Source organism: Hyla sarda, chromosome 12 (genome assembly GCF_029499605.1).
Source record: "Hyla sarda isolate aHylSar1 chromosome 12, aHylSar1.hap1, whole genome shotgun sequence".
NCBI lineage: Eukaryota > Metazoa > Chordata > Amphibia > Anura > Hylidae > Hyla > Hyla sarda.
In genome coordinates, this window is record NC_079200.1 from 12,750,923 (window position 1) to 12,894,589 (window position 143,667).

At 44.7% G+C, this 143,667-nt stretch overlaps 1 protein-coding gene across 1 annotated transcript; it reads right to left on the minus strand.

Annotated features, from left to right (window-relative positions):
- Positions 1-9,282: 9,282 nt before the first annotated feature.
- Positions 9,283-103,434, minus strand: PHF20 (PHD finger protein 20). The gene is given in 21 exon segments (XM_056547998.1): positions 9,283-10,496; positions 11,041-11,221; positions 24,423-24,816; positions 26,641-26,836; positions 27,121-27,220; positions 28,651-28,841; positions 28,988-29,137; positions 30,748-30,822; positions 34,297-34,482; positions 41,264-41,425; positions 41,428-41,541; positions 42,754-42,810; positions 50,786-50,980; positions 51,113-51,325; positions 52,901-53,002; positions 55,535-55,910; positions 59,746-59,825; positions 61,615-61,699; positions 67,563-67,734; positions 67,831-67,947; positions 103,109-103,434. Coding segments are annotated over 20 exon segments (3,252 nt in total). The 5' UTR covers positions 67,914-67,947; positions 103,109-103,434; the 3' UTR covers positions 9,283-10,356.
- Positions 103,435-143,667: the final 40,233 nt, after the last annotated feature.

Genomic DNA, 143,667 nt, shown 5'->3' on the forward strand with positions numbered 1-143,667 from the left:
AGGGGACTGTGCTGTACGTGTTCCCATTTACGTTCCCTTTTAGTAACCCGGCACGTATTGTACTTCACTATTACAAATGGGACTTCTAGAATATGTCGGTCTAAGCAACTAAAAGGCCATAAGGCAAGTTAATGGACATCTGCAGCAAAATATGGGATACGCCACACGCCGCAGCGTGTCGTGGCAGACACACCTCCTTCATGTATGTCTATGGAGAGGCAGCGTTTGTACCGTCCCACCTCACCCATAGAACTGTATGGGGAGGGGGCGTATAGTGTACCTCAGAGAGGTCGACACTACTAGCATTAGCCACTCACACAGTTTGGGAAATTGCAGGGGGTCCCAGCATTCTGACTCCTCGCGATCAGACACTTATCCCCTATCCTGTGGATAGGTGATAAGTTGTACTTTGCTGCAGATGTCCTTTAAGCCCTTCACGCAGAACACCATATTATATTTTTTATATATATATATATATATATATATATATATATATATATATAATATATATATATATATTACACACAGCGTTCATTAAATGTGCACTCCTGTGGCGCTTATCGGGTTAATTAGCTGAACTTCAGGGGTGTCTGGCAGGAGACCACTCTTGCCCGACCCCCCCACTTGATTAATCCGATCTGCGAACGGGTGTGCAGGGGCGGCGGGTGTATGGCAGAATCAACAGGAGCGGCTGGTATCCGGAGGCAGCGTCCACGATGCTGGGAGTAAGTGCCCTCCCCTCTTACAAGTTGCAAAACTACAACTCCCAGCATGTACTGACAGCCGCTTGTTACCGGGGCATGCTGGTAGTTTTGCAAGATCTAGAGGGCCACAGTTTTAAAATCACTGTGTAGTGGTCTCTAAACTGTGGTCCTCCAGCTATTGCAAAACTACAAATCCCAGCATGCCCAGACAGCAAATGCCTATCTGGGCATGCTGGGAGTTGTAATTTTGCAACATCTGGAGGACAACAGTTTAGAGACCACTACACAGTGATTTCCAAACTGTGGACCTTCAGATGCTGCAAAACTATGACTCCCAGACAGGAATTTGCTTTCTGGACATGCTGGGAGTTGTAGTCCCCCCCCCCCCCCCCCACAATGTGAATGTACAGGGTACATTCACATGGGCAGGGGTTTACAGCTAGTTTCCCAATGCAAGTTTGAGCTGCAGCAAATTTTCCACGGGAAAAATTGGGGTTTACACCAGCATGTTAGTGTAAAAAAAATTTAATTTGCCCCATACTTTTTATTTTCACAAGAGGAAAAAAAGACCCTCAAAATTTGTAACACAACTTCTCCTGAGTATGGAAATACCCCATATGTAAAATGCTCTGAGGGCGCACAACAAGGCTCAGGAGTGAGAGCGCACTATGTACATTTGAGGCCTAAATTGGTGATTTGCACAGGGGTGGCTGATTTTACAGCGGTTCTGACATAAAAATAAAAAAATAAATACCCACATGTGACCCCATTTTAGAAATGAAACCCCTTACGGAACATAACAAGGGGTACATTGAGCCTTAATACTCCACAGGTGTTTAAAGAATTTTCGTTAAAGTTGGTCATGAAAATATAAAATTCGATTTTTTTCAGTAAAATGCTGGTGTTACCCCAAAGTTTTCATTTTCACAAGGGGTAATAGTAAAAATAAAAAAGCCCCCCAACATTTGTAACCCCATTTCTTCTAAGGAAATAACCCAAATGTGGATGTAAAGTGCTCTGCGGGTGCATTACAATGCTCAGAAGAGAAGGAGCGCAATTGGAGAGAGAATCGCCCAGATTTATCAAACTGTGTGAGAGAAAAACTGGAGTGATTTTCCCACAACAACCAATCACAGCTCAGCTAACGAGCTCTGGGAAAGTGAAAGCTGAGCTGTGATTGGTTGTTGTGGGAAAAAAATCTCCACTTTTTCTCACAGTTTGATAAATCTGGGACAATGTGTCTGGAATTGAAGGCCATGTGTGTTTACATAAGGACCCCCCCCCCCCCCCCCCCACGTGTGACCCCATTTTGGAAACCACACCCCTCATGGAATTTAATAAGGGGTGCAGTGAGTATTTACACCCCACTGGCGTTTGACAGATCTTTGGAACAGAGGTCCGTGAAAATGAAAAATTTTCTGGTCCAATGTTCTGGCACCACAGGGGCTTTGTAAACGCTCATGGTCCCTGACTTCTATTTCAACCAAATTCTTTCCCTAAAAAACCCAATGTCGCTTCTCTTCTGAGTATTGTAGTTCACCCGCAGAGCAATTTACATCCATATATAAGGTATTTCTATACTCAAAAGAAATAGTGTTACAAATTTTCACGTCCAACTTTAGTGAAAAATCGTGAAACACCTGTGGGTTGTTAAAGGGGTACTCTGGTGAAAACTTTTTTTCTTTTAAATAAACTGGTGGCAGAAAGTTAAACATATTTGTAAATTACTTCTATTAAAAAATCTTAATCCTTCCTGTACTTATTAGCTACTGAATACTACAGAGGAAATTATTTTCTTTCTGGAATGCTCTCGGATGACATCACGAGCACAGTTCTCTCTGCTGACGTTATTATAATAATAATAATAACACTTTATTTATTGTTGTCCTTAGTGGGATTTGAACCCAAGTCCCCAGTACTGCAAGGCAGCAGTGCTAACCACCAAAAAGAAAGGAATTTCCTCTGTAGCATTCAGCAGCTAATAAGTACTGGAAGGATTAAGATTTTTTTAATAGAAGTAATTTACATATATGTTTAACTTTCTGCCACCAGTTGATTTAAAAGAAAAAAGGTTTTCACCGGAGTACCCCTTTAAGGCTCACTGTACCTCTTGTTATTTGCCTTGAGGGGTGTAGTTTCCAAAATAGTATGCCATGTGTTTTTTTTTTTTGCTGTTCTGGCACCATAGGGGCTTCCTAAATAGGACATGCCCCCCAAAAACCATTTCCGCAAAGTTTGCTCTCCACAATCCCATTGTTGCCCCTTGTAAAAATTCAAAAAATGGGTCTACAAGAACATGTTAGTGTAAAATTTGAAGACTTTGAATTGAATTTTCTCCTTCACTTTGCTGCTATTCCTGTGATACACCTAAAGGGTAGAGATGAGCGAACTTACATTAAATTCGATTCGTCACGAACTTCTCGGCTCGGCAGTTGATGTCTTTTCCTGCGTAAAATTAGTTCAGCCTTGGGGTGCTCCGGTGGGCTGGAAAAGGTGGATACATTCCTAGGAAAGAGTCTCCTAGGACTGTATCGACCTTTTCCAGCCCACCGGAAAGCTGAAATAATTTATGCAGGAAGAGTCATCAACTGCCGAGCCGAGAAGTTCGTGACGAATCGAATTTAATGCAAGTTTGCTCATCTCTACTAAAAAGGTTAAACTTTCTGAATGTCATTTTGAGTACTTTGAGTGGTGCAGTTTATATAATGGGGTCATTTATGGGGTATTTCTCACAGAAAAGTCTCAAATCCACTTCAAACTGAACTGGTGGCTGAAAAACTGATTTTGAAATTTTCGTGAAAAATTGGAAAATTGCTGCTTAACTTTGAAGCCCCTTAATGTCTTCCAAAAGTAAAAAAAAATGTCAACTTTATGATGTCAACATAAAGTAGACATATTGTATAAGTGAATCTATATATAATTTATTTGGTATGTCCATTTTCCTTACAAGCAGACCGTTTCAAAGTTAAAACAAAAATGCTAAATTTTCACATTTTTCATGAAATTTTGGAATTTTTTCACAAGTATCGCCGAAAATTTACCACTAACAAAGTAGAATATGTAACAAAAAAAAAAAAAAAAAAAAAAAAAATCTTGGAATCAAATTCATAAGTTAAAGCGTCCCAGAGTTATTAATGTTTTAAGTTACATAGGTCAGATTTGCAAGAAAAAAACGGCTGCGTCCTTAAGGTCAAAATGGGCCGTGTCCTTAAAGGGGTATTCCAGGAAAAAACATTTTTTTTATATATCAACTGGCTCCAGAAAGTTAAACAGATTTGTAAATTACTTCTATTAAAAAAATCTTAATCCTTTCAGTACTTATGAGCTGCTGAAGTTGAGTTGTTCTTTTCTGTCTAAGTGCTCTCTGATGACACGTGTCTCGGGAACCGCCCTGTTTAGAAGAGGTTTGCTATGGGGATTTGCTTCTAAACTGGGCGGTTCCCGAGACACGTGTCATCAGAGAGCACTTAGACAGAAAAGAACAACCTTAACTTCAGAAGCTCATAAGTACTGAAAGGATTAAGATTTTTTAGTAGAAGTAATTTACAAATCTGGAGCCAGTTGATACATACATTTTTTTTTCCTGGAATACCCCTTTAAATGGTTTGAATAAATGTCACAAACATTGTAACAATTTTTATAGGACTAGTAAAGCTAATAAAAAGTGGAAATTCATTTTGTATTACTTTTTGTGAGCTTTATGGACGAGTAGGCATTACCAAAAATCTATTCTCCAGACTGGCGAACCTCCAGCTGTTGCAAAACTACAACTCCCAGCATGCCCGGACAGCCGTTGGCTGTCCGGGCATGCTGGGAGTTGTAGTTTTGCAACAGCTGGAGGCACCGCGATTGAGGAAACCTTGCTCCAAACTTATTGGGCCTTCTCAAAAAGGCTTCTACAAGATACAAAAAGTTAACAATCTTTCCTCTTAACTTTTTCACTGCCAGGCAGCCTCAAATTTAAAGTTTTACAATAAAAAAAAAAAAGAAGAAAAAAAAAGGAAAACAGGAGGACAAGATCAACTTCAGACTCGTCTTCCATCAAGCCGCCACAGGGTAAATAAATATACATACATATTTACAGAAACCAAGCGGGGGAAGGGAGGAGGGAGAAATAACAGGGAAGGAAGCTGTAATAGTCAGAAAATGGAAACTTGTATGCAAATGTTTATGGAATTTTATAATAGTTTACGGGTGGGCGGGGTCTCATATGGCGGCATTGTCAGTCCGATTTACCTGCATATATTTATAAATATATAGATCTATAAGTGCATGTTTATAAATGTATACATGTATTTTCAAAATATATGAACACACACACACACACACACACACACGTGTGTATATATATATATATATATATATATATATATATATATATATATATATATATGTGTATATTATATATATATATATATATATATATATATATATATATATATATATATATACACACACACACACACACGCAAGTGTGTGTATTTATATGTATATATTTATAAATATATAGATTTATGTATATATTCATAAAATACACACACACACACACGTATTTTATGTATACATAGATCTATATATTCACACACACACACACATATATATACACACGTATTTTATGAATATATACGTAGATCTATTTATAAATATATACATAGATATACATATAAATATACACACTTACGTGTATATATGGAGATGTGTATTAATATATGTATATATTCATAATACATATATAGATCTATATATATATAGATCTATATATATATATATATATATATATATATATATACACACACACACGTATTTTATGTATACATAGATTATATATTTATAAATATACATATACACACAATTATGTGTATATATGGAGATGTGTATGTATATATTCATATATATCTCCACGTAAGTGTGTATATATATATATATATTCATAAAATACGTGTATTATATATATATATATATATATATATATATATATATATATACACACACACACACACACACACACACACACACACCGTATATACACGTATTTTATATATACATAGATATACATACAAATATACACACTTACGTGTATATATGGAGATGTGTATTTATATGTATGTATATATTCATAATACATATATATATTATATATAGATCTATATATACACACACATATATACACACACACACACGTATTTTATGAATATATACAGATCTATATATTTATAAATATATACATACACATCTCCATATATAAACGTAAGTGTGTATTTATATGTATATATTTATAAATATATAGATCTTTGTATATTTATAAAATAAATATATATATATATATATATATATATATATACACACACACACATTTTATAAATATATACATAGATCTATATATTTATAAAGATATTCATATACACACACACTTGCATGTATATATGGAGATATATATCCATATATATATTATACATACAACATTTTATGAATACATAGATCTATATATTTATAACATATGTATAAATACACACGCGTATATATATATCACACACACACACACGTGTATCTCAAAATTATAGAGATCTCTCTCTATACACATAGATACATACACACGTGTATGTATAGAGATATATATATATCTATGTATATATTTATAAATATGCACACACACATATATCTATAGTTATACATGTATATATTTTATAATAAATTCATGAATGCAACACAAAGCAAAAAAATACAGCCATAAGAATGCTCTAGAAAAAATTAAATAAAAAAAGGGAGAACTGAATTAGGGAGTGCGTTTATATGCATCAATGATGGGAAGGGCAAGGAGCCTCACCCACCACTACAGTCAAAACTGTAGCTGAAACAGGTGAGACTTCCTGTTAGCAGGAAGTCTTCCTAGATCACATCACACAATTTGAACATTCCCCAAGTCTCCATTTCAAGTGCTATCCAATAGAGCAGAGCGCACGTCCCAACATTTACTATAAATCCTATCATTCATTCGTTGCAATTCATAAACCTATTGGCGGCCGCCTTCCATACCGTACGGCCAATAGGGGAACATCATGTTATATACAAACATTCATGAATTCGTTCCATATAGATAGATTCCCTCAGTGTGTAGCTTTACCATAACTTATGTGGTAGAGGGTGGACCCCATTGACTTAGTTCGTAGTAAAGTCATGCCCTACAAAGAATACCCGCGCTCCTGTACCACTACCGCAAGTACAACAAGCGAAGAAAAAAAGAATACAGGATTTAAATAAGAACATTTCTCCACTGCGAAAAGAAGCCGGGACAACGTTCTTAGTGACTAAATTCTGCTCTAGGAGTCGGCCAGAATAAGGGATAAAGCTGAGGAACAGACAATTAGGGTTTTGTCCCCCACACTTATTTTTATTTAGTGCTTTCCAGTAATAACTTATCACCTATCCACGGGATACGTGAGAATTGCTAGGTCGATGGAGGTCCGACTGCTAGGACCCCTGCTGATCTTTGGAATGGGGGTCCCAGGCCTGACCATCTGAATGGAACATTTGTTGAGCATGCCCTCGCTCGCATTTAAAAGGGGTACTCCGATGGAATAATTTTTTTTAATCAACTGGTGCCAAAAAGTTAAACAGATTTGTAAATGACTTCTATTAAAAAAAAAAAAATCTTTATCCTTCCAGTACCTTTTAGCAGCTGTTTGCTACAGAGGAAATTCTTTTCTTTTTGAATTTCTTTTTTTGTCGTGTCTTTTTTTTGTCTTCCGTGTCAGGAACTGTGCAGAGCAGAATAGGTTTGCTATGAGGATTTTCTCCTGCTCTGGACAGTTCCTGATACGGGCATCAGGTGTCAGCAGAGAGCACTGTGGACAAGATAAAGAAGAAATTCAAAAAGAAAAGAATTTCCTCTGTAGCATACAGCTGCTAAAAAGTACTGGAAGGGTAAAGATTTTTTCATAGAAGTTTACAAATCTGTTTAACTTTTTGGCACCAGTTCATTTAAAAATAAAATAAAATGTTTTCCAGTGGAGTACCCCTTTAATTCAGTGCGGGAATTCTATAGTGGGAACATATTCTTAACCAGCAGGTCAAAATGGAAATTTTTGCTTCTGCGTATTTTCCTATCCAGTGAAGCTGATTTTGTTACCCATTGACTTCAATGGGTAGGAAACTACCCAGCAGCAAAATACAGCTCGTGTGACCCTACCCCAGTGTTATCCAACCAACAGCTGTCTGGGCATGCTGGGAGGCTGGGAGGTAGTTTTGCAACAGCTGGAGGAGCCCTGGTCGAGAAACACTGCCCTACCCTATGGGCCTGTCCACACTGCTGAATCTCCACCCAGATATATTCTTGAGTGGGTGCTGCCCAAATCATTGCGGTAGACCCGCTGTCTCCATAGACTGGGTGGAATTCCGCCAACATATCTCTTAGTCACATACACCTTAAAGGACAACTGCAGCGTTACAAACACTTATCCCCTATCCTCAAGATAGGGGATAAGTGATCGCGGGGGGTCCAAACGCTGGGGCCCCCGGCGAACTCCTGCACGCCTCCTCCATACATCTCTATGGGAGAGGCGGGGAGGCAGCATTTGTGCCTCCCCGCATCCCCCATAGAACTGTATGGGGGCGGGAAGGAGATGGGGCGTCACAGTCGACCTCTAGGTCGACGCTACGCGCCTTAGCGCTTACCATGAGCGCATATGGCGGCACCCCGTTAGGGAGATCGGGGGGGCGGGCGGCGGGTCCCAGCGATCGGACCCCCCGCGATCAAACACTTATCCCCCATCCTGTGGATAGGGGATTAATGTAATGCCGCTGCAGTTCTCCTTTAAAGGGATACTCCGGTGGAAAAAATTTTCCGGTGGTAAATTTTACTTCGGTGGTAAAGGTTTTCTACCGGAGTACCCCTTTAAGGTGTATGTGACTAAGAGATATGTTGGCGGAATTCCACCCAGTCTATGGAGACAGCGGGTCTACCGCAATGATTAGGGCAGCACCCACTGAAGAATATATCTGGGTGGAGATTCAGCAGTGTGGACAGGCCCTTAGGGTAGGGCAGTGTTTCCCAACCAGGGCTCCTCCAGCTGTTGTAAAACTACAACTCCCAGCATGCCCGGACAGCCATGCTGGGAGGTGTAGTTTTGCAACAGCTGGAGGCGCCCTGGTTGGATAACACTGGGGTAGGGTCACACGTGCTGTATTTTGCTGCTGGGTAGTTTCCTAACCATTGAAGTCAATGGGTAACAAAATCGGCTTCACTGGATAGGAAAATACGCAGAAGCAAAAATACAGCCCGTGTGACCCTACCCTTATCCTAAATTCAAACATAAGACCCAAAATCCATCAAACCCATCCATTTTGACCTGCTGGTTAAGAATATGTTCCCACTACAGAATTTCTGCACAGAATTAAAGGGGTACTCCACTGGAAAACATTTTATTTTTTAAATGAACTGGTGCCAAAAAGTTTAACAGATTTGTTAGTTACAATCCTTCCAGTACTTATCAGCTGCTCTTATGATCCACAGGAAGCTCTTTTCATTTAGAATTTCCTTTCTGCCTGATCACAGTGCTCTCTGCTGACGCCCCTGTCCATTTTAGGAACTGTCCGGAACAGGAGAGGTTTTCTATGGGGATTTGCTCCTACTCTGGACAGTTCCTAAAATGGACAGAGGTGTCAGCAGAGAGCACTGTGGTCAGGGAGAAAGGAAATTAAAAAAGAAAAGAACTTCCTGAGGATCATAACAGCAGCTAATAAGTACTGTAAGGATTACAATTTTTTAATAGAAGTAATTTACAAATCTGTTTAACTTTCTGGCACCAGTTGATTAAAAAATAAAAAAATAAATGTTTTTTTTCCAGTGGAGTACCCCTTTAAATGAGAAAATTCAGTACAGATTTCACGTGCAGCAGTCACCTCCAGAATCGGCGCCAAAACTCTACGCGGACATCCATACCATAGTGCCGTTCTGGCAGATTCCGGCTAATAAATATATTCATTGTTTCGGCGGAGTCCAGAATTAGGATTTCTGTGACCGTGTGCACAGTGCCAAGGGGAAGCTGCTGCACTGGAATTTCCCGGCTAAAATGTTATAGTGTGCACGGGCCCAAAGGAGAGTACAGTGTCGTACAGTGCTTTGTTATCAATGCGGAATCGGTCTCTTTAGGGATCAGCGAGTCCCAGCAGTCGGACCACCAATTGGATTGGAACGTAATTGTACATACGGATAAGGAGAAGAAAAAATAAGGGGGAAAAAATAAAAAAAAAGTTCTAATTAATGTGTTAAATCCCTGTTATTCCTGCGCATGAAGAGGATTCTGCTGTAATTTAGTTAATAGCAAAATACAGGAGAGAAATTAATACACAAAATACATCGGGGCGAGAAGCGTCAGGTGAAAGCAAAGGATCCAGCGACTAACAATTCCAGACAACCGAGAGAAATAGGAACAAAAAGAAAAAAAAGAATACAAAGCCTCATAACTACATTCAGATAATATTCTATCCGGTTATCAGTATGAGCAGCCTGTAAGAACAAGCAGCGTCCTCCATCATCCCAGCAGTCCGTCCACGTTACATGCAGCCTGCATGCTACTTCTCAAGGCTCCGCAGCGCCGGAGGGGCCTCACTTCTCTGTTTCATAGAGCCGATCCCGTCAGCAGCTCGAGTCTCTTCATGTTGAGCAAAGGGCTATCTGCTCTACTTTGCCAAGGTCCATTAGAAGTTGTTTGATCCGATGTTTCAATTGTGGAAGCCTCGCGAGTGGTTCTGGCGGCTCGAGTTCACCGGTGTAGTCCAAAAAACTTTCTAGAACTGAAAAACAAAAAAAGTTAAAATAGTCTTTAGAATTATTGCATAAAATCTTAAAGAAAAAAAAGTAAAAAAAATTAAAAAGTACATTAAAAAATAAAGATCAATTGTATTTTTCCTGGAAAAATGTAACCCATTATGGTGGAATGCTTTCTGGGCCTTAAAGGGGTACTACTCCGCTGCTCAACATTTGGAACAAACTGCTCCAAACGCTGCAGCCGGGAGCTTGTGACATCATAGCCCCACCCCCTCATGCCGTCACACCCCACCCCCTCAATGCAAGTCTATGGGAGGGGGCGTGACAAAATTTCAAACTAGGGATCTTAGAGACTGTAGGCACTTTTTGCACCATTTATTTTAAAAATATAAAATTTGTAGGGTAAAACTGAAAAATAAATAAGGCCGAGATCACATCACGTTTTAGGCCATACAGGACCGCATACGGCTGGAGGGGTGGTGAGGATTTTACCAGATATAATGCTTGGTTCCCTTTAAGGAGCATTCAGTATAGAACCAGTTTGCACCCCACTACTGATCAGACGCTCACCATCAAGCTCCTTCTCTATAAAATCCATTCTGTGAGTAACTTCATCCTGCAGGGACTCCAGATGGGTTAGAAGGTTGAGTTGCCACTGTAGCTGTGAACTGACCGTAGCGTCCCCATTGTCTGCGGGCTGAGTGTGCTGCGATTCCTGAGGAGGGTTCCTCTTTGATAAACACTCTCTGACCTAAAAACAAAAAGTGAATAAGAACATAAAAAAATACATACACCACCTGTGGGGGGATAATCTATGACAGCAAAATAAGCCATTAAAGGGGTTATCCAGGATATATATATATATATATATATATATATATATATATATATATATATATATATATATATACTGGCTTCAGAAAGTTAGGCCCCGTTCACACTACGGAATTCCCGCAGAATTTCAGGGCGGAATTCCGCGGTGTGAACTTTAACATTAGTGTGAACGGGTTTCCGTGAGACCGCGAAATTTCAGCGGCGGACATTTCCGCCGCTGAAAGTGTTTTTCCGTGCAAAGAAAGAACATGTTCATTCTTTGCGCGGATTCCGCGAGCACTGCATAGCAGTCAATAGTGACGGCTCAGTGCCCCGCAGCCCTAGCGCCAAAGTACTTCTGGCGGTGGCCGCCAGGCAGAAGCTCCGCTCGCGGAATTCATCCGCGAGAATTCCGACGTGTGAACGCACCCTTAAACAGATTTGTAAATTACTTCTATTAAAAAATCTTAATCCTTTCAGTACTTTCAGCTGCTGAAGTTGAGTTGTTTTTTTTCTGTCTAAGTGCTCTCTGATGACACCTGTCTCGGGAACTGTCCAGAGTAGAAGCAAATCCCCATAGCAAACCTCTTCTACTCTGTGCAGTTCCCGAGACAAGCAGAGATGTCAGCAGAGAGTTCTGTTACCAGACAGAAAAACAACAACTCAACTTCAGAAGCTCATAATTATCTGAAGGATTAAGATTTTTTTAAATAGAAGTCATTTACAAATCTGTTTAACTTTCTGGAGCCAGAAATAAAAGTTTTTCCCTGGAATACCCCTTTAAGGGTCTATTCACACGGCAGAATTTCCGCTTGCGGAATTCCACCTCAAATTAAAGCCCATAGACTTCTGAAAGTGTGAATGGGAGTGCGGAATCCCATAGGAGTCTATGGGCTTTAATTTGAGGACGAAATCTGCAAGCGGAAATTCTGCCGTGTGAAAAGACCCTAAGAGCGCTCTCACTTTACAACATATCAAAAGTTTATTAGAGAGATGACTTAAGTTATGGTCAGAGGGGGTCTGAGTGTTGAGACTGTGACCAATTACTAGAGAAAGTCGGAGAAGAGTTCACTAAGGGTAAGCGACACTATGGAATCTCAGTTAGTGGAATTCCACTCAGATTCTGTTTGGTGTAGGCCGGCACAGACCTGTTCCATCACCATTGACGGCAATGCAGTCCGCAAATAATTCCACTTAAAGTATGCACATGTAAATTTTTTTCGGCAGGTCAGTTTCAACAGCGGAGTTCTCTCTGCTGAAATTCCATAGTGTGAATGGGTCCGCAAGTGTGTTTTCTCCCATCTCCATGCCCTGTGACCTACCATGTAAGTCTATGGGACTGCCTTTATCAGCCACACACCTCTCAGGCTGCATTCACACCATGTTTTTGCAATACAGTTCCTGTATCAGGTTTTTGATGAAAAATGTATTCCTTAAAACCGGACTAAACTGTATCAAAACGTGTACAAATTGTATCCCGTATAAGGTTTGAAAAATGATGTCAGGTTGCATCGGTTTTTTTAAGAAAAAAAAACAAAAAAATAAACGTATGTTTAACTTTTCACTCCATTATGAATAAAGTTTCACTTGTTTGATTGAAATTCCAAGGAAAAAACTGTATGGTGCAAACCAGATAGAACCGTACGCACATACAGTTCTCATTGACTCCCATGTTAGAAAAACGTTTATGATTTCAATACAGTTTTTCATCCGGACCAAAAACAGTGGTAGGCTACAGGAAAAAAAAACCTGACAAAACTGTACAAGACAAAACGGATGCCACCGGATGCATTGTTTGGCTTACTGTTTTCAATGGAGAATCAATGCATACGGTTTTCAATATGATTCCGTACGGTTTTCAAATTGAAAACGTATATGGGAACTGTACTGCAAAAATGTGATGTGACTGCAGCCTCATTCGTCCTAGGGATCGGTCGGATGTGAACACAGACAGATTAGGGCTGGGCGGTAAGACCAAATGTGTGTATCACAGTATTTTTTTAAAACTTTTGGCGGTTCCACGGTATATAACGGTATTTCCTAGAACGCGCCCCCCCCATTGGGGTAAATACTCACATATCACCCGCATGCACTGCCCACCTCGTCCTGTTTGTTGCGGCCGCCGGCGCTGGCCTCTATACTGTGCAGTAGCCCTATGCCCGGGCTGCGAAAGGTAAACAAAATAAACTTTAACGCACCTACGTCGGCCTTACGCTGGGGACGAGAACGTCGGAGAGCAGTCAGCCTATCACCGGCCGCAGCGATGTTCCGCCTCGGCCGGTGATAGGCTGAGCCCACTGTCATGTAAGAAGCCGGCTTCTTACATCACAATACGATCAGCCTATCAGCGGCCGAGGCGGAACATCACTGCGTCCGGTGATAGGCTGGCGGTTGTCCGACGTTCTCGTCCTCAGGAAACAAGTGAGGCCGGTACCGGACCAACGGGAGGAGAGTTAAAGTTTATTTTTTGCAGCCCGGGCATAGGGATACAGTGTACAGTATAGAGCAATGGTCGCCAACCTGCGGACCTCCAGACGTTGCAAAACTACAACTCCCAGCATGCCCAGACAGCCAACGGCAGTTTTGCAACATCTGGAGGTCCGCAGGTTGGAGACCACTGGTAGAGTGTCAGCACCGGCGGCCGCAATAAACAGGCCGAGGAGTGCAGCACATGCAGTTGATATGCGAGTAGTACCTAGATGAGCGAAACCGATATTGCGGAATGGGTTAAAATTCATATCGTGCAGCACAAAAATTTCGGTATTCGGTATGAACCGGTATACCGCCCAGCCCTAAGACAGATCAAAACTTTATTGATCATGTGATTGCTCTGGAGCAAACCAGTCCCAAGTGAAGAAGTGTGAAGCCTCCATAGTGCGGCACCAGCTTTATTCAATATATTAGAGCAGACCAAAACACATGGACACCCCCCCCCCCACCTCAGATTGATGGCGACAAGAACGGGCATTGACAATGCTGTTATCATACCTAAAAGGGGTACTCCAGATACTTAGCCCCTAACCTGTACATAGGGATAAGTTTTATAAAACAGGTCTCCTCAGCTGGGCCCCCGTCTCTCCCCAATCAACCTATCGGTCAAGTCTTCTTCCCTGGGCGCATTCACACCACGCTTTATGTATATGGCGAGCGCACAGTGACCCCCCCCCCCCCCCGACCTACGATGGCCCCAACATACGATCATTTCAACATACGATCACTCTCAGAGGCAGCATCAATATAAACGGCTATCCGGCAGTGCAGACTGCTTCAGCTGCCACCGGATAGCCGTTTATGGTGCCCCGTGTGGTCCGGTGACGATCACTTACCTGTCCTCGGGGCTCCGGCGCGTCCTCTTCAGGATCCCCTGCATCATCGGCGCTCTCCATCGTCGTCATCACGTCGCTGCGCACGCCATCCCGTCATCCAATAGGAGCGGAATGCGTACCGACGTGATGGCGGCGACTGAGAGCGAGGATGCCGGGGGAGCAGAGGCCTTGCCGGAGGGTCGGGGACAACTCGGGGACAGCGATGGAAGGCGACATCGAGGGCACCGGTGACGGACCGGAGCGGCAGGGACACGCGAGTATAACCTCCAATACCAGTGGTCTTCAACCTGCGGACCTCCAGATGTTGCAGAACTACAACTCCCAGCATGCCCGGACAGCCAACGGCTGTCCGGGCATGCTGGGTGTTGTAGTTTTGCAACATCTGGAGGTCCGCAGGTTGAAGACCACTGTCCTATACTTTACATTGCACGGATCCCTCATGTTGAGAGACCACTGTTATCGCCCGTATTTATAGATGAAAACTAAAAATAAAAAAAATAAAAGTGAATCCAGTTTTGTAAGGTTTAACCCTAGAGATGAGCGAACTTACAGTAAATTTGATTCGTCACGAACTTCTCGGCTCGGCAGTTGATGCCTTATCCTGCGTAAATTAGTTCAGCCTTCAGGTGCTCCGGTGGGCTGGAAAAGGTTGATACATTCTTGGAAAGAGTCTCCTAGGACTGTATCCACCTTTTCCAGCCCACCGGAGCACCGGAAAGCTGAACTAATTTATGCAGGATAAGTCCTCAACTGCCGAGCCGAGAAGTTCGTGACGAATCGAATTTACTGTAAGTTCGCTCATCTCTATTTAACACACTGAGGCTGTGTTCACATGGGACATTGCGCACATTTGAATGATCTGGAGGGGTCTAGGACCGATCAGAAATACGACATCTTATAGACGGCATTGCATCAGAGTGCAGAATCTGCAGAAAATAGACATGTCTATATTTTCTGCGTATGCTCGAATCAGAATTCCGCCATGTGCACAGTGCAGCAGAATGTCCCCGCGCAATTGTTTTATGGACATTCCGCCGTGTGAACATGGCCTTATGGTTCCGTGCGGTTTCAAGCCAAACAATATAACTGTGTCCTACTGAGGCTCTCTCTCTACTATTCCAAAACTGTATACGGTTTCTTATAGTACTGTAGACCATGAGAACCAATGAAAACCTTGTTTACACAGATTCATTTAGATTTAACCTCTAAGGGTACGGTCCCATGTAGAGCTAATGCAGCATTACGCTGCACAAAATGTGTAGTGCAGCAAGAAATATGCTGCATATTCTGCGATGAGCATACGCACAGGGTCCCCGCCCCCAAACCTTACTGAGCACACAGGGCTGCTGCCAGGAAGCTCTGTGCGTATGCTCATCGCAGAATATGCAGTGTAAGCGCAACGTGGAACTTCTGCCTTTATCGCCTTCTAATAGCCATAACTTTCAATTTTCCACCTACAGACCCATATGTTGGACTTTGTTTTTATTTTTGTACGTTTTTATGGCATCACTCATTTTACCACAATCTACAGTAAAAAATATAAAATAAATGAATGTTGGGGGGGAAAAAAAATCCACACCATTTTGCAAATTTTGGGGGCTTCCGTTTCTACGCACTGCACTTTTCATTAATAGAAAAATTTTTTTTTTTTATAGTCCCCATTGGAGACTATTACATGTAATCTTGATTGAATACACTGAAGAGTGCTGCTCAATAGAACAGCATTGATCAGTGTTCCATTCCATCAGCGCTCCATTACTACAGGCTGGCTACAGTATTGGAGCACCGATTGGACGGAGGCAAGGCCTCCCGAGAGGGAGTGGTGTGACGTCACGTCTCCAGTGCCGGAAACTGCACAGAGATCGCAGGGGGTCCCAGTGGCGAGCCCCCCGCAATCAGACATCTTCTCCCCTATCCTTTGGATAGAGGATAAGATGTCTATGGCCAGAGTACCCCTTTAATGCTGGACAACACCCTAGCCAGTGATGTCCAGTATTAGCCATGGCTCCTGATAGCAGTCGAAACCAACTGGCTATGAAGCGTGTGCCGCAGGGTGTACATTTATGCCCTGTGTCATTTTAGGGGTTAAAAAGTGTAAATAAAAATGAAAGAAAATTTTAAAATATGAATAAGCCACTACCCCAGTATAAATTAAAGAGTAGCTCCCACCATTTTTTTTTCCTGTCCCTACCTATTGGTTCTCTCTCCCTAACACCCTCCCTGCCTTTACATTTTTTTCCCTACTTTCTAAATTGATTTTTTCATAGCCGTAACGCTGCTCACTCTGCCTGAACAGGAAGCAGACTTCCCCAGCAGGCGTGACATCACCGAAGACTGCTGGGTGCCGACTTTCACCCTTACCTACCCAGTTTCCCCAAAACACACCCTACCCCGAAAATAAGCCCTAGCTGGATAATCGGGGTGGGCTGCAATATAAGCCCTACACTGAAAATAAGCCCTAGTGTGTTTTTTGTGACTAAAATTAATATAAGACCCGGTCTTATTTTCGGAGAAACACGGCAGTCTATGCAGCGATCTGATCGGGAGATGAGTGGCCAATCACATGGCAGGCTGCTCAGGGGTCTCTTCCTCTCCGTTTCTCACTGCATGTGTTGCATGTTATGGGAGGGGGGGGGGGGGCGGGGAGTATAGGAGCTTCGCCGGACCTGCCATGCAAAATTCTCTGCCGAGACCCTGGACCTCAGATCAGACTTACCCCAAAAGGACATGTACAGTCCTGGAGCATCAGCGCGGCACTGATATTCTGTGCGCGTGAGGCAGGGAGCGAGCGCAGGCTGACTGAATTCGGACCAATTAACCAATCTGATAGGTCCGAATTCAGCAGCGACGTCACAGCAAGCTGCAGACGGCCACTAGGAGGGAGACCCCTAGTGGTGGAATTTCAAATGGAAAATACAATATTTTAAGCACAAAAAATATAATGGATGTATATTAGAGATATAGTGACGACACTTCCACCCTGCACTTACAACCAGCGCAACCTAGCGATATCCATTGCTACCAACGATCCCCAATATCGCTGATTCTCACCAACGATCCCCGCTGACCTTCTGGAACCACAGGTATTATGTTCCCAAGGCCGGGAGCTTCCTGTGCCAACCTGTGGGAACCCACAGCACGGACACCAGATTTATATCTCAGCAGTATTTCTGTTACTAAGAGATACATATATCTATATCTAGCTTTTTTTAATCTGTAGTAAGGGCCCAGCTCAGACTCCAGCTTTTGATATCTGCTTTTTTCATATGATTTTTTTATCATTAGCAAAAAGACGTGATTATAGAGAAGTCAGCTACATCCTATGTTATATTTGTAATGTATTAATTCTGTCTGCACCTTGAGATCTGAATTGCAGTTATTTTTTGATTGTAGGTCAATACTGTTACAAAGTTTGCCAATTTGTGCATTCATCTTTAGTTTTTATTTGTACCATTTTGATACTGATCAGACTTTTTGATCCTTTTTACAAATTATTTTTCTTACGTTAACACCATTCACCGTACGGGGTTAATAATGTTATATCCTAAAAGTTTCAACAATTCCACACGCAGTATATGTTTTTTTTTTAAATTATGTAAAACTTTTAATATAGAAGGGATTAGTCTGTGAATTCTTCTTCATTTTGTTACTTTATTGGTCCCCTTAGAGGACTTTAGAGGAATTGTAGATTCTGTATACAGATTACTGTACCTAAACAGTGGATCATGAGTGTCACTAAACCCCATAGATACTTTAGAAGCTGTGATGATGGCATCTAAAGTGTTAATGGTTGGCACCAGCGCGGTCGCTGGGGTCTGGCGGTTGCTGACAGCTCCTGCGGAATGCTGCTCAGGGCAAAAAAGTCCTGGTGCATTAAAGGGGCACTCCGGCCCTAAGACATCTTATCCTCTATCCAAAGGATAGGGGATAAGATGTCTGACCTCAGAGGTACCGCCGCTGGGGACACCCCGCAATCTTGCATTCGGTACCCACCTCTTTGAGCTGAACGCCATGCTGCCAGCTTACAAACTGCCGGCTATGAACCGAGGGGCCGGAGTATCGTGACGTCCCCCCCCGCTATGCAAGTCTATGGGAGGCAGTGACGCCCCCTCCCATAGACTTGCATAGCGGGGGCGGAGCGTGACATCACATGGGGGCGGAGTCATGACATCACGACACTCCGGCCCCGCAGTCGGTACCCGGCAGTTTGTGAGCTGGAAGCGCGGCGTGCAGCTCAGAGAGGTGGGTGCCGAACGCAAGATTGCGGGGGTTCCCAGTGGTCAGACATCTTATCCTTTGGATAGGGGATAAGATGTCTTAGGGCCAGAGAACCCCTTTAAGTACAAGTGTGGACATTTACATACAATGTAAAGGGTGGAGTCTGCTTAACATTATTATAACCATTACTGTGCTGATCTTCTACACTGCTTAACTGGCTCGTCCCGAAATGGCAACCATTGTATGGCCGGGCTCCCGATTCGAGCCCATGCCATACTGATTCCTGTAGCTGGGGGCCGGTGTTAATATCAGACAAGCGGCGATTGCCGCGGGCAGCTATTAACCCTTTAGATTGCCGCTGTCAACTTTGAGGGACATTTAAGCCATTCCTGGTGATCCTGTGGCAATCCACTTCTGAGGTTGCCGGAGGGCTTAAAGGGGTATTCCAGGGGAAAACTTTTTTTTTTTTTATATCAACTGGCTGCAGAAAGTTAAACATATTTGTAAATTACTTCTATTAAAAAATCTTAATCCCTTCAATAATTATCAGCTGCTGAAGTTGAGTTATTGTTTTCTCTGTCTGGCAACAGTGCTCTCTGCTGACATCTCTGCTTGTCTCGGGAACTGCACAGAGTAGAAGAGGTTTGCTATGGGGATTTGCTTCTAAACTGGGCGGTTCCCGAGACACGTGTCAGAGAGAACTTAGATAGAAAAGAACAACTCAAATTCAGCAGCTCATAAGTACTGAAAGGATTACGATTTTTTAATAGAAGTAATTTACAAATCTGTAACTTTCTGGAGCCAGTAGAGATATAGAATATAGGATATAGATATAGAATATAAAATATAGATCTAGAATATAGATCTAGATATATTATATATAAAAAAAAGTTTATAACCCCTTTAACTCAGGCCCTGTGCTGGCTGCTGCGCTGTGAATGATGAAACCTGGCAGGACCAGGCTTTATCAATGGAGCGCAGAGCACACAGATCAATTGGGTTCTATGAAACCACATTGATCTGTATGAGGAATCAAATGATTCCTCCCAAAAGTCTAAAAGTGTTAAAAAATAAAAAATAAATTGAAGTTTAAAAAACACCCATTAACCCCTTCCTTATTAAAAGTTTAAATCACCCCTCTTTTCCCAAATTCCATATAAAAAATATATAACCATAATAAAAAATAAATATGTGGTATCGACCCGTGCGGAAATGTCCGACCTATAAAAATATATCGTTAATTAAACCGCACGGTCAATGGGGTAGGCGCCAAAAAATTCCAAAATCCAAAAATTGCATATTTTTGGTCTATTTTTATATCATGAAAAATGAATAAAAGCAATCAAAGTCCGATCAATACAAAAATGGTACCGCTAAAAACTTCAGATCACAGTGCAAAAAATGAGTCCTCATACCGGCCAGTACACGGTAAAATAAAGTTATAGGGGTCAGAAGATGACAATTTTAAACGTATTAATGTAGTTATGATTTTTTTTCCAGAAGTGCGACAAAAATCAAACCTATAAAAGTAGGCGATCATTTTAATCGTATGGACCTACAGAATAAAGAGAAGGGGTCATATTTACCGAAAAATGTACTGCGTAGAAACGGAAGCCCCAAAAAGACTAGGAGCGAAGTACTCGTTTACGTAAATTGAGCCAAGTTGTAATGCCGCACACAACCTAAGAACCGGAGTAGTGCTGTTTTTGGAACAAATTAGCCGTTTTTCTATTTCTGGATAATTCTTTTAAAGAGGTTTTGCCACATGAGATTAAGTATTTGATCAGTGAGGGCATGATCACAGGGATCCCCATTGATCTAGTGTTTAACCCCTTAAGGTCAAGCCCATTTTGGCCTTAAGGACACAGCTAATTTAACCCCTTAAGGACTCAGGGTTTTTCAGTTTTTGCACTTTCGTTTTTTCCTCCTTACCTTTTAAAAATCATAACCCTTTCAATTTTCCACCTAAAAATCCATATTATGGCTTATTTTTTGTGTCACCAATCCTACTTTGCAGTGACATTAGTCATTTTACCCAAATATGCACGGCGAAACGGAAAAAAAATCATTGTGCGACAAAATCGAAGAAAAAACGCCATTTTGTAACTTTTGGGGGCGTCCGTTTCTACGCAGTACATATTTCGGTAAACATGACACATTATTCTGTAGGTCCATACGGTTAAAATGATCCCCTACTTATATAGGTTTGATTTTGTCAGACTTCTGGAAAAAATCATAATTACATGCAGGAAAATTTATATGTTTAAAAATGTCATCTTCTGACCCCTATAACTTTTTTATTTTTCCACATACAGGGCGGTATGAGGACTCATTTTTTGCGCCGTGATCTGAAGTTTTTATCGGTATGATTTTTGTTTTGATCAGACTTTTTGATCATTTTTTATTAATTTTTTAATGGTATAAAAAGTGACCAAAAATGCGCTTTTTTTGACTTTGGAATTTTTTTGCGCGTACGCCATTGACAGTGCGGTTTAATTAACGATATATTTTTATAGTTCGGACATTCACGCACGCGGCGATACCACATGTTTATTTTTTTATTTTTTTACACGGTTTTATTTTTTTTATGGGAATAGGGGGGTGATTCAAACTTATTAGGGAAGGGGTTAAATGACCTGTATTAACACTTTTATTTTTTACTTTTTTTTTGCAGTGTTCTAGGTCCCATAGGGACCTATAACACTGCACACACTGATCTCTTACACTGATCATTGTTATCTCATAGGGACCTATAACACTGCACACACTGATCTCTTACACTGATCATTGTTATCCCATAGGGACCTATAACACTGCACACACTGATCTCTCATCCTGATCACAGGCGTGTATTAACACGCCTGTGATCAGCATTATCGGCGCTTGACTGCTCCTGCCTGGATCTCAGGCACGGAGCAGTCATTCGCCGATCGGACACCGAGGAGGCAGGTAAGGGCCCTCCCGGTGTCCTGCAAGCTGTTCGGGACGCCGCGGTGAAATTTCACCGCGGCGGTCCCGAACAGCCCGACTGAGCAGCCGGGTCACTTTCACTTTAGAAGCGGCGGTCAGCTTTGATCGCCGCTTCTTAAGGGTTGATACCGCACATCGCGGCGATCGGCGATGTGTGGTATTAGCCGCGGGTCCCGGCAGTTGATGAGCGCCGGGACCGACGCGATATGATGCGGGATCGCGGCGCTATCCCGCTTCATATCGCGGGAGCCGGCGCAGGACGTAAATATACGTCCTGCGTCGTTAAGGGGTTAATTATTGCTTTTTTTCCCCATTTTTTTTTGTGCAATTTTTTTTAGTGCGGAAATTTAAATGAAAACAACAATCTAGCAAATTTTGGAGGGTTTAGTTTTCACACTGTACACTTTATGGTAAAAATGACCGGTTTTCTTTATTCTGTGGGTCAATACGATTAAAATGATCCCCATGTTTACATAGTTTTCTATTATTGTACAGCTTTAAAAAAAAAAAAATTCACTTTTTTTAAACCAAATTAGTACGTTTAAATTCCATCTATTTTGACCACCTATAACTTTTTCACTTTTCTGTATAAGCAGCAGTATGGGTGGGGGGGCTCTTTTTTGCACCGTGATCTGTACTTTTTAATGATACCACATAAAACTTACATTTAATATACAGTGGTCCCTCAACATATGATGGTAATTTGTTCCGAGAGGACCATCATATGTTGAGTACATATGTCTATGGAAAACTGGTAATTGGTTCCCGAGTGCATGAAATTTCAACCCAAAGTAAAAATAACCAAAGTACAGATTTGAGGCCCGGCCCGGGGGTCCTTGTGCCCAGGCCCGGGGGTCTCTGCTGTTATGTCCTGGGGAGAGGGGGTTATAGCTGCCACTGCCATTGGGTGAGGGGTTAAGTTAACCCCTCACCCCGCGGCAGCATTAACTACTAAGTCATACTCATCAGCTCCTCATGTCTTCTCACGGGCAGCGCTTCTCAAACGGCGGCGTAGGCGCAGGCTGGCGACGTCACTGTCATGATTGTGGATTCGCCAATCAGCATCAAGAGGACGACTCCGGCGCAACGGCAACCCGCACAACGGCACCCCACACCATGGCAACCCGCACCACGGCGCCCCGCAGCCCGCACCGGTAAGTAAAATCAGTGATGGCCCCACAAAAAGTATCGTATGTCGATACTTACTTCAACATACGATGGCGTTTGAGAGGCCATCGTTTGTGGAAAAAAAACGTATGTCGGGGCCATTGTAACTCGAGGGACCACTGTAATATATAATATAATACCACATACATTTTTTTTTTTACATTTTTTATTGGAATATGATGTGACAAAAAAGCAGCAATTTTGGACCTTTTATTTACGTTTACGCCGTTCACCGTATGGGATCATTAACATTATATTTTGATAGTTCGGACATTTACGCATTGCGGCAATACCAAATATGTTAATCAATTAATTTTTACGCTTTTTGGGTGTAAAATGGGGAAAAGGGACAATTTAAATTTTTATTGGGGGAAAGGATTTTACATTTTCTGTCCATTTTAGGAACTGTCCAGAGTAGCCGCAAATCCCCATAGCAAACCTATCCTGTTCAGGACAGTTCCTAAAATGGTCAGAGGTGTCAGCAGAGAGCACTGTGGTCAGACAAAGGAAATTCAAGAAAGAAAAGAACTTTCTCTGTAGCATACAGCAGCTAATAAGTACTGGAAGGATTCAGATTTTTAAATACAGTGCGCCCTCAAGTTACAATATTAATTGGTTCCAGGACGACCATAGTATGTTGAAACCATTGTATGTTGAGACCAGAACTCTATGGAAACCTGGTAATTGGTTCTGAAGCCCCAAAATGTCATCCAAAAATAGGAAAAAGTGAGAATTAAACAAAAATAAGTAGAGAACTAATATAGATAAAGCAAATCCTTACATATAAAAGTAATAAAGATCTGCTGGGAGCTGTAAATCACTGTCTATATCAGTGATTCCCAAGCAGGGAGCCTCTAGCTGTTGCAAAACTACAACTCCCAGCATGCCCGGACTGCCAAAGGCTGTCCGGGCATGCTGGGAGTTGTAGTTTTGCAACAGCTGGGGGCACGCTGCTTGGGAAACACTGGTCTATGTAGAGGACAGGAGCTTCTTCAGGGTCCTGTACAGTACACAGTGTCCTAAAAAAGTAACATGGAGTCGCCCCAACCTGGTGTTCAAAGGAGCAGGTAACCATGGTACAGGTAAAGAGTACAGAACATGTAATACCTCCCAGTACTGTAGGGGGCGCTATCAGACACCAGTCAGTGCATGCACTTCAGTAATACAGGGGTTTTACCAGTGAATGTTCTTCCAGACATTGACACATTTCACAGATCTGGACTGTCTGTACATTGTATGTTGAGTCTGGTTTCAACTTACAATGGTCCAGAAAAGACCATTGTATGTTGAAACTATTGTATGTTGAGGCCATTGTAAGTTGAGGGATCACTGTAGAAGTAATTTACAAATTTGTTTAACTTTCTAGCACCAGTTAAAAAAAAAAAAAAATTTTAAAAAAAAGTTTTCCAGGTGGAGTACCCCTTTAAGCAAGAGTAAGTTGATCCCACGTCTACTCACCTTACAATAGTTATGCTTTGATTCGCTTTCTACCTTTAGCAACTCTCTGTCCAATTCCCAGCCCAGTCTTTCAGCAATGGAGTCCTCCCTGTTTTGCCGTATCCTGTCTACTCCACCATCTAATGATGAACTGCGAGTCTCTACCACCAGTCTCTGCTCCACCGCAGGGTAATAGGTCCGAGGTTTTTGGTAACAGTGTTCACTGGTGATATAAGATTCCTCCACAGAAGGAATTGAGGAAGGTTTATCGGCCGCTCCATTGTAAGTCCTGTAGTTTGTGGAATCCTCTTTACAGGAATTCTCCTCCACAGTCCGTCGGATGTAACATCTGTCATTTATCGTATGTTGTTTCCATGGCTGGCCCCAAAACCGTAGATCTGGATGCTCTTTGCTTCTGTTAAAAAAAAAAAAAATCAAAAGATGGACGTTACTGGTCTGTGTCTCAGCACAATGTTAAAAAGTACATGTAAAATCTTACAGAATTACCCACAAAACTAAAAGGGATACCGATCAAAATGATATTTACAGCGTCCTGATCGGTCGCTGCGTTCCGGTGAAATTCATGTTTTTTTTTGTTTATGCTAATTACTTGCTTGGGCGGAGCTACGAACCATACTCTGGGCCAGTGTTTCCCAACCAGGGTGCCTCCAGCTGTTCCCAAACTACAACTCTCAGCATGCCCGGACAGCCAAAGGCTGTCCGGGCATGCTGGGAGTTGTAGTTTTGCAACAGCTGGAGGCACCCTGGTTAGGAAACACTGCTCTGGGCACTGTGACGTAATTTCCACCCGGCTCATCCATATTCATAATCCCCCTCCCTTCTCGCTCGGCCCCAGTAAGGGTACGTTGACATTGCGGAATTTCAGCAGCGGACAATTCCGCCGCTGAAATTGTTCCGCGCAAAGAAAGAACCATGTTCATTCTTTGCAAGGATCCCGCGAGCACTGCATAGCCGTCAATGGAGATTCCGCAGTGTGAACGCACCCTTACTGTACAGCGCATGCGCCGCTTCCTGCGTACATCCAAAAGCGGCGTTCGGCTCAGCTTCACTAAGGAGCCTCCATGCGTCGTTAGTGAGCAGGGAGGGGAATTATAAATATGGATGAGCCGGGTAGAGCGCCCGCCCGGCGAAGAGGACAGCACAGTGCCCAGAGCATGGTTCATAGCTCCGCCCATGCCCAAAGCAAGTAATTTGAATAAACTGATGTGATTATGTGCTTACAGCCCAACACCGTGCAGGATGTTTGGCATTTGCCAGAGAACACCAAGATTGGTAAATTCACCACTGGCGCCCTGTGCTCTTCACAGATGAAAGCAGGTTCACACTGAGCACGTGACCGATGTGACAGTCTGAAGACACTGTGGAGAATGTTCTGCTGCCTGCAACATTCTCCAGCATGACCGGTTTGGTGTGGGTCAGTAATGGTGCGGGATGGCATTTCTTTGGGGGGGGGGGGGGGGGGGGGCGGCACACAGCCCTCCATGTGCTTCCCAGAGGTAGCCTGACTGCCATTAGGTACCGAGATGAGATCCTCAGACCCCTTATGAGACCATATGCTGGTGCAGTTGGCCCTGGGTTCTTCCTAATACAAGACAATGCTAGACCTCATGTGGCTGAAGAGTGTCAGCAGTTCCTACAAGAGGAAGGTATTGATGCTATGGACTGGCCGCCCGTTCCCCTGAATCCGATTGAGCACATCTGGGACGTCTCGCTCCATCCACCACAGACTGTCCAGGAGTTGGTGGATGCTTTAGTCCAGGTCTGGGAGGACATCCCTCAGGAGACCATCCCCCACCTCATCAGGAGCATGCCCAGGCGGGGAGGTCATACGGGCACGTGGAGGCCACACACACTACTGAGCCTCATTGGGACTTGTATTAAGGACATTACATAAAGTTGGATCAGCCTGTAGTGGGGTTTTCCACTGTGATTTTGAGTGTGACTCCATATCCAGACCTCCAGGGGTTCATACATTTGATTTCCATTGATAATTTTTGTGTGATTTTGTTGTCAGCGCATTCAACTATGTAAAGACGAAAGTATTTCATACGATTAGTTCATTCATTCAGATCTAGGATGTGTTATCTTAGTGCTCACTTTATTTTTTTGAGCAGTGTATTTCCTCTGGGTCTCTACGATAAATAGGAAGTGTATGTACTATAAATATTCCCCCCACTGATTGCAATAATACAATGTAGTGGTTGGTATATGTACTTACTGCAATATACTCATCTTCAGCTGCAAGCCATGCAGAACCTCGATCACACGCTGCACATCTCCTAGGAGCTGGTGTGTTGCAATAATCTTCTTTGCATTTTGATGAGAGTAGTTTTCCTCTAGAAACGACAGGCCGTGCATGTGCCCTTCATTTAGCCACTGTTTGTCGTACCAGTACTTCAGGCTCACACGTTGCCCTGGAAGAAAGCGGAAGGAAGACATTTTACGGAGACAAAAAGCGAAAATCTGGTTTTCTAGAAAGGAATAAATAAATAAATACATGCAGTCCGTAGCACAAAACATTCCTGAAAAATGCCAGGGTGCCTCTAACTGTTGCAAAACTACAACCCCCAGCATGCCCAGTTAGCCAAAGGCCAGAGGCATCCTGGTTGTTGAAAAACTGGTCTAAGGGAAAGACAGCAAAGTACAAAAAAGGGGGAAAACACATAAACACACATTATATAATAAACCAAAAACATACCTGGTGGATCCTGACAGACATAACACATGTATTTTTCAGGTACAGTGTCTTCTAATAGCCCCATGCAGACTCCATGCTGCCAGCACAAACATTCTTCACACTGCCAAAAACATAGTTATAAAAGTGAGGGTGCACTTTGTAGAAATTACACTTCTAGATGGGGGCTAAAGGTATTTATTTATTTATTTTTTTTTTTTAAGTGTACTGTCACAAAAACATCTCACATGTCAAAAGTTATTGGTCAGGGCAAAGTTTGCCATCCAGGGTGCCTCCAGCTGTTCCAAAACTACAACTCCCAGCATGCCCGGACAGCCTTTGGCTGTCCGGGCATGCTGGGAGTTGTAATTTTGGAACAGGTGGGGATAGTCTGGTTGGAAAATAGTGGGTCAGGGACCCAGTATTCACACTCAGGCAGATTAGTAGAATGAGCGAGGAGAGAACTCCACCAGCTCTGTGTCTGTGTGAGCAGGATGGCCCCATAGACTTAATTTATGAGCCATTCCTGATCATGTGACCACACGAACACCTCCAAGGAAATCTCAGGCATCACGCCTGATGAAGCGGTCTTCTGCGAAACGCGTTGCATTGTGGGTAATAAACCATCTTATTCCTGAACGAGATCCACGCGCCTTGCTTGATCCTGAGATTTCCTTGGAGGTGTTTGTGGAGAGCGCGAGAGAGAGCGACTCCTTTTCTCTCTCTCTCTCTCTCTCTCCCCTATCCATCTCTCTCTCTCTCTCTCTCTCTCTCCTATCCATCTCTCTCTCTCTCTCCTATCCATCTCTCTCTCTCTCTCTCTCTCTCTCTCCTATCCATCTCTCTCTCTCTCTCTCTCCTATCCATCTCTCTCTCTCTCTCTCTCCTATCCATCTCTCTCTCTCCTATCCATCTCTCTCTCTCTCTCCTATCCATCTCTCTCTCTCCTATCCATCTCTCTCCATCTCTCTCTCTCCTATCCATCTCTCTCTCTCTCTCTCTCCTATCCATCTCTCTCTCTCTCTCCTATCCATCTCTCTCTCTCTCTCCTATCCATCTCTCTCTCTCTCTCCTATCCATCTCTCTCTCTCTCTCTCTCCTATCCATCTCTCTCTCTCTCTCTCTCCTATCCATCTCTCTCTCTCTCTCTCTCCTATCCATCTCTCTCTCTCTCTCTCTCCTATCCATCTCTCTCTCTCTCTCTCCTATCCATCTCTCTCTCTCTCTCTCCTATCCATCTCTCTCTCTCTCTCCTATCCATCTCTCTCTCTCTCTCCTATCCATCTCTCTCTCTCTCTCCTATCCATCTCTCTCTCTCTCTCCTATCCATCTCTCTCTCTCCTATCCATCTCTCTCTCTCTCCTATCCATCTCTCTCTCCTATCCATCTCTCTCTCCTATCCATCTCTCTCTCTCTCTACCTTATAATAAAAGTTACTTATAATAAAAGTTACAAGACAACCCATCACATTACTGCAAAACATACCAATGCAGTTTTTATTAAAACTCAGCATAAAATAAGCCAATAACCATAAAAATGATGTCTCTTGTCTACCTGGATCATAAAGTCATTCTCTTCCTGCACTTCACACATGCAACGAACTATTTCACACTCCGCTTCATCGTCCTCCATGTCTTCATCCGCATTTGTCACATCTATTTCTTCATTGTAGTCGTCATCCTCCTCCTCATCATCATCGCTCCAAAGCAAGCTTTCTGTACACGAATCACTCAGCGTCTCCTCATCTGTTTAGACAAAAAGATAAAGTGACCACCATGTGCTACTGTGTTGACTTATCACTGGCTGTTCGGCCATGCTGGGAGTTGTAGTTTTGTAACCTCTGGAGATCCACATTCTGGAGAGAATACTGAATACTTTTATAGCTACTCACCGCTCAGTTTGGATGTATCTTTGCGCTTCAAGTGATCAGATGTTTTTATAGAGCAAGAGATTTTATAGTCTGTACCAAGCTTGATGGGGTCGGGCTTTTTGGGGGACAGCTCCTTTGAAATGTCCACATTTTCTTCACTGCCAGACAGTTCTAGGTGAGACACAGGAGTGCAAAAAAATTGTGATAAGCCAACGCAGTAAAGTAGTAAGGCGCAAGATATGTGGAATCTAAGTTTATTAATTAGTTTTATATTAGCACAAGAAAAACACACAAAGAAAAACACATTTGTTATTTCCACGTGAGGAATTGTCCTAGGTATTAGAATACAGTGACCCCCCGACCTACGATCATTTCACCATACGATCACTCTCAGAGGCAGCATCAACATACGATGCTTTTGTATGTCGGGGCCATCGCATAAACGGCTATCCGGCAGCGCAGACTGCTTCAGCTGCCACCGGATAGCCGTTTACGGTGCCCCGTGAGCTCCAGTGACCATCACTTACCTGTCCTCGGGGCTCCGGCTCGTCCTCTTCGGGATCCCCTGCATCGTCGGCGCTCTCCATCGTCATCACGTCGCTGCGCACGCCGTCCCGTCATCCAATAGGAGCGGCGTGCGTAGCGACGTGATGGCGGTGACGGAGAGCGAGGATCCCGGGGAAGCAGAGGCCTTGCCTGAGCGGCGGGGACACCTCGGGGACGCGGCGACAGTGATGGAGGGCGACATCCAGGGCAGCGGTGACGAGCAGTGATGGTCCGGAGGGGCGGGGACACGCGAGTATAACCTCCAATACCAGTGGTCTTCAACCTGCGGACCACCAGATGTTGCAAAACTACAACTCCCAGCATGCCCGGACAGCCGTTGGCTGTCCGGGCACGCTGGGTGTTGTAGTTTTGCAACATCTGGAGGTCCGCAGGTTGTAAACCACTGTCCTATACTTTACACGGATCCCTCAACATATGATGGTTTCAACAAACGATGGTTCATTTGTAACGGATTTCCATCGTATGTTGAGGGACCACTGTATATAACAAGGTTTATGTTCCTGCATAAAAAGCAATCACAGTGCAAAAGAAAAAGAAAAAAGAAAAAAAACACAGCACTTATTTTTTTCATAAATATTCATTCTTACCAACTGGGAAATTCTGCAGTGTGTACAGTGCAGCAGGATCCCACCGAATACAATGGGAAGCTGCTGCATCTAAATTGTCTTGGCAATTGTGAGCCTGGAGCATTGCTTTTATATGAACGCTCCTGATTTCTAAGGGCAAAAGCACCAGGGCCGGCCTATAGGCAAAATAGGCAGCCGCCTAGAGCGCACTCTCGATGGGGGCGCCACTCTGTCCGTAGCAATAAAGTTGGCCAGCATCTGAAGCACCCGCCCATCCAGAAAAACCCTGCCACGCGGCCCCCCCCAGTAGTAAGGGGATTACATGAGGAGGGGGTTTGTTACAGTAGCACTACAGTAGTTTTGTAATTCCATGACGGGGAGGTTTGTTACAGTGTGTAACCCCAGTAGTAAGGTGAGGCGCGTTAAAGGGCGGAGCCAAAGGGCGAGGTCATGGGGCTGCAAAATGAGCGTTTGCCTAGGGGGGCAAATATCCTTGCACCAGGCCTGCGAAGCAAACTCCAGAAATTCCAGATGCCTCCGGAAAAATGAACACGTTCAGAATGCTTTGCAGTAAATGGCATCTGCTGCATACTCCCTAAAATTTCTTAGTGTGCATTGGCCCTAAAGATTGTGCCCATTTTTACCTACCTGACTTTGTCTTCGTTTTCTTTTTTGATTTAAGGCTTAAAAGGTCTTTGAACTTCTCCTTTACTTTATCCTTCACTGTAAATAAAGATTGAACACATTATTTCAGGAAATTAAATACAAAATCTGAGGCGTGCTAAGGCAGAATTGACACATATGGACTTTCATCTACTTAAAGGGGTACTCCGCCTCTAGACATCTTATCCACCATCCAAAGGATAAGATGTCAGATTGCCGCAGTCCCGCTGCTGTGGACCCCGCTGTAATTACTGCACAGAGCGAGTTCGCTCTGCACGTAATGACTGGCAATACAGGGGCCAGAGCATAGTTACGCCATGGGTCCGCCCCTCATGACATCACGGCCCGCCCCCCTCAATACGAGTCTATGGGAGGGGTGCGTGGCATCGTCACACCCCTGCCATAGACTTGCATTAAGGGGACGGGCCGTGATGTCATGAGGGGCGGAGCCATGATGTCACGCTGCTCCGTCCCTTGTATCGCCCTTCATTACGCACAGAGCGAACTCTCTCTGTGCGGTAATAGCACAGTGCCGCAGCGGCAATCCCGGGGGGTCCTCAGCAGCGGGACCGTGGTGATCTGACATCTTATCCCCTGGATAGGGGATAAGATGTCTAGGGGCGGAGTACCCCTTTAAATAGGCACTGTCATGAACTTTTTTTTTTTTATATGTTGTAGTACTAATGTACTACAACATATTTCTAATATACTTTATTTTTTTTTATTTTCATAAAAAACCTTTATTTTGAAAGCCGGCCACTAGGAGTCTCCCTCCTAGTGGCCAGCTGCAGCCTGGCGTGACGTCACACCTGAATTCGGACTGATGCAGGCCTGGCAATCGTTCCAAATTCATTCAGCCTGCGCTCGCTCCCTGCCTGTCAATCAGACAGGCGGGAGCGAGCGCATTGACTCCTTGGCCTCAGACGCCGGCCACTCCTCCCGCACCATGTCGCTGCTGCCCCTGCACGCCGACCTCACACTCCCTGGCCTCACACGCGTTGTGGGGGTAGCGCCGCGGCCATAATAAAGTTATTGTTTTCACCACAGGGTGCTTCCAGTTGTTTCACCACTACAACTCCCAGCATGAGTCAGGGCAGGCTGGGAGTTGTAGTGGTGAAACAGTTCACCGATACAGGGTGCCTCCAGCTAAGGGCGGAAGTGTGCCCCCCAGCAGGCATCAGTGACGTCGTGCCTGCTGGGGAAGTCTGCCTGGTAGTGAGCACACTACCAGACAGACAAAAAGGCATTTATAATATGTTTAAAAGAAAATGAAAGGCAGGAAGGGGGTTAGGGATAGATGTACAATAGGCAGGGACAGGGGGGGGGGGGGGGGGGGGAGGGGGAATGGTGGGAACTACTCTTTAAAAATGATCAACCCACTTGGACAGGTTTCTCCCATTTTATGCCTTTTTCACAAAAGCTAAAACAATACCCCTGGTCATCTAGGTATGAGATGGATGGGCCATACATGAGTGACTGGCTGTGGATTTTCCAGGCAAATCAAGACAGTCACGGCAGTGGCTCTCAGAAGTGTTTCTATTGCCCCAGTATCTTCTGTTTGGGGCAGACTTGGAGAATGGGCGGAGCTTAGTGACGTCATTGCTGCTGTTTGCTAGCAGTGGGACTCAGCAGAGAACAGCAGTGACGTCACTAAGCTCCGCCCATGTCAAAAGTCGGTCAGTGGAAGATTGCAGAAGAATGGGAGCACGGAAAGGGACAAGGTAAGTATGGTGGTACAAATAGGTATTGCAGGCGATACTGATGACTGACAGATTAGTGAGGGTAACACTGATGACATTTTCTTTAAATGTCCCAATAGTGTATAGGCAGGGAATCGGAGATATAGGCTATAGAAGTCCGGTCAGATGTGGTGACATCACTCGGGAAGGTTAGAGTTTAGAGACAATATTCAGCCATGCCTCCTGAGAGAGCAAAGGATGAGAGTCATCTGAGGAAAAAAGGGAGGAGCAGGGGTGCTGCTGAGACAACACCAACCTGATAATGAGAGAACTACACAACTTCCTGTCAGGGGTGAATCATGCAAAAACATGCCAAAACCAGTACAACACTATAGTGACCCCTCGACCTACGATGACCCCCGACATACGATAATTTCAGCATATGATCACTCTTAGAGGCCATCGCAGGTTGAAGGCAGCATCAACTTACGATGCTTTTGTATGTCAGGGCCATCACATAAACGGCTATCCGGCAGCGCAGACTGCTTCAGCTGCCACCGGATAGCCATTTAATGTGCCCCGTGTGGTCCGCTGACTATCACTTACCTGTCCTCGGGGCTCTGGCGCGTCCTCTTCGGGATCCCCTGCACCGTCTGCGCTCTCCATCGTTGTCATCACGTCGCTGCGCACGCCGTCCAGTCATCCAATAGGAGCCGCGTGCATAGCGGCGACTGAGAGCGAGGATGCCGGGGAAGCAGAGGCCTTGCCGAAGCTTCGGGGACACCCCGGGGACGCGGCGACAGCGATGGAGGGCGACATCCAGGATCCAGGGCAGCGGTGATGGTCCGGAGCGGCGGGGACACGCGAGTACAACCTCCAGTACCAGTGGTCTTCAGCCTGCGGACCTTCAGATGTTGCAAAACTACAACTCCCAGCATGCCCGGACAGCCGATTGCTGTCCGGGCATGCTGGGTGTTGTAGTTTTGCAACATCTGCAGGTCCGCAGGTTGTAGACCACTGTCCTATACTTTACATTGCACGGATTCCTCAACATACGATGGTTTCAACAAACGATGGTTCATTTGGAACGGATTACCATCGTATGTTGAGGGACCACTGTATATGCCAAAACAAGTACAATTTGTGATAACACTATTAGTAAGTTGTGTCCCCTGGGATGATAGATTTACTTCAATAACATTTTCTGATACTGGAATATCCCATTACAGTGGTCCCTCAACATACGATGGTAATTCGTTCCAAACGAGCCATCGTTTGTCGAATCCATCGTATGTTGAGGGATTCGTGCAATGTAAAGTATAGGAAGCTGTACTCACCTGTCCCCGCCGCTCGCGATGGTCCTCCGCTGGGCCCTCCGCTGGGCTCTCCGCCGTCTTCTCCGGTCCTCCGCCGTCTTCTCCGGTCCTCCGCCGTCTTCTCCGGTCCTCCGCCGTCTTCCGCAAGGCCTTACTGGGCCTGCGTAGCGACGTCATTACGCCGCTGCGTACGCCATTCCTATTGGATGACGTGCGCAGCAGCGTATTGACGTCATCGGAGAGGGCCGAGAAGACACCGGAAGACCAGCACTGGACCCGGAGGGCACCCCGGAGCATCGTGGAGGGGTAAGTAATACTCAACGCACCACACGGGGAACATTAAGCTGCTATCCGGCAGCAGCTTAAGCATTTTGCGCTGCCGGTTAGCACTTAATGCGTTGGCCACGACATAAAAAAGCATCGTATGTTGATGCTGCCTCTGAGAGGCCATCGTTATGGTGATTTGATCATATGTCGGGCCATCGTAGGTCGGGGGGGGGGGGGGGGGTCACTGTATAAGTATTCAGAAAGCTCCTTACCACTATCTGAACTCTTTACTGGCTTGCGACAAGACTTCTGAATTTGATTCTCTTTGCTCTTCTCCTTTAGTGTAGGTCTTTGGGCATTCGAGCTGTTTGTTGCTGGGCTTGAATGCCGTCTCTTCTCACCAAGTAAGTCTTTACCGTTGTGGGGTGAACTCCGTAGAGAAATCTGAAAAGGGGTGTCTGGAGAAAGCATAGACGTGTCAAAGAAGATTTAGACGTTAACCACCTATAGGAAGTGACACACATTCATTGACAGGACTAAGGAATAAAACACACAGGGGACACACACGTTTATCATGCTTCAATGTACTCAAACCAGGGTTGAGACCATCAGGTAGACAGCTGGAAATCAGATTATATAATTACTGAGCAAACTGGAAACGAGTGTCAGCGACCATGACCCTATATGATGTAATGGCAGAACGTACTGCTGAACATGACTGACAAGACCTATGTAACTGGTCAGCTCCTAGTCACATAGCATGGATGCCAGAGGGGGGAAAAAACCACAACCCATGCAAATAACATTATTGTAATGCATGGGTTAAATATATTTTCATACTCCATCACATATGCATGCACTCACTAGAATTTATGCTTTGACAGGTAAAACGAAGAACAGTCAACACACAATGATTGGGTTCTAGAATTAGAATGGAAAGCATAAAACCGTAAAGGAGTGAAAAGTGATGCAGCCATCCAACACAACTTTATTGTCCGCAGCTGCAGCGCACAGGGCTACAAACAACTACCTAAAGGGGTATTCCAGGCATAGACATCTTATCCCCTATCCAAAGGATACGGGATAAGATGTCTGATGGCAGGGGGCCCGCTGATGGGACCCTCACGATCTCCGTGCAGCGCCCGGCAATCTCTGCCGGGCTGCTGCTCCAGTCTCGGAAAAGTCAGTGTTTACGGGACTGGAGACATGACGCTACGCTACACCCCCTCCCATAGACATGAATGGAGAGGGTGTGGTGTGAAGTCACGAGGTGGCATGGCGTCACGTTATGTGTCCTTTGGATAGGGGATAAGATATCTATGGCCGGAATACTTCTAAAGGGAATGTCTCACGTTTTTTGATTGAAGCCAGATACTAACACAGGTTTGTTTGTATATAATCCAAATAATTTTAAATTTAGTACATTTATATAGGGGGCGGCCATCAGAGATTAAACAAAAACAACGGCTTCTTCTTCGCCTTGTGTCAGCAGCATAATACCCATGGTCTCCTGTGTCCCCCCCCCCCCCCCAATGAAGCGACCGAGAAACAGTAGTTTCAACTTAAAAAATGACCTATTGTTTAAATTAAGTTTTAAATGACCCATTCTATTTAAAAGGAGCTTTTGAGGCTTTTATATTGATGGCCCCTCAATGTAAAACTGAGGGTCCATTTAATTCCTTCTCCAAATCTGTAAAAATTCACTAGATTAGTATTCCTCCTCAAGACTGTTCTCCAGGAAAGCAGCAGGCCCCATAGCAAACCTCTTCTACTCTGTGCAGTTCCCGAGACAAGCAGAGATGTCAGCAGAGAGCACTGTTGCCAGACAGAAAAGAACATTTTTTAATAGAAGTAATTTACAAATCTGTTCTCTGTTTAACTTTCTGGAGCCAGTTGAGATTATTTATAATATAGTTTTTTCCTGGAATACCCCTTTAAGAAAACCCCCCTCAATGTTATTACAGGGGATCTGCCAGGAGAATCCCCCGCACTAACCTGTTTATACAAGGTATGTGTGGGTAAGTATGTAAATGCGGGTCTTGGGGCACCATTCTGCCTGCCAAGCTGAGTCTGTAATCCGGCCCCTTTAAGGAAATCTGCCGCAATAGACACTTATCCCCTATCCGCAGAATAGGACCCCCCCCCCCCCCCCCCCCCCCCCCCCCGACCTCCTGTACAGGAGGAATGTCGGCCGCAGCATGACGCCGTGGCCAACACGCCCCCTCTATGTATCTCTATGAGAGAGGCGGAGATTCAGCGTTTCTGCATCCTGACCTCTCCCATAGAGCTGTATGGAGGGGGCGTGTCTGTCTCAGTGAGGTCAACAATATGCACATTAGCTACGGTACTGCTGGTTCCCTGTACGGGAGATCGCGGGGGTACCAGTGGTCAGACCCCCCTGTGATCGGACCCCCCCTGTGATCAGACACTAGTCCCCTAGGGGGAAGTGTGTCTATGGCTGCAGTTGTCCTTTAATAAACATTCATCTCCTGCTCTCCAACACAGTGCTGTTGGGCTAAGTTTACACGGCGGAATTTCCAATTGGAATTCTGCTGAAAAATTCCGCAATACGTATTGCAAAAAAATAAAAAAATAAGTGTTGAGACTGGAGATTCTGCTGTCCCATTTACATGGCAGAATTTCTTTAAAAAGTCAGTGGGACTCTGAATTCTGTCCAGTGGGGGAGATTTATCAAAACCTGTGCGAAGGAAAAGTTGCCCATAGCAACCAATCAGATCGCTTCTTTCATTTTTGAAAAGGCCTGTGAAAAATAAAAGAAGTGATCTGATTGGTTGCTATGGACAACTTTTCCTCTGGACAGGTTTTGATAGATCTCCCCCAGTGTGTTGAGTCTACAGAAATTTGGGGGAAATTCCGCAAAAAGGAAGCGGAAAACAATTAGAAATTCACACAAAAAAAGGAAAAAAAACAGAATTTGCACAGAATAACAGAATTTCTACCATGTGAACGAAGCCTTACTGGGTGCACAAGTGTATGGCCCCGGACCAGAAAAGCCCATTAGTCTTTACCCCTTATGCTAGAGACTGGACGATTGGATTACAGGGACCAACTGGATGGGCAGAACGGTGCCCCAAGGGGCTGGGAACGCCCCCATCCTCAATATGCAACATGACCAGAATTTTTTTTTAATTATTCTTTTAAAAGGAGTAGTCCACTGCCCCAGTATCTGGAAAATTTAGTTCCAAATTCTGGGTACGAGCTGCGGGTGTCGTGACATCAAACCATGCCCCCTCAATGCAAGTCTATGGGAGGGGGCGTGACGTCAGTCACGCCCCCTCCCATAGACTTGCATTGAGGGGGGTGACGTCATGTGGGGCGTGGCCGTGACATCACGACCCCCCGCACCAAACGTTCTAGATGCTGGGGCAGTAGAGTACCCCTTTAAGAAAAATGATACAACAAAGATTTTTACTGCTAAAAAAAAAAAAATACATATGTTCAGATCCGTTCTCCTTTACTACCACCAGATGCGGAAGCTTCACAAAGAAGCCACTATGGGAAGATTTATAAGTTTTTTTTTATTTGTGTGTCTCGCACCCACTCCTGATTTTGATTTACAAGTACAGATTTTAAAAAAAGGTAACAAAAAAACTCTGTAGCTTTCAGTGTTACCTGAAAAATAAAAAGCCCATTTTGCAATGCCCTGGACTAAGCAGCTTGGTAGTAAGAAAAAAAGTGACCTTTTACCAGGCGCTCGGGGATCCAGAGATCTCACAACCAAGTCATGGAAGTGAATATGAGTTCAAGCTTTATTGATACACAACAACGCGTTTCAGGGTTAGCATACACCTTCTTCAGATTGACAGAAATCTGTCAATCTGAAGAAGGGGTATGCTAACCCCAAAACGCGTTGTTGTGTATCAAAGCTTGAACTCATATTCACTTCCATGACTTGGTTGTGAGATCTCTTTGGATCCCCGAGCACCTGGTAAAAGGTCATTTTTTTCTTACTACCAAGTTCACCTACAGGATCTCCCTCTGGACCCATCCTGAGACCTGCGGGCCTGCACGGATTCCTTCATCATTACCTCAGATTGAGGTTACATGGGTATATAGTATACGCTCCAGGTGAGCGGCCACCTATTAGACCCCCCCACTTGTCCCCACTTCATGTGGGGTATTATTCGCTACCTAGGGTAATGCACTAGGCGCCTCCTTGGGCCTTCTCTTTTTTTCTTTGTCCATTGGACTAAGCAGTGGCCTAGAACTCTGCAGGTTTTGGACGAAATGGGTTTTCTTTTTGTTTTCAACTGTGACCATGCCAACAAAACACCTGCCAAGTGCCAAATAAGGCTGCCCGCTCTCATGGCACAGCAGCTATTAGCCAGCAAAGTGCATTGCCCATATAGCAGCCCATAGTATTTGGTTAATTTTTTAAAGGGGTATTCCAGGCAAAAAAAAATGTTATCCCGTATCCAAAAGGATAGGGGATAAGATGTCTGACTGCGGGGGCCCGCCGCTGGGGCCCCCCCCATAATCTCCCTGCAGCACACTAATTATATGCGGGAGCTTCGTCTCCAGTTTCGGAAACCTCCGGGTTTCCGGGACAGGGGACGTGACGTATCGCCACGCCCCCTCCATTCATGTCTGTCTAAGGGAATCTGTAGGCGCTATATAAATAAAATTATTAATAATAATAATTATTATAATTATTATTATTATTATTATTATTATTATTATTATTATTATTATTATTATTATTATTATTAAGGGAGGGGGCATGACGGCTGTCACGCCCCCTCCCATAGAAATTAATGGAGGGGGCGTGACGTAAAGTCACGTACCCAGTCCCGGAAACCGCTGAAGAAATTCCACAGTGCGCATAGTGCAGTAGAATCCCACCAAAACAATGGTAATCTGCTGCAAGTGTCAACTAGGAATAAATCCTGACAGATAGTCCTCGGTACCCTTACTGGCTTTCCATATAGTTTTTGTCTTAAGATACAATAGCTTTAAAGGGGTACTCCGGCATTTAAACTTATACCCTATCCACAGAATGGGGGATAAGTATCTAATCGCGGGGGTTCCGACCACTGGGACTCCTTTGTAATCTCCTGCCCAGCACTCTGCCCATGCACTGAGCGGTGGCTGCTATGCCCCCCCTCCATGCAGCTCTATGGGAGAGCCGGAGACAGCACTCAAGTACCCCTCTAACTTAAAACAGTCATCCTGCGACCAATAAAGGGTTCGTTTAACCTACATAACTGCAAGAAGTGGAATCTGCCTTTCCCGTTGACTACAATGGGTATTCCTCAGCGCTGGATTGCATTGGCAAATCGAACAGGTTTGTGTCCCTGAAGAAGAAAGGGTGGCACCACTGCAATAATACCAATTGGAGTAGGCGACACTACCAGGATAAGCAATCAAGTGGGACAAGTCCTTTTACAGGGTCCGGATGTGCAAGGAACAACCAAGAACGAGGTTCACTAAACTAGTATAAAAGGACATAAATCGGTAGCCTGCACTCACTGCTGAACACTGGATCCGAAGCTCCTAAATAAAGTCACCGGCTTCGGGTTCCGTATTCAGTGTAGGCTACCAATTTAGGTCCTTTTATACTTGATAGGGAAAGAGGAAGGAATAAATCCCCCCAGAAATGGAGCGCTGTAAGCGGCGCTCTCCTCTTGATGCTCAGGGGCTATTTGGTAAATAATTTTTTATTTATTAACAGATTTTCTAGATGCATGCAAATGAACAATGCGTTTCGAGGGGCGGGACCCCTCTTCGTCAGGTTCTTTATACTAGATTGAAAATGTTTATTTGCCCCATTTGCCAGCGAGATGGCGCTTACGTCCACAGAAAATTACTGCGGACAGAAGCGCTGAATCCGGAAGATTTCTGCTGGAGGAAACAGATTGTAGATTCAAGGATTATTTATGGAAGGAAGGGTGATTTTACCCTTAAAATTGTAACTTGAGGGAGCACTGTATGTGTACTCTACTGCTAGACATCTTTTTCTAAGATGTCTGATGGCGGGGGTCCTGCCGCTGGGGACCCTTGTGATCTCCCGCAGCACCAGGTTCTGTGATGCCACAGCCATGCCCCCTCCCATAGACAAGAATGGAGGGGGCGTGGTGTGACATCACGGCCTCCGGCTCAGAGCGTTCTGAACAAAATGTCCAGAACTGGAGCACCGGAGTACCCCTTTGAGAGGAATGAAAACCCGGAAACACTTTTTGTTCTTCATTAGTTTGCTTTGTTGTCTGAAACAATGGATACACGTTCCAGCAAATAATTTAGAGCTGGGCAGTATGACCAAATATGTGTATCACTGTGTTTTTGTAACTTACGGCAGTTCCACGGTATAAAAAGTTATTTCTCTTCCCCCCCCCCCCAAATCATGTGACCCACGAGCACTGTTCTGCTTCTGACCCCCCCCTCCCCCAAATTAATCAGCCCAGGGCTGCGCTGTCCCCATCGGGGTACTAAACATATGTCACCCGCAAGCGCTGCCCTCCTGGTCCTCCTGTTTGTAGAGGGCCGCCGGCGCTGACACTATACTGTACGCTGTATCACTATGCCCGGGCTGCAAAAGAAACAAAAACTTTAACGCACCTTCCTACGTCGGCCGCACGTTCTTCATGGGGATGGGAACGTCAGAGCAGTCAGCCCATGTCCCCAGGAAGCTGGTCCGGACCAACGGGGGAAGGTGCGTTTAAGTTTATTTTGTTTACCTTTTGCAGCTCGGGCATAGTGATACAGCCAGTATAGTGTCAGTGCCGGCGGCCCGCTACAAACAGGAGGACCAGGAGGGCAGCGCTTGCGGGTGATATGTGAGTGTTTTACCCCGATGGGGACAGCGCAGCGCTGGGCTGATAATTAATTTGGGGGGGGGGGGGGGGGGGGGGGGTGAGAAGCAGAACAGCGCTTGCGGGTCACATTATTAGCTCCCCAATGTGGGGACAGCGCAGCGCTGGGTTGATAATTCATTCATTCCCGAGGGGGAGGGGCCAAACCGGTATTGCGGTATGGGAAAAATTCATATCGTGCAGCACAAAAATTTTGGTGTGAACCGGTTACCGCCCAGCACTACTTCTACCCAAAAACAAAAGACGAGAGGAAAAAGTAAAAGGCAAACAACACTACAGCAGAAAGACATCTAGGACAGGGATTCACCTGTGTCTCAACCATGATCCGGTAACCAGAGGACATGACTAGAAGAACACTACAGTCTACAGCTATAACAGAGCCACAGGAATAAAGGCGGACATGTCTTACGCAGGGAACCGGAGGTGGTGCGTCTCCTTTTTGAGGTTTGCTGGCTGTTCTTTTCATGAGCTAAAGAGCCTCTTGTCTGCATATGTCTGGCCATAGGCATCTGATCCTGCTCTGCCTTTTCCACGCCATGGAAATACTTCATATGATAATGCAGCAATTTGGCTTGCGAAAGGATTTGGAGCAATCCGAAATTTTGCATTTAAACCTGTGGCTTCCAGTTCCAGGGTGGGTCACAGCTTTGGCAGCTGGATCATCTGGCTTCTTCAAAGTATTTGTTACTGTAAGGGACATAATAAAAACAGGAAAAAAAAAAGTAAAGAAAAAAAAAGGAACTTAAAATGTAGGAACTTAAAATAATAATAAAAAGTTAAAAAAAAAAAAAAAAAGACTAGAGAAGCTCTGTTCATTAGCCATATATTGTGTGGGAGGGGGGCTACAGGGTTCGGGTTTTTTCAGAGTTTATATGGCGGTATTCAGTTATTTAAATCCTCCTCAGTCAGGACATACAGTCCTCAATCCTCTAGGTATGTCAGTTGGCACACCTTCAGCTCCAATATAAATGGGAAATAAATATCCACATGTATCTGGAATCTACATGTTTATATACACCGATCAGCCATAAAACTAGCTTCGCGTTTCCCAACCAGCTGTTGCAAAACTACAACTCCCAGCATGCCCAGAAAGCCTTCGGCTCATCAATATTCATAACCCCCCTTCCTGCTTTTGTGCCCAGTTTTAGTGTACAGCGCATGTGCCGTACACTAACACGGGGCGCAAGAGCTGGGAGGGAAGCGGCGCATGTGCCGTACACTAACACGGGGCGCAAGAGCAGGGATGGGAAGCGGCGCATGCGCCGTACACCAAAACAGGGCGCAAGAGCAGGGAGGGGGGTTATGAATATTGATGAGCCGGTCGGAGCGCCCGCCCGGCGAAGAGGACTTCAGCGTGTCCATAGCTCGTTTCGGAGCTCCGCCCATGTCCCTAGTCCCTCATTTGCATAAAAATAAAAAGGAGAATTGCAGCGGAACGGCTGGGCGAATCTGGACACAGTGAGTATCGTTTTGATGACCATCACCCGCGCTACAAGCCTGTGTGACAGCTTTAGTGTGGGTGATAGTGGGTGATACTGCTGACAGATTTCCTTTACCTGGGGATGCAGGGAGTCAGACCCCCACTGATCTTATACTGAGGAGAAGAAGGGGCAAGGCATAAATAGCTGTATTAGATATATTTATAACCATATGGAACAGTAGAAACATTTGTGCTAAGCTTAATAGCAATATCAAGGAGCGCAGCAGTTTAAATTCCTGAAATAAGCTCTAGTAAGTGTGGCAGCCAGTAACAAACAAACATAGAAAGTATGCAAATAAGCAGTGTTGCTTCTAGGAGAGGTGTGCACAACTATGGTTATGGGCAGCTAGATCACTATTGGGCATATTCTTTTACACAGAGGCTGCGCATGTGCTAAGCGGTGAAGAAAAGAATCTTACAAGGTTCTCTGCTGTATTTAGCAGAAATGTCAGATCGTGGATTCCGCTTCATAGGAGCTATGGGGGGAAAAACCCAGAGAAAGGAATTAGAACTGTGCACATGAAACCTGAGAACACCTGCAGTGGCTGTATCCATGTCTGCTATTCACTGCAATGGAGAGGGAAAATAACCAGAATGTTCCTAGGATCAGTGGGTGGCCTAGTACTGGGACCCCTACACACATTTACAACCCATCTAAATGAGCTCCAATATGCTGCTAGGGAATATTAAAGGAGTACTCCGGCGCGCACTTTTTTCCTTTTATCCCGTCCGGGCTGCAAAATAAAAGAAAACACACTTTCTCTTACCTGCTAACGAGCCCCCGGAGCTCCGGTACACTCCGGTACAGGCGTTCGGTCCCCGGGCTGTATTCTTCTTACTTCCTGTTAGCCCGGCACGTCACACGGAGCGTCAGCCTATCACTGGCAGAGGCGGGACATCGCTGCGGCCGGTGATAGGCTAAACCTCCGTGTGACGTGCCGGGCTAACAGGAAGTAAGAAGAATACAGCCCGGGGACCGAACACCTGTAGCGGAGTGTACCGGAGCTCCGGGGGCTCGTTGGCAGGTAAGAGAAAGTGTGTTTTCTTTTATTTTGCAGCCCGGACGGGATAAAAGGAAAAAAGTGCACGCCGGAGTACTCCTTTAAAGGGGTACTCAACAACTGATCAACTGATTCGACTGCTGGGGGTCCGACCATTTATGTTCAGAACGTCAGCTTCGGGCGGCCATGGTCATGATGTCACGCCCCCTCCATTCATGTCTATGGGAGGAGGCGTGATGGCAGTCACGCCTCCTCCCATAGACATGAATGGAGGTGGCGCAACGCCGGGGGGGATCACTGGGGGTCCCAGTGGCTGGATCGCCTGCGCTCAGACATCTTATCCCCTGGGGATAAGGTAAAAAAGGTGTCTCAAACCATTTCCAGCTTTTGGAACACTTAAGCATTTTTTGGCAAAAAAAAAATAAAATACTTAACTACAATAAATATGGACATAAAATGTAACTACATGTGAACAAACATTGTACCATTGACTTCAACACAGTACAAAGGGGAGGCATAGGTAAATCACTTGTTGGAGTGAACATGGCTCAAGAAATAATGGCAATGAGATTCATACAATACAAGATTAAAAAGAAAAAATAAATAAAGCACTAACAAAGGATCCGTCACAGTCACATGTCAGAAGTTTTTATTGGTGGGGTTCATAGAGCCAAGATCCCACCGTTTCCTAAAACCTGTTCCTTTCTGATTGTTACCGCTCGGCAAGTAATGCACAGTATAGAAAATGATAGAAAGCTCAGACAGCAGAGACCATGGGAGATGATCCAAACATTGACTTTAGGCAGAGAGAACTAAATTTTAAATGACACCTGTATTTCTCGATACCTCCAAAACCCTATAGCAAGGGGGTAAAGGCAATACTGTTTCACTATCTTATACATTTAACAAATGTAACTTACAACCCAATACCTTTAGGTTTTAAAGGAAAACCGTCAGCTTGCTCCCCCCCCCCCCCCCCCCCCCCCCCCCCCCGCACTAACCAGCTGGCTGGTAGTGCGGGGGACGCTGATCAGTTTGATGCTTTCTGTGCCCGGATTCGCCCTGCCATTCTGCCGTAATCTTCTATTTTCGGTATATGTTAATTAGGTGCTATCTGGCACTCTGACGTCAGCATTTCTGGCCACAGCGCCGCCCAGCTCATCAATATTCCTCCCCTCCCTCCGCCTCTCCCCTTTCTCCCCGCTCTGTAATGGAGAGAGGGGAGGAATATTGATGAGCTGGGCGGCGCTGCGGCAGGCGGCAGTGCCGTCAGAGTGCCAGTTAGCCGGCTGGTGCAAGTTAGCACCTAATTAGCCTATACTGAAAATAGAAGATTATGGCCGAGCGGCAGTGCGGATCTGGGCACGGTAAGCATAAAAAAGATCAGCGTCCCCCGTACTACCAGCCAGTACCGCTGGTTAGTGCAGGGGGAAGCAAGCGGACAACTTTCCTTTAATAAGTTTACCAAAAGTTCACCCCACCTCTTCCTCAGACCTTGATCAACCAAAATTTGGATGTCTCTACAACATCAGAATTATTTTTTTTGTCTATTTTGAGTGTATACCACGCCTGATCATTAGAACTAGCTGGGAGAAGGGCGCACTAAGGGTGCATTCACACCACGTTTTTGCAATACAGTTCACGTATACATTTTCAGTGTGAAACTGTATTGAAAACCTTATGCATTGACTCTCCATTAAAAACCATATGCCAAAAGATGCATCCGGTTGTGTCCGTTTTGCATCTTGTACGGTTTTGTCAGATTTTTTTCCCGTACCCAAAACTGTAGACTACCACGTTTTTTGGTCCAGGTGAAAAACCGTATTAAACCGTATAGGTTTTGTTTTTTGTTTTTTTTAACAATGGGAACCGTACAGAACTGTATGTGCATTCGGTTCCATCCGGTTTTCACCATACGCTTTTTGACTTTGCACAGTTTTTTTTTCTTGGAATTTCAATCAAATAAGTGAAACTTTATTCAAAATTGAGTGAAAAGTTAAAAACATATGTTTTTTTTCCTTAAAAAACGGATGCAACCGGACATAATTTTTCAAACCATATATGGATTGAAATTTGTACACGTTTTGATACAGTTTAGTCCGGTTTTGAGGAATCTGTTTTTCATCAAAAACCTGATACAGGAAGCGTATAGCAAAAACGTGGTGTGAATGCAGCCTAAGCGAGACAAACGTACAAAATATGGAATTGTCTCGGTCAGTTGTACTTTTCTCCCTGCTCGTTCTAACAATAGTTCGGGGTCTGAACACACTCACTCTGACCAATCAAAACTTTTGAAATTACTCTAGGACAAAAACTTTTTTTTTTTTTGACAAGCAACAGGTACACATTAAAGGGTTAGTGGTGATTGTAATATGAAGGATAGTGTATATGTAATTCATGCTTAGTAGAATGTATGTAAGGAAACCTAGTGCCGGACTCACATGAGTATAATATGGGCGCATTTTTTGGTGCCTCTATTATGGCCATAAGTCCATAACCAGAAAGGACAGCAACATAAATCCCCTTGTGATCATTCCGGCTTGCACTATAATTGGAACGCTAAAATTTGTCCGTATTATGCTTGTCTGAATGCAGCCTCATTTTTTTCTAGAATAAGCATCAGAGCGTTAATTTAGTAAAGCAACAAAGCATTCCAGGAGGTTAGCATTTCTTAACTTAAAGGGAACCTGTCACATTAAAAGATACAGTATAATCTGCAGGTCATATGTTATAGAGCAGGAGGAGCTGAGCAGATTATATATACAAATCAGTACAATCTGCAGGGACCATGTTATAGAGCAGGAGGAGCTGAGCAGATGATATATACAAATCAGTACAATCTGTAGGTATCATGTTATAGAGCAGGAGGAGCTGAGCAGATGATATAACATGATACCTGCAGATTGTACTGTATTGTATATATCATCTGCTCAGCTCCTCCTGCTCTATAACATGTTACCTACAGATTGTACTGATTTGTATATATCATCTGCTCATCTCCTCCTGCCTTATAACATGATACCTGCAGATTGTACTGTATTGTATATAAGGCAGGAGGAGATGAGCAGATACCGTATATACTCGAGTATAAGCCGACCCGAGTATAAGCCGAGACCCCTAATTTCAACCCAAAATCCCAGGAAAAGTTATTGACTCAAGTATAAGCCTAGGGTGGGAAATACCTCATCCCCCCCCTGTCATCATCCAGACCCCCGTCATTAACATCCTCATCATCATCCCCTTGTCATCATCCCACACATCCCCCCTTCATCATCCCCTTATCATCCCACACATCCCCCCTTCATCATCCCCTTATCATCCCACACATCCCCCCTTCATCATCCCCTTATCATCCCGCACATCCCCCCTTCATCATCCCCTTATCATCCCACACATCCCCCCTTCATCATCCCCTTATCATCCCACACCCCCCCCCCCCCTTCATCATCCTCTTCTCATCATTCGCCCTCAGTGGTCTTCAACCTGCGGACCTCCAGAGGTTTCAAAACTACAACTCCCAGCAAGCCCGGGCAGCCATCGGCTGTCCGGGCTTGCTGGGAGTTGTAGTTTTGAAACCTCCGGAGGTCCGCAGGTTGAAGACCACTGCGGCCTTCAACATCATCCAGCCCCCCTCTCACCCCCTTTAGTTCTGAGTACTCACCTCCGCTCGGCGCTGGTCCGGTCCTGCAGGGCTGTCCGGAGAGGAGGTGGTCCGGTGGGGAGGTGGTCCGGGCTGCTATCTTCACCGGGGGTGCCTCTTCTCCACGCTTCCGGCCCAGAATAGAGCCGTTGCCTTGACAATGACGCAGAATTACGTTGGCAATGAACGCACCTCTGCGTCGTTGTCACGGCAACGTGACTATTCTGAGGCCGGGCCCGAAGCGCTTAGAAGAGGCCTCCCCGGTGAAGATAGCAGCCCGGAACCAGTATCCCACCGGACCACCTCCTCACCGGACAGCCCTGCAGGACCGGACCAGCGCCGAGCGGAGGTGAGTACTCAGAACTAAAGGGGGTGAGAGGGGGCTGGATGATGTTGAAGGCCGCAGTGGTCTTCAACCTGCGGACCTCCGGAGGTTTCAAAACTACAACTCCCAGCAAGCCCGGACAGCCGATGGCTGCCCGGGCTTGCTGGGAGTTGTAGTTTTGAAACCTCTGGAGGTCCGCAGGTTGAAGACCACTGCGGGTGGGGGAGTTCACTCGAGTATAAGCCGAGGAGGGTGTTTTCAGCACGAAAAATCGTGCTGAAAAACTCGGCCTATACTCGAGTATATACGGTATATAAAATACAGTACAATCTGCAGGTATCATGTTATAGAGCAGGAGGAGCTGAGCAGATGATATATACAATACAGTACAATCTGCAGGTATGTTCTAGATATATTGTATCTATTCTCTCTGCATCGTATATATCTGCTCAGCTCCTCCTGCTCTATTACATGATACCTGCAAATTATACTGTATTGTATACATCATCTGCTCAGCTCCTCCTGCTCTATAACATGTTACCTGCAGATTGTACTGTATTGTATATATCTGCTCAGCTCCTCCTGCTCTATAACATGATACCTGCAGATTGTACTGTATTGTATATATCATTTGCTCAGCTCCTCCTGCTCTATAACAGGTTACCTGCAGATTGTACTGTATTGTATATATCATCTGCTCATCTCCTCCTGCTCTATAACCTGATACCTGCAGATTGTACTGTATTGTATATATCATCTGCTCAGCTCCTCCTGCTCTATAACATGTCACCTGCAGATTTTACTGTATTGTATATATCATCTGCTCAGCTCCTCCTGCTCTATAACGTTACCTGCAGATTGTCTGCAAATTGGACAGTATTTTCAACATGACAGGTTTCTTAAAGGAGGCTTATAGCACTCCAACAATTCTCAGAGAGGCTCCTTCACTAGTTTTTCTTGCACATTTACGCTCCTGGTGACCAGCTGCTTTACAGGAGAAATACTGAAGGTATCGTATTTATCGGTGTATAACACGCACTCTCATTTTAACAGGGAAACTTGAATAAAAAAAATAAAATAAATAAATGTAAAATAAAATACTTTGAAGCTCTGAACTTAATGTCACATCATTCCCCCCAATTTGCCACAATTTTCCTGCTCCTCAGTCTGCCCCCCCCCCCTCGTGCCGCATCATTCCCTCCCCTTTATCAACCTGTGCTACAACACGCCCCCCCCCCCCATGGCTCATCATTTACCCTGTGCCTCATTTGTGACCCCCCTGTGCCTCATTTCCCCTTAGTGATCCCCCTGTGCCTCTGTGATCCCCCTCTCCCAGATTATCTGTGTCTTATGATTGTCCTCCCTCCTTCACCCTGATTTTTCTCCCCTTTTTAAAAATGTTATTTGACCTCGACTGTCCGCGCTCCGGCAGGCTCAGGTTCGGACTGTGGGGCTTCCGGGGATGTGCGGCCAGTAAAGGATTGAAAGTATGCCGAGTGATGATCCCTGTCCGCTCCTCTTCTGCGCTGCATCACGATTGACGTCCCTGATGCCACACAGAAGAGCCGGCAGGGATCGTCACTCGGCACACTTTCAATGCTTTACTGGCCACGCAGCCCCGAAAGACCCGCAGCCTGAATCCGAGCCTGCCAGAGCGTGGCCAGGTGAGGGTAAATTTACAAATAAGCAGGGGAGAAAAGCTGGGGAAAAGGGGGGAGGACAATGATAAGTGTAATCCGCGCTGCAGCAGCCGCCGCCGCCGGTCACTGTTTTTAAAGTGGCCGCGGCCGAGCTGCTGATCTTTTAACAAACAGCCAGGGCTGCGGCCACTTTCAATCAGTGATCGGCAGATTTATTGGCGTATAACACGCAGGCAGGGTTTTACATATAGTAGCAATAACCTTCAAAAGGATCTGGAATCCAATTGATAAAGAGTTACGGGATTCCAAATACTTTAATGGTTGCTGTTTTTTACTACTGAGACAGCGGTCATTTCCAGGCAGTCTTCATAGAGGCAGGAAAACTTCGGAGCGCTGTACTGGGAGATGGGAATCGGCCCCTTTAATAAAGTTATGGCTTTGCACCACCAAATTCAATGTAAAAAAAAAAAGGGCTCCTGTCAGTGCTAGACGCAGGTTAGTGTAATAATGCAGATACGTTACTTTATCATGCAGGCTAGTATTTCGCAGATAACATGCTGTCTAGATGTGCCAAGCCACAAATATATGCTACCAAACAGCTAGCACAAGGCCTGCACACCAAATATACTAGTGGAAAAAGGGTCACACAGGGAAAACGTTCTCTGCAGATCCCCAGCAAACAGAAAGCCACATTACATGAACGTTTCCCCAACCAGGGTGCCTCCAGCTGTTGCAAAACTACAACTCCCAGCATGCCCGGACAGCCTTTGGCTGTCCGGGCATGCTGGGAGTTGAAGTTTTGCAACAGCTGGAGGCAGCCTGGTTGGGAAACCCTGCACTAGTGTAGTGCTGGGCGGTAGAGATGAGCGAACTTACAGTAAATTCGATTCGTCACGAACTTGTCGGCTCGGCAGTTGATGACTTTTCCTGCATAAATGAGTTCAGCTTTCAGGTGTTCCCGTGGGCTGGAAAAGGTGGATACAGTCCTAGGAGACTCTTTCCTAGTAATGTATCCACCTTTTCCAGCCCACCGGAGCACCTGAAGGATGAACTAATTTACGCAGGAAAAGTAATCAACTGCCGAGCCGAGAAGTTCGTGACGAATCGAATTTACTGTAAGTTTGCTCATCTCTACTGGGCGGTATGACCAAAAATGTGTATCACGGTATTTTTCAAACTTATGGCGGTTCCACGGTTTTTGACTGTATTTTTTCCCCCCACTCATTCTCTCTCTCTCCCCGCCCCCCCCCCCCCCCCCCTCGGATGAATTATCAGCCGCAGTGCGCTGGGGAACTAATCATATGACCAGCGGCACTGCTCCGTTTTTCCTTCTCCCCACCGAATGAACTGCAGCGCTGTCCCCACATAGGGGGACTAATCATGTTGCCCGCAGGCGCTGCTCTTCTCCTCCTGTGAGCCGCGGCGCTGGAAATTAATCCGTGGGCGCAGGACGGAGAACGGAAGCTGTCACATTCCCTTGCAAGCGCCTAAAGGCAGTGGGCTGCAGCAGCCCACTGGCTTTCAGCACTTGCAGGGGGAGGCGACAGGTTCCGTTCTCTGTCCTGTGCCCGCGGTTCACAACTCATTCATTTCCAGCGCCCACGGCTCACAGGAAGAGAAGGAGAGCAGCGCCTGCAGGTAACATGATTAGTCCCCCGATGTGGGTACAGCGCTGCGGTATGAACCGGTATATCACCCAGCACTACACTAGTGTATGTCATGTTAAACAGAAGAGAAGTAGTGTACTACTAATGCTAGACTAGCTAGCTTTTTCTGGTATACAGAGATGACAGCAAGTCCACAAAATCAAGTAAGAGGAACCAGGACCATGCACTATGTATTCACCTGACAACGTTGTAATCATCTGAATTTCGTTTGGTCCAGGAACTTCATTCTCTTGGCCTTCGGTTTTGATGTCTGGGAGAACAGTCGGCTCATCTGCTGCGACCGGCTCGACAACATCCTCCACAGGCAACGACCCATTCACTTCAGGCTGCTCAGGTTTCGCATGATCCTCAGGCGTAGACTCCTTTGTTACCACTTTGAATGACAGGAGTGCGGGGATAGAGGGAGGTAAATCTCATGCAGTTTACACAATGTCCCAAACAATACAATTTTTTAATTAAAAATGAATTAATCATCAGGAAGTACAAAATGACAGAATCCCCACACCTTCTGGTTCCTCTGGTTCCGGTGTCAGACCGTTCTGATGCACAGATTCCTTCTCTGGTTCAGTATCCGGTTTGACATCCAGGACGATAGGGTCTTCCTGACTTTTGCTGATCAATATCTCCGAAGGTTTACAATCCTTTTCAGTCTCCTCTTCGGCGCACGTCTGTTCTCCGTCTGACACATTCTCTGTTTTTACAGATGCAGCATTCTTTCCTAGGCACATAATACACAAGTGTTTATGAATTATACAGGATTCCACAACATTGTTAGAGTTGGTAAGTGGCAGTGTAATGCAGATTCAAGATTGTCTATAAAAGGGGTACTCCACCCCTAGACATCTTCTGTCCCATCCAAAGGATTAGTGATAAGATGTCTGATCGCAGGGGGTCCGGCTGCTGGGACCCCCCACAATCTCCAGCCCAGCACCCCAGCGTTCTGAGCATTTATGTTCAGAACATCAGCTTTGGGCGGCCATGGTTGTGACGTTATGCCTCCTCCATTCATGTCTGTACGGTTACACCACTATTTCTTTCATATAGAATCATAAGGTGATGTTCTACACTGAATTTTATGCACAGCATGAAGAATGGACAATGGTAAGTCTGTGCTATAGGATCAGGTACGGTAGCACCTCCCTACAATATAGAGCAGTACTGCTCTTCACCTGTGCCCGGATGAGCTGCCTCTTGTACACCAGATAAGGGCGGCTTTCAATCTTGCCCTCTGCATAGAGACTTCAGCAGCTATTTCTGATGTTATGCAAGGACTTGCATTATCTGTTTTTTCTCCCCCCCCCCCCCCCCCCTTTAATCCTGACTTTTCCCTATTTTAATTAACATTTTGGCGGCTTTAGAACCAATCGCTGGTTTTCCATGCAATCATTGTCTCAATACACAATATTTTCACAATGGTCGTTTTGGAACTTAATATTGCAACTTGAGGGCCCACTATTCGTCACACCTCCTGTTCCAACGACATTGCTATAGGTAAAAGGCCGCTCCAAGCTACATAAAATGACACTTAAAAACTAGTCAGCAGAGGATAAACACACAAAAAACAAAAAAAAACACAACAACAATATAAGCCTCTTATTTTCCACTGTCCGGGTTTGGGAACATGATGTCACACACCCGCTTAGCCAGTCAGCTGCTGAGGTTGGACATCTCTGCGGCCTCTGATTGGATGAGTGGGTGTGTGATGTAATGTCACCAACTCTAAAGCGCTGGACAGCAAGGAGCAGAGTTCAGTCTGTGCTGTGCAGGAACAAGGTAGATTTTTTTTTATTAAATTTTTTTTTTTTTTTTTAAACTTAACCCCTGTTGACTAAATTATTCATCACTGCCCCTTTCCATGTCAGGCTGGGTTCCCCCTACGTTTTCTCCCATACGGGAGCGCATATGGCAGGGGAGAGCTAAAACCTCGCGTATGTCATTCATTTCAATGAGCCGACCGCAGTGAAACGTCCGGTCGGCTCATTGTTGCGCCGTATGCGCTTTTACAACCGGTCCTAAAACCGTGGTTGACCACAGTTTTAGGTCCAGGGAAAAAGCGCATACAGCGCAAAAATGAGCCAAGCGAACGTTTCACTGCGGTCGGCTCATTGAAATGAATTACAAACGGGAGCGCAAGGTTTTAGCTCTCCCCTGCCTTATGGGAGAAAATGTAGTGGGAACCCAGCCTCATTATGACTTAACTTTTCACAGCAAAAAAAATTGTAAAAGTACCATATAAAGGTCCAGGCAATATCATTTACAAGTATGCCTAGATCAGCAGGTTAGCCATACTTACTTTTTTCAAGGCGAGGACGCTTGTTATGACTTTCCGATGGTATGGAGATCTTCCTTCTCCTTAGTTCCAATGTCACAGGCTGAAGGGTTTGTGAACCTGGATCTGTCAATAAAACGATAACCGTTAAAGTGCATCTGTGCTTAAAACTTGATATGTCAGTCTGACCACTAAACCCATCACTTGAACAAGTCAGGAGAGAAGACCAAAAGCCGCGTGCTTCTGTTCTCCTCCTCCACCCATTCCCCCCCCACCCGGTACTATGTGAGTGAGACGGTCCCATTGAGTAAAAATTTTGAGTCATATGACACAGACAGAAAAGAACAAGCAAAGCGCACACTTCTCACGGCTCGTTCTGCAAGCCTGATGGGTCCAGAACGACCAATAAAAACGGACTATTTTTATCATGTTTTTAAAATTATTTTTATTTCTAATTATAAACAAAACATAAAAAAAATTTCCATTTATAATTATTTTTATTTTATCTATCATCATCCATCCTCCTCTTAATCATCTATTGTTATGCATATCATCAATGTAAAGAGGACCACATGTTTGCCCTAAAAAGTTAAAAATGTCATCTTTATTGCTTATTACCTCCTTCAACTCTTCCCTCTTTGGTGATTTTTCATTTTTGCACTTATTATTTTTAGAAGGGGAGATGGAAAAAACTAAACACTTCAATTTTCCACCTAAAAATCCATATGAGGGCTTGTTCTTTGCAACAACAATTTTACTTTGTAATACCATTAATAATTTCACTACAAAATCTATGAGGAAACCATAAAAAACAAACATTTGTGTAGCAAATTTGAAAAAAATAAAAAAAAAGCCATTTTGTAATTTTGAGCGGCTTCCATTTCTACGCAGTGCAGTTTTCAGTAAAGATTGCACCTCATATTTCATTCTGTAGGTCCATACGTTCGCAAGGATACCCAATTAATATAGGTTTGATTTTATTTTACTACAAAAAAAAAAAACACGACTACAGGCACCAAAATGAATATGTTGAAAAATGTCATCTTCTGACAGCTATAAAAAATTTTTTTTACATTTTTCCATATAAAGGGCAGTATGAGGGCTCATTTTTTTGTGCTGTAATTTTTTATCGGTACCATTTTTGTTTTGATCAGACTTTATCACGTTTTATGGTATAAAAAAAGTGACCAAAAATACGCAATTTTGGACTTTTTTTTACATGTACGTCATTGAACGTGCGGTTTAATTAAAAAGGGTTACTTCACGGGAAAACATTTTTTTATTTTAAATCAACTGGTGCCAGAAAGTTTAACAGATATGTAAATGACTTCCATTAAAAAATCTTAATCCTTCCAGTACTTAGTTGCTTTATGCTCCACAGGAAGTTCCATGGAGATTTGGTCCCACTCCTAAAATGGACAGAGGTGTCAGCAGAGAGCACTGTGGTCAGACAGAAAGGAAATTCAAAAAAGAAAAGAACTTCCTGTGGATGATACAGCAGCTGTTAAGTACTGGAAGGATTAAGATTTTCTTAGTAGAATTTACAAATCTGTTTAAATTTCTGGCATCAGTTGATTTAAAAAAATATATTTTCCAGTAGAGTACCCCTTTAATGATATATTTTTATAGTTTGGACATTTACGCATGCGGCGATGCCACATATTTTTATTTACAGTTTTGTTTTTTTTTTAAATGGGAAAAGGGGGTGATTCAGACTTTAATTAGGGAAGGGGTTAAATCACATTTATTAACGCTTTATTTTCATAGGGGGGTATAACACTGCACACAGTGATTTCCTACACTGATCACTGCCATGCATTAACATGGTATTGATCAGTGTTATCACCGCTCGACTGCTCCTGCCTGGATCTCCGGCACGGAGCAGTTATTCAGAGATCGGACAGCGAGGAGGCAGGTAGGGATCCTCCTTGCATCATGCAAGCTGTTCGGGGCGGCACGATTTCACCATGGCGGTCCTGAACAGCACCACTGAGCTAACCGGCAATATTTACTTTCGTTTTAGACGCGGCCAGCAAGTTTGATCGCTGCGTCTAAAAGGTTAATGCTGGACATCAGCCAGATCGGCTATGTCCGGCATTAGCCGTGGGTCCTGGTTGCCTATAGCAAATAGGACCCACCAGGTATGTATGATGCGCGCCCACCTGCTGAGTGTGCATCATACCTCGGGAGCAGCAGATTGACGTTAATGAACGGCCATTTGCAACAAGGGGTTAATGGGAAAGAATTTTTCCCCCCCTCTCGTCTCCCCCCCCCCCTTATCCTGTTACTTTTCATGCCCGATATATGGCAATAAAGAAATTGACAACTGGGCACTCTCCTCCCCCGTTGCCAAATGGGCGTGACACTAAGCCGGTCCGTCATTGTCCAATGAATGGGGACAACATCATTGCCCCAGAAATCAGACAGCGGCAGAGGAGAATCAACACTGATAATAAACCAATCTCTACAGAGTATATCCAAGTATATAGATCAGTGTTTCCCAACCAGGGTGCCTCCAGCTGTTGCAAAACTACAACTCCCAGCATGCCCGGACAGCCTTTGGCTGTCCGGGCATGCTGGGAGTTGTAGTTCTGCAACAACTATAGACACACTGGCTGGGAAACACTGATCTATGTCTGTGTGCCCTGTATAACCTACCAGATGCAGATAGCGAGGACGAGCGATCGCGTTTCCTCCTCCGCTCTCCATTTTCATGCGGTACTTTCAAGCTGTCGTTCTGCCCGCTCCTCTCCTCCATCCGGGTCTCGGCAGAGGAATCCCTTTCATTCTCAGAAATGTTCTCTTTATCCTCCTTCTCGTTTTTCACAGCCGGTACTTTACTCTTCTCGCAGGGTACGGATTTCTTCTCTTTCTCCGGCTGCGCTGCCTTCTTATCTGCGGCCGGCGCCTTCTCTTTCTCTACGGTCGTGTTCTCCGAACTTTTCCTCTGTTCCCTAAATTTACCTCTGTGTTTGTCGGGAGGAGACGAGCTCTCGGTGGGGCGCTCTCTGTGCCTTGATCGAGCGGCGCTAGCCTAAAAAGAAAGTCACCGGTCAGTATGGATTTTACAGTCAATGGGGGGAGATTCTCAAAAACGACTGTAATTTCTGTTCAATGGATATTATTCCCACTTATTATTCTCCTCACATTTTCAAAGGTCCCTTGTGCTGCTTTGAAAATATCAAAATATGTGAAAATTCATTTTCACGCCCCAATTTTTTTTTTTTGCAGCCATATTGGATTTTTTGGGTGACAAAATTGCCAAGTTTGGCGCCAAATTTTACATCCCAGAAAATTCTGGTGGAAATATCTCACAAAATATTCCATGGTTACTAGCGCCCAGACAAGCGATAACTGAATAAATAAAACATTTCTGAGCTTAAATGTGAGCGCAGGTGCAGTGACCAAGAAAAAAAATTATTATTTAAATTAATAATTTTTTTTAAATAAAATTTTTAATAATTATTTATTTTTTAAATCATTTTAATCTCTTCCCCAGTCAGTGATATATTTGGCCTGTTTGTAACTTCTCATTACACTTATTTTCTGGGAGGAAAGCAGCCATGTTCTTTGTGTTTTTTTTTTTTTTTATCCTGTCAAACCTGAAGCACTCCGGATTCGTTTGTTTTTTGCTCATATAATGCACTAGGGATCGACCGATTATCGGTATGGCCGATATTATCGGCAGATAATCACGATTTTGGGCATTATCGGTATTAGGGAATCGACCGATATCGTTTTTTTTAGGGCCGATACCGATAATCGGTGCAGGTTAGGGCCGATAGCCGATAACTTATACCGATATTCCGGTATAAGATATCGGCTATTTAACCCCCTGCGACACCGCTGCAGATCATTGATTTAAAGCGGGCGCTTTAAATCAATGATCTGCAGTGGCTTTTGCGGTGCCATAGGCCGCCGCCGCCACCCGCTTCTCTCCCCTACCTGTCAGGGTGGTCCGGGCCATCCATCCATCGTTCCTGTAGTGTCCGGGGGCGTTCCGGGTGGAGGGTGGTCCGGTCCGGGCTGTCCTTCTCCGGCGGTCATCTTCTCCACTCCGGGCAGGCTCCCGCCTAGTACGCTGCATAGACGCCGCTGCGCAGTGACGCCTGTGCGCAGCGACGCACCTGACGTCACGGCGTAGCGGCGTCTATGCAGCGTACTAGGCCGGAGCCTGTCCGGAGTGGAGAAGAAGACCGTGGGAGAAGAAGGACAGCCCGGACCGGACCACCCTCCACCCGGAACGCCCCCGGACGCCACAGCAACGATGGATGGCCCGGACCACCCCCATTACGGGTAAGTTGAATTTTTTTATTGACTGGGAGGGTGGGGGAGGGGCCCGACCGGTATAGCGGTATGGGAAAAAATCCATACTGGTATACCTCCTAGCATCACGGTGGGGGGTGCGACGCGGTGCGGCGAGGGGGTGGCGGTCGCGGTGCGGGCGGTGCATTATCGGCTTATCGGCAAGATAATTGCCGATAACGATAATGCCCAAAATCGTGATTAATCGGCCGATAATATCGGCCATACCGATAATCGGTCGATTCCTAATCGGTATCGGCAATTACCTTGCCGATAATGGCCTGCCCCGCGACCACCCCCATCGTAGTGCTGGGTTGTATACCGGTATGAACCGGATACAGTTTTTTTTTTCTCCCACGGTATGGATTTTTGCCCATACCGCTATACCGGTCGGGCCCCACCGTCCGAGCCAATAAAAAAAAAAAAAAATTTAAACTTACCCACAATGGGGGTGGTCCGGGCCATCCATCCTTCCTGTAGTGTCCGGCAGCATTCCGGGTGGAGGGTGAACCGTTCCGGGCTTCTCCGGGGGTCCCCTTCTCCACTCCGGTCAGGCTACGGCCTTGTAACGCTGCATAGACGCCGCTACGTCAGATGCGTCGCTGCGCAGCGGCGTCTATGCAGCGATACTAGGCCGGAGCCTGCCCGGAGTGGAGAAGAGGACCCCCGGAGAAGAAGGACAGCCCGGACCGGTTCACCCTCCACCCGGAATGCTGCCGGACACTACAGGAAGGATGTATGGCCCAGACCACCCTCCCCGGACAGTCCCTGCAGCAACTGGGAAGGTGAGTCTGGGTTTTGGGATGGACAGGGGTCTGTATAATATACTATACCTACATTAGGCCCTCCAGCTGTTGCAAAACTACAACTCCCAGCATGCTGGGAGTAGTAGTTTTGCAACAGCTGGAGGCACCCCTAGGCGCGGCGGGGGGGGAGGGGGGGGTTAGCGGCGAGCGGTGATAGGTCTCAGGACCCCCGGACAGGTAGGGGGAGAGAAGCGGGTGGCGGCCGCGGCCTATGGCACCGCAAAAGCCACTGCAGTGCATTGTTTTAAAGCGCCCGCTTTAAATCAATGATCTGCAGCGGTGTCGCGGGGGGATAAATAGCCGATAACTTATACCGGAATATCGGTATAAGTTATCGGCTATCGGCCCTAAACTCCCCAAATTATCGGTATCGGCCCTAAAAAAAAACCATATCGGTCGATCCCTATAATGCACACATCACAATTCCTACGGTGCCATTCCACCCCCCCCCCCCCCAGAACAGCTGCATCTATACTTTCATTACTGAACCTGGTCACGTGATCCGCAGTCTGACGCTCTAAATCTTCCAGTGCTAAATGCGTCAGAACAGGATGTCTGTTCTGAGTTCTGACTTTCTGTGGACTACAGGATTACATTAAAGGGGTACTCCGGGGAACTAAACCCATAGCCCATCCTTTCCCTCTCACCAATCTATGTATTTGTCTAAATATCATTCATTAGCTATATAAGAGCAGTTTCCACTCTTTCAGCTGTCACTTACATGCAGGGAGTGAGAAAAAAAAAAACCTCATGATCAGATCCTGCTTGTCTTTGTGTAAACCCCTCAATCTCAGTCTCCTCAGCACATAATGCTGCTCTTTTCCTGTAGTAGATCTTATCACTGACTGCTGCCATTCACAGCATAGCATGATTTATTGCTTGGGGGGGGGGGGGGGGGAGATAGTTTAAAAGAAAAGACAAGTAGTGTGTGCTGCTGACTGTTCACAAAAACACAGCATGCACAAAGATAGGGAAAGCTATTGGCTGGCAGCCATTACACAGAGTTGCACTGACTTCTAGGAGTTTTAGTCTGGGCTGCAAGCAAGTAAAAAGAATAATCAGGAGACAACAGGGGCCACAGAAGCATCCAAAACCACTCGGATAACTACTTGGGACACAGCAGGTATTGTGGTGGCTTTGGGGCATTTATATTTTTAACTTCCTTGAAGCACCCCTTTAACACCTACCAGATCCCTCCTACTACCTCCCAGCTCCATCTGTATACTGCTGCTGCTATCTCTATGGGATCAGGATATATGGTAGCTATACACCTCCCCTTCAGCTCTATCTGAATACTGCCATTATCCTCAATGGGATTAGGATAAATTGTAGTTATACACCTCACCTCCAGCTCTATCTGTATACTGCTGCTGCTATCTCTATGGGATCAGAATATATAGTAGTTCATACATCTCTACTATCTCTACTGGATCAGGATTTATCAAAAACAGTAGCAACCAATCACAGTTTTTTAATATTTCAGAAATGTAGGAAACAATCTTATTGGTTGCTATGGAGAACTGCACCAGTCTTTGTCTGCACAGGTTTTAATAGATCCCCCCTGAATTAGTTATGTGGGCATAGTCTCAGCTTTCATCTGCTTCAATAGTCTTCCCTGCATGCTCAGCCTAGCTAGATGTGCATGTGTATTAGGGTGGAGTCTATGAAGAGATAGCTGGTTCAGCTGACAACTAATGTGTATGCCAAACTTTACTACAAGGTCTGATCAATGTCTACACCATCAAACAGGTCACTTACCTGGTCCTTGGAAAAGGCTTTGACGTGAATATTCTTAACTGTCTGTATAACACCATCAAAAAACTTTACAGTGTAAGTGCCTAAAATATAGATGGGGGGAACAAAACACAGTATCAGCATTTTATAAATACAAAATGAAGACTGCATATAGACTGAATATTACAAACACCCATTTTATACACACACATTATATATATATATATACACTGCTCAAAAAAATAGAGAGAACACAAACACAATGTAACTCCAAGTCAATGACACTTGTGTGAAATCCCACTGTCCACTCAGGAAGAACACTGATTGACAATCAATTTCACATGGAACAGACAACAGGTGGAAATTATAGGCAATTAGCAAGACACCCCAATAAAGGAGTGGTTCTGCAGGTGGTGAACACAGACCACTTCTCAGTTCCTATGCTGATGTTTTGGTCACTTTTGAATGCTGACGGTGCTTTCACTCTAGTGGTAGCATGAGACGGAGTCTACAACCCAAACAAGTGGCTCAGGTAGTGCAGCTCATCCAGGATGGCACATCAATGCGAGCTGTGGCAAGAAGATTTGCTGTGTCTGTCAGCGTAGTGTCCAGAGCACGGAGGTGCTACCAGGAGACAGGCCAGTACATCAGGAGACGTGGAGGAGGCCGTAGGAGGGCAACAACCCAGCAGCAGGACCACTACCTCTGCCTTTGTGCAAGGAGGAGCAGGAGTAGCACTGCCAAAACCCTGCAAAATGACCTCCAGCAGGCCACAAATGTGCATGTGTCCACTCAGACAGTCAGAAACAGACTCCATGAGGGTGGTATGAGGGCCCGACGTCCACAGGTGGGGGTTGTGCTTACAGCCCAACACCGTGCAGGACGTTTGGCATTTGCCAGAGAACACCAAGCTTGGCAAAGTCACCACTGGTGCCCTTTGCTCTTCACAGATGAAAGCAGGTTCACATTGAGTACATGTGACAGATGTGACAGTCTGGAGACACCGTGGAGAACGTTCTGCTGCCTGCAACATCCTCCGGCATAACCAGTTTGGCGGTGGGTCAGTAATGGTGTGGGGTGGCATTTCTTTGAGGGGCCACACAGCCCATCCATAGGCTTGCCAGAGGTAGCCTGACTGCCATTAGGTACCGAGATGAGATCCTCAGACCCCTTGTGAGACCATATGCTGGTGCGGTTGGCCCTGGGTTCCTCCTAATACAAGACAATGCTAGACCTCATGTGGCAGGAGTGTGTCAGCAGTTCCTACAAGAGGAAGGCATTGATGCTATGGACTGGCCGCCCGTTCCCCTGAATCCGATTGAGCACATCTGGGACGTCTCGCTCCATCCACCACAGACTGTCCAGGAGTTGGCGGATGCTTTAGTCCAGGTCTGGGAGGACATCCCTCAGGAGACCATCCTCCACCTCATCAGGATCATGCCCAGGCGTTGTAGGGAGGTCATACGGGCACGTGGAGGCCACACACACTACTGAGCCTCATTGGGACTTGTATTAAGGACATTACATAAAGTTAGATCAGCCTGTAGTGTGGTTTTCCTCTGTGATTTTGAGTGACTCCATATCCAGACCTCCAGGGGTTGATACATTTGATTTCCATTGATAATTTTTGTGTGATTTTGTTGTCAGCGCATTCAACTATGTAAAGAGGAAAGTATTTCATACGATTAGTTCATTCATTCAGATCTAGGATGTGTTATCTTAGTGAGACCTTTATTTTTTTGAGCAGTATGTGTGTATATAAATTATTATTACACGTGTGTGTGCGTGTGTGTGTGTGTGTGTGTGTGTGTGTGTGTGTGTGTGTGTGCGCGCGTATATATATACACACATCCACACACACACACACACACAGGGCTGAACAACCATTCTTACCATCTTTATTGACAGATGTTATTTTTGCTGGATAAAATCGGCAGTCGGACCAACAAGCTAACACTTGTTCATTTACACGGAAAACCTACCAACAAAGCAAAGAGAACAATAAAATTGAGCATGAATAAAGTCAGATATAGGCAAGGCATAAAGGACTGCTCTCCTGACATGTCTGCATTCCCCATAACAGTGACCCCCAATCTTACTACTGCAGGGGAACCCCTACTTCACTCCCGGAGGCCTCCTTATGCCAAGAAGCTTGGTAAAGGGGGTTGGTACAGCATCATAGTTCTTGTCTGGTGCTATCAAATTGCTCACGTTTATTGCTTTACACCAATGTTTCCCAACCAGGGTCCTTCCAGCTGTTGCAAAACTACAACTCCCAGCTTGCCCGGACAGCAAAAGGCTGTCCGGGCATGCTGGGAGTTGTAGTTTTGCAACAGCTGGAGGCACCCTGGTTGGGAAACACTGTTATACACAGTGGCTCTCATTTTCTAAGAGTGTCAGGTTTTTACTAGCGTGAATTGTTGTTTGCGACTCGCAGGATTCCTCTCCATTTACTACGGGAATTCACAGATTTACACGTCAGGACAATTTTCTGACCGTCTTTTCTAGGTTTAAATTTCCAGACATTTATTCACAGGATGTTATGTGAATTCAAATCGTAAATAGGTCGGGTTGTGAAACCACGCCCCTTTTGCGGGCCGACCGTGCACCTTTTTCGGCTTTTCGCAATGCTATGTCAGGTTTGCTGGATTTTTTTCTGGTGCAAACATTTTGCAGACACTATAATCCAAAATAACCTGACAAAAACTAGTCAGTTTTAGCTTAGTAAATGAGGTGCGGTATTAATACTTCATTCTAGGGATGTCCCAATACAGATATTGGACATTTACACAAGTACTTGTACTCGTGCAAATGTCCCCGATACCATATCTGCAGTAAGCCGGATTGCATGTAATAGTCCCCTATGTCCAAACTATGATTAAAAAAGTGAAGGAAAAAAAAAAAAAAAGAAAAGTGTAAATAATAAATAAATAAATAGTGAATTAACCCCTTCCCAATAAAAAAAATAAATAAATACATTGAATCACCCCCTTTTCAAAAGGTTTTAACCTTTTTGGTGATTTTTCATTTTTTTGCACTTTTATTTTTTCCTCCTCACCTTCTAAAAATCATAAAACTTTCAATTTTCCACCTAAAAATCCATGAGGGCTTGTTCTTTGCGCCAACAACTTTACTTTGTAATACTATTAATTATCACTGCAAAATCTACAAAATTGAAAAAAAAAATGAAAAAAAAAAACAAGCCATTTTTTTATTTTTTGCGGCTTCAGTTTCTACGCAGTGAAGTTATCGGTAAAAATTGTACCTTATACATTTATTCTGTAGGTCCATATGGTCACAAGGATTCCCAATTTATATAGGTTTGATTTTATTTTACTCAAAAAAAAAAAAAAAAAAAATAAAATACATGCACCAAAATTAATACGTTGAAAAAGTAATCTTCTGACCTCTAACTTTTTTATTTTTCTGTATAAGGGGCGGTAATGAGGGCTCATTTTTTGTGCCGTGATCGGAAATTTTTATCGGTACCATTTTTGCTTTGATCTGACTTTTTGATCACTTTTTATTTTTTTTAATGGTATAAAGTGTGACCAAAAATACGCTATTTTGGCCTTTTTTTTTACATGTACGCCATTGACTGTACGGTCCATACGCCATTGACATCGGACAGCGAGGAGGCAGGTAGGGATCCTCCTTGCATCCTGCAAGCTGTTCAGGATGCCGCGATTTCACCACTGAGCTAACCGGCAATGTTTACTTTCCTTTTAGACACAGCGATCAAGTTTTATCGCCGCGTCTAAAGGGTTAATGCCAGACATCAGCCCGATCAGCAATGTCCAGCAATAGCCGTGGGTTCTGGTTGCCTATAGCAATCAGGACCCACCGGGCATGATGTGCGCTTACCTGCTGGGCATGCGTGTCATACCTCAGGAGCCGCAGATGAACGTTCATGTACGTCCATTTGCAGCAAGGGGTTAATAAATATATATTTTTAATAATAAAAATAAAATAAAAAAGGCTTCTAAAAACTAGAAAAAAAAAACCTGTCACGTGACATTGAAAAAAGTATAGATAATTGGCATCGGTGAGTGCTTAACCCCTTAAGGAACCCGGGGGTTTTCAGTTTTTGCATTTTCATTTTTTCCTCCTTACCAATTTTGCACCTAAAAATCCATATGATGGCTTATTTTTTGCGCCACCAATTCTACTTTGCAGTGACTTTAGTCATGTAACCCGAAAATCTACAGCGAAACAGAAAAATAATTATTGAGAGACAAAATTGAAAAATAAAAACGCCATTTTGTAAATTTTGGGGGCTTCCGTTTCCAAGCAGTACATTTTTCGGTAAAAATGACACCTTCTCTTTATTCTGTAGGTCCATACGATTAAAATGATCCCCTATTTATATAGGTTTGATTTTGTTGTTCTTCTGGAAAAAATCATAACTACAGGCAGGAAAATGTATACGTTTAAAATTGTCATCTTCTGACCCCTATAACTTTTTTATTTTTCCGCGTACGGGGCGGTATGAGGGCTCATTTTTTGCGCCGTGATCTTAAGTTTTTATCAGTACCATTGTATTGTATTGATCAGACTTTTTGATCACTTTTTATTCAGTTCTTCATGATATAAAAAGTGACCAAAAATGCACTATTTTGGACTTTTGAATTTTTTTGGCGTGTACACCATTGACCGGGCGGTTTAGTTAATTATATATTTTTATAATTCTGACATTTCCGCACGCGGCGATACCACGTTTATTTTCATTTATACAGTTTTTTTTTTAAATGGGAAAAGGGGGGCGATTCAAACTTTTATTAGGGAAGGGGTTAAATGATCTTTATTCACTTTTTTTGCAGTGTTCTAGCTCCCACAGGGACCTATAACACTGCACACACTGATCATTGTTATCCCATAGGGACCTATAACACTGCACACACTGATCATTGTTATCCCATAGGGACCTATACCACTGCACACACTGATCATTGTTATCCCATAGGGACCTATAACACTGCACACTGATCATTGTTATCCCATAGGGACCTATAACACTGCACACACTGATCATTGTTATCCCATAGGGACCTATAACACTGCACACACTGATCATTGTTATCCCATAGGGACCTATAACACTGCACACACTGATCTTTTACATTGATCGCTGGTTTCTCATAGGAAACGATTGATCGATGATTCTGCCGCTTGACTGCTCATGCCTGGATCTCAGGCACGGAGCAGTCATTCGGTGATCGGACACCAGGAGGCAGGTAGGGATCCTGTCTAACAGCTGTTCGGGATGCCGCGATTTCGCCGCGGCGATCCGGAACAGCTCCCTGAGCTAAACGGCAATGTTTTAGTTTCACTTTAGATGCGGTGATCAACTTTGAATGCCGCGTCTAAAGGGTTAATCACACGCAGCACCGCGATCAGTGCTGCACGCTATTAGCCACAGGCCCCGGCCCCCTAACCCGCTATGACACGATTTATAGAATGGGAGCGGACTCATGACGTACATGTACGTCATGGGTCCTTAAGAGGTTAAACGGGGGTACTCCGGTGGAAAAAAAAAAAATTTTTACATTTTTTTTAATTAACTGGTGCCAGAAAGTTAAACAGATTTGTAAATTATTTCTATTAAAAAAAAATCTTAATCCTTCCAGTACTTATTAGCTGCTAAATACTACAGAGGAAATTCTTTTCTTTTTGGAACACAAAGCTCTCTGCTGACATCATGAGCACAGTGCTCTCTGCTGACATCTCTATCCATTTTAAGAACTGTCCAGAGTAGGAGAAAATCCCCATAGCAAACATATGCTGCTCTGGACAGTTCCTAAAATGGACAGAGATGTCAGTAGAGAGCACTGTGGTCATGATGTCAGCAGAGAGCTCTGTGTTCCAAAAAGAATAGAATTTCCTCTATAGTATTCAGCAGCTAATAAATGCTGGAAGGATTAAGAATTTTTGTTTTTAAATAAAAGTAATTTACTAAATTTGTTTAACTTTCTTTTCCACCGGAGTACCCCTTTAAAGTATCGGTAGTTTTACTCCGTTTTACAAAAAATGGTATCAGGACATCCCTACTTCATTCCTGTTATTTTTTCCTAGAAGCGTCTTAATACACTGACAACTGAAGAATAAACTAAATAGACATCACCAGAATTACTTGTTCTTATACACAGGGGATAGGCTATGAAATAGCCCTTAGTGAAAGCAAATATATTTTAAAGGGGTATTCCGGTATAAAAGATAAATTGTATTTAAATAAAACCATCACTCCCAGATGCATAACTTACTAATATTGTGTTATCACAAACGGTACTGGTTTTAGCATGCTCTTATGCGAATCCCCCCTGACCGTTCGTTGTGTAGTTCTTTCATTGTCAGTGTGGTGTTGTCTTAGCAGCATCCTAGATAAACCCTCTCTTCCAAGACATCCACTGAGGTCGCATCATCCTCTGCTGTCTCAGGCTAAGTATATATAACATACATACACACACTTAGGGGAGAATGAGCGGGAGGTGTAGTTACAGCATCCTGTCTTGTGCTAAATATTTCCACAGGCAGAGAAGCAGACAGGTAATGAATGCAGAAGCTTGAATGTGAGATAGTCTGCTGTGAAATAAGATTCTACAACAGAACAGGTGGGGGACTGGCAGGCGTGCTGTGAGAGGGGAGTAGGCAGGGTGGGAGGGCTGTGATGAGCTTAGGGAAAGCAAAGAATTCTGGGAATTTTAATTCTGCCCAATTTCTGAACCAGGAAGTAGTGATAAAACATGGTAGGGGAGAGGATTACAGACCCACAAAACAAATGGATTTTTGCTGGATTCAATAACTGGGGCAGACAGGTAAGCAGTTTAATCTAATGTCGGGGTATCCCTTTAATGCATATATACACACACAAGTGTAATTGATTGTTCAGAGGCTTTCGTATGGATGGCTCTCTCTCTTATAGGATAAGTCATCAATATTCCAATATTCCATTGGTGGGGATCTGTCACCTGTCACCCAGGCATCAGTGTTTATACAGAGAACAGAGCCAAAAGCAGACAATAGGCAGTGACCGTCCTGAGCGCAACTGAACGAGAGCGGAGCGGCTTCGTGCTTTGTTCTAAATGGGTGCCGCAGCCTGCGGATCAGTGGAGGAACCAGGTACTGAATCACGCTGACCACATATTTATGAACTATCCTGGGAACAGGCCATTCATAAAACCCCCTATCCAACGTAAGGTGATTTTAGAAATTAAGTGTCATACAGTGATGGACATGCTAACCAAGGATCTGTGCTTGTGTTGGTGGTAAAGGGCCGTGTCCTGTGCCCCCCCCCTTACACTGCTGTTTTGTTTTTGGGAACTAGATACTTCCGGTTTCCGTGGCCTCCCTCAGACTACAATCCCCAGGATACTTTGTTTTAAGGTGGGAGGTGACTTATTTCCCTCCCAAACATCAGTAGACCCACCCATTGCAGCACAGCCACGCTCCTTTTAATCACATGACTTGCTCGCCATCACCTGACACTCAAGCTGTGGCTCTGTGCGCTGGTAACATCAGGGGCCGGCTTCACAAACCTTAGACGAAGCAGCCAAGCCCCCTTTCAGCACCTGACTTGTGATGCATTATTTCGGGCTGCACAGCAAGCTGGGAAAGGTCTGAGACAACATTCATTTTGAAGGCTGTAGAAAATAAACATCCATGGAAAATAAGGACAAAGAAATTTGATACCAGCCACCAAACCACATGAAGGGAAGTATGTTCCTAAACTAACTGCTACCCATCTTACATTCAAAGAAGAAAAAATCCCGGAATACCCCTTTATACACAGGAAAACCATCCCATGTAACACACAAAAATAACACTTCTAGAAAAATAATAGTTACCACCGTGGGCTCGTCTTCTACCAGGCCTTCCCTCCTCAGTTGGATCTTCTCTAAAGGCCGAAGGTAAGGGCTGTCCCAGCAGAACCATTCATCGTATCTGTGATTCCACCGCTTAAAGTGGATCAACACTTTGCCTTCCTCATAATCGATTTCTTCAATGTGCGCAGCGTACCTAGAAGCGACAAACGCAAAAAAAAAAAAAAAATTACTTGGGTCCTAGTGAATCGAGCACACAACAGATAACACCAAGTGTAGAAAAAGCACCTACCATTTCTTCAGTCGATCACGGGCTTCCAGTTGCGCTCCAACCTCGAAGGCGATGCCTCTACGGTTTGGCGGGTGCTTAGTCATCGTACACAGCGTCCTTTATTAAAGCCATTCAAGCCTGGAGAAAAAAATAAAATAGAAGTTAAAAAAACACTAGTTTTTGTAAACCCTAACCCTAACTTCCAGACAAACAGTAATTTAGCAGTTATACACATGAGGTATATATACGTGTCAGCCAGGCATAATCCTAGATTAAGGATAACTACATACTTAAAAAAAAAATAAATAAATAATAAGTTAAAAGGGTTATCCAGGAATAAGAGATTTTCCAAGAACAGTGCTGCCCCCTCAGGTTGTGTGTGGTAGTCCAGCAGAACTCTCCCATAGATATGAAGGGGGCGGGGCATGAAGTTACGACCACAGCCAGATGAAACGAGTGTTCTGAATATAAAATGTGCCAGGGTGCCAGGCATGGCATAGGTCTCAGCGGTCACCCTACCCTTCCGGTGATCAGACATCTGATCCCTCCCCCCCCCCACGCTGGAGCTCGTGATGCCATAGCCCCGCCCCCTCATGATGTCACCCCCCACAATGCAAGCCTATGGGAGGGGGGTGTGACGGCCTTCATGCCACCTCCCATAGGCTTGCAATGAGGGGGCAGGCGTGACATCACGATACTCCATCCCCTGCATCGCCCGTCATCAGCCATGGAGCGATCCTCGCCCTGTGCAGCTGAGGAACGGGGGTGCTGCAGGAGATTGCGGGGGTCCCCAATGATCAGACATCGTATCCCTATTCTATATGGCAGGGTGTTGGAGGAGGCATCTGTTTCCTATGATCAGTTTTGGCGGTAGCCATTAAATGCAAAAATCTCAGTGCAAGAAAAGTCTTACGTATCCATACAGCCAAAATTTATGACCTGTGTAATGATGGGAACAAAGAGAGGAGCTGATCTGATGGAAATAGACGGATTATAACGTGTCATTCTCTAAGCTTCGGGTTAATGATCGATCGCCATCATTTCCCAGGGGTCTGAATTACACGAACGACTCTGAGACGCAATAAAACTATAATATTCCACGTACACAGAACGGAAGACAGATTTACTTCATGGCCAGGGAAGAACATAAATCAGTGTTGGCCACATTCACAATAAAAAAAAATAATAAATTATAATTAAAAATTATAATAATAATAAAAAAATTATATGAGCAGAACACGCACCAAAAAAAAATTATTAAACAAAAATTGTAAAAAATAAAATAAAATTATATATATATATATATATATATATATATATATATATATATATATATATATATATATATTAGGGGTGTGAATCGCCAAGAATTTGGCGATTCGATTCGCGATACCAGTGTGGCGATTCGATATATCCCGATATATCGCGATACCGTCTAGGTGACGATACATCGCGATATATCCCGATACATCGCCCACCTGGGAGCATTCACAGATCCCAATAGACGCCGCTGTCAGCTTTGACAGCGGCGATCTAGTACTCCGGTGCTCACTTTTCTCATGTTATCCCGTCCGGGCTGCAAAATAAAATAAAACGCACTTTATCTTACCTGCCAACGAGCCCCCGGAGCTCCGGTACAGTCCGGTACAGGTGTTCGGTCCCCGGGCTGTATTCTTCTTACTTCCTGTTAGTCCGGCACGTCACATGGAGCTTCAGCCTATCACCAGCGGAGGCGGGACATCGCTGCGGCTGGTGATAGGCTGAAGCTCCATGTGACGTGCCGGACTAACAGGAAGTAAGAAGAATACAGCCCGGGGACCGAACACCTGTACCGGACTGTACCGGAGCTCCGGGGGCTCGTTGGCAGGTAAGATAAAGTGCGTTTTATTTTGCAGCCTGGATAGGATAAAATGAGAAAAGTGTGCACCGGATACTCCTTTAATAGCCAGCCGCGGCGATTGCCGCATGCTGGCTATTAGCGGCGGCCCCCGGCTACTGAAATCAGCCGGGGGTCGCATAGTACGGAGTGGGCACGAGTCGGAGCCCGCTCCATAGCCGTGTCAGATCCGGCCTGCCCGGCTCCACAAATGTGGAACTTTTATCTCCTGATGCCCGGGACAGGACATGCTGTTCCGGGCGTCCGCAGATAAAAATTCCACATCCCTAAAAGAATCGATTCAAAAATATTTTGAATCGATTCTGTGTCGGCAAATGAAAAATCGCGATTATCGCGAGAATCGATTTTTTCTTACATCCCTAATATATATATATATATTTTTTTATTTATTACACACACGATCAAAAAAAAAACCCCCAAAAAAACACCCGATTGAGCAAGGTCCGAGCAGTCATATTTTTATGCTTACACGGCAGAATTCACGCAATTCCGCAGAAATTCTGTTTAGCAAAACTTGCTAAACGGAACTGTGGAATTCACGCCAGAATTTGTGTTCTCAGAACACAGAATTTTGCAGAAATTCACGCCCCGTTGACTTGAATGGAATTCTGCAAAATATATGACTGGTCTTAAATCTTTGAAGAATGCCCCAAGTCTTTTCTTTATATTTATTCAAGCCTCGCACTACCAATCAGGTCATCACTTTCATTTAATTAAAGGGGTACTCCGGTGGAAAACTTTTTTTTTTTATTTATTTATTTTTTTTTTAAATCAACTGGTGCCAGAAAGTTAAAACAGATTTGTAAATTACTTCTATTTAAAAAAAATCTTTACCCTTCCAGTACTTATCAGCTGCTGTATGCTACAGAGGAAATTCTTTTCTTTTGGAATTTCTTTTATCCACAGTGCTCTCTGCTGACACCTGATGCCCGTTTCAGGAACTGTCCAGAGCAGGTGAAAATTCTCATAACAAACCTATGCTGCTCTGGACAGTTCCTGACACGGACAGAGGTGTCAGCAGAGAGCACTGTGGACAAGACAAAAAAAGAAATTCAAAAAGAACAGAATTTCCTCTGTAGCATAAAGCTGCTAAAAAGTACTGGAAGGGTAAAGATTTTTTTTAATAATAGAAGTAATTTACAAATCTGTTTAACTTTCTGGCACCAGTTCAAAAAAATTTAATAAAAAAGGAATTTTAAATCGTTGGTATGAGCGACAGCTCTACTACTCAATCTACTGCTTAACACACAACACGTAACAAAATAGAATAGTCTAGCACAGTGTTTTCCTAACAGTGCACCTCCAGCTGTTGCAAAACTACAACTCCCAGCATGGCATGCTGGTAGTTGTAGTTTTTGCAACAGCTGGAGGCACACTTTAGAAAACACTGTGCTAGCATTTCAACTCCACTCCTGCTGCCTGTCTCATTCCTGGGCATCGCCACATGCAACGTTCCAACACCAGACCCTATATAAAAAAAAAAATACAGGCTGAGGATCTGTACTAGAGATGAGCGAACTTCTAATTCGATTCGTCACAAACTTCTCGGCTCGGCAGTTGATGACTTTTCCTGCATAAATTAGTTCAGCTTTCAGGTGCTCCGGTGGGCTGGAAAAGGTGGATACAGTCCTAGGAAAGAGTCTCCTAGGACTGTATCCAACTTTTCCAGCCCACCGGAGCACCTGAAAGCTGAACTAATTTATGCAGGAAAAGTCATCAACTGCCGAGCCGAGAAGTTCGTGACGAATCGAATTTACTGTAAGTTCGCTCATCTCTAGTCTGTACGTCTGGTCTAGGGCACCTCCAGCTGTTGCGAAACCACAACTCCAAGCATGCCCGGAAACCGCTCAAGCCTGGCAATTGTGTGATTGCAACCATTTAAACCCAAGGGTTCCCCAACCAGGGCACCTCAAGCTGTTGCAAAACTACAACTCCCAGCATGCCCGGACAGCCGAAGGCTGTCCGGGCATGCTGGGAGTTGTAGTTTTGCAAGACACTGGTTGAAAAGGACTCATTTAACCCATTGTATTCCTCAATTTAAAGGGCTTCTCCCTTGTTTATACTGTTTTTTGTTATTATGTTTGTGTGTTATGTGTGTATAAGTATGTGTTTTTTTATGTGTGTTGTGATTATGTATATATGTATTTTCTTACTTTTTGTGAAGATCCGGAAGCTGGCCCCTTTTTCTTCCCGTGGGTTGCTGTGTACCTCGGCCTCCGCCATGTTGTGTTCGGTAAGTGGGATGTCGGGGGATGTGTTCTTGCTTCTGTCCTTCCTATCTTCTGACGTCCGAGGCGAATCTTTTCTTCCTGTTTCTTCGGTGGCTCAGCGACGAATCTGCGGCCTCTTCCAGCGCATGCGCAGGTAGTTTTTTTTTTACCAATAAAGTTTTCTTTGTCTAATTGACATACTGTCTTGACTTGCGCAAAGCTACGCTATTGGGGTAGACCTAACGTACGCTACGCTGTTAGCGTAGCACTTGCGTACTCGCACATGCGCAGACAGTTTGTCAATTAGACAAAAAAACTTTATTGGTCAAAACAAAAAACTACCTGAGCATGCGCCAGAAGAGGCCGCAGATTCGTCGCTGAGCCAAGGAAGAAACCGGAAGAAAAGATTCGGCTCGGACGTCAGAAGATAGGAAGGACAGAAGCAAGAACACAACCCCCGACATCCCATGTACCGAACACAACATGGCGGAGGCCGAGGTACAGAGCAACCCACGGGAAGAAAAAGGGGCCAGCTTCCGGATCTTCACAAAAGGTGAGAAAATACATATATACATAATCACAACACACACACAAAAAACACATACTTCTACACACATAACACACAAACATAATAACAAAAAACAGTATAAACAAGGGAGAACCCCTTTAAGAGAGATCCATCACATCAGAACCATCACATATGGCAGCAGACAACTACTACGCGGCGCCCTCTGGTGGCCGCAGGCAGGAAGCGCAGCGCCATTCATAGGCTCTCACCGCAATGAACGAGGGATGGCAGACGCGGCCCTGCTCACGTGTCACGACCGGCGACATGAACGGAAGTCACGAGGAGGGTGGGGGACGGAAGACGCGTTCTTGTCCGTCTCACCGAAGCGGAGGATGTGGCTGTACCCGGTCTGCAGACACACAGGACGCCTCCTCCCCACTGCGCAGCCTCCGACCCTCCGCGCTGCGACCCACGTGGAGAGAAGCGCAGTGCACGAGGCCCCGCCGGCTTATACGGGAGCGGGTTATACCAGGCTGTGCCAACCGCGCCACCTGCCGGCGAGAGAGCGCAGTGCGAGCGCCACAGGTCCATGTACAGAGCGGAACAGCTGGCATCACATCACTGCGGCACAATACAAGGGCGGCTGGTAATCTGCTGCGGGAAATCCGCCGATGTGTGAACATACACCAAGGCTGAGAACAGCGATATTGTAAAGAAATAATATATATATATAACTTTTCTTTATAGTTGTGAATATACACATACAAAAACATAGATGCGAGGCAATAGGGAAGGGATTCCCAACCAGTGTGCCTCCAGCTGTTGCAAAACAAATTCCTAGACACTTAGTTTTGCAACAGCTGGAGGCACATTGGTTGGGTGCCATAACTACAGGGCAGGATTTTACCCCCCACATACACATTTATTTGGCATTTTTAAACGCAGAAGATCAGCACATGCAGCAAGTAAACCGGGCAATGGTGTGAATGCTTAACAACCCCAGTGTTATACACATCAATGTGCCTCCAGCTGTTGCAAAACTACAACTCCCAACAAGCCCAGACTGCCTAAGCCTGGCAATTTTGTGAATGCAGCCATTTAAAACCCCAGTGTTCTGCCAACCTGTGTGCCTCCTGCTGTTGCTAAACTACAACTTCCAGCATGCCCGGACAGCCTTAGGCCAGCAGATGTGTGAATGCAACTATTTAAAGGACAACTGCAACGTCATGCTGCGGCAGGCACGCCCCCTTCACGGGACAGCCGCGGCCCCGTACAGGAGATCACAGGGGGTCCCAGCGGTCGGACCCCCGCGATCAAACACTTATAAGTGATAATCACGCTGCAGATGTCCTTTAACCCCTTAAGGACACGTGACGTTCTTATACGTCTCCATTTCCGAGTCCTTAAGGACACATGACGTATGAGAACGTCATGTGTTTTACCGGCCCCCCGCAACCATCTGGAGCGGAGCCGGTGCCCGATGCCTGCTGAAATCATTCAGCAGGCATCGGGGCATATCGCCCAGGGGGGTCATTATGACCCCCCATGTCGGCGATGGCCGCAGATCGCTGGACAATTCAGTCCAGCGATCTGCGGCGGATTCCGGGTCAATCGGGTCTCCAGTGACCCGATGACCCGGAATTACAGTCAGAGACGGCCCCGAACAGCCAGAGCCTGCAGGGGTGAGGTGGCACTGGTGCCACCTCACGATCGCCCCGATTCGTCGGCCGGATTACCGGCCGACCAATCAGGGTGCCTGCTGCGGGTGTCACTCCCGCAACCCGCTCCGCCCCTCTTCCGGAGGACGTGAGCGGGTGCGGGACGTGCACCCCGGGTGCTGGGGACCCCGATCCCTGGCGTCAATGTTGGGATCGGGGCCCCAGGAGCAGCGGCGACGAGGGACTGACCTGTGCGGCGAGGATCGTTGGAGGTGAGTGACAGCCTCCTGCTATTGCTTAGCAACAGCTCCCAGCATGCAAAAAGGGCATGCTGGGAGCTGTAGTTATGCAACAGCAGGAGGCAGACCACCACAACTCCCAGCATTCCCTTATGGGCATGCTGGGACTTGTAGTTTTGCAACAGCTGGAGGCACATTCTTTCTATGGAAAAGTGTACCTTCAGCTGTTGTATAACTACAACTCCCAGCTTGCACAATCAGCTAAAGTGCATGCTGGGAGTTGTAGTGGTGCATCTGGTGGTTGCATAACTACAACTCCCAGCATGCCCGTTGGCTGTCGGTGACTGCTGAGAGTTGTAGTTTTGCAACAGCTGAAGGCACACTGAGTTAAGTAGCAAACCAGTGTGTCTCCAGCTGTTGCATAACTACAATCCCCAGCATAAGTAGTATGCCTCCAGCTGTTGCATAACTACAACACCCAGCATGCCCTTCCGCTGTCCATACATGCTGGGGGTTGTAGCTTTTGCAACAGCTGAAGGCACACTGGTTGCAAAACTCGGTGTTTCACAACCAGTGTGCCTCCAGCTGTTGCAAAACTACAACTCCCAGCATGCACTGATAGACCGTACATGCTGGGAGTTGTAGTTTTGCAACAGCTGGATGTCCCCCCCCCAATGTGAATGTACAGGGTACACTCACATGGGCGGAGGATTACAGTAAGTATCCGGCTGCAAGTTTGAGGTGCGGCAAAATTTCTGCCGCAGCTCAAACTGCCAGCGAGAAACTACTGTGAACCCCCCGCCCGTGTGACTGTACCCTAAAAACACTACACTACACTAACACACAATAAAATAAAAAGTAAAAAATATACACTACATATACACATACCCCTGCACAGCCCTCCTCCCCAATAAAAATGAAAAACGTCTGGTACGCCACTGTTTCCAAAACGGAGCCTCCAGCTGTTGCAAAACAACTACTCCCAGTATTGCCAGATAGCCATTGACTGTCTAGGCATGCTGGGAGTTTTACAACAGCTGGAGGCACCCTGTTTGGGAATCACTGGCGTAGAATACCCCTATGTCCACCCCTATGCAATCCCTAATTTAGGCCTCAAATGCGCATGGCGCTCTCACTTTGGAGCCCTGTCGTATTTCAGTGCAACAGTTTAGGGTCACATATGGGGTATCGCCGTACTCGGGAGAAATTGCCTAACAAATTTTGGGGGGTATTTTCTGCTATTACCCTTTTTAAAAAATGTAAAATTTTTGGGGAAACAAGCATTTTAGGTAAAAAAAATATATATATTTTTTTACATATGCAAAAGTCGTGAAACACCTGTAGGGTATTAAGGTTCAAATTACCCCTTGTTACGTTCCCCGAGGGGTCTAGTTTCCAAAATGGTATGCCATGTGTTTTTTTTTTTTTGCTGTCCTGGCACCATAGGGGCTTCCTAAATGCGGCATGCCCCCAGAGCAAAATTCGCTTTCAAAAAGCCAAATGTGACTCCTCTTCTGAGAGCTGTAGTGCGCCAGCAGAGCACTTTTCACCCCCATGCGAGGTGTTTTCTGAATCGGGAGAAATTGGGCTTCAAATTTTGGGGGGTATTTTCTGCTATTACCCTTTTTAAAAATGTAAAACTTTTGGAAACCAAGCATTTTAGGTAAAAAATATATATATTTTTTTTACATATGCAAAAGTCGTGAATCACCTGTGGGGTATTAAGGTTCACTTTACCCCTTGTTACGTTCCCTGAGGGGTCTAGTTTCCAAAATGGTATGCCATGTGTTTTTTTTTTGCTGTTCTGGCACCATAGGGGCTTCCTAAATGCGGCATGCCCCCCAAAAACCATTTGTCGCTCCTTCCCTTCTGAGCCCTCTACTGCGCCCGCTGAACAATTACCATAGACATATGAGGTATGTCCTTACTCGAGAGAAATTGGGTTTCAAATACAAGTAAAAATGTTCTCCTTTTTACCCCTTGCAAAAATTCAAAAATTGGGTCTACAAGAACATGCGAGTGTAAAAAATTAAGATTTTGAATTTTCTCCTTCATTTTGCTGCTATTCCTGTGAAACACCTAAAGGGTTAATACACTTACTGAATGTCATTTTGAATACTTTGCGGGGTGTTGTTTTTATAATGGGGTCTTTTATGGGGTATTTCTAATATGAAGACCCTTCAAATCCACTTCAAACCTGAACTGGTCCCTGAAAAATAGTGAGTTTGAAAATTTTGTGAAAAATTTCAAAATTGCTGCTGAACTTTGAAGCCCTATGGTGTCTTCCAAAAGTAAAAACTCATAAATTTTATGATGCAAACATAAAGTAGACATATTGTATATGTGAACCCAGAAAAAAATTATTTTGAATATCCATTTTCCTTACAAGCAGAGAGCTTCAAAGTTAGAAACATGCAAAATTTTCATTTTTTCATCAAATTTTGGGATTTTTCACCAAGAAAGGATGCAAGTTACCACAAAATTTTTACCACCAAGTTAAAGAAGAATATGTCACGAAAAAACAATCTCGGAATCAGAATGACTAAAAGCATTCCAGAGTTATTAATGTTTAAAGTGACAGTGGTCAGAATTGCAAAAAACGCTCCGGTCCTTAAGGTATAAAATGGCCTGGTCCTTAAGGGGTTAAACATCAGTATTCCACCGATCAATGTGCCTCCAGCTGTTGCAAAACTACAACTCCCAGCATGCCCGGAGACAGCTCAATTGTGTGATTGCAACCATTTAAACCCAAGGGTTCCCCAACCAGGGTGCCTCCAGCTGTTGCAAAACCACAACTCCCAGCATGCCCGGATCTGGGCATGCTGGGAGTTGTAGTTTTGCAAGACACACTGGTTACCTTTTATTAGCCATAACTAAATTTTTCATACACAGAACTTATTTTATTGCGGGACCAACTGTTCTTGATAAGGACTCAAAATAAATAAATAAATACATACAAATTTTGCTGGGAAGAAGGAAGTGGGAATTTTGTGGGCAAAAAAATAAAAATTAAATAAATAAAAAACCACCAACCAAAAAACAACCTCAACCACCACAAAAAAAAAAAAAAAAAAAAAAAAAAAAATAACACCAACCAAAAACAACAACGTGTCTTCTTGTAGCCTAATACCCGGATAAACAGCACTGTGTACCTGAAGATGTACACAGACTAACCGTTATTTGTAAAATTGATTAGTTGGCCCATTGGTGGTCCAGGGAAGCGTTAAAGGGGTAATCCGGTGCTCCAGTCTTGTTCAGAACGTTCGGAGCCGGAGGCCTTGACGTCATGCCCCGCCCCTCCATTCATGTCTATGGAAGGGGGCGTGACGTCAAGACCACTGCCGTAGGGCATTTGTTTAGAACGCCGGGTGATGTGGGGGGGCAGCGGGACCCCCGCGATCAGACATTATCTCCTATTCTTTGCACAGGGGATAAGATGTCTAGCAGTGGAGTACCCCTTTAACGGGAGGACCGCATTGTGAAGAGTTAAAGGAAAATGGTCACCAGTTTACACGCACTATAATCCGATACGCGGGGTTCTAGTGCAGGTGAACAGGAGACCGATGCGGGGTCTCAGATTGCTGTACCTACCTGCTGTCCGGAGCCCCAATCATCCCCCTTCTTCCAGCGCTGACTTGCGCTTTGAGGCGGGCTCGCCGGCTAGATTTAAATATTCATAAGGGCTGGTAACATGAGCACTCGTGCCTACTGAGCGCTCACGTGACCGGCGCTTATGAATATTTAAATCTAGGCGGCGAGCCCGCCTCAAAGCGCAAGTCAGCGCTGGAAGAAGGGGGATGATTGGGGCTCCGGACTGCAGGTAGGTACAGCAATCAGAGACCCCGCATCAGTCTCCTGTTCACCCCGTGTATCGGCTTATAGTGCGGGTAAACGGGTGACCATTTTCCTTTAACAGAGAGAAAAGAGGGGACAGCATCTAAAGGGTTAACAGAAGGTAAGAGCGAAGGGACAGCAACTGAAGGGTTAAGCCCCGTTCACACTGTTGTTGGGATCAGTTAGGTGGAGCTCCGTCAGCAGTTCCGTCAAGTTTAGCGGAGGGGAAAAAAAAAAAATATATGTGCAAACGCTTTTTTTTCCCTCTATGCTAAATGCACCGGGTCACTGACGGGCCCCGTGCAAGTAAATGGGGGCCATCAGGACCCGACAGTAGCCGTTTACATCTGACCCATTTCAGGGTCCCATCGGCTCAAGGGAAAAAAGCCGATCAGACCCTTAATGGGTCGGATGCAAATGGCAATGTGAACCCAGCCTTAACGGGAGAAAAGAGGGGACAGCATCTAAAGGGTTAACAGTGAAAGGACAGCACCTAAATGGTTAACCTATGAGCCTCACTGCAGGGGAGAAGGAGCAGGTCACAGACCTTAGTGATGGCCGTCCTCCTCCCTGCACCAGGAAGATCTGTCATGGATGGAGAGCGGAGCTTGTGACAGGACAGTGCGGCTCCCGCGACGTCAGGACCAGACGCGGCACCGGCTGCCGGACTGCACACCGGGCTGCGGTCTCAGTACTGCAGGTAGGTCGCAGATGTTACAAACCGGCAGCATCTTCAAAAAGGCACCGGAGGGAACAATCAGGGGCAGAATGAGGGGCTAAAAGGCAGGGAAAGTAATAATAGTGGAATTCTGTTACTAGGCCCCTAAGGACCAAGTCCACACCCCCTAACAACCAATGGAATCCATATTGAAATTTGTCGATATTGATTAATCGTTGCAGCCCTATGTGTACGCCTCCTTTATGCTGATTTTAGGTACGGTCACACCTACATATTAAGCTGCGAATCTGCCATGTGAAAAACCCGCAGCAGATTTTGTTGCCGCCCATTGACTTCAATGAGTTCAGAGCAAATCTGCAAATTCTCCATTTACTATCGCAAGATTACTGCAGACCCATTAAAGTCAATGGATAGCAAAATATGCGCATGTGAACATGTACGGAGTATGTCAGGAATGGGCAGAAAAAAAGGTGTATATTTATTTCAGTTATCCATGGTTCAGGGGTGTGGAAATTTAATAAAAATCTACTTGTCTATGGGACTAAAACAGAGCAAAATCTACTTGTCCGGACCAATTTTCGCTTTTACACTCATTTTTAACTCCTCGCCTTTTAATTTTTCTATAACATTCTCCAAACCTCCCAAAAAATATAAACCATTTATAATATACCATATCTACTCGAGTATTAGATGTTCCGAATATAAGCAAAGGTCCCTAATTTCCCCCAAAAAACCTAGGAGAAGTTATTGACTCGACTATAAGCCTAGGGTGGGAAATAAATCATCCCCCCCTCCGTCATCATCACTGCCTGTCAATCCCTTCGTCATCATCCAGACCCCCCTTTTGTTTTCTACTCCCCTCCCCAGGGTGAGCTGGTCCGGGCCGTCCATCTTCAGCCATCTATGCTGCAGGGACCGTCTGGTGGGGAGGGTTAGTCGTTCCGGGCTGTCCATCTTCACGGGAGGCCATTTTCTCCGCTCCAGGCCGGCCTCAGACTAGTGACGTTGCGTTGACGACGACACACAGGGACATCCGTGTGCAGCAGACGTCCGTGACGTCCCTGCGGTGGCGTAAATGCAGCATCACTAGTTCGGGGCCGGCCCGGCCCGGAGAAGAGGGCCTCCCGGTGAAGATTGACAGCCCGGAACGACTAACCCTCCCCACCGGATGGTCCCTGCAGCATAGATGGCCGAAGATGGATGGCCTGGCCCATCCCCTCACAGCTAAGGCAAAATTGTTCACTCGAGTATAAGCCGAGGGGGGGGGGGGGGGGGGGGGGGGGGGGGGGGTGGGGGGGGGGGGTTTGGGGGGGGGGAGTGTTTTTTTTTTTTTTTTTTTAACGTCATTTACCGTATGGGATACATAATGTTATTAATAGTTCGTACAATTACGAACGCAGCGATATTAACCCCTTAAGGACAAAGGGCGTATCCATACGCCCCCGTTTCCAAGTCCTTACGTCCTGAGCATTTCCGGCCCCCACCGCTAGCCGGAGGGGAGCCGGAGCCGGATGCCTTCTGAAATCGTTCAGCAGGCATCCCGGCATATCGCCCAGGGGGGTCATTATGTCCCCCCATGTCGGCGATTGCCGCAGATCGCTGGACAATTCAGTCCAGCGATCTGCGGCAGATTCCGGGTCAATCGGGTCTCCAGTGACCCGATGACCCGGAATTACTGGCTGATCGGGGCCGTCAGAGACGGCCCCGAACAGCCATTGCCAGCAGGGGTGAGGTGGCACTGGTGCCACCTCACGATCGCCCTGATTCGTCGGCCGGATTACCGACCGACCAATCAGGGCGCCTGCTGCGGGTGTCACTCCCGCAACCCGCTCCGCCCCTCTTCCGGAGGACGTGAGCGGGTGCGGGAAGACGACCCCCGATCCCCGGCGTCCCTGTTGGGATCGGGGCCCCAGGAGCGACGGCCGCGGCGGAGACGACGAGGGACTGACCTGTGCTGCTGGATCGTTGGAGGTGAGTGACAGCCTCCTGCTGTTGCTTAGCAACAGCTCCCAGCATGGCATGCTGGGAGCTGTAGTTATGCAACAGCAGGAGGCAGACCACCACAACTCCCAGCATGCCCTTATGGGCATGCTGGGACTTGTAGTTTTGCAACAGCTGAAGGCCCATTCTTTCTATGTAAAAGTGTACCTTCAGCTGTTGTGTAACTACAACTCCCAGCTTGCACAATCAGCTAAAGTGCATGCTGGGAGTTGTAGTGGTGCATCTGGTGGTTGCATAACTACAACTCCCAGCATGCCCGTTGGCTGTCGGTGACTGCTGAGAGTTTTGCAACAGCTGAAGGCACACTGAGTTAAGTAGTAAACCAGTGTGTCTCCAGCTGTTGCATAACTACAATCCCCAGCATCCCCAGCCAATGTAGTATGCCTCCGGCTGTTGCATAACTACAAGACCCAGCATGCCCTTCCGCTGTCCGTACATGCTGGGGGTTGTAGCTTTTGCAACAGCTGAAGGCACACTGGTTGCAAAACACTGAGTTTGTTACCAAACTCGGTGTTTCACAACCTGTGTGTCTCCAGCTGTTGCAAAACTACAACTCCCAGCATGCACTGATAGACCGTACATGCTGGGAGTTGTAGTTTTGCAACAGCTGGATGTTTCCCCCCCCCCCCCCAATGTGAATGTACAGGGTACACTCACATGGGCGGAGGATTACAGTAAGTATCCGGCTGCAAGTTTGAGCTGCGTCAAATTTTCTGCCGCAGCTCAAACTGCCAGCGAGAAACTACTGTGAACCCCCGCCCGTGTGACTGTACCCTAAAAACACTACACTACACTACCACAAAATAAAATAAAAAGTAAAAAACACTACATATACACATACCCCTACACAGCCCCCCTCCCCTCCCCAATAAAAATGAAAAACGTCTGGTACGCCACTGTTTCCAGAATGGAGCCTCCAGCTGTTGCAAAACAACTACTCCCAGTATTGCCAGATAGCCACTGACTGTCCAGGCATGCTGGGAGTTTTACAACAGCTGGAGGCCCCCTGTTTGGGAATCACTGGCGTAGAATACCCCTATGTCCAACCCTATGCAATCCCTAATTTAGGCCTCAAATGCGCATGGCACTCTCACTTTGGAGCCCTGTCGTATTTCAAGGCAACAGTTTAGGGCCACATATGGGGTATCGCCGTACTCGGGAGAAATTGGGCTTCAAATTTTGTGGGGTATTTTTTGCTATTACCCTTTTTAAAAATGTAAAATTTTTGGGAAAACAAGCATTTTAGGTAAAAAAAAATAAAAAATGTTCACATATGCAAAAGTCATAAAACACCTGTGGGGTATAAAGGTTCACTTAACCCCTTGTTACGTTCCCCGAGGGGTCTAGTTTCCAAAATGGTATGCCATGTTTTTTTTTTTTTTGCTGTCCTGGCACCATAGGGGCTTCCTAAATGCGGCATGCCCCTAGAGCAAAATTTGCTTTCAAAAAGCCAAACGTGACTCCTTCTCTTCTGAGACCTGTAGTGCGCCAGCAGAGCACTTTTCACCCCCATATGGGGTGTTTTCTGAATCGGGAGAAATTGGGCTTCAAATTTTGGGGGGTGTTTTCTGCTATTACCCTTTTTAAAAATGTAAAAATTTTGGGAAACCAAGCATTTTAGGTAAAAAAAATAAAAAATGTTCACATATGCAAAAGTCGTGAAACACCTGTAGGGTATTAAGGTTCACATTACCCCTTGTTACGTTCCCCGAGGGGTCTAGTTTCCAAAATGGTATGCCATGTGTTTTTTTTTTGCTGTTCTGGAACCATAGGGGCTTCCTAAATGCGACATGCCCCCAGAGCAAAATTTGCTTTCAAAAAGCCAAATGTGACTCCTCCTCTTCTGAGACCTGTAGTGCGCCAGCAGAGCAATTTTCACCCCCATATGGGGTGTTTTCTGAATCGGGAGAAATTGGGTTTCAAATTTTGGGGGGTATTTTCTGCTATTACACTTTTTAAAAATGTAAAATTTTTGGGAAACCAAGCATTTTAGGTAAAAAAAATATAATTTTTTTTACATATGCTAAAGTCGTGAAACACCTGTGGGGTATTAAGGTTCACTTTACCCCTTGTTACGTTCCCTGAGGAGTCTAGTTTCCAAAATGGTATGCCATGTGTGTTTTTTTGCTATTCTGGCACCATAGGGGCTTCCTAAAGGTGACATGCCCCCCAAAAACCATTTGACGCTCCTTCCCTTCTGAGCCCTCTACTGCGCCCGCTGAACAATTAACATAGACATATGAGGTATGTGCTTACTCGAGAGAAATTGGGTTTCAAATACAAGTAAAAATTTTCTCCTTTTTACCCCTTTCAAAAATTCAAAAATTGGGTCTACAAGAAAATGCGAGTGTAAAAAATGAAGATTTTGAATTTTCTCCTTCACTTTGCTGCTATTCCTGTGAAACACCTAAAGGGTTAATACACTTAATGAATGTCATTTTGAATACTTTGGGGGGTGTAGTTTTTATAATGGGGTCTTTTATGGGGCATTTCTAATATGAAGGCCCTTCAAATCCACTTCAAACGTGAACTGGTCCATGAAAAATAGCGAGTTTGAAAATTTTGTGAAAAATGTCAAAATTGCTGCTGAACTTTGAAGCCCTCTGGTGTCTTCCAAAAGTAAAAACTCATAAATTTTATGATGCAAACATAAAGTAGACATATTGTATATGTGAACCCAAAAAAAATATATTTTGAATATCCATTTTCCTTACAAGCAGAGAGCTTCAAAGTTAGAAAAATGCAAAATTTTCATTTTTTTCATCAAATTTGGTGATTTTTCACCAAGAAAGGATGCAAGTTACCATAAAATTTTACCACTAAGTTAAAGTAGAATATGTCACGAAAAAAACAATCTCGGAATCAGAATGATAACTAAAAGCATTCCAGAGTTATTAATGTTTAAAGTGACAGTGGTCAGAATTGCAAAAAACGCTCCAGTCCTTAAGGTGAAAAAGGGCTCGGTCCTTAAGGGGTTAAATATGTTTATTTTTATTATGTTTACATGTTTTTATATAGGAAAAGGGGGCGATTTGAACTTTTAACATGAAAGGGGTTAATGTGTGTCTTTTAAACTTTATTAGTTCCTTAGGGGACATTAAGGAGGAATCATTAGATTCCTCATACAGATCAATAGAGTTCTAATGAACTCAATAGATCCGTGTGCTCTGTGATCCATTCATAAAGCCTAGTCCAGCCAGGGTCTATCAATGACAGAGCCACAGACACCAGGGAAGCAGAGGTAAGCCCTCCAACTACCTCTATAGTGGATCCCCCCCCCCCCCCCCCCCCCAGCGATTGCGCTCCCCACTACCCCACAGGGAGCATTCACATATCCCTTTAGACGCTGCTGTCGGCTTCAATCTAAAGGGTTAATAGCCAGCTGCGGCGATCGCCACGTGCTGGCTATTAGCGGCGGCCCCAGCTAATGAAAACAGCTGGGGGCTGCAGAGTATGGAGCGTGCACGAGTCGGAAGCCCGCTCCAAACAGCTGAGCGCCAGAAAAATTCACCTGCCTGGGGCCTTGAATTGCATGTCCCGGGCGTCAGGCGATAGGAATTCCATATCCCTGATAGTTACATGGAATAAAATGCTAATGCATTTTGGGTCTACCTGACAATAGGGCTAAGGGTCAATTAGACACAAAACATGTCAGTGTTTCAATCTGATAAAAATTTTTTTTTTTTACGGAACCATGAAATACTGACAGGTTTAGGGTCTATTCGATCCTTAGTCATAACCTGACCAAGAAACAGGTGGACCCAGAGAACGTCAGCATTTCATGCATTGTAACGATGGATATTTAATGCAATAAATACACATCCTTCTACTGCACAACAGAATGCTATTTATTGCATCAGGTAATATTTCATGCTTTGTAAGCCGACTCATTTTGGGTCTCTCATGCCAAGACCCAAAACACGTCAGCATTTCATGCTTTGTGACTATGAATATCTGATACAACAAACAAACATCCTTTTACTGCACATTCCTTTCCTGGTATCAATGGGATTAGCTGCTTGTGAGGCCGTCGGGGGCCCGGCTGCCGTCACTAGAGGCCGTCGGGGGCCCGGCTGCTGTCACTAGAGGCCGTCGGGGGCCCGGCTGCCGTCACTAGAGGCCGTCGGGGGCCCGGCTGCCGTCACTAGAGGCCGTCGGGGGCCCGGCTGCCGTCACTAGAGGCCGTCGGGGGCCCGGCTGCCGTCACTAGAGGCCGTCGGGGGCCCGGCTGCCGTCACTAGAGGCCGTCGGGGGCCCGGCTGCCGTCACTAGAGGCCGTCGGGGGCCCGGCTGCCGTCACTAGAGGCCGTCGGGGGCCCGGCTGCCGTCACTAGAGGCCGTCGGGGGCCCGGCTGCCGTCACTAGAGGCCGTCGGGGGCCCGGCTGCCGTCACTAGAGGCCGTCGGGGGCCCGGCTGCCGTCACTAGAGGCTGTCGGGGGCCCGGCTGCTGGGTACCTGGACTTTTAAAAGAATTTTAATAACCTGCCTGGTTCTCTTAGATTAACCCTTCACTAAAATGAAGTTAGTCCTGTGACTGAGGTTATTGAGCCCTTTCCATGGTGTACCACCATTTCACGTTCTCTCTACTCCAGTGGTATATCAGTGAGCATGCTCTTCGGTTTACATTACAATGTCTAGCTGCCGTTCCTACAGCCTCTAATACAAAGATGTTTTAACATTCGCTTTTTTTATTGCAGGTATTGAAGCCAATGTCTGAGCCAGTGTTTCCCAACCAGGATGCCTCCAGCTGTTGCAACACTACAACTCCCAGCATGCCTGGACAGCCTTTGGCTGTCCGGTCATGCTGGGAGATGTAGTTTTGCAACAGCTGGAGGCACCCTGGTTGGGAAACACTGGTCTGAGTGAAGGATAATGGGAGGGGAATTACAAGGCTCTGGTTGTATCTTTTTTCTAATGCACTTCCTTCTTTGTCATCAATACGGTATATGTGAACACACCCTAAAGGCCCAGATCACTGCAACACTTTTCAGATATAGCCCCAGGGTTACACCCAGCCCTCCATTATTTGGGTCATACGTCCCAAACTAACTCAACTTATAACCTCAAGACATCCTGCTCAGCCCCAGACTACACCTCTGAATTGTTAAAATTAATTGTTCTGGTGCCATAGCCAACTGCTGTGCCCGTAGTATATGCCAAGTAGCAGCGGTTGGTAACGTATTGAGCCTCGGCCAAATATGCCCCACTGCCGCTCAGCCAATACAGCAGACTTCTTTAACAACATGCACCACACCTGTACTCAGGTAGTGTGTGGTATTGCAGCTCAGTTCTATTGAAGGGAAAGAAGACAATTGTAAACACCACACACACAGGGTGAGGACAGGTGTAGCGCCGTTTTGGTAGAAATTATTAAGTAAAAGGTGACCATACACACCAGATCGCTGTAACCTCTCTCCCCTGATTCCCCCATGCACATGAACATTCAGCTTGTCTGAGAATGTATTTGTTCTGAATAAAACAGGAGGGGTATACCGCTGCCAGATTCCTCTCCTATCCTGGCTGTGATTGACAGACGACTTCAGCCGCCAATGTCCTGAGAAGAAGATATGTCCCCGTGAGGAAAGGGATTTAACAGCCCTCACCCCCCTTTTGTTAATAAAAGACTGTTCGACAAATTGGTTTTTAACCTGTTGGGGACAGCCCCCGATGTGGACAAACTACATGGCTCAGGAGTGAGAGCCCCATGTACATTTGAGGCCTAAATTGGTGATTTTCACAGAGGTGGCGGATAGTTACAGCAGTTTTGACAGACGCAAAAATAAAAAAAAATAAAAAAATAAAAAAAAATAAAAAACACTCCCACATGCGACCCCATTTTGGAAACTACACCCCTCACGGAACGTAACAAGGGGTATAAGTGAGTCTTAACATCCCACAGGTCTTTGACAAATTTTCGTTTAAGTTGGACATGAAAATTAAAAATGTGTTTTTTTTTCCCCTGAAATGCTGGTGTTGCCCCAAAGTTTTCATTTTCACAAGGGGTAATAGAAAATATGGTGTTACAAATTTTGGGACTTTTTCCTGAGTATGGAAATACCCCTTATGTGGATGTAAAGTGCTCTGCGGGCGAACTACAATGCTCAGAAGAGAAGGGGCGCCATTGGGCTTTTGGAGAGAGAATTAGGCTGGAATTGAAGGCCATGTGTGTTTACAAAGCCCCCATGGTGCCAGAACAATGGACCCCCCCCCCCCCACATGTGACCCCATTTTGGAAACTACACCCCTCACCAATTGTAACAAGGGGTGAGCATTTACACCCCACAGGTGCCTGACAGATTTTGGAACAGTGGTCCGTGAAAATGAAAAATGTAATTTTTCGTTTGCACAGCCCACTGTTCCAAAGATCTGTCAAATGCCAGTGGGGTGTAAATGCTCACTGTACCACTTATTAAATTCTTTCAGTGGTGTAGTTTCCAAAATGGGGTCACATGTGGGGGGGGGGGGGGTCGGGGGTCCACTGTTCTGGCTCCATGGGGGCTTTGTAAAATGCACTTGGCCCCTGACTTCAACTCCAAACAAATTCTCTCTCCAAAATCCCAATGGCGCTCCTTCTCTTCTGAGCATTGTAGTTCGCCCGCAGAGCACATTACATCCACATATGGGGTATTTCCATACTCAGAAGAAATTGGGTTACAAATTTTTGGGGGCTTTTTCTCCTATTACTCCTTTTGAAAATGAAAAATTTGGGGTAACACCAGCATTTTATTGAAATTTTTTTTATTTTTTTACGGCCCAATTTAACGAAAGTTCATCAATCACCTGTGGGGTGTTAAGGCTCACTGTACCCCTTGTTACATTCCTCGAAGGGTGTAGTTTCCAAAATAGTATGCAATTTTTTTTTTTTTTTTTTTACTGTTCTGGCAAATGTGACATGCCCCCCAAAAACCATTTCAGCTAAATTCTCTCTCCAAAATGCCATTGTCGCTCCTTTCCTTCTGAGTGCATCCACAGAGCACTTAAATGGGCACTGTCACCAACTTTATTTTTTGATATGTTGTAGTTCTTATGTACTACAACATATCTCTAATATACTTTTATTTTTTTTTTTCATTAAAAAGGTTTAATTTACATTTAAAAACCGGCCACTGAAAAAGGACTGATTTTGGAGTGGCAATCAGTCCTTTTTCAGTTAGGCTGCACTCGCTCCCTGCCTGTCAATCAGACAGGTGGGAGCGAGCACATTGGCTCCCCGGCCACTGGCTGGGAGGCCACTCCTCCCGCACATCGCCGCCGCTGTCCCTGCACGCCCGCTGCCGGACTCTGCAGTGACTGCAAGTGTAATGAGGGAACGGGGTATGCGGGGCGGGGGGGGGGGGGGGGAGGAGGGAACGGGCTAGTGCCGTAGCCGGGTGGGGGGGGGGGGCGGGGGGGTTGGTGAACGGGCTAGCAAAAAAAAAAAAAATTTAAAAAAAAAATAGGATGGTGGGAGCTACCCTTTAACATCCACATATGAGGCATTTCCTTACTCGAGAGAAAATAAATTACAAGTTTTAGGGGCCTTTTTACCCCTTGTAAAAATGAAGAAAAAAAAATGGGGCTACAATAACGTGTAAAAAAAAAAAATAAATAAATAAAAAAAAAATAAAAAAAGGGAGATTTTGATTTTTCTCCTCCATTTTTCTGCTATTCCTGTGAAACCTCTAAACGGTTAAACTTTTTGAATACTTTGATGGGTTCAGTTTTCATAATGGGGTCCATTATAGGGGATTTCCAACATAAAGATCCTCAAATTCACTTCTAAACTTAAAATTGGAAAATTGCTGCTATACTTTGAAGCCCTCTGATCTCTTCAAAAAGTAAAAACATCTCAACTTTATGATGCAAACATAAAGTAGACATATTGTATATGTGAATCTATATATAATTTATTTGGAATATCCTTTTTCCTTACAAGCACAGAGCTTCAAAATTAGAAAAAATACAACATTTTCAAATTTTGCGACGTAAATTTACCACTAAGTAGAATATGTCACGAAAAAACAATCTCTTTATCAAATTGACAAGTAAAGCATCCCAGAGTTATTAATGCATAAAGGGATAGAGGTAAGATTTGCAAAAAAAAAAAAAAATGCTCCTGTCCTTAGGGTTATAATGGGCTCCTTCCCCAAGGGGTTAATCTAGGATCCAGAGGAAAAAACTTTTGCGTAGTATTGACATATATATGAACAGGCGTTAAGACAACAGATGTGGAGAATTCACACTAAGATAGGCCATAAATTGTCCTGCTTTAGGAACATAGATATTGTCTTAACCCCTGCATATATGTGAGATGTAACCTGTGTCTTCTGCTTGGGAGCTTAGATTTGCTTTTGACTTGATAAAGGGACGAATCCCGAAAGCTTCTCTACAAAATTCTGTTAGTCAAAAAAAAAAAAAAAAAATTATTGTATGATATACTTTTGGTCTTTGCATAGCTTAATGAGCTGACAACAAAATCACACAAAAATTATCAATGGAAATGAAATGTATGAACCCATGGAGGTCTGGATATGGGGTCACACTCAAAATCACAGTGGAAAACCCCACTACAGGCTGATCCAACTTTATGTAATGTCCTTAATACAAATCCCGATGAGGCTCAGTAGTGTGTGTGGCCTCCACGTGCCCGTATGACCTCCCCGCCTGGGCATGGTCCTGATGAGGTGGAGGATGGTCTCCTGAGGGGTGTCCTCCCAGACCTGGACTAAAGCATCCGCCAACTCCTGGACAGTCTGTGGTGGATGGAGCGAGACGTCCCAGATGTGCTCAATCGGATTCAGGGGAACGGGCGGCCAGTCCATAGCATCAATGCCTTCCTCTTGTAGGAACTGCTGACACACTCCAGACACATGAGGTCTAGCATTGTCTTGTATTAGGAGGAACTGCAGGGCCAACCGCACCAGCATATGGTCTCACAAGGGGTCTGAGGATCTCATCTCGGTACCTAATGGCAGTCAGGCTACCTCTGGCAAGCACATGGAGGGCTGTGACCTGCTGGAGGTCATTTTGCAGGGCTCTGGCAGTGCTCCTCCTATTCCTCCTTGCACAAAGGTGGAGGTAGCGGTCCTGCTGCTGGGTTGTTGCCTTCCTACGGCCTCCTCCATGTCTCCTGATGTACTGGCCTGTCTCCTGGTAGCGCCTCCATGCTCTGGACACTACGCTGACAGACGCAGCAAACCTTCTTGCCACAGCTCGCATTGATGTGCCATCCTGGATGAGCTGCATTACCTGAGCCACTTGTGTGGGTTGTAGACTCCATCTCATGCTACCACTAGAGTGAAAGCACCGCCAGCATTCAAAAGTGACCAAAACATCAGCCAGGAAGCATAGGAACTGAGAAGTGGTCTGGTCACCACATGCAGAACCACTCCTTTATTGGGGGTGTCTCGCTAATTGCCTATAATTTCCACCTGTTGTCTGTTCCATGTGAAATTGATTGTCAATCAGTGTTCTTCCTGAGTGGACAGTGGGATCTCACACAAGTGTCAGTGACTTGGAGTTACATTGTGTTGTTTAAAGTGTAGCTCCCACCAAGTACTATATAATCTAATATGTCCCTACCTAGTAGTAATCTAGCCCTAACCCCCTACCTGTCTTCAAAAAAATTTTTAAATCTCTTTAATAGAGCAGATTTAGTGCTTCTAAATCTGCTCTATAAAGCAGGGCAGGAAGCAGCACTTCTCCGCAGGTGCGACGTCACTGATGCCTTGCTGGGCGCTTGCTTCCGCCCTCACATCGTCTATGCATGAGTGTTTTATTTATCTAATAGCGGTGTCACAAGAATGCCAAGCGTGGCTCTGTTCCCCGTCCCTGTCAGCTCTCAGGGTACGGGAACAGATTTAAAAGCCTCGCGTGCAGCTAACCTAGTACTGCGCATGCGCAGTACTATGCAAATAGCGTAGGGCTAACGCCAGGCTCCTAGCGCTGCCTACGTTAGCCCTACGCTATTTGCGTAGTGCTGCACCTGCGCAGTACTACGTTAGCCGCGTGCGAGGCTTTTAAATCTATTCCCGTACCCTGACAGCTGACAGGGACGGGGAACAGAGCCACGCTTGGCATTCTTGTGACACCGCTAGTGGGCACAGGGACCCCGCTAGCGGTGATGGTAGCGATCGCGGGGGGCACGTGACACTAGTGGGCACAGGGACAGGGTAAAGGGGGCAGGCGGGCGGGGCCGTGCGCGAGGCCAGTGGAGCTGGCCAATGGGCGCAGCCCCAGCTATCAACGTGCTCGCTCTCGCCTGTTTGATTGACAGACAGGAGCGAGCACCGCAGTGCCTGAATTTCGACTCAGTAGTGACGTCACTGCCGAATGCATTCGGCCACTAGGAGGGCGACCCCTAGTGGCAGAATTTAAAAGTGATTTTAAACTGGTTTAAAATCACTTTTTTTTATTAAAGTATATTAGAGATATGTTGAAGTACTACAACATATCAATTTTTGTACTTCATGACAGTGCCCATTTAAGTGTTCCTTTTATTTATTTGGGCAGTGTAATATGCAGTCAGATATGACAATGGAAATTTCCATTTAACCTCAGTTTTTCCTAATTGACCTTAACAGGGAACTGCATGAAACTATAAAGAACAACAGAAGAAAATCCTGTAACAAAAATCGATTTCCCTTAGAAGCAGGACTAGGAACATTGACCGCGTATGACCTGCGCGCAGCAGACAGGCAGGCAGGTTGTCACTCTCTGGGACCGATGTCTAATTAGTTGCTATGGGATACTGTTCCACTTCTGCAATTGCTATTAGAAATCCCAGTTGTGTTGACAGCTCAGCCATAGCCACCAAATCACAGGCCCGGCTCATACAACCAACCCTGACACATGATGACGCACTACAATGTATGGTCACCGGCGGCCCTGACACAATGGAGGAGCAGCTCAGATGAGCTCTTTATCCACTTCTAGGGGGCATCCCTATAGGAGGTTTTGTCCTCTATTTTCCCCCCAATGGAAGAAGAGTGGCCCCTTAAAGGGGTACTCCGGTGCTTAGACATCTTATCCCCTATCCAAAGGAAAGGGGATAAGATGCCTGATCGTGGGAGTCCCGCCGCTGGGGACCCCCGTGATCTTGCACACGGCACCTCGTTTGTAATCAGTCCCCGGAGAGGGTTCGCTCCGGGTCTGATTACCGGCGACCACAGGGCCGACTGTGTGTGACATCACGCCTCTGCCCCCATGTGACATCACGCTCCACCCCTCAATGCAAGCCTACGGGAGGGGGCGTGACAGCAAACGGGGTTCTGCGTGCAAGATCACAGGGGGTCCCCAGCGGCGGGACTACCGCGATCAGGCATCTTAGCCCCTGTCATGCCCCCTCCCATAGACTTGCATTGAGGGGGCTGAGAATGATGGCATGAGGGGGAGGGGCTATGACATCACGAGCTACCGGCGCTGGCTCCAGTGTTCGCAACAGTTTGTTCCAAACGCTAAGCAGCGGAGTACCCCTTTAAAACAGACCAAGCTAAGAAAAAAATAATAATAATCTATTAGGCTACAATCGCACCACGTTTTAGCCATCCTGCTGCCGCATCCCATTCAATTGAATAAGCCGGCCGGAGACAGATAGTGACTCCGGTCAGCTCATTTTTGCAACGTAGCCAGTTTTGTTGCTGGACTGAAAACAATGATGTTTAGTCCGGCAATAAAACCGATAGCCTAGGTCCAGATTACGGAATTTCTGCGCCTGCAATTCCACGGAGAAATTCTGCTTACTAAAATGTATTATGCTAGCAAATGGGTTTACCGTTTCACCAATTCACACTTTTCGCTTCAAAAATTCCGAACAGAAAATCTGCTTTAAAATATCTGCCTGAAGAATGACGTTGCTCATTCTTCAGGCGGATATACTCGCACTCGGAATCTCTAGATGGAAATTTCCCATCTGGAGATTCCGCAGTCTGAATCTAGCCATATGGCACAAAAAATGAGCCGATCAGCGTCACTATCTGACTCCAGGTGGCTCATTCAAATGAATGGGATGCGGCGCGGGATGGCTAAAACGTGGTGTGAATGCACCCTTAGGCTAGGTTCCCACTACCGCAATGCTCCGTCCCGTTAAAGGAGATATCCAGTGCTGAAAAACTTATCCCCTATCCTAAGGATAGGGGATAAGTTTCAGATCGCATGGGGTCCGACTGCTGGGGCAGCCCACGGGAAGGGGCCGTGTTGACCACCGCACGAAGCAGCGGCTGACACGTCCCCTCAATACAACTGTATGGCAGAGCCGGAACGCTGCCTTTGGCAATCTCCGTATTCTGGCCAGCGAGTCGGGGCCCCCTACAGGTGATCAAGGGGGGCCCCAGTGGTCAGAACCCCTGCGATCTGAAACTTATCCTCTAGCCTTAGGATAGGGGACAAGTTTTTCAGCACTGGACTACCCCTTTAACCTCTTAAGGACGCAGGGCGTATGGATACGCCCTGCATCCCGAGTCCTTAAGGACGCAGGGCGTATCCATACGCCCGTGGGAATTCCGGCCCCCACCGCTAGCCGGTTGGGGACCGGAGCCGGATGCCTGCTGAAATCGTTCAGCAGGCATCCTGGCATATCGCCCAGGGGGGTCATTATGCCCCCCCATGTCGGCGATCGCCGCAGATCGCTGGACAATTCAGTCCAGCGATCTGCGGCGATTCCGGGTCAATCGGGTCTCCAGTGACCCGATGACCCGGAATTACTGGCTGTTCGGGGCCGTCTCTGACGGCCCCGAACAGCCAGAGCCTGCAGGGGTGAGGTGGCACTGATGCCACCTCACGATCGCCCTGATTCGTCGGCCGGATTACCGGCCGACCAATCAGGGCGCCTGCTGCGGGCGTCACTCCCGCACCCGCTCCGCCCCTCTTCCGGAGGACGTGAGCGGGTGCGGGAAGACGACCCCGGGTGCTGGGGACCCCGATCCCCGGCGTCCATGTTGGGATCGGGGCCCCAGGAGCGACGGCGGCGGCGAGGGACAGTCCAGCGATGAAGCAACAGCAGGAGGTGAGTGACAGCCTCCTGCTGTTGCTTAGCAACAGCTCCCAGCATGCAAAAAGGGCATGCTGGGAGCTGTAGTTATGCAACAGCAGGAGGCAGACCACCACAACTCCCAGAATTCCCTTATGGGCATGCTGGGACTTATGGTTTTGCAACAGCTGGAGGCACATTATTTCTATGGAAAAGTGTACCTTCAACTGTTGTATAACTACAACTCCCAGCTTGCACAAACAGCTAAAGTGCATGCTGGGAGTTGTAGTGGTGCATCTGCTGGTTGCATAACTACAACTCCCAGCATGCCCGTTTGCTGTCGGTGACTGCTGAGAGTTGTAGTTTTGCAACAGCTGAAGGCACACTGGTTGTGAAACTTAGAGTTTTTTTTTTTACCTAACTCAGTGTTTCACGACCGGTGTGCCTCCAGCAGTTGCAAACTACAACTCCCAGCAGTCACCTTACACCATGCACCGTACATGCTGGGAGTTGTAGTTTTGCAACAGCTGGAGGCACACTGGTTTTGAAACACTGAGTAAGGTCACAAACTCCGTGATACATAACCAGTGTGCCTACAGCTGTTGCAAAACTAAAACTCTCAGCATGTACAGTCTGTCAGCGCATGCTGGGAGTTTTAGTTTTGCAACAGCTGGAGGTCCCCCCCCAATGTGAATGTACAGGGTACACTCACATGGGCGGAGGATTACAGTAGGTATCGGGCTGCAAGTTTGAGCTGCAGCAAATTTTCTGCAACAGCTCAAACTGCCAGCGAGAAACTACTGTGAACCCCCGCCCGTGCGACTGTACCCTAAAAACACTACACTACACTACCACAAAAAATAAAATAAAAAGTAAAAAACACTACATATACACATACCCCTATACAACCCCCCTCCCCTCCCCAATAAAAATGAAAAACATCTGGTACGCCATGGTTTCCAAAACGGAGCCTCCAGCTGTTGCAAAAACAACAACTCCCAGTATTGTCGGACAGCCGTTGACTGTCCAGGCATGCTGGGAGTTTTGCAACAGCTGGAGGCACCCTGTTTGGGAATCACTGGCGTAGAATACCCCTATGTCCACCCCTATGCAATCCCTAATTTAGGCCTCAAATGCGCATGGCGCTCTCACTTTGGAGCCCTGTCGTATTTCAAGGCAACAGTTAAGGGTCACATATGGGGTATCGCCGTACTCGGGAGAAATTGGGCTTCAAATTTTGGGGGGTATTTTCTGCTTTTACCCTTTTTAAAAATGTAAAGTTTTTTGGAAAAGAAGCATTTTAGGTAAAATTATTTTTATTTTTTTTACATATGCAATAGTCGTGAAACGCCTGTGGGGTATTAAGGTTCACTTAACCCCTTGTTACGTTCCCCGAGGGGTCTAGTTTCCAAAATGGTATGCCATGTGGGTATTTTTTGCGGTCCTGGCACCATAGGGGCTTCCTAAATGTGGCATGCCCCCAGAGCAAAATTTGCTTTCAAAAAGCCAAATGTGACTCCTTCTCTTCTGAGACCTGTAGTGCGCCAGCAGAGCACTTTTCACCCCCATATGGGGTGTTTTCTGAATCGGGAGAAATTGGGCTTCAAATTTTGGGGGGTATTTTCTGCTTTAACCCTTTGTATAAATGTAAATTTTTTGGGAAACCAAGCATTTTAGGTACATTTTTTTATTTTTTTTTACATATGCAATAGTCGTGAAACGCCTGTGGGGTATTAAGGTTCACTTAACCCCTTGTTACGTTCCCCGAGGGGTCTAGTTTCCAAAATGGTATGCCATGTGGGTATTTTTTGCGGTCCTGGCACCATAGGGGCTTCCTAAATGTGGCATGCCCCCAGCGCAAAATTTCCTTCAAAAAAGCCAAATGTGACTCTTTCTCTTCTGAGACCTGTAGTGCGCCAGCAGAGCACTTTTCACCCCCATATGGGGTGTTTTCTGAATCGGGAGAAATTGGGCTTCAAATTTTGGGGTGTATTTTCTGCTATTACCCTTTTTAAAAATGTAAAACTTTAGGGAAACCAAGCATTTTAGGTAAAAAAATTTTTTTTTTTTTTTACATATGCAAAAGTCGTGAATCACCTGTGGGGTATTAAGGTTCACATTACCCCTTGTTACGTTCCCTGAGGGGTCTAGTTTCCAAAATGGTATTCCATGTGGGGTTTTTTGCAGTTCTGGCACCATAGGGGCTTCCTAAAGGTGACATGCCCCCCAAAAACCATTTGACGCTCCTTCCCTTCTGAGCCCTCTACTGCGCCCGCCGAACAATTAACATAGAAATATGAAGTATGTCCTTACTCGAGAGAAATTGGGTTTCAAATACAAGTAAAAATTTTCTCCTTTTTACCCCTTGCAAAAATGCAAAAAATGGGTCTACAAGAACATGCGAGTGTAAAAAATGAAGATTGTGTATTTTCTCCTTCACTTTGCTGCTATTCCTGTGAAACACCTAAAGGGTTAACAAACTTACTGAATGTCATTTTGAATACTTTCGGGGGTGCAGTTTTTATAATGGGGTCATTTATGGGGTATTTCTAATATGAAGACCCTTCAAATCCACTTCAAACCTGAACTGGTCCCTGAAAAAAAGCGAGTTTCAAAATTTTGTGAAAAATTGGAAAATTGCTGCGGAACTTTGAAGCCCTCTGGTGTCTTCCAAAAGTAAAAACTCATCAATTTTATGATGCAAATATAAAGTAGACATATTGTATATGTGAATAAAAAAAAAAATTATTTTGAATATCCATTTTCCTTACAAGCAGAGAGCTTCAAAGTTAGAAAAATGCAAAATTTTCAAATTTTTCATCAAATTTTGGGATTTTTCACCAAGAAAGGATGCAAGTTACCACAAAATTTTACCACTAAGTTAAAGTAGAATATGTCACGAAAAAACAATCTCGGAATCAGAATGATAACTAAAAGCATTCCAGAGTTATTAATGTTTAAAGTGACAGTGGTCAGAATTGCAAAAAATGGCCGAGTCCTTAAGGTGAAAAAGGGCTCAGTCCTTAAGGGGTTAAAGGGCACGTTAAGCGCAAAGAAAAAAACCCCAGAAACAAAGCTCAACAGACCCTGAACGGGTCACAACGACCACAAAAGGGTCCCGACAGGTGGCAGGATATACAGTAATTTTTCTTCCGCTAAACTCCCGTCACCTTACAACGAAACTACCACTAACTGTGCTCCGCGGTAGTGTGAGAGAGCCCTTAGTGGCACAAAACAAAAGTGAAGGTTATTGGGAAAAACCCCTTTATGCTGACTTCAAAAGAGAGTTTATAATGCTGCGGTGGCATCTCTTGAAGGTTGGCAAAAAATAAATAAAATAAAAAGTCCAAGTCATAATTAGGGTACAGGCTGACACTACAAGAATTCTGCACTGAATCTCTAGAAGGAATTGCAGCAGCCTCCTATTAAAGGGGTACTCCGGCCCTAAGACATCTTATCCCCTAACCAAAGGACAGGGAATAAGATGTCTTATCGCGGGGGTCCCACCGGAGTATCGTGACATCACACCCTGCCCCCTCAATGCAAGTCTAAGGGAGGGGGCGTGACGGTCGTCACGCCCCCTCCCATAGACTTGCATTGAGGGGGCGGGGCGTTAGTGCTGGGCGATATGACCAAAAATTAGTATTACGGAACTTTTCTAAAGTATCACGGTATTTTATTTTTTTACATTGAGACATGCATTGAGGTGGCGTAGTGGAACTAAATGGGCTTTTGGAACTAAATGATCTGAACACTGGGGCAGTGGAGTACCCTTTTAAATAGATGTAACAAACAACCCTACAGCCTCCAGCTGTTGCAAAAAAAAAAACTAATGAGTCAAAAAAGTGGTAAAAAAAATAAGCATGTGAGCACAGCCTGAAGACTTCTAATTCTCATACAACACCTCAATTGTTATTAAAGGTCAAATCTTTCACCTCATTTTTTTTTCTAGAAATATTGCCAAGTAACGCATGCATAAGAAAACACATCAAAACTGCATATAATGTAAACTGAGCACCCCCTCCCAAATCTACTTAGGTGTCTAATCAGGTCACCTGGCTGAACTCAAGCACCCCAATTAGATTGACCAGGTGCAGTGATCAAACACCACTCCCTTTCCGGAATGTCAGAGGGGATTCTCAGAAAATGTAAGCAGCTTTAGGTAATCATTTCAGTTTGCAATCAGAATGGCTGTAAACTCATACGCCTGCCACATCAGCTTCAACAGGTAAGGACAAGGTATACACAAGAACCGCTCTACATTATTTACTAATAGCAGCTTATACTGCATTATATAAACACTGGCGAAGGACCATTAGCGAAAGAAGGGGCGAGTATGGTTTATTTTGTTTTCCAATCTCTTTTTCCATTAGGCCACAACACATTATCCGTACCAGACAAAAAGCCTTCATGTAGCCTAAGGGTGCATTCACATGCTATTTGTTTTTGCGGATTTTCCGCTGCGTATTTGAAAGGGGCGGGCTCTTCTCAGCTGTCCATAGCAGATTGGCCACGGCGGAATTTACGCTGTGGAAAATCCGCCGCAGTCGCTACTGACTTCAATGGGGCTTGCGTAAATTCCTCTGTGGAAAATCTGCTGCGGACAGCTTAGAAGAGCCCACCCCTTTCAAATACGCAGCGGAAAACCCGCAAAAAACAAAGAGTGTGTGAACGCACCCTAAAGGTCCAAAAACACTTCAGTGAGAAGTCGGCGTGTCCTGCTGATTTCGGCGTGTCCTGCAGGATCGGCTGACTATCCAATCTATATGGAGGTCTCCAGATTCTCCTTTGACATCATCATAGAACAGTGTTTCCCAACCAGGGTGCCTCCAGCTGTTGCAAAACTACAACTCCCAGCATGCCAAACCGACTGGCAGGTTGGATTTCACCTGCTTGATCCTTTTTTAGTTTTCTGGGAGATGAGCCACCCCCAGAGCTGTCTGGCAGCGGCTTAGGCTGGGTTCACATCACGTTTTTGCCATACTGCTTTCAATCCGATTTTCTAAAGAAAACCATATGGCAAAAAAACGGATGGAACAGTATGGGAAAAAGTAAACCGTATGCGTTTTTAAAAGTGCATACAGTTCCGTCAGTTTGTATAGAAAGAAACACCCATACGTTTTTGAAAATTTTGTCCATTTTTAATGGGAGGGGTCATGGATGGGGACTTTAGGATGCAAATGCGCATGTGCAAAGTAAAAACAGTTTCCCATTGACGTCCATGTTAAAAAAAAAAAAAAGTATGCGGTTGCAGTATGGTTTTTAAACCGGAGTCAAAACCGTGGTTGACCACGATTTTGTCTCCGGTTTAAAAACTGTACTGCAACCGCATACGTTTTTATTTATTTATTTTATTTTTTTTATTTTATTTTTTTTATTTTTTTTTTTAACATGGACAATGGGAAACGCACATGTATACAGTTCCATACGGGAAACCGTATATGGTTTTTACTTTGCACATGCGCATTTGCATTCTAAAGTCCCCACCCAAGACCCCTCCCATTAAAAAAGGACAACATTTTCAAAAACATATGGGTTTTTTCCTATAAAAACTGACGGAACTGTTTGCACTTAAAAAAACGTATACTGTTTAAAAAAGGCATACGGTTAACTTTTTCCCATACTGTTCCATCCGTTTTTTTTGCTATATATTTTTTTTTTTTTTTTTAGATGTGAACCAAGCTTAAAGGGGCACTCCGGTGAAAACCTTTTTTCTTTTAAATCAACTGGTGCCAGAAAGTTAAACATATTTGTAAATTACTTCTATTAAAAAATCTTAATCCTTCCTGTACTTATTAGCTGCTGAATGCTACAGAGGAAATTCTTTTCTTTTTGGAATTCTCTCTGATGACATCACGAGCACAGTGCTCTCTGCTGACGTCATTATAATAATAACTCTATTTATTGTTGTCCTTAGTGGGATTTGAACCCAAAGCCCCAGCACTGCAAGGCAGCAGTGCTAACCACTGAGCCACCATGCTGCACTTTGCATACATCTGCTATGCACGGTTGCTAAAATGGACAGAGATGTCAGCAGAGAGCACTGTGCTTGTGATGTCATCAGTGTTCCAAAAAGAAAGGAATTTCCTCTGTAGCATTCAGCAGCTAATAAGTACTGGAAGGATTAAGATTTTTTTTTTTTAATAGAAGTAATTTACAAATCTGTTTAACTTTCTGGCACCAGTTGATTTAAAAGAAAAAAGGTTTTCACCGGAGTACCCCTTTAACATTCAGGTATTTTGTGAACAGGAGAGAGAAGCTTTCGCCCAAGTCAGTGTTTCCCAACCAGGGTGCCTCCAGCTGTTGCAAAACTACAACTCCCAGCATGCCCGGACAGCCAAAGGCTGTCCGGGCATGCTGGGAGTTGTAGTTTTGAAACAGCTGGAGGCACCCTGGTTGGGAAACACTGACCCAAGTGGACATTTGGCAGCAGCTTTTGAGGGAACCAAAACAGAAATCAACACCGACATATATACATCTAATTTCTAGGAAAGGATTAGTCATCCAACACAGGGGCATTAGTCGTGGGATTGCCGAGTGTTGCGGAAAATAGTCACGTAACATTAAGGTGGGGGGGGGGGGGGGTATGATCAGACAGCTCTAGTGTAACGTCCTGTAGGGTCCAGTCATGTGATCCTGTAACTTCAGGGCATGTTTGGGGTTGTAGTTTTGAAACAGCTGCAGAGCTCCAGGTTAGGGGACCACAGCTTCAAGTTCCCTATTACACAATAAATCAAAATAAATCCTGTTTCCGGGTGATAGGGGATGATCCAGCGATCGTTCCCGAGACCCTGCCTGCGCAATAGTCCTGCCGTGTAATAGAGCGCCAATCTATTTAATCGACGCCTCGCACGGTGCAGCAGTCTGTAGGTAATGAGACCCTCTAGACCACAGCTGTTACAAAACTACAACTCCCATCATGCCCTGCGGCAGTGTTCCCCTAAACCTGTGGCTGTTGAAAAACTACAACAAGCAGGGAGTCGCGGTTTGAGGAACATTTTGCCTTTGGGCATCAAGGGTGGGGTGCCTCAACCTGCCACTCCCCGCCTATTGCAAAACTACAACTCCCATCATGCCTTTTCAAAGTTTCCCTAAACCTGTTGCAAAACTACAATTACCTGCATGCCCAAAATCAATATCCCTCAACTTGCAACTCCTATCATCATGCCCTAGGACAGTGTTCCCCAAACCAGTGGCCATTTCAAAACTACAACTCCCAGCATGCAAAAAAAAAAGACTGTACCCCTCGACTGACAACTCCCATCATCTCCAACCTGAGGCTGTTTAATGATTACAGCTCCTATCATGCCTGCAAAGCCGCCCCCCCCCCACTTTTTTTTTTTTTTTTAACTACAACACCTATCATGCCCTACAGCAGTGTTCCCGAAAACTGTAGCTGTTTCAGAACTACAACTACCAGCATGCCCAAAGTTAGTGTCCCTTAACTTGCAACTTCCATTATGCCCTAGGGCAGTGTTCCCCAACCTGAATCTGTTGAATGACTACAACTCCTATCATGCCCTGAGGCAATGTCCCTCACCCTGCAACTCCCCACCAATTGGAAAACTACAACTACCATCATGCCCTAGGGCTTTGTTCCCCTACCTACAGCTATAGCCAGCTTTTGCAAAAGTACGACTCCTATCATGCCCTGACACGAGAGCCATTAAGCCATGCTGGGATTTGTAGTTTTGCACAACGTGGAGATCATGGCTGGGTTCACCCCACGTTTTTTGCCATACTGTTTTATCAGTTTTTCTAAAAAAAAAACGTATGGCAAAAAGACGGATGGAACAGTAAGGGAAAAAGTAAACCGTAGGAGTTTTTAAAAGTGCTTACGGTTCCGTCTGTTTTTATAAAACAAAAAAAAAAAACTTTTTAAAAACATTTTGTCCATTTTTAATGGGAGGGGTGTTGGGTGGGGATTTTAGGATGCAAATGCGCAAAGTAAAAACCGTATAGGGTTTCCCGTATGGAACTGTATACATGTGCATTTCCCATTGACATATATATATATATATATATATATATATATATATACGTATGCGGTTGCAGGATGGTTTTTAAACCGGAATCAAAACAACGGTTGACCACGTTTTTGTCTCCGGTTTAAAAACCGTACTGCAAACGCATACTTTTTTTTTATATTTTTTTTTTATTAACATGGACGTCAGTGGGAAACGCACATGTATACAGTTCCATACGGGAAACCGTACACGAAACCGTATACGGTTTTTACTTTGCACATGCGCTTTTTTTTTATAAAAATGGACGGAACTGTATACAGTTTAAAAACACATACGGTTTACTTTTTCCCCATACTGTTCCATCCATTTTTTTGCCATACGGTTTTCTTTAGAAAAACTGATTGAAAACAGTATGATAAAAACATGGTGAACCCAGCCTCACCTGGCCTTATGGCAGTGTTTTCCAAATCGTGTGCCTCCAGCTGTTGCAAAACTACAACTCCCAGCTGTCCTGGCATGCTGGGAGTTGTAGTTTTAGCAACAGCTGGAGGCACACTGTTTGGAAAACACTGCCCCAAGTGATCTGATATAATTAGCATTGTCATCCTTGTGAACAGCAGCAGAGACCGGAGGGAATCTGACACACACGTGACCTGCAGCCCGTGACAGCTCCCACAATCCCCCTATTTATCAGGGCTGTCAGGAGTCTAAACAGGTCTCCGTCCCCGGCAACCAGAGGGTTAATGGGCCTGGCATCCACCACAGGCTTCTATGGCACAGCGCCCCAGCCTCACCCCCCCACTGCAGCGGCTCCACAGCGCCCCCCACCACAACAATGCCAACCCCGAGAGGAGACAAGTCACATTACCCTGATGCGACAATCGGTCTGCGTCACAACTTTAGTCGTAGCCCTGCCCACCCCCACCACCTCGCCCGATAAAATCGCGATTATAACCAGGACGAGGCCATCGTTAACCCGTCCGACTCGACAACAATAAGATAATAAAAAAAAAAAAACGTGTCTGGAGCGGCACGAGCGATAGTTTTAAAGGGACCTGAAAGAAGCGATTAGTCCCGCCCACTCGGCGGATAGGGCGGGGGCGCTGTCAGTCATCCCTAGCCGCGCTCTGATTGGCTGCCTCGTGTCTCCATCACCAGCAGGCAGAATGAGGGAGCCCGGTGGTTGTATGGCGCGCCCCCCCTCCGCACCCCAATAAACTCCCCCCCCCGTCTGTACCGGAACATAAACCGGACGGGGCGGGAACGGCAAACACGCACAGCGACACCCGCCGCCGCCCAGGCCCCCCTTATGGACACGCGTGTCAGCGTCACATGGGGAGCGGGGGGTGAACACGTTACCTTTGTGGCCGGTGACATCCTCCTCCGGTTCCCCCGGGCAACGGTCACCTCAGGCCGGCAACGTTCTCCAGCGCCAATTACTCAGGAATAAGAAATGATGGTTCTCCCTCCGGTCACCGCATTCAGCGCCTCCTTCGCTTTAACACTGCGCGGCATAGCCGGTGCGCGCTCCCGGGGGGTGTGCTGGGGGGCCGCGCGGGCACGAGCGCAGCACAAGCGCTGAGGCGCCTGGCCGTGTGGGTAGGGGCGTGGCCTCGGCTGACGGCTTTGACTGATAGGACGCGAACTGGGCGTGGCTTATGCTTCTTCCTCCTCCCTCCACTCCAACATATGCAGACGTACAGAAGGCGGGCTGGGGAAGTAGCGGTCATGTGACCTGCAGTTTGGCGCGCATTTTCCCCTTCCACAGAGCGTGGCGCAGTTGTGAGGAGGCCGGGCGCGTGCTGAGTCACGGTGGGGAAGGCGAGCGCAAATTCACACCTCACGGCTGCTCAGCGGTTTTTAGCTGCGGTCGGTGGATTTTATGTATAAGTATATTCATATTATATGAATATTTAGATGTAAGTTAAATATTTATTGTAAAATATGAATATATATATGTTCAAAATCGTTTAGCCCGAAAAAAGTGTTTTTTACACACACTTATTTAACACTTTAAGGACTCAGGGTTTTTCTGTTTTTGCACTTTTTCGTTTTTTTCCTCCTTAATTAAAAAAAAATAATTCTTTGAATTTTGCATCTAAAATTCCATGAGCGCTTATTTTGTGTGCTACCAATTCTACTTTCTAATGACATCAGTCATTTTTTACCCAAAAATCTACGCTGAAACAAAAAAAAAAAACATTCTGTGACAAAATTGAAGAAAAAAACGCAATTTTGTAACCTTTCGTGGTTTCCATTTCTACGCAGTAAATTTTTTGATAAAAATGACTCTTTATTCTGTAGGTTCATACGATTAAAATTATCCCCTACTTATATAGGTGATTTTGTTGGACTTCTGGAAAAAATCATAACTACACGCGGGAAAATGTATGCGTTTAAAATTGTCATCTGACCCCTATAACTTTTTTTATTTTTCTGCATATGGGGCGGTGTGAGGGCTTTTTATTTTTTTTGCGCAGTGATCTGAAGTTTTTAGCGGTACCATTTTTGTATTGATCAGACTTTTTGAGCAAAAATACGCGATTCTGGACTTCGGAAATTTTTTGTGCATACGATATTGACTGTGGGGTTTAATTAATGATATATTTTTATAATTTGGGCATTTTTGCACGCGGTGAGACCACATATGTTTAAATTTTATTTAGGCTGCATTCACACCTCGTTTTCAGCCTACGGTTGAAATCCATTTACTTTATTGAGCTGACCGGAGTCAAATGGTGACTCCAGTTGGCTCATTTTTGACCCGTATCTGGTTTTGTGACCAAATCTAAAACCATAGGATACACTTTTTTTTTAATGGGAAAAGGGGGGTGATTCAAACTTTTATTAGGGAAGGGGTTAAATGATGTTTATTAACTTTTTTTTTTTATTCACTTTTTTTTCCCCCCAATTTTATAGCTCCCAGAGGAGACTATAACACTGCACACACTGATCTCTTACATTAAAGGGGTATTCCAGGATTTTTTTTTAATTTGGCCGAGAGCTGACTCACTAGTCAGCTGATGACAGGGAGCCTGTCTGCTTCAATGGGTGGAGCGATCAATATGCAACTAATGCAACAGCTGTAGGCACCCTGATTGAAAACCACAGGTCTTTTGAATGGATGCAGCTCATTTATGTTTAAATGGGTGGGGTGGCTGATGTGTGGGAGGGAGGAAAATAGAATTTCACCGCAGCGGTCCCAAACAGCCCACTGAGCTAGCAGGGAGTAGTTTACTTTCACTTTAGATGTGGCGATCAACTTTGAACGCCGTGTCTAAAAGGTTAATAGTGCGGGGCACCGCGATCAGTGCCGCGCTATTAGCCACGGGTTCCAGCCGTTGTTAGAGGTCCCGCATTCTAGAAAGGGAGCGGACTCGGGGAGTAAATAGGTTAAATGGATTTCCCTACAAATTTTCATTTTTTTTTTTTTTTTTTTTTTGGTCCAGGGAGGGGTGGGCATTCATTAACCCCTTAAGGACGCAGCCCTTTTTCACCTTAAGGACTGAGCCCTTTTTCGCAATTCTGACCACCGTCACTTTACGAATTAATAACGCGAAAACGCTTTTACCGAATATTCTGATTCTGAGATTTGTTTTTTCGTGACATATTCTACTTTATTTTGGTGGTAAATTTTCGGCGTTAATTGCATCCTTTTTTGGTGAAAAATCCCAAAATTTCATGAAAATTTTTTGAAGCTCTCTAATTGTAAGGAAAATGGATATTCACAATACATTTAATTTTTCTTCACATACAATATGTCCATTTTATGTTGGCATCATAAAATGGACATATTTTTGCTTTTTGAAAAAATTAGAGGGCTTCAAAGTAGAGCAGCAATTTTCAAATATTTCATGAAAATTGCTAAATCTGAAGGGACAGATGTTACAGAACTACAACTCCCAGCATGCCTGGGCAGTCGAGGCATGCTGTGAGTTGTAGTTTGGCAACATCTGGAGGGCTACCATTTGGGCACCACTGTAACAGTGGTCTCCAAACTGTGACCCTCCAGATGTTGCAAAACTACAACTCCTAGCATGCATGGGAGTTGCAGTTTGGCCTTCCTAGTGGTTGCCACAGTAAAGATCGTTTTAGTTTCACTTTCAACTCAACTCCCCACCCCACCGTCGATTCCCTATCTGAGCAAGGATCCAGCAGGCTCCAGCGAAGATCTCAGGTCCCCAGGCATCTTCTCCTGCAGGTACGGCCTCCATTTTCTTCCCAGATCACCTCGACATCCAGGGGCGGGCAGAACAGGGGGGGTTGCCATGGCAACCCCCGTCCTGCGCTGCCATTGGTCAGAACTCCGTTCTGACTAATGGCAGGGGATAGGAGGAGATTGCAGCTCTGCGACCTCACTCCTATCCCTTAGGCTGATCGGGGCTGTTGCTGACAACTCCGATCAGCCTTATTTTCCGGGTGATCGGGTCACCAGAGACCCGATCAGCCCGGAATTGGAGAAAATCGCATGTCTGAGTTGACATGCGATTTTTCTCCGATTGCCAACATGGGGGGTCTCAGTACCCCCCTGGGCGATGTGCCCCGGTGCCTGCTGAATGATTTCAGCAGGCATCTGGCTCCGGTCCCCAACCGGCTAGCGGTGGGGACTGGATTTCCCACGGGCGAATGGATACGCCCTCGGTCCTTAAGGACTCGGAATGCAGGGCGTGTCCTGAAGAGGTTAAAGGGGTACTTCGGTGGAAAACTTATTTTTTTATATCAACTGGTGCCAAAAAGTTAAACAGATTTGTAAATTACTTCTATTTAAAAATCTTAACCCTTCCAGTAGTTATCAGCTTCTGTATGATCCACAGGAAGTTGTGCTGTTCTTTCCAGTCTGACCACAGTGCTCTCTGCTGACACCTCTGTCTGTCCAGAGCAGGAGATGTTTGCTATGGGGATTTGCTTCTACTCTGGACAGTTCCTGACAATGTATTCCAGCCCACAGACTTGAAAGTTTTAACAGGTGGGAGTTGTGGCGGTCAGTTCGGTCTCAGTGAAGCCTCTGACTTTTTTTTGTGGCGGCTCCCTGCGCTTCACCGCTGCCAGCTACTTGTCGCGGCTCCCTGGTCTCTTCTGCTGAGCAGCTTTATTAGCTGTTCGGCACCCACTGGCTCGGTCAATCTTCTGGAAAGTGGAAGCACTTGTCATTTATGGTGGTAGCTCTGGCACTCTTCTTCCCCTGCTCAGCGCGCGACTCAGGTAGTTGGGACCTTCTCACCCCTTTCTCCTGCTACAGGGGTCATCCATTCCTCCAATAATTGTGGCTGCCGCTTATCTCATCTGCTGCCAGTCTGTGCAGCAATCGGGGGGGAAAGGGCTTCTCGGCTGCGTGCTTTTTTTGTTCCTGCAGCTTAGCGCAGGATTGTGTTTATAAAGAAAGAAAAACATTGCGCGCCCTCCAGTGGCTGAACACTGTATTTTCAGTTTCTCTGCATTCCTGCATTTGAGTCCCCTCTTGTGGCCAAAAGTTATATTGCAGCTATCTGAAATTGTGCTGTTTCAAGACAGTATTATCTAGAGATCTTTTCTTTTCTGTTCCCTCCAACCTAAGGCCTTTATATGGCCAAACATGACCAAGCTGCAATCATGTCTCTTTCCCTTCCGCGCCCACATGAATAGGGGCTTTAATCCCCACTGTTCAGAGTTCTCAGTTAAATGGTGAATTCGGCAGGTGTGCCCACCCAGCACACCCAGATCTTGCACGCGGCACCCCGTTTGTAATCAGTCCCCGGAGCGTGTTCCCTTCGGGTCTGATTACTAACGACCACAGGGCCGGCGGCGTGTGAGGTCACGCTCCGCCCCTCAATGCAAGCCTACGAGAGGGAGCGTGATAGTTGTCTCCATTAGGACACCGATCCACCCAACTCACCCTGTACCCCGTATCTCCACACTTTATGTTGATTTCCCACCAGTGTCACCCGGCACTGACCATACAGCCAGCAGAGACCCACAGACAACCACTTTCTCAGCCTAGCCTACCAGCCACCTCCCCCCATTCTGTTTTCACCCAGGATATTCTGACTCAGGATCTACTTGATCTCATGGGACATATGTCAGACCAACCTCTCTCCCTTCCCTCTAGTAGATTCTGTACAAACTCAGATAACATATTTGAGGACTCACTAACCCTGGCCACAATCACAGATACTCCATGCAGACGCCTCTCTGTACACCAGTTTTTTTTACCCCTTTCAGTACTCCACATGGTACTGAGGGCAGCAATAGACCCAATTCGCCTACCTTAGACTCTTCCCTCACTAATAACACAACTGTTTTTTTTTAGGACTTCCCACTCACATCAAGTTACTTGTGAACCAGTTAGATCCTTCCCCCCTGGAGCGGGTTCACGTAGCACCTCCTCTGGGCACAAAAAGAAAAAAACCAAGAAAGAGGGGATGCATAGGTGGAACCAGCACCAAGGAAAGAAAGGAAACTAATAAAAGAATACTTCAAGATCAAACCAAAGAACTAAATAAAGTAAAAAAATCTTTAACCTCTCTAAATACACGCTCAACGAGGTCGAACAAAGGGTCTTGGCTAAAGGACTATCTTTTTGTCCAACGTTCAAATCCAATAATATTGAACATTTTCTAGACCTCAACAGCTATATATGTAAGCTTACGATAAAAAGGTTCTTTTGCCTCAAAGAATCCAGCGGTGTCCCCATCTCCAAGAGTGATTCTGAACTCCCCAGTCTTGAACCACCTCCTATCATCACGGTCCTACACCCCAAATCTAACTTCTATCCTCTTCATGCAAAAGGAAACTTTATTGATGCCTTCTCGGCCCTGGTACAATCAGACTTTGACAACCTTACCAAGAAATCTACCCAGCACAACTGCAATTCCAAATACAACTTTTCAACTGCAGAAAGATCTGCCATCAAATCACTATCTGATAATCAACACATCACCATCCGTCCAGCTGACAAAGGCGGGGGCATATTACTCCTCGACAGAGATGAGTACATTGCCGAGGCCAACAGATTACTATCAGATACTGCGCTCTATTCACCCATACCACATAATCCGACCAAGATTTTCCAGGAGGAACTCGCCTCTCTAGTCAACTCAGGGCTTTCACAAAATCGAAAGGGATTACATTCTCATTACAGAACCTGCTCTTCCACTGTTTTATTATCTCCCAAAAATACATAAAAATACCACCAACCCCCCTGGTCGACCAATCATATCTGGCATTAATTCCATTTCATCCAACCTCTCTCACTATATAGGCTTACTCTTACAGAACCATGTAACCAACCTCAAATCATACCTAAAAGATACCACAGATTTCATTAAATCCATCCTAGAAGTTGAATGGAAACCGGAATATCTGTTTGTTACCTTGGACATCACTTCTCTATACACCGTTATCAAACATGAAGCAGGAATCAAGGCAATTTTTCATTTCCAATGACCCGTCTATGCCTGTGGCACAAGTGGAGTTCATTCTCCAGGGACTCCGCTTTATTCTCAAACACAACTTCTTTGAATTTATGGCCCAATTATACATACAGCACACCGGGACCGCTATGGGGTCTAAAGCGGCACCTAGCTATGCCAATCTGTTTGTTGGGCTTTTTGAGGAAATTTTTGTATACCCCCATCACCTTTTTTCCAATTGCATTTTTTACAGGCGCTAAATAGATGATTTCTTCATTGTCTGGAAGGGAGACAGTTCTAGTTTAAACAATTTTATTACTCATCTGAACTCCAATGACTGGTCACTCAATTTCACTCAATCCGTCTACAAAAACAATGCAGAATTCTTGGCTGTACTAGTCTCGCACGATGACCACTCAATTTACACCAAGACTTTTTTGAAACCCATACAGTAACAGCTATCTCAACTTTGACAGTGGCCAATTAAAAAAATGGCTCACCAATGTACCCTATGGCCAGTTCAAGAGGATTAGGAGGAACTGCACCAGGGACAGCGATTTTATTACACAAAGCAACATCCTAAAGGCCCGGTTTAAAGCAAAGGGTTATCCTAATTCGCTGGTGCAGTCCTCCAATAATAGGGCTCTCTCTTACAGTCAGAACTCTTGTCTACTCCCCAAACCTGGATCAAGCGACAATACCATAGAACGGACCTCTAATTTTATCACCACATACAGTCAAGAACATAAGGATATCAGAAATATTCTCACCAAACACTGGCCAATCCTTCTACAGGATCCCTACCCCAGGAGTACTCTTCCATCCAAACCTCCACTCACCTTCCGTAGAGTCCGGACATTACGAAATATCATTGCTCCCAGCAAACTTAAATCCACTTCGTTACGTAACAACCCCTCCATATTTCCTACTTTAACTGGCAGCTTCAGTTGCGGTCTCTCACGCTGCAAATGCTGCTCTTATATCACACACAACTGTCAAGCATTTTCTTCTTCGGTCACCAATGAAACCTTCAGTATCAAATCATTCCTCAACTTTGGCTCTCAGTATATTATTTACCTTCTGCAGTGTTCCTGTAAGCAACAGTATGTGGGTAGGACCATACGGTGTTTTAGGGAACGCCTGAACAAACATCGCAGCAACACCACACGTGGTTTCTTACTACACAGTGTTTTGCATCATCTCATCGAGCATTACCAAGGGGATTTCGGCAACATTCGGGCAACCCCCATAGAACACATCAACAAGGATGTCAACCAGAGGTACAACACTCTCAGAAGACGGGAGAATTTTTGGATCCATACACTTCGCACCATCACACCTGGGGGTCTTAATGAAATGATTGAATGCAATTTTTAAACCTACTCACGCACTCTCCGGTTCATCCAATTTTTATTCATCATTCATTTCATCATTTCATTCCACCTTCATTACCCCCACATTACACTCCTCTTTATATCCCCTGATGCATCCACCATCTGATGCATTCATCTTCTTATACACCCTCCCATGCATTCAACTCTTTTATATATCTCCATTCTAGTATTACATTGACTCTTCCAATACAGCACAACACTGGTATACACTCTGGCACATTTATGTATACTGATGTGCACCTTCGCTTGTTTGTGGATTTATAGTCTATATACATCATTTTGAGCACCTTGGCATGTATAGTTGTATATCTTATTTGCATATATGTGGATTTATAGTTTTTATACATCTATTCGAGCACCTGGCACCTTGGCATGTATAGTTGTATATCGGATTTGTGTACATGCATACACTACTTTAAGCGCGTATGCGCTTTCCTGCTGATAGATGCATATATGTATTTACCCTCCTGTCTCATCAGACATAAATATCCATACCACCTCCTTATCCCCCCTGCCATGCATTTCATTTCAACGCCGTCCTAATATATCCACACTCTGTTTCAGGCAACACTCCTGCCTTTATGCCAGTTATACACCGCCAGTCCTTCACCTCATTCCCCGCCGGACCTAAAGTACCCGGTCATGTCTATTAATGCACCACCCATGTGCATATTCCACTATCCCTCTCCCCTCACACTCTTGCATCGCTCCTTTTTCCTATAGCCTCCGCTAGCCAGTACGGACACTGTCAGATCCCCTGCACAAGAGTTGTCAGTTCACCACTGACAGGTCTCCGTGCGCACACTGTCGGATCCCCTGCACGGAGCTGTCAGTTCACCACTGACGGGTCTCCGTGCTTCCTGTCTCCTGATTGGCCGCAGCGGCCACTTGACGTTTGCTTTGTAGCAATGCGGCCGTGGCAACCTACTGCCGACATGCGCCCTCGCATTGCGCAATAGCCGGCCGCTGTCAGAGTAACACTGGCTCACATCTGGACCCCGGATGTTTACATCTGTGGTCCAAATGTGCGGCCAGACACCGCCAGGTCCCGATCGTAGTTCTTATTATGCCACAGACATAATAACCTGCACTAATGCATATGATTTATACTGTTATCTGCAGACAGTTTACACAATGTTATTAAAATTGTGAATTTGTTTTGTTTTTATGACATCTCTCAGTATTTTACCTGATTGCAATTTGCATAACTCCTCCCTTCAATGTACCTGGTGCCTTTTTTGCCCCTATTTATTGATTCACTGTATGTGCAGCCTGCACACTGATCTGAAGAAGGGGGTGGATCCCCCAAAATGCGTAATCCTGTCTTGTACCGCTTTTTATTGCTTTCATTGGTTTTATCCTCATGCAATAAAATCCACAAGCTTTTACTCCACTCCACTCTGGACCTGGTTTATTATACCTTTCAACAGAACTAGCAGTGCCAATTGTAGGTTCTTTTGCTCTTCCATTATTATCCCCTAAAATGTATCTGGGTTGTTAATAGGATAACTCAAAAAGAACTCCAAAATGTGACCACCCCTGTCTCCCACCACACTGCCAAGACATCATCTATATACCGACCATACCAGGCGATGTAGCTGAGGAAAGGGTTCTCTGTAGTGTGAATGGATCTTTCCTCCCACCAGGCCATAAAGAGGTTGGGCAACGAGTGCGAGAATTTGGCCCCCTATCTGACAACCTTGGATTTGGAAGAGGAAAAATAATTATGGGACAACAAAAAGTTCATAACGTCCAAAATATATTGTTGCAGAACTGGAGAATAGTTGCTGTACTTTTCTAGATAAAAATTCTAGTTTTGTGAAAGCCCTATTGTAAAGAAGGAAGTGACATTATATGATATCCATGTTCCAATTCAAATCCTATGAAGAGGTAAGCAAATCTTTGGTATTGCGACCGTAACAAGGAATTCGAGCAGACTGTCCAACCATTTGGATTGGATTGGCACTCTCAGACTGACCCTATTCCGGCATAGTGGTAGGGAAAAAATGAGTCCATGGATGTCCTTAGATGGGTAGGCTGCAGTGCCCAACCACATGACCCTCCTTTTGCAATTTCTCAGGTGCTGTATTGTAGCAGGGCCTAAATGTCATGCCAGATGCAACGCCGCTCAATAGGATTTTGCAACTATACGGTGGGTATTTTTATTGAGAGACACTGCTGTCACAGGTAAAACTTGTTTTTACTTTGAGGAATTTGTCTTGAAGCGGCTCCTATATTACCATAAGGAGTGTGATCTGAAATTTCCATGTATAGTTGAGGAAGGGGCACTGTTTATTCTCCGATACTATTGACTACCATTGACTTTAAAGGAAAACTGTCACCATGTTAACCCACACTAAACCCAATACTCTGGGTTATAGTGTGGGTGAACAGGAGTCTATACATGGGTCACTTACCTTTTTTATGTTTTGTCAGCCGCTAAAGTTCCGCTGTTTGCCCTTCACTTGTGCTCTGAAGGCGGGTCCCCGCCGGCAGCCTTGCTGTGGTTCCCGGAAGGAGGGGCCTTAGCCCGCCCCCCTTTTTCGCATATTCGTATTCCTCCTGAGCACAGCGCGTCGGGAGAGCGCTTTGTGCAGTGTAACTGCGCTTGCGCCGATCCCTCGCTTCACTCGGAAGTCGGGAGTAGCGAGACTTCAGAAAAAGGTACTTCCGGGTGTAGCAAGGGACAAGTGCATGCACAGTTACACTGCACAGAGCGCTCTCCCGAAGCGCTGTGCTCAGAGGGAAAATGAATATGCGAACAAGGGGGGCGAGCTAAGGCCTCTTCCTCCGGGAACCATAGCAAGGCTGCCGCCTGGGGACCCACCTTCAGAGTGCAAGTAAAGGGCAAACAGTGGAACTTTAGCGGACAACAACTTGGTGACAAGAAAACATAGTAAAGTGACCCATGTATGGACTCCTGTTTACCCACACTATAACCCAGTGTATAGGGTTTAGTGTGGGTGAACTTGGTGACAGTTTTCCTTTAATTCTCACTGAGCGCTTTGTATGCAGCGATTGCTTAGGCAGAGACGGTAATAAATCATCCCTACCTTTGAGTAGAAGAGCCTATCTGTCACTAATAGCCGTCTTCATCCAGCTGCATCTCTGCCATTTTAAATTATCACACACTTCTCCATAAGAGGTCATGTTATAGATGGGACAGACTCCTCTCCACTTTTCATATGAGAATTTGTAGGGTGGACAGAGCTTCCGACTGTCACATGATTTGCTGTGAACTTCATTTCCCAGCAGTCATTAGTGCAGATGCTTATTCCTGGGCTGCATTGAGAATCTTCTCTTCATAATAGTAAAGTTATCTCTCTGCTCCTCACACATGAGTTGTTATTGTGAATAATGTCCTCCCCTCCTGCCATAATGTATATTTACCTCATAATGGCCAGACTCCCTCATACATGTAAGTAAACTGTAGGCAGTGTAGAAGCTGTATATGCTGTTGTCTATTGTACTGTATATTCGCTTTGTGTGAGGAAAGTTGAGCAACTGAGCATGTCTGACCAAAAGAGGAAACTGCCTACAGAATGTATCCCATGGCAACAAGTAAATAACAAGAGAACATCCAGCATATGTTGGTAGGGCTGCCTTTCACAAACAATCGATTTCTGCAAATTACTTGTATTTGCAAATATGTTTAATTTCACATAACGCATCAGTTTAGACCGACTTATCTTAATGGTAAAAAACCTTTAACAACCCATGCCGTGTATAAACGTCATTGGGCCGTTAAGGATGTATAACACAGGCTCCTGACTTTAGCTTGTGCCATACTCGTTGTCCCCCAGCTGTTTATTATGTATACCAAACCCTAGAATTGCATTTTTTTAATCGGATCCCAGAAAAATGGAGTAAAAAGTGATCAAAATGTCTAATCGGTACGCAAATGGCATTAATAAAAATGACAGATCACATTGCAAAAAATGAGCCCTCAAACAGCCTGTTGTATGTAAAAATAAAGAGTTCTAGGGGCCAGAAAATTACAATTTAAAAAAGGATAAAAAAATATTTATTTATTTATTTTAGAATTTTTCAAAGTAGTAAAACATGATGGAAACTATACGAATTTTGTATTGTGGTAATCATGCCAACCTGAAGAATCAAGATAAGATCGGTGTGACTAAACTGAGAAATGCATAAAAAAGAAATTCACCTCACAAAAAATGGTTTTGTTTTTGTTTTGCAGCATATGTTATTGAAAAATGAATGGAGTCATTATATAAAGTACAATTGGTTGTGCAAAAAACAAACCCTCATATGGGTGTGTAGATGAAAAAATAAGAGAGATGAATGTTAAAAAGCGAGGAGGAAAAAACGAAAGTAACAAATCGCCCGATCCTTAAGGGGTTAAACATGGATTTTCCAGTATGTTCAGTACCAAAATACATATAGCCTTCGCACTTAAAATGTACCAACACAAGAATCTCTTTCCTGTCTATACAGGTGACTTACTACCAGTCATTCAACAGTCAACAAATCAGCAAAAACTCTTAGTGGTGCAAGTTCCTCACAGACTCATTCGCAGACTGACTCTCCTAGTTCTAAAACCCAATTACGAGCTGTCTTCAGGACCTGTGCTGGGCTAGCGTGAAAACCTGGATTAGCCCAGGATAAGAATTACTGGCCCCACTACCAAACCTGCCTTTTATCTGTTAAAAATCCAGGCAAGACTTACCGAATTCCCTAGCAAGCTAAGTTGCGCCAGGGATTTAGCTTTTCCAGAATTTTCTGCTTTCCTTTGAGACATGCACTTTCCGAAACCTGGTGTCTTCAGGTACAGGTACCTTGGGGAAAGATATATTGATAACCGACGATCATTCCTGTCACTGTCTCACACCAAACTGAAAACGGTTCTTCTTCCGCTTGTCAAAGTTTTACTTAAATTTTCCCTGCAGTGGTTGTCATGACCTGTTTGGAGCCATTTTATTTCTTGCTGTTCTGATCCCTAGGTAGGGCATAAAAATCGCTGCTTGTGACCTGAATGTCTCGTGAAAGCTTGGTGAAATTTGGAGGGGTGGGCACCTCCACAAAAGGAAAAGTTTTTCTACCTCTGCCCATAGATTTAATTTAAAGGAAACAAGTCTAAAGGAAACAAGTCATACTTATTTTTTTTATTTATAGGTCTTAAAGGTTTAATATTGTAGAGAGAAATAAATAAGCCTAATCTATTTGAGGAAAAAGTTATTTAATCCTTGTTGGAAAGATAATACACTAGTTTAATGTTTCTTAGCTGCTAAGCTTTATTTTTTATTTTATTTTCCATGTGTTTTTCTCATTTGGAACCTTTTATGTAGCCAAGTGGTATTTCCTTCACTTGTCGATCAGTTTTCGGACTTGGAACGGACAATATTTACATATTGTAAAGCACTTTTCATTTTCAGGACTAACAATGACGTGAAGTATTAACCAAACTTAAAGGGGTACTCTGCTCAGTGTTCGGAACAGTTTGTTTCCGAACGCTGGAGCCGGCGGCGGGAGCTTGTGACGTCATAGCCCCACCCCCTCGTGACATTATGCCCTGTCCCCTCAATGCAGCCGTCAAGCCCCCTCCCATAGACTTGCATTGAGGGGGTGGGGCTATGACGTCACGAGCTCCCGGCTCCAGTGTTCGGAACAGTTTGTTCCAAACGCTGAGCAGCGGAGTACCCCTTTAAGTTAAAGGGGTTTGTCCTAGAGCTTTGTTTTTTTCCTCAAGGTGGAGTGGGAAAAAAAGCATACTCACCCACCTCTGATCCCCTGCTGCAGCAGTTCTGATGCCACCTGGTCCAAATGCACTTCTGGTTCTTGTAACATTTAATTCAAGCAGGAAATGCAGATCCAGCCAATCACTGCGCAAGGAGCACCATTGGATTGTAATGGCAGCTGGAGGCCTAGTGAATATCACTGCGGAAAACAATAAGCGGAGGAGGGGGACCCTTCATGTGCCTTTATCATCAGTACAAAAAAATGGATGGCATCTCCTAACTAAATGAAATATGTGTACAGGTGCACACTGCTGTGTTACCAGTAAGGAGTAAATAATACGGTCACACAATGACTACCATTGCAACTGACTTATAACTGATTAATTGTTACTGAATTAAATGCACTATACAAACACCAATTCCCCCACATACAGTGACCATATGGTGGTAGATACCAGCTGTACACGAGCGCTCTGCAGACCATGTGTGATTATAGTTACATCCAGTGACTCACAGGTGACGTTTTCCCTAGTGAGAGTCGGACTGGGCTCTATCTGGCTCAGTCCGCCATACAAAATCACTGTGTATTATTCCTGTACTGTGACATTGCTATGTACATTATCCCTGTATTGTGACATCACTGTGTATTATCCCTGTACTGTGACATCAATGTGTATTATCTCTGTACTGTGACATCACTGTGTATTATCCCTGTACTGTGACATCACTGTGTATTATCTCTGTACTGTGACATCACTGTATTATCCCTGTACTGTGACATTACTGTGTATTATCCCTGTACTGTGACATCACTGTGTATTATCCCTGTACTGTGACATCACTGTGTATTTTCCCTGTACTGTGACATCACTGTGTGTATTATCCTTGTACTGTGACATCACTGTCTGTATTATCCCTGTACTGTAACATCACTGAGTGTATTATCCCTGTACTGTGACATCACTGTGTATTATCCCTGTACTGTGACATCCCTGTATATTATCCCTGTTCTGTGACACCATTGTGTATTATCCCTGTATTGTGCATCACTGTGTATATTATCCCTGTACTGTGACATCACTGTGTGTATTATCCCTGTACTGTGACATCCCTGTATATATTATCCCTATACTGTGACATCACTGTGTGTATTATCCCTGTATGTTACATCACTGTGTGTATTATCCCTGTACTGTGACATCACTGTGTGTATTATCCCTGTACTGTGACATCACTGTGTATACTATCCCTGTACTGTGACATCACTGTGTATTATCCCTGTACTGTGACATCACTGCGTGTATTATCCCTCACTGTGTGTATTATGCTTGTACTGAGACACCACTGTGTGTGTATTATCCCTGTACTGTGACATCACTGTGTGTATTATCCCTGTACTGTGACACCACTGTGGGTATTATCCCTGTACTGTGACATCACTGTGGGTATTGTCCCTGTACTGTGACATCACTGTGGGTATTGTCCCTGTACTGTGACATCACTGTGTGTGTATTGTCCCTGTACTGTGACATCACTGTGTGTATTGTCCCTGTACTGTGACATCACCCCAGTAACAATGGCTGTCCTTTGCCTTACGACTGCTTTGGGCAGCCTTTCTGGGCCCACTCAGACTGAATGTGGTATTGATTATGTTTGCACTTTATTGAGAAATTAATATATTTTTTATAGTTATCTTATTGTAGTTAACTTTATGTAAGTTAAATGTGTACTGTACCCTTAAGAAAGGAGCTGTGTGAACCCCATGTGTCCCTGCCTGCAAATGGGAACCCCTAAATTCTTCCTTTATAAAGTGTAGTGGGGGGAGGAGTTGCCTCAGTCCAGTTGAGCCTAGTGCTAAGTCTGAGCAATAGTGTGCTTAAGGTGTGTTGTGTTTAGAAGCCTCAAGGGAAAGGCCCAGATCAAATGTATTCAATCCGGTCATTCTCCAAGGATCACCCGCATAGTGGAAGCTAATGCTCTGGCGAAGAAGGCTACATGACCTTTTCAGAACCCTACCTACCAGGATTCACTACCCGTCTTTAAAGTCAGTATCAATTCATTGGGTGGAAGCACCACAAATCCCAGCAAGGTAACAGTGCTCCCTAGGGGTTACGCTGCATCCTCTCACCCAGCACCAGACTGTCTGTGTAATACCATCTGCGCTCTGTAAAGACAGTTATCCACAACCTGACGTCGGTATGTTTATTTACTCCCCGTGTCTGGCCCAGGAGAATGTCTCCAACCTCAGACCGTGTATTGGATAATGGTGCCCTGGCGTCACAAAGTGATAAGGTATTTCTTCTAACACCCCGTGGTACCACAATTTTGCGTACAAGAGTACAGGATTGCTATGCACAGTGATGTCACAGAACAGGGATAATACACACAGTAATGTCACAGTACAGGGTTAACATGCACGGTGATGTCACAGAACAGGGTTAATGTACTTTGTCACAGGTGGTTAGGGGGACCAATGGCACTGTACTGCATGGTATAAGGTTGTTTAACATGATTTCTCGTGTAGGTCAGGGTAATTTCTCTGGTGTATACCTAGGAGAGATGCCACTACATCTAATGGACACTGCAAGAACAAAACCCTAAGGCCGATTTCATATGAGCCTATTATACATACACTATGTTAGTATAGGTGATCAGAAGCACAGTCAGGCCGAGACATCTGTATTATAGACACAAAAATGTGTATACTCGAGGTAAGTTGGTCTTATTCTGACTTGGAAAAGTATCTTGACACGTAGGTGAAGACTTTTTTCTGCAAATAAAAACATGGATGAAGTATTAGGCCTCTCCTCCGAATCACTGAATTCTAGTGTTTCATTCGGTCCCATTTCCACAGATATATAAAATTCAGACCCAACCAATACAATCACCTTTACAAACATATGCAAAAGTATTGGTTGTTCTAAAGAGCTTAATGAATTCCAGCGTGGTGCTGTAAAGGTCTTCCCTCCTAGATCCTCCACATCAGCTGTGAGTGATACATAGAATGTGTTGGCAGATAGGAACCATTTGGTCCATCTTGTCTGCCCAATATTCTGAATACTATCAATAGTCTTATAATAATCTTATATGAAGGATAGCCTTATGCCTATCCCTATCTTATATGAAGGATAGCCTTATACCTATCTCTATCTTATATAAAGGATAGCCTTATACCTATCCCTATCTTATATAAAGGATAGCCTTATACCTATCCCTATCTTATATGAAGGATAACCTTATGCCTATCCCTATCTTATATGAAGAATAGCCTTATAACTATCCCTATCTTATATGAAGGATAGCCTTATGCCTATCCTTATCTTGTATGAAGGATAGCCTTATACCTACCCCTATCTTATATGTAGGATAGCCTTATGCCTATTCTTATCTTAAATGAAGTATAGCCTTATGCCTATCCCTATCTTATATGAAGGATAGCCTTAAAGCCTATCCCTATCTTATATGAAGGATAGACTTATACCTATCTCTATCTTATATGAAGGATAGCCTTATAACTATATCTATCTTATATGAAGGATAGCCTTATACCTATCTCTATCTTATGTAAAGGATAGCCTTATGCCTATCACTATCTTTTATGAAGGATAACCTTATGCCTATCCCTATCTTATATGAAGAATAGCCTTATGCCTATCCCTATCTTATATGTAGGATAGCCTTATGCCTATTCCTATCTTATATGAAGGATAGCCTTATACCTATCTCTATCTTATATAAAGGATAGCCTTATGCCTATCACTATCTTTTATGAAGGAAAACCTTATGCTTATCCCTATCTTATATGAAGAATAGCCTTATGCCTATCCCTATCTTATATGAAGGATATCCTTATGCCTATCCCTATCTTATATGAAGGATACCCTTATACCTACCCCTATCTTATATGAAGGATAGCCTTATGCCTATGCCATACATGCTTAAACTCCTTCACTGTATTTGCAGCAACAACTTCTGCAGGAAGGATTGGAAACAAGTTCATGTAAAGTCGACAACGTTCTGCTGACTCCATAACTTGCAGAGACAAACCTCATCTGGCATAAAAATCAGCACAAACGCTGCGCCCCCCTGGGACCTTCATGGCATGGGTTTCCATGGCCGAGCAGCTGCATGCAGAACTTACATCATCGGGCACAAGTGTTTTAGTGATATAAAGCACTGGACTCTGCAGCAGCGGAAATATGTTCTGTGGAGTGATATCTGTCATCTGATGGAGTCTGGGTTTTGCTGAAATCTAGGTGGATGTTACCTGCCTGTGGCTTTCAGCTGTGTGCGTGTCATGAAGACGCACACGTAGTTAGAAGGAACACTTTGGCAGAACAGAAAGCCGGGATTATCTGGTGCAGGTAGCATCGTTGTAATTCGCCAATTATCAAGCACCAGTCACTAGTAAAGGTAATGTAAATAATTTATTATAATCCACAGAAGAAAACAAAAGAATGGAGCACTCACCAGGTTTCAAGGAACAGCAAAGTTCTTTATTTCATATTTGCTTTGTGCGGGAGAGCGGAAGGATGGAGAGGGGTGGGGGAGTGGGTTGGGTGACGGTCCGTATCGCACAATCAGCGCTTCGTCAGGCCCCTTGAGGGGCCTGACGAAGCGCTGATTGCTCGATACTGACCGTCGCCCAACCCTCTCCCCCACCCCTCTGCATCCATCTGCTCTCCCGCACATGTTGGAACGCTACTAAGCAAATTTGAAATAAAGAATAGTGTTGCTCGCGAATATTCGCAATTCGAATTTTAGCACTATATATTCGCTATTACGAATATTCGTTTTTTTTGGTTTTTGTTTTTTTTTCTTCTTCACAGTACACATCACAGTGATGATCCCTCTCTGCTTCTAGCTTGTGTGGTGTAAAGAAGGCTCTAATACTACTGTGTGGCGTACGAATTTTCGCATATGTTAATTTCTGCATATGCAAATTTTCACATCTGCTAATTTTCTCATATGCAAATTTTCGCTTATGTAAATTTTCGCATATATTACACATATGTAATTTTAGCGAATATATGATGAATATTCGTCCATATATTCGCGAAATATCGCGAATTCGAATATGGCCTATGCCGCTCAACACTAATAAAGAACTTTGCTGTTCCTTGAAACCTGGTGAGTGCTCCATTCTTTCGTTTTCTTCTGTGGATTATGTTATGCACTGTTCCATGTGAGCACTGGAAAAGGATACTATACCAGAAAAGCGGGATTAATTATAGTGAATCAGCAGTGCCGGGTATTACCAGTTGTGGAGTGTTTGTAAATAATTTATTATTCACAATGATAATAAAAACATTATGTAAAAGGGTACGTTCACACGCGCGGATTTTTGCAGTGTATTTAGCTGCGGATCCGCTGGTGAAGGCCCGCTCTATGCTGTCTTTACATGTGCCTGCTCGTAGCGGCAATACGAGCAGACACACTGCAGCGATGTGCGCGTCGTACTCGCACATCGCGGCCGCTCTCCCTGCTCTAAGCTAGGCAGAGAGCTCCCGCGATGTACGAGTATACTGCGACTCGCGCATCGCAGTGTGCCTGCTGGTAGCGGCGTATTGCCACTACGAGCAGGTACATGTAAAGCCAGCATAGAGCGGGCCTTCACCAGCGGATCTGCAGGGTAAAATCAGCGTGTGAAAACGTACCCAAAGGAAAGAGAATGGCACTATAAATGCAAAGGTTCAGAAAAAGGAGGTACTGGTCACAGAAGTACATACAAATAGCATTCAAAAGATCATATGATATAGTAGAGGAAAAATCTGTTGTCTCATAAACCATAGCAACATGAGGACACTACCATATATAGGCTAGGGGAAAACAAGCACATGAACATAGAAAAGAAGAAAACCAAGGAGCAAACGTATGACTATACAGATCAAAACAAACACCATGTATGCCATCAGGAGCCCAGTAACACCTACCCCTACGTACGTTTCGCAAATAGCTTCCTCAGGGGGCCCATGGGGCTTGGTTTGATCTGTATATTTATGAGTTTGCTCCTTGGTTTTCTTCTTTTCTATGTTCATGTGCTTGTTTTCCCCTAGCCTATATATGGTAGTGTCCTCATGTTGCTATGGTTTATGAGACTATAGATTTTTCCTCTACTATATCATATGATCTTTTTTTTGCTATTTGTATGCACTTCTGTGACCAGTACCTCCTTTTTCTTCACCTTTGCATCTCTAGTGCAATTATCTCCACTACATCATTTTTTAAAATGTTTTTATTATCATTGTGCACAATAAAGCATTTACATTACCTTTACTAGTGACTTGTGCTTCATATTTGGGGAATTGTTATATGTATAGCCCAGTGACAGCAATAATCTCGGCCGTGTGTGGTTTTTTGTGTAATAGCATCATTGTATAGCTAATGCTATATGGGACACAGAGGGGGGCCTTATAATATATCGGGGAACATATGGGGCTAATACTATAAAGGGACACAGAGAGGGATAATATGCAGGGCTTTAGTAGTAATACAAAAATTAAGGTTTTCCAAACAGCTCAGACTAGTGCTCAAAATTTTGTTCTGAACACCAAAGTGACTCCAGTGAAAGAAGATTCAGTGTAACATAGTCTTAAATGTGTGAAAACATGTTTGACCAGCAGGGGGCGAGCTTAGCATAAGTATTGAGTACAAATAAACTCAATGGCCCTGATTTACTAGAATCCGAGTGTTCTTTCTGGAGTGTTTTAGATTTCATTCCTCTTTTTCTGGGAGCTGATTTACTAATGTGTCGGTTCATTTTCTGCCGCATGTTTTTTTATGCGTCGCACATACTCCGAGTTAAAAGAAGAAAACAAAAAACATGGGTATAGAATACAAAACGTCAATAGCATGTGCCAAACCAAACAAGCAAAACACAAGATTTAACGGGAATTTAGCAACAAGATAGAACTACATTTTTTTTTATGGACTTAGACCATCTAATATAGGAGTTTAAAAACATCCCCCCCCCTCCCACACACAAAAAAAAAACATATATACAATTAAAGGCATATTTTAAAGTTTAAAATGCATTGCATATTCTAAAAATCCTTGTGTAGAACTGTAAAACAATGGGAGGAAAAAAATGAAAATAGTTTAAGCACTCCCTACCACGTTAAAGGGGTACTCCCGTGGAAACCTTTTTTTTTTTTTTTTTTTTTTTTAAATCAACTGGTGCCAGAAAGTTAAACAGATTTGTAAATCACTTCTGTTAAAATATTCCAGTACTTTTTAGGGGCTGTATACTAAAGAGAAATCCAAAAAAGAAATGCATTTCCTCTGATGTCATGACCACAGTGCTCTCTGCTGACCTCTGCTATCCATTTTAGGAACTGTCCAGAGCAGGAGAAAATCCCCATAGCAAACATATGCTGCTCTGGACAGTTCCTAAAATGGACAGCAGAGGTCAGCAGAGAGCACTGTGGTCATGACATCACAGGAAATGCATTTCTTTTTTATATTTATCTTTAGTATACAGCCCCTAAAAAGTACTGGAAGGATTAAGATTTTTTTAATAGAAGTGATTTACAAATCTGTTTAACTTTCTGGCATCAGTTGATTTAAAAAAAAAAAAAAGTTTTCCTTGGGAGTACCCCTTTAAGCTGTGCCTTTGCCAAAATCACTCGCTTTTGGTAGTTTTTACACACCCTCTTGGCTGTCGGTTATTCTGTGAGCCAAACTCACGCTTTTTCAGGAGTGATTTTGGAAGTTATCCAAGTAACTTCTGCTTTTTGTCAGGAACACGCCCATTTTTTGGTTAACCATGCCTGTTTTCTTTTCCGAGTTTTGTTCCCTCCGAGTGTTTTCAAAAGAGTCGATTGGACTTTAGTAAATCAGGGCCAGTGTGTCCTTTATGCATTAGAGCTTTTTGCAGGTCACCAAATATAAACACTAAAACACTAAAAAGGTCACTAAACATAAAATATGCAGAAATTCTTAACACCTGATCCTGGTGGTAAAATAAATATCACACCTGGAATATGTAAACCCCGGGCTGGATTATATTTTGGGGTAGACTGCAGTGACTATATGCAGATCTCTCCCATGACTGTATCTATAACAAGGGGACATTCTTTACGTCCAGAGGAAAGAAGGTTTCTACACCAGCACAGACAGGGTTCTTTACTGTAAGAGTAGTGGGGGAGATTCATCAAAACTTGTGCAGAGCAAAAGTCAACCAGTTGCCCATAGCAACCAATCAGATTGCTTCTTTCATTTTTGAAAAGGCCTTTTAAAAATAAAAGAAGTGAACTGATTGGTTGCTAAGGACAGCTGTCAGAGGAGGTGGTCATGGTGAACTCAATAAAAGAGATCAGGAGGGGCATGGATACGTTTCTTGAGAGTAATAATGTTTCAGGTTATAGTCACTAGAGTCTGGAGAGTCATAATATTACAGGTTAGTCTCTAGAGTCTGGAGAGTCATAATATTACAGGTTATAGTCACTAAAGTCTGGAGAGTAATATTATAGGTTATAGTAATTAAAGTCTGGAGAGTAATAATATTACAGGTTATAGTCACTAGAGTCTGGAGAGTCATAATATTACAGGTTATAGTAATTAAAGTCTGGAGAGTAATAATATTACAGGTTATAGTCACTAGAGTCTGGAGAGTCATAATATTACAGGTTATATTCACTAGTGTCTGGAAAGTCATAATATTACAGGTTATAGTTACTAAAGTCTGGAGAGTAATAATATTACAGGTTATAGTCACTAAAGTCTGGAGAGTCATAATATTACAGGTTATAGTCACTAAAGTCTGGAGAGTAATAACATTACAGGTTATAGTCAATAGAGTCTGGAGAGTAATAATATTACAGGTTATAGTCACTAGAGTCTGGAGAGTCATAATATTACAGGTTATAGTCAATAGAGTCTGGAGAGTCATAATATTACAGGTTATAGTCAATAGAGTCTGGAGAGTCATAATATTACAGGTTATAGTCAATAGAGTCTGGAGAGTACTAATATTACAGGTTATAGTCAATAGAGTCTGGAAAGTACTAATATTACAAGTTATAGTCACTAAAGCCTGGAGAGTCATAATATTACAGGTTATAGTCACTAGAGTCTGGACAGTCATAATATTACAGGTTATAGTCACTAGAGTCTGGACAGTCATAAAATTACAGGTTATAGTCACTGGAGTCTGGACAGTCATAATATTACAGGTTATAGTCACTAGAGTCTGGACAGTCATAATATTACAGGTTATAGTCACTAGAGTCTGGACAGTCATAATATTACAGGTTATAGTCAATAGAGTCTGGAGAGTAATAATATTACAGGTTATAGTCACTAGAGTCTGGAGAGTAATATTATTACAGGTTATAGTAACTAAAGTCTGGAGAGTAATAATATTACAGGTTATAGTAACTAAAGTCTGGGACATTGATCCGGGGATTTATTCTTATTGCCAGACTTGGAATCAAGAAGGCATTTTAACCCCTAAAATGAGGAAAATTGGCTTTTACCTGATTGTTGTTGTTATTTTGTTTGTTTGTTTGTTTTTTTACTTCTTCTGGATCAACACTATAGGGTACTAGGCAAAAATATATGGGGTAATAGGCGAAACTGGATCAATGTACGTCTTTTTTCAGTTTTACAAACTATGTAACTCTATGCAAAATCTTCTTGTTCTTCCCATTTTTTTGGGATAATACACAATAAACTAATCTGACTAAGACCAGTGGCAAGAACAAGATGTTTTTACGAGAAAGTCGTATGTTTTGGTATTGAAATCACTGGACACTTGGGCTCTTGCCTGCAGATCCCAGGCTTAAAGGAGAACTGTAGTGCAATATAACTTATCCCCTATCCTTCGGATAGGGGATAAGTTATATTGCACTACAGTTCTCCTTTAAAGGGGTACTCCACCGGAAAACATTTTATTTAAATCAACTGGTGCCAGAAAGTTAAACAGATTTGTGAATTACTTCTATTTAAAAAATATTAATCCTTTCAGTACTTATCAGCTGCTGCATGCTTCACCGGAAGTTATTTTCCTTTTGAATTTCCTTTCTGTCTGATCACAGTGCTCTCTGCTGACACCTCAGTCCATTTTAGGAGCTGTCCATAGTAGGAGCAAATCCCCATAGCAAACCTCTCCTGCTCTGGACAGTTCCTGACACGGACAGAGGTGTCAGCAGAGAGCACTGTGGTCAGACTGGAAAGAACTACACAACTTCCTCTGTAGTATACAGCAGCTGATAAGTACTGGAAGGATTAAGATTTTTAAATAGAAGTAATTTACAAATCTGTATAACTTTCTGGCACCAGTTTAAAAAAAAACAATGTTTTCCAGTGGAGTACCCCTGTAATGCCTAAAACTATAACATTCTGCCGTGGCTTCATCCCCTCTCCCCATTCAGGACACATGCACGTTTTTGGAAGCTTCATGGTCCATCAATAGTCAGAGCTCCTTGCTGCCTGCAATGATGTAATGACAGCAGTTTGTCATAGTCAGATTATTGTGTATCATCCAAGTATAAACAGTACACAAGTCTAATAAAGCAGAGATCTCATATGGTTTCTAGATCAATGTGCCTCGTTTTAATTAATCATACTACCCCCTCCTCCTCCCCAAATATCACCCGTGCATGAGTTCTGTTTGGCAACATAAAGAGACAGAAATAGAACCAGAAAATGCAGGATGATCAGCCACCTACTTTTATATATTTTTCCATTCTACAATATGGCTGCTCGCCGTCTCATTAATTTTTTAAAAGGACAGCGATGCTCTATGAGTAAGTGCAGTTTATGTCAGATAAATCTTTTCCATTTGTGTTTTATTGGAAAAACAGTAAAAAAATTAGAGCCAGATGCTCCGCACTATCTAAATATATCTGGCTTAGAAATGCATCACTTTGGAAGGGCCAAGATTGTATTGTTTAAAGTAAAATTGTAATCTACTGTTCACTAACCATGCAACTTCTAAAACATACAAGAACCTAGTATATTGTTAGTAGAGTTGAGCGAGCTTTCCGAAAGTTCAGTTCACGGCAAACAGGCAGTGAAAGGGTCAAGGTATGCTGCACAGCAGCGCAACTTAACTCTTTTGTCACAGTAACTTAACTCTTTTTACTGTAACATCTTGCTGGGCTGAGCGCTATGCGCTGGCCCAGCGTGTAAGACAAAAAAACATCTTTGGATAGGGGATAAGATGTCTGAGCGCGGGAGTCCCGCCGATAGGGACCCCCCCCCCACGCAATCTCCGGGCTGGCAGCGGCGGCGTCTGGAACACGGAGGCTTGGAGCTTCCGTGTTCATGACGCCACGCCATGCGCCCTCAATTCATGTCTATGGGAGGGGGCGTGATGCCTAGTATGTAGCCATCACCTCTACTCCCATAGACTTGAATGGAGAGGGTGTGACAGCTGTAGTCGCCAGTCATCCTGCATGGAGCGGAGTTTGCTCCGTGCATGGATAACTGGGGTGCAATCAGACATCTTGTTTGAGGTTTTGTAGGATGTTTTCCAGCAGAGTACCCCTGTAAGGCACTACTTAACTCCTTTGGGTGGTGTGTACATTATACAGGAATCTATATGGCTGTATAATGTATGCAATGAAGAGAGTGAAACTTACCATGTCGTTGCTGGTCCAGGCCACTTTTTGTGTAGCTCTGCCCCTAGTGACATCATCGCTAAAAAAGGGGCTACAAAAGAAGTGGCCAAAACCAGTGACAAGATGGTAACTATCACTCTCTGCACTGTACACATTATACAGTTACATGGATGGCTGTATAATGTATATAACCCCTTCTCACCCCAATGGAGTTAATTAGCGCTGCTCAGTAATGCTAATTAACTGAGCTAAACTGTCCCTGCAGCTGTCAGCTGCGAGCACAGCTCAGCCCCCACATTGCCGGGTTTGCGCAAGCCGAACCTGACATTGTTCATAGGTTCGACAAGCCACTAACCCCCTGAAGTTTGGATCGAATCTTGGTTTGGGGGAGCTTGGCTCGCTCAATTCAACTTATTATTTAATAGTGATACAACTAAACATTATTTCGGCACACTGTAGGGCAGATTTACTGAAGACAATTATTTTACAGACTCATTTTAGGCTTATCTTCTCTGGAGTACAAATGTATTTAGAGGTATTCTCCTCTTAATACAGCTGTCCCATCTGTGGCTGGGGAAATCCTTCCCAAACACCATCCTATGAGTCTTGACTATCCTGTTTGAATGACTTGGGGAGGCTTAGGGGTCTGGTCTGGTGTTTTCCTAAATAAGAATATTAATAGCCTATGTTTCAAAACTCATTAAATTGGGCAATTCCAGGCTGGCATGGCCCAATGTAGTAGGACCAAAGACCAGCTGACCAGGAAGCTTGATCGTTGGCTAATTAGTTTGTTACCTCTGGCCGTACATCTTCCCATGTAAAATGGGACATAAGCCAATGGCTTACAGCTTCAAAGGGCTGCACAGATGATCCGACGGCTTCTGTGAGATCGATGATTATTTACACAGTGGCTTGGGATATGTAATGGGGCCCTTAGGATAGGCTATCAACCTCAATCATTGTTGGTGGCGCTGGGACACTCACAGCATTCCTTCGGATCAGCTTAGCAGCGTGTTGCACCGGTCAAGTAAATGGGACAAGGCTATAATAACCTGAACGTCCACTACTAAGTGCACTGCATGTAGACACGCAGATGCATGTCAATAATGGTGATGCCGTTGAGCATGCGTTGAACCTTCAAACAGCAGATGGGTGGGGGTGCTGAGAGGCAGCCCCCCAAGATCTGAGCTTTCCAGCCAAAATTGATTGATCAGGCTGCTCTCCCGTCGCAGTAAACAGAAGCTGAGTTGCAGTAACCAGGCACGGCCACAATGCAGAGATGGTGCCGACTGCTTCCGGACCCTTTTACAAAATAGATTCAGCTGTGGCATTCCAGCAAAACAGTTCATAAGCAGAGGTAACCATTGTCAGCTCCCTTCCAACCAGTTATTGATGGCTCAATCAATTTTGGTTGGTTAAGTCCTTTGAAGTATACCTGTCATAATAATAATAATAATAATAACAATGCTTCTATATGTTCCTCACTAGGTCATTCAGATGCTTTATAAGTCTTTTTGATGTGTCTAGCTGCTGTATTTGGCTCAAAAATCCCTCTGTTCTGCTGCTCATTCATTCTGACATCCACTGCTCAGGAAAGGGGCGTGCCTGAGGCAAGCACTGAGCCCGCCCTCACTAGCCATGCAGTCACTTCCTCCCTGAGTCTGCTGTGCTGTGTCTCTTTATCTAGTCACCGCCAGCTGCTCTGTAACCCCCTTCTCTCTGCTTTCATGCTGCTGTCTGATAGGACAGGAGTGAGCACCAGTCCTGCCCTCACTTCCTGGACTTTGTCCCGGCTGAAGCACAGGCTGGGACAAAGTCCAGGAAGTGAGGGCAGGACTAGTGCTCACTCCTGTCCTATCAGACAGCAGCATGAAAGCAGAGAGAAGAACAATAATGCTGCAGCCGGACAGGATTATGTTCTGGATGTTATGGGGACCCCTAGTGGTCTTTTTTTTTATAAGTCTACCGTTCCATCTGGAAACTAAAAGAACCTGACCATGTACACACACTAGGCCTATGTACGGGAAGGAATGTTTTTTTTTTTATGGAACCTGTCTTGTGCAAAAAAAAAAAAACAACAACAATAAAATAGGAAAAGAAAACGTCACTTTCCACACGAGGGAAAGTCAATTTTTGTTCTACATCGTGACAATATTATTGTACCACAGTGTAACAAGAACAAACTATAAATTAAGCCACATAAACTGTGAAGACTTTATATTTCTTCACTGTTTGTTAATGGAAGAGAACCCTCAATCCACCGGCTCTGTTTCAGCTTGCTGGGCCTCCGACTGCTGATCCAGACGTTTTTCCCCATTTTAATGAGACGCTACATGACGAAACGTATCTATCGAAAAGTCCTGCGCCTGCAATGCTCAGTATAACTTCTGCACACGCACTGGGCGTGGAGCTGATTCACCAGGCTGCCATTCAGTTGGCATTTACCCAGCATTCCCTATATTCTTTCTGTTTTAATGGCTGCAATTTTATAAGGGGTCATACATAGTGGAGCACATAAAAATAAGATGATGGGGATGATGTCACTAGATGTAAATGTGTATATAGACGTTCTTCTTAGTTGTTTATTTTTTATTTGTAATCTTTTTAACCCCTTGGGGACGGAGCCCATTATGACCCTAAGGACGGGAGCATTTTTTGCAAATCTGACCACTGTCACTTTAAGCATTAATAACTCTGGAATGCTTTTACTTATAAATTTGATTCTGAGCTTGTTTTTTCGTGACATATTCTACTTTATGTTAGTGGTAAATTTTCAGCGATACTTGTTTCCTTTCTTGGTGAAAAATTCAAAAATTTCATGAAAAATTTGAAAATTTTGCATTTTTCTAACTTTGAAGCTCTCTGCTTATAAGGAATATGGATATTCCAAATAAATTATATATTGATTCACATATACAATATGTCTACTTTATGTTTGCATCATAAAATTGATGAGTTTTTACTTTTGGAAGACACCAGAGGGCTTCAAAGTTCAGCCAAAATTTTCCAATTTTTCGCAAAATTTTCAAAATCGGAATTTTTCAGGGACCAGTTCAGGTTTGAAGTGGATTTGAAGGGTCTTCTGGTTAGAAATACCCCATAAATGACCCCATTATAAAAACTGCACCCCTCAAAGTATTCAAAATGACATTCAGTCAGCGTTTTAACCCTTTAGGTGTTTCACAGGAATAGCAGCAAAGTGAAGGAGAAAATTCAAAATCTTCATTTTTTACACTGGCATGTTCTTGTAGACCCAGTTTTTGAATTTTTACAAGGGGTAAAAGGAAAAAAATCCTCTTTAAAATTTGTAACCCACTTTCTCTCGAGTAAGGAAATACCTCATATGTGTATGTCAAGTGTTCGGCGGGTGCACTAGAGGGCTCAGAAGCGAAGGAGCAACAATGGGATTTAGGAGAGTGAGTTTTTCTGAAATGGTTTTTGGGGGGCATGTCCCATTTAGGAAGCCCCTATGGTGCCAGGACAGCAAAAAAAAACCACATTGCACACTATTATGGAAACGAAACCCCTCAAGGAACGTAATAAGGGGTACGGTGAGCCTTAACACCCCACAGGTGTTTGACAACTTTTTGTTAAAGTCGAATGTGTAAATGAAAAAAATATATTTTTCCACTAAAATGCTGTTTTTTCCCCAAATTTTACTTTTTTACAAAGGGTAATAGGAGAAAATGCCCCCCAAAATTTGTAACCCCATTTCTTCTGAGTATGGAAATACCCCATGTTTGGACGTCAAGTGCACTGCGAGCGAACTTCAATGCTCAGAAGAGAAGGAGCGCCATTGAGCTTTTAGAGAGATAATTTGTTTGGAATGGAAGTCGGGGGCCATGTGCATTTACAAAGCCCCTCTGTGGTGCCAGAACAGTGGTCCCCCCCACATGTGACCCCATTTTGGAAACTACACCCCTCACGGAATGTAATAAGGGGTACAGTGAGTATTTACACCCCACTGGCGTGTGACAGATCTTTGGAACAGTGGGCTGTGCAAACAAAAAAATTACATTTTTCATTTTCACTGACCACTGTTCCAAAAATCTGTCAGACCCCTGTGGGGCGTAAATGCTCACTGTACCCCTTATTACATTCAGTGAGGGGTGTAGTTTCCAAAATGGGGTCACATGTGGGTATTTATTTTTTTGCATTTATGTCAGAACCGCTGTAAAATCAGCCACCCCTGTGCAAAGCACCAATTTAGGCCTCAAATGTACATGGTGCGCTCTCACTCCTGAGCCTTGATGTGCGCCCCCAGAGCATTTTACGCCCACATATGGGGTATCTCCGTACTCAGGAGAAATTGCGTTACAAATTTTGGGGGGCTTTTTTTCCTTTTACCTCTTGTGAAAATAAAAAGTAAAGGGCAACACCAGCATGTTAGTGTAAAATTTTTTTTTTTTTTTACACTAACAGGCTGGTGTAGACCCCAACTTTTCCTTTTCATAAGGGGTAAAAGGAGAAAAAGCCCCCCAAAATTTGTGAGGCAATTTCTCCTGAGTACGGAGATACCCCATATGTGGCCCTAAACTGTTTCCTTGAAATACAACAGGGCTCCAAAGTGAGAGAGCACCATGCGCATTTGAGGACTAAATTAGGGATTGCATAGGGGTGGACATAGGGGTATTCTACGCCAGTGATTCCTAAACAGGGTGCCTCCAGCTGTTGCTAAACTCCCAGCATGCCTGGACAGTCAGTGGCTGTCCGGAAATGCTGGGAGTTGTTGTTTTGCAACAGCTGGAGGCTCCGTTTTGGAAACACTGCTGTAGAATACGTTTTTCATTTTTATTGGGGGGGGGGCAGTGTAAGGGGGTGTATATGTAGTGTTTTACCCTTTATTATGTGTTAGTGTAGTGTAGTGTTTTTAGGGTACATTCACACTGGCGGGTTACGGTGAGTTTCCCGCTAGGAATTTGCGCTGCGGCGAAAAATTTGCCGCAGCTCATACTTGAAGCAGGAAACTTGCTGTAAACCCGCCCGTGTGAATGTACCCTGTACGTTCACATGGGGGGGGGGGGGGGGCAAACCTCCAGCTGTTTCAAAACTACAACTCCCAGCATGCACGGTCTGTCAGTACCTGCTGGGAGTTGTAGTTTTGCAACAGCTGGAGGCACACTGGTTGGAAAATACTGAGTTGGGTTCTGTTACCTAACTCAGTATTTTCCAACCAGTGTGCCTCCAGCTGTTGCAAAACTACAATTCCCAGCATGTCTGATCACAGAAGGGCATGCTGGGAGATGTAGTTATGCAACAGCTGGAGGTACGCAACTACAACTCCCAGCATGCCGAGACAGCTGTTTTCTGTGTGGGCATGCTGGAATTTGTAGTTTTGCAACATCTGGAGTGCTACAATTTAGAGACCACTGAACAGTGATCTCCAAACTGCAGACCTCCAGCTGTTGCAAAACTACAAATTCCAGCATGCCCACACAGCAAACAGCGGTCTGGGCATGCTGGGAGTTGTAGTTTTGCAACATCTGGAGGGCTACAGTCTAGAGACCACTATAGTGGTCTCAGACTGTAGCCCTCAAGATTTGGTTCGCAACTACTCACCGGCTTCCGTCGCATCCGGGAGCCGTCCTCTTCTGCCGCACGCCGCCGCAGATCTCCGTCGCTCCGCTGCCTCCGGAGGGGTGAGTGGACTCCGGCGCCGCTCCTCTTCGTTTTCCCCATTCTGCCCCGCCTATTGTGGGAGGGCAGGACGGGGAAAACGAAAGTAAACCCCTCCGCCCCAGATCTGCTATTGGTGGTCGCGTCTAGACCACCAATAGCAGAGATAGGAGGGGTGGCAACTCTGCCACCTCACTCCTATCGCTTTAGGGGGGATCGTGGGTGTCTTAGACACCCGCGATCCCCCTTCTATTCCGGGTCACCGGGTCACCATAGACCCGTAATGACCCGGAATCGGCGCAAATCGCAAGTGTGAATTCACTTGCGATTTGCGCCGATCGCCGACATGGGGGGCATTTGCACGGGGTGCCTGCTGATAGATATCAGCAGTCACCCCGGCCCGGTCCCCGTCCGGCGCGCGGCGGGGGCCGAAATTCCCACGGGCGTATGGATACGCCCTTCGTCCTTAAGTACCAGGACGCAAGGGCGTATGCATACGCCCTTCGTCCCCAACAGGTTAATATTTAAGTAACACTTAAAGGGGTACTCCCGTGGAAAACTTTTTTTTTTTTTTTTAAATCAACTGGTGCCAGAAAGTTAAAGGGGTTATCCAGGAAAAAACTTTTTTATATATATCAACTGGCTCCAGAAAGTTAAAAAGATTTGTAAATTACTCCTATTAAAAAATCTTAATCCTTTCAGTACTTATGAGCTTCTGAAGTTAAGGTTGTTCTTTTCTGTCTAAATCCTCTCTGATGACACCTGTCTCGGGAAACGCCCAGTTTAGAAGAGGTTTGCTCTTCAGTAAAAGTTCAGTAAAAGTTAATACTGTTTCATCAAATCTCTGGTTGTGGACAATCTATTATTATCTACCTCCCTATCGTTCCTGGGAAGGGCGGCGGTAGGAAAAAGCTATACTGAGAAGCCCTCACCCTGGCGTCACAACTAGCAAGGGTTAACAAGCACCCTTTAATAACCGCACAGCTACACTCACCATACGATACATCCCCCAGGCTATCACAACCACACTGACAATGAGAGGACTACACAACTTCCAATGAAGAGAGAGGGAGGAGCAGGGGAGCTGGAGACAACACCACACTCAACAACAAGAGGACTACACAACCTACTGTCAGGAGAGAGGAAGGAGCTGGGGACAACACCACACTGACAATGAGAGGATTACACAACTTCCTGTCAGTAATGTTTGAAGCAAAAACATGCCAATAACACTATATTTGTAAGTTTTATCCATTGGGACTATAGTTTTATTAAAAAAAACAATGTTCTGATACCAGAATACGTAAATAGGCCCATAAGATTTACGCCAACGGAGCACCACAGATGTGGTTTGAATCAGGCCTAAGGCAGCTTGGCACCACAAAGTGTTTTAGTGACTTTCATTCTGAATGTGGGTGTTTGAGAACATATTGTAGTAATACTGAGCGGGGTGAGATTAGATCATAATCCTTTAGAAATCATAGGGTTCATATCTGCCGACAAATAAAAACAACGTACGGAGCTTCAGATCATCTGCCAGGTTTAGCATTATCTTAATCATAATGCAGGGTCCCGATGTGACATTGTCGTCTCCATGTTGTGTGACTAAAGATGCTTTAACCTTAGTAACGAAAACCATTTGCCCCTCTGTGTGTATAATGTCAATGGGGGAGATTCATCAAAACCCGTCCAGAGGAAAAGTTGCTGAGTTGCCCCTAGCAACCAATCAGATCGCTTCTTTCATTTTACAGCGGCCTTGGTAAAAATGAAAGAAGAAATCTGATTGGTTGCTATGGGCAACTTTTCCTCTGCACAGGTTTTGATAAATCTCCCCCAAAGGGGGAGATTTATCAAAACCTGTGCAGAGGAAAAGTTGCTTAGTTGCCCATAGCAACCAATCAGATCGCTTCTTTCATTTTACAGAGGCCTTGTTAAAAATGAAAGAAGCGATCTGATTGGTTGCTATGGGCAACTGGGCAACTTTTCCTCTGGACGGGTTGTGATAAATATCCCCAGGGATCAAGTCCTGGGGAAAAAAAAGTGTGGGAACTCACCCAAGATTTCCACTTAAAGGGGTACTATACATAGAGGATAAGGGATAGAGGATAAGATGTCTGATCCCGGGGGTCCTGCCGCTGTGGACCCCCACATTCTCCCTGCTGCTCCCGATGTTCATTTAGAGTGTTGGGTGCAGCGCCAGAGGCTCATGACGTCACGGTCACGGCCCATCAATGCAAGTCTATGGGAGAAGGTGTGACGGCCATCACGCCCCCTCCCATAGACTTGCATTGAGGGGGGGGGATTACTGTGAAGTCACGAGCCTCTGCATCACCAGTCATCTGGCACGGAGCGAAGTTCGCTCTGTGCACCGGATGTCTGGGTTGCCGCAGCCTAGATCGCGGGGGTCCCCAGCAGTGGGTCCCCCGCGATCAGACATCTTATCCTTTATCCTTTGGATAGGGGATAAGATGTCTAGGGGCGGAGTACCCCTTTAAGGGCTGGTCCTGTAGGACTCCTGCTAATGGGAACTGCGTTCCTGTTGTGGAAAAAGTGCAGGAACTCCGTTCCCATGAGTTCCTACAGGACTTGAGCCCTGAATATCCCCCTATGTGTGCACAGTTCCCAGCAGCTCTTTCTTACTTTACATGTAAGGATTTGCTTTATCTGTATTAGTTATATACAGTGACCCCTCGGCCTACGATGGCCCCGACATACGATAATTTCAACATGCGATGGCCTCTCAGAGGCAGCATCAACATACGATGCTTTTTTATGTCGGGGCCATCGCATAAATGGCTATCCGGCAGCGCAGACTGCTTCAACTGCCGCCGGATAGCCGTTTACGTTGCCTCGTGAGCTCCGGTGATGTCTCTTACCTTTCCTCGGGGCTCCGGCGCGTCCTCTTCGGGATCCCCTGCATCGTCGGCGCTCTCCATCGTCGTCATCACGTCGCTGCGCACGCGTCCCGTCATCCAATAGGAGCAGCGTGCGTAGTGACGTGATGGCGTCATCGGAGAGCGCGGATGCCGGGGAAGCAGAGGCCTTACCGGAGCGTCGGGGACGCGGCGACAGCGATTGACGGCGACATCCCGGGCATTGGTAACGATTGGTGACGGTCCAGAGCGACGGGGACAGGTGAGTACAACTTCCTCTAACAGTGGTCTACAACCTGCGGACCTCCAGATGTTGCAAAACTGTCCTATACTTTACATTGCACGGATCCCTCAACATGCGATGGTTTCAACAAACGATGGTCCATTTGGAACGGATTACCATCGTATGTTGAGGGACCACTGTACTTATTTTTGTTTAATTCTCACTTTTTCCTATTTTTGGATGACATTTTGGGGCTTCAGAACCAATTACCAGGTTTCCATTGAGTTATGGTCTCAACATACAATGGTCTCAACTTACAATGGTCGTCCTGGAACCGATTAATAATGTAACTTGAGGGACCACTGTAATTGTTTTCATGGGGGATACAGACATACTCAGAAGATTCTTTTTGAGGCCTTCTACATTGGCCAATTTGGTCAATATTACTTGATGGCAGAGTGAGCTCCCTGCTGTCCACTTCTAGCAGCAGATTTCCTACCGGCATTCACGAGAGGATACACAGAACAACCCGGCCGCAGCAGCTCGCTCGCTCTGCCGTTGCTCTGTGACTGCCGTTGGTGCATCCGCAGCGTGAAATATGCTGCGGATGCGCTGTATGTGACCCTGCCCTAACAGTAAAAGGATACATTTTAACTGTACAAAGAAGGCTCTAGTACCCTGTTGGGCCACCTCTTTGGATACAAGATGAGATACGGTTGGGATACATGGAGGATACAGGTTCTGTATGGGGTTTGTCACAGATGTTACAGCTGGGCCTGTAATTCCTCATTGGCTGCCAAAGTTGGCGTACCAGCTGTTCCTATAATTGCTGGATTGGCGATAAATCTGGTCACTGGGCGGCCAAAGAAGAATTGAAATATTGCAGGGACATTCCAGGGACACCCTTGCTTTGTGTGGGGCGAACATTATTCGGCTGTATATACCAACTGGAAGCCATGAGAGGTGACACGTGGCTGCAGGATGTCCTGCACATGTTGCTGAGCTCTTACCGTTCCTCATATCACTACTAGGGTTGACTGACTGTCGTATGCAATGGCTCTGCAGATCCTCACACCAGCAGAGGGGGCAGTGTGACGCTCTGCAGCAAAGGCAGGAATGAAGTGCTCACCACGAGGCTTCCGTACTCCAACACGACTTTGTCAGATTTTAAAAAGAACCTGAATTTGTTGCCAAAGACCATATGGTTCCAGTCTGTAGCAATCCAGGTTTCATGTTCGGGACTCCATTGTAAATGGTGGCTGCTCTCAATGACAGTATACATTATGGGCACCGTGACACCAAATTTCCTTCTGCTGAGGGACTGGAAATGGTGCGTGCAAAGACAGGTGTGTGTAATGAAGAGACAATGGTGTGTAATAAAGAGACAGGGGAGTGTAATGAAGAGTCAGGGGAGTGTAATTAATGTACAGTCGTGTGTAATGAAGAGACAAGGGGTGTAATGAAGAGATAGGGGTGTGTAATGAATATACAGTGGTGTGTAATGAAGAGACAATGGTGTGTAATGAAGAGATAGGGGTGTGTAATTAATATACAGTGGTGTGTAATGAAGATACAGGTGTGTGTTATGAAGAGACAGGGGAGTGTAATGAAGACTCAGGGGAGTGTAATTAATGTACAGTCGTGCGTAATGAAGATACAGGTGTGTGTTATGAAGAGACAGGGGAGTGTAATGAATATACAGTGGTGTGTAATGAAGAGACAGGTGTGTGTTATGAAGAGACAGGGGTGTGTAATGAAGAGTCAGGGGAGTGTAATTAATGTACAGTCGTGTGTAATGAAGAGACAAGGGGTGTAATGAAGAGATAGGGGTGTGTAATGAATATACAGTGGTGTGTAATGAAGAGACAGGTGTGTGTTATGAAGAGACAGGGGAGTGTAATGAAGACTCAGGGGAGTGTAATTAATGTACAGTCGTGTGTAATGAAGATACAGGTGTGTGTTATGAAGAGACAGGGGAGTGTAATGAATATACAGTCGTGTGTAATGAAGAGACAGGTGTGTGTTATGAAGAGACAGGGGTGTGTAATGAAGAGTCAGGGGAGTGTAATTAATGTACAGTCGTGTGTAATGAAGAGACAAGGGGTGTAATGAAGAGATAGGGGTGTGTAATGAATATACAGTGGTGTGTAATGAAGAGACAATGGTGTGTAATGAAGAGATAGGGGTGTGTAATTAATATACAGTGGTGTGTAATGAAGATACAGGTGTGTGTTATGAAGAGACAGGGGAGTGTAATAAAGAGATAGGTGTGGTGTGTAATGAAGGTGTTACCTGTGTATGGATGGTGGATGGAGAAACTGTGGGACTTGCTTGTGCTTTTTTGACAGATCAAAACTATTCTCCCTACTGGTAATCTATCTGAGTCACCCGAAGCCTGTTCCCCAGGTGTGTGTGCCCTCCTGTAACCACTGCTCCCATCTCCTCCTTACAGCTCGGCCAGAATGGACAAAATGACTGACAATTTGTCAAAATGGCCATCCTTTTTATTGAATTATGGGTCCACTCTCAAATTCTCTACACTGGGCAAAACGTCCTTAAGTATGTGGCAAAGGCATGTCAAGCAGTCACCAATCTCTCACTAGTACACTACCCAAAAGTAGCCTCTGATAACCTTTTTATAGGGTAGTGAGAGATGCACTTTTACACCCTCTTGTGACAAAAACCAATGTCTAATCAGACCCCGCCTGTAATCATTTACATATCCGCCTGAGACAAAAGTGCATGCTGAGTTTTGCAGCAATCCGACATTTCTGTCTGGGTGCGTTATTTTGTTATTGTCAATGAGTATATTTAAGAGTAATAGGTGAATAGCAGTATCGAGAGCGCTGGCGCCTCTTCTGGTTTGCATTGAGCTCAATGTCCTGCAAGTTTTTTTTTTTACTGCAGTCATGAGGTTTGCTGTGGCTGCTGAATACATTTAGGATACGTCTGGCTACCGTAAAACATTGGTGCTCATTGTGGTCATACTTGTATACACCTGGTTTTACATAAGGTTTTTGCTTTGTTTTAGTTTGTTTTTCCCCCCCCCCAACCAGCAGGCATTGGTAATATAAAAAAAGGTTCAGCATATCTCTTATGTGTAATTTATAAAGGAAACTTTAAAGGGATTATCCAGCTTTATTATACTGATGGCCTATCCATAAGATAATGTAACAATGCAACATGTTTCACTGCGCATGCGCGATGTTATCAGTCTGATGCCTGATGAAGCCGCGCATGCGGGGTGAAAACGCATTGCGTTGTTACATTGTTTTACATTGTTACATCTTACCTGTGGTCGTTCCTGTCAGCGCCGTTCTTCAAACCTGCAGCTCCTGTTAGAAGTCTTCGATTTGTTCATCTTTTTCCAGCAGGAGGGCCGCGGACGGAACTTTTTATCTCACCACTCATTGCATTGTTGTGTGTGTGTGTTCACACAACCACCTGTGGTAAAGCACAAATTTCTCCCGTACTGGGATTCTATGTTTTATATCCATAAGATAAGTCATCAATGTTAGTCATTAGCTCACTGACTGTAAAGTTGCTGTAGCATATAGATTGCGAGGGGTCAGACCTCTGGGACCCCCGCGATCTTCTGAAAGAGGCCCTGGCAGCCTGCCGGAAGTGGCTGTTATGACCCTCGCAGGAAGCCGCAGCCTACACGCCCCCTCCATGTATCTCTATGGCATACATGGAGGGTGTGTGTCGGTCACCGCTCAGTGCGGGGGTCGGCATTCCCCCTTCCAGCAGACTGCTGGGGCCCCGTTCAGGAGATCACGAGGGTCCCAGCGGTCGGACCCCCGCAATCTCCTTTGGATAGGTGATACGTTATATTTCATTACAGAACTCCTTTAATTCACATGATCAATAGCAACTCAAACTGTTATCACTGCTATTCACAAATCACCTATTCCAATTATTTCTATAGATATGTGGACACTTATTTATTGTTTTTAATGTACAGTGGTCCCTCAAGTTACAATATTAATCGGTTCCAGGACGACCATTGTATGTTGAGACCATAACTCTATGGAAACCTGGTAATCGGTCCTGAAGCCCCAAAATGTCATCCAAAAATAGGAAAAATGAGGCTTAAAGAAAAATAAGTAGATAAGTAGTATAGATAAAGGAAATCCTTACATATAAAAGTAATAAAGATCTGCTGGGACAATGATTCCACAAAGACCTGTCACGTCTACAGTCACGATGATGCTACAAAGACCTGTCATGTTTACAGGCACGATGGCAAAAATTCACAAAGACCTGTCACGTTTTCAGGCATGAGGGTTGCAAAACTCCTGTCACGACTACAGGAACGATGGTTTCACTTAGACCTGTCATGTTTACAGGCATGATGGTTTTAAATTAGACCTGTCACGTTTACAGGTACGATGGTTTCACTTAGACCTGTCACATTTAAAGGCACGATGGTTTCATTTAGACCTGTCATGTTTACAGGCACGATGGTTCATTTAGACCTGTCACGTTTACAGGCACGATGGTTTCACTTGGACCTGTCACGTTTACAGGTACGATTGTTTTAATTGAACTTGTCACGTCTACAGGTCGATGGTTACGTAGGGACCTGTCATCTTTAACGAGTCATCACTCCAGTAGACTAGTTGGGTCAGAATGATTGGCAGTTTGAGTATATCTGTACGGTACAGTCTAAATCTTCATGAGCCTTGTTCGGTCGACTGACAATATGACCCAACGTGGTTTAGCATGTAGATAGGTTTTTGCTTGTCATTTACCTGACTGTTTATTTTTTGCCACTTAAACAGTAAGGAATTTGGGCTTGTCAGGCATGCCATAGAGCTATCCCATCAGTGTCCCTTTGTAGTGAGGTAACAACTATGCATGCTAATAAGTATTTCAGTTAATATATATCTATCAGTTCCTGTTGTCACGGACAGGTAGTTCTTTCACAAAGGACGTTACTGCCACAGCTCATCAGGTCCAGGTACTGCCTCTGGTACTCACTAGTTGGTAGTTGCTATTTTCTGGCATGTAAGGTAGAGTCTATTTTAAGGTACGTGAAGCTTGATGCTAGGGGTGTGTTGTGTTATTATGAATTATTTTTCATCCTATCATGGTTGCTTTTTGCCCTCTATAGGCGTGCCCTCAATGCGTGGTTATGGCACACCTCAGACCGATATGTGAAGATAGGTTGTACAAGTATGTATGTAATGTCTTCAGTCACTAGTACGTGTCTGGAGCCCTGAGCACAAATACATTTATTTCTTCTTTTAATGGTTCTGGACTTGTAGTTTTGCTTTTGACTTCTTGCAAAAATGTGAACATCTTCATATTTGGCTTTCTAGTTTCATTGTACTACTGTACTGAAGGTATCACCAAATTTTTATTTTACTGATTAGAGCCAGATACTATTTTCTGTTTGTATATATATATATATATATTTTTTTTTTACATTATTATGGAGTTGTACTTTTAACAGCAATTAGAGATTTGCTTTACAGCAAGTCCCATGGATATAGGCACCAATAGACTTAAGCTGTCCCATTGATATGAATGGAAATGTGTCTGGGCATGCTCAGTGACCTGTGCAGAGATCATTCCAAAAGGAGGGGAAGGCTGATCTGTAAGCAACAGCTATTGCATGTACAAATGTTGTCTATATACAGGTGTCACCTGTCCGTATACTCCTTGCTTTGATGACAAGGAGGAGACTGCTGGGTAATGATCTGTACAGAACATGAAGTCTCATCTTAGTTTTAGGCCTAGTGGCCAGAATGGAAACTGCAAGATTTCAGGATTATTTGAAAACATATAGACAGTAAGGGTGTGTTCACACAGTGGATTTTTTGCGGAATGTCCACCCATAAAATTTCCTGCGGACTTTCTGCAGACAGGCACCGGTAGAACATGCTTGCGCTAGGACCGCTCGGAAATGTGCAGTCTCTATAGACAGCAATGCATTTCCAGGAGGATTCTGCAGAAAGAATTAACATGTTTCCTGCCACAGAAATTCTGCCGTATGCACAGTGCAGCAGAATCCCTTTAAAAACAATAGGACTGCTGCAATGAAATTTCCGAGCTGATTTACCGTATATACTAGAGTATAAGCCGAGTTTTTCAGCACGATTTTTTGTGCTGAAAACGCCCCCCTCGGCTTATACTTGAGTGAACTCTCCGCCTGTCAATCCCTTCTCAGTGGTCTTCAACCTGCTGACCTCCAGATGTTACAAAACTACAGCCCGCAATGACCAATCCTCCTCACCTGACGGTCCCTGCAGCATAGATGGCCCGGACCAGCTCACCCTTCCTTCCCACCGAGGGGAGGGGGGTACAAAACAAAAGGGGGGGTGGTCTGAATGATGACGAAGGATGCAGTGGTCTTCAATCTGCGGACCTCCAGAGGTTTCAAAACTACAACACCCAGGCATGCTGGGAGTTGTAGCTTTGCAACCTCTGGAGGTCCGCAGGTTGAAGACCACTGATGAAGGGATTGACAGGTGGTGATGATGAAGGGGGGGGGGCGGGAATGACAAAGGCCGCAGTGGTCTTCAACCTGCGGACCTCCAGAGGTTGCAAAACTACAACTCCCAGGCATGCAGGGAGTTGTAGTTTTGCAACATCTGGAGGTCCGCAGGTTGAAGACCACTGAGAAGGGACTGACAGGCGGTGATGATGACGGGGGTCTGGATGATGACAGGGGGGGGATGATGTATTTCCCACCCTAGGCTTATAGTCGAGTCAATTACTTTTCCTGTTTTTTGGGGGTAAAATTAGGGGCCTCGGCTTATATTCGGGTCGGCTTATACTCGAGTATATACGGTATATTTATTAATTATTTTTTTTTTTGCTGGCTTCCTCTTGAAAATTCTGCCATGTGAACATACTATTCATGAGGGGGGGTAGCTGCTTAGTATTAGGACACTGCATTCTGCAATAGATTGCAATGTGTTCCGCGAGTGTGAACCTAGCCTAATACTAAGCAGCTACCCCCCTCATGAATAGTAAGGGTGTGAGTGGTTGTTCCTCAGTATTTTGCACCTGTGCGACCTCCTCTTACTGTATATAGCATCATAGTGGAATATGTATCTAACCTAACCAGTAAGTGTGGCCTCTTTTCTGTGACTCTCGTTCACATTGCCGTCGCCCTCCATTATACAGACTAGTCCATCCGAAACGACAGGA